This window comes from Panthera uncia, chromosome F2 (genome assembly GCF_023721935.1).
Source record: "Panthera uncia isolate 11264 chromosome F2, Puncia_PCG_1.0, whole genome shotgun sequence".
NCBI lineage: Eukaryota > Metazoa > Chordata > Mammalia > Carnivora > Felidae > Panthera > Panthera uncia.
Window position 1 is genome coordinate 53,569,747 of NC_064812.1, and position 144,179 is coordinate 53,713,925.

At 37.6% G+C, this 144,179-nt stretch overlaps 1 protein-coding gene, 1 long non-coding RNA gene and 2 pseudogenes across 4 annotated transcripts; 1 reads left to right on the forward strand and 3 right to left on the reverse strand.

The window, feature by feature from the left end:
- Nucleotides 1-16,901: 16,901 nt before the first annotated feature.
- On the reverse strand, nt 16,902-53,635 carry ZBTB10 (zinc finger and BTB domain containing 10). Of its 3 annotated transcripts, none has more exons than XM_049633608.1 (6): nt 53,540-53,635; nt 41,934-42,819; nt 26,428-26,526; nt 22,126-22,302; nt 21,726-21,898; nt 16,902-21,461 (listed from the first exon to the last, which is right to left on the reverse strand). In XM_049633608.1, exons 1-6 carry the CDS (start codon nt 53,633-53,635, stop codon nt 21,156-21,158), a joined length of 1,737 nt encoding a protein of 578 aa, XP_049489565.1. In that variant the 3' UTR covers nt 16,902-21,155. The 3 variants fall into 3 exon arrangements, with proteins under 3 accessions (XP_049489565.1, XP_049489564.1, XP_049489563.1); XM_049633607.1 differs by lacking the exon at nt 53,540-53,635 and adding an exon at nt 51,636-53,227 and having other exon boundaries at nt 22,231-22,302; XM_049633606.1 differs by lacking the exon at nt 53,540-53,635 and adding an exon at nt 51,636-53,224.
- A 134-nt stretch (nt 53,636-53,769) lies between these two features.
- On the forward strand, nt 53,770-104,962 carry LOC125924832 (uncharacterized). Its single transcript, XR_007458589.1, has 6 exons — nt 53,770-53,966; nt 55,896-56,011; nt 56,627-56,767; nt 65,176-65,434; nt 99,294-99,529; nt 104,107-104,962. It is a non-coding gene; the product is annotated as an uncharacterized LOC125924832 (long non-coding RNA).
- Nucleotides 104,963-108,889: 3,927 nt separating this feature from the next.
- Nucleotides 108,890-109,470, reverse strand: LOC125924830 (ATP synthase subunit f, mitochondrial-like; annotated as a pseudogene).
- A 7,520-nt stretch (nt 109,471-116,990) lies between these two features.
- LOC125924243 (60S ribosomal protein L3-like) lies at nt 116,991-118,270 on the reverse strand (annotated as a pseudogene).
- Between the last annotated feature and the right edge of the window lie 25,909 nt (nt 118,271-144,179).

The window sequence follows — 144,179 nt, forward strand, 5'->3', positions numbered from 1 at the left end:
AACAAGGTGAAAGCGTACTGAACTTGGATCCTCTGACATGGAATTCTTCTAAATAAATCACCAAGTAATCTTACAGTTTGGGGATTTGCTTAGTTTAAGAGAAATATTGAAAGGAACATACATGGCTATTTTAATCATTTTGAGTTGGGGAAGGGCTTTCTATATAAGACACCAAAGGCAGACACCATAAAGAGAATAAAAATGTGAAAATGTTAAAAAAATGTTAAAAAAAGTTTTTTATATTATATTATATTAAAAATCTTTATATTAAATATTTATATTTAATATTATATTTTGTATTAAAAATCTATACAGCAAAAAGGTAAGATAACAGAAAAATAAAACAATGTGTAAAAGGGTTTTTTTTTTTTTTTTTTGATGTTTATTCATTGAGACAGAGAGGGACAGAGTGCAAGCAGGGGAGAGGCAGAGAGAGGGAGACACAGAATCTGAAGCAGGCTCCAGGCTCTGAGCTGTCAGCACAGAGACTGACATGGGGCTCCAACTCAAGAACTGCAGAACTGCAAGATCATGACCTGAGCCTAAATCAGATGCTCAACAGACTGAACCACCCAGGTGCCCCTGTGGGATTTTTTTTTTTAATGTAATTAATTTGTTGGGCTTAATTCATTCTATGCCTCTGACTGTGCTGGCCAATTTGTAATCTGTTTTGGGTGGGATATGGATCTTGCAGAAACAGGCTTTTGTAATTACATCAAAATAACTTCTAACAAAGTTTTTATTGAATACCAAGAATTATACTTAATTGGGGTGGCAGGTAAATTACAAGGATGCAGGTTAGCACTGCTCAAGAGCACTCAGAGCCTTTGAAAGACTCTCAAATCTAGGTTTAAATTCCAATCCTATACTTGCTAGCTGGCAGTTTATTACCTTTATGACCCACAGTTTTTTAATATATGAAATGGACCTAAATACCTACCATACAAAGTTTAAATGATGATGATTAAATGACATAGTGTATATTAGGCTTTTGAGAGAGTACTTGGCAAGCAAAACATTTCTGAATATGTGGCCACTATTAATGCTCAATATTCCTTTGTGGCAGTCATTTAAGAAAAAAAACAGCAATACTTAAGGAGGACAGATTATAAAAAAGAAGCATGTATAATGAAGTTTGAGGAGTTTCCACAGGACAACACTAAGGTAAGGTCTTTGTCTTTAATAACAAGTCAATTTTGTCTCAGTAAAGTTATAAAAGCAATGGGAAAAATTTATAAGTAAAGAAAGAAATGGAATTTATAAAATCTACTAGTGCATTCCATGAACATGTTTGGTTTCTGAAAAAGTGAAGTCATTGTGATTCTAGACCTGAAATGAAGGTGTTCACCCTGCCTCTAAATTTTACGGTTTTAGGATTTGGATGGAAATGTGACATTCTTTAGGGATCCTCTGTACCATCAAAAGAACATTTTCCTATAAGGTTTGCATCTAACTGAAGGAAACTTACATGTGACACTGATATACTTCATGGCAGAAGATGAAATATTTGAAGGGAAGCATTCAACTAGAGAAGGAGTCAGCAAGCTCCGGCCCAAATCCGACCTGCCAGTCATTTTTGAATGACTGGCAAACTAAGAAGAGGGAGAATGGTTTTATATTTTTAAATGGTGGGAAAAAATTTTTCATGGCATGTGAAAATTACATGAAATCAAATTTCGGTGTGCCTAAGTAAAAATTTTTTTTTTTTAAACATTTATTTTTGAGACAGAGAGAGACAGAGCATGAACAGGGGAGGGGCAGAGAGAGAGAGAGAGGGAGACACAGAATTGGAAGCAGGCTCCAGGCTCTGAGCCGTCAGCCCAGAGCCCGATGCGGGGCTCGAACTCATGGACCACGAGATCCTGACCTGAGCTGAAGTCGGACGCTCAACCGACTGAGCCACCCAGGCACCCCGTGCCTAAGTAAAATTTTAAAGGAACACAGCCACATCCACTTGCTTAAGTAGTGTCTGTGTCTGTATTCCCAGTACCGTGGCAGAGTTGACCAGTTCTGATAGACACCATATGGCCCACAAAGCCAAAAATATTTACTACCTGACCCTTTTCTAGAAAAAGTTTGCTGACTGTTGGGCTTGACATAAGCTTAGCTGGATAGTAATATAGATGGCTATTTTAATAATTTTGAACTGGAGAAGGTCTTTCTAAACACACAAATATAGTGCAGTTGTTAAAATGATGAAGTAGACCCATACTGTTCGTTAACGTAAAAAGATGTTACGATGTGATTAAATGGGAAAAAAAGTGCAGATTATAGAACAGAGCATATAATATGATTACATTGTTTAAAATATAAAAATAGGGGCGCCTGGGTGGCTCAGTCGGTTAAGCGTCTGACTTCGGCTCAGGTCATGCATGATCTCGCGGTCTGTGGGTTCGAGCCCCGTGTCGGGCTCTGTGCTGACAGCTCAGAGCCTGGAGCCTGTTTCAGATTCTGTGTCTCCCTCTTTCTCTGACCCTCACCTGTTCATGCTCTCTGTCTCAAAAATAAACAAATGTTAAAAAAAAAATTAAAATATGAAAATAGATCAAACAATTGCTCGATCGACGAATTGATAGATTGTGAAAGGGTGATAATCAATGTATTTTGCCACCAGTTGGCATGGACACCAAATCACCAGAATAGCTGCTGTTTGTAAATAACTGATATGCTTATTTATCACTGTACATCCCTGAAAACCAGTCCTGGAAACAGATATATATGCATAAACATTATTTGGAAGAATATACAATAAATGCTAACAATGACTGTTTCTGGGTGGTGAGATTATGGGTAATTTTTCATGTCTTTAATTTATTCATGCTTTTCTGTATTTCATGTCTTTTTTTTTTTTTTTTTTTTTTTAAACAGCACCATTATCCTTACAGTCGGGGGAAAAAAAGCTATGTCTGTTTGGAAAATGCAATAAAGCAACCAACTTACAAATAGCATAATTTCCAAAAACTGTGAAATGGAAATGATGTTTCCTAAAATAATAAGAAATGCCTTGATTTATATTTATCATATAGTTTTCTTTGTTTCTTTTTAACGTTTATTTACTTTGAGGGTGAGGAGGGGCAGAGAGAGAGGAAGAGAATCCCAAGCAGACTCCCTGCTGTCAATGTAGAGCCCCATGCAGGGCTCGATCCCACAAACCATGAGATCATGACCTGAGCCAAAATCAAGAGTTGGACGCTTAACTTACTGAGCCATCTAGGCAACCCTCATTTAATATTCTGATTAAAATAAATGTTCATTGAAGAAAATTTGGAAAATACAGTACAGGGTAAAAAATAATAAATTATCCCAAAAGTTAACATTTTTGTGTATTTATTTAGGTTTCATTTTTTTATCTTAATTTTTATATTAATTTATATCCTGATACCATCTCGTCTTAATATTGAGAGAAGATAATACACTAAATTATCAAACGTTCTTTGAAAATATTAACGGGTACCTAATATGATAACCTACCATAGTTTATTTATCCCTACATGATTGGAAATGTTATTTTTCTTTTTATGATTTTATTTTTCAGTAATTTCTAAACCCAATGTGGGGCTCAAACTCATAATCCCAAGATCAAGAATTGCATGCTCTACTGACTGAGCCAGCCAGGCGCCCCTATTTTCTTTCTTATAAATAACACTTTGAAAAATATCCTTATATAAAAATCACCTCTCCTGTGGTACAGTTTTCTAGAAGTGCATTTGGGGGGGATACACATTTTTTAATAACTCTTGAAACCAAAATTTTTACCAAATTGCTTTCCAGAGAGCCTCTTCTAGGAGTCCCGAAAATTTCAATTAACCTCATACTTGCCAATTTAGAACATTACAGTTTTTAAAAATAATGGCATCCGTAGAAAAAACATTGAAAACTAGTTGAATTACTTTTGTATATTTGCCAGGTAAATGGTATTTTGATGGCAAGTGCTATTATGGTAGCACTATCTTGATGACAGTTGTACAATAAATCATGGACCTGAAATTTTATTGAAAGGTTTAAAAAAAAATTTTAACAATAGGTTTTTAAGGAAGAACTTTATCTGTAACTCTTATTTCTGTAGATTTTTCTTTTCCAAAAAAGTGATGGCCTTCTCTTAATCCACCACATGGGACTACTCTGATCTTACAGTATTTTAATTTCAGTTGTTAGTGATAAAGAACTTTTAGCATTTATATTAGACCTAGATCATAATCATTCTACTAAATCATCAAGGGAAAAAAAAAACCAAACAAACGATGTTCTATTTATAGCATGATATTTGCCATTGATATGTATGTTTGTAAATTAACATTCAAAAGGACTTTTTTAGTTCTGTGAAGTATTTTTCATGCACTTAGTATGTGGTATCATCAGAAACCTGCAGTGGCACGGTTGTTTACTTAAAAAGTAAATACCAAAACTTAATGTTTAGGCTTAGATGCTTTAATGAAATCACTTAGAACTATCAAGTGGAGCAAGCTTTTGAAACACACATAACTAAACCTTTCTCACCAAACCTTAAGTGCTACCAAACACCATTTAATATAATCCCGATACCATCTCATCTTAATTTATATTACATTTCTAGAATCTTATCTAGCATCACATAGTTCTTCAGTGGGCATTTCTATCTCTACTTCATGTGTGCTACCAATCCTAATTAGTATTCTTTCATATAACTGAATCACTGGCTTTGGTTGACTTTTTCGGGAGGCCCTGATCAGCTACCAACAGGACAACTTACAATTGGCTGTTCTATTTTCTCATTTGACAAAAGCAAAAACCTGGAGAAAAGAGGCATGTGGACCATACACTGCAATCATAGAACTTTGCAACACCTTCACCAGTAGAAGGTGGTTCTTTCAACTCTCTTCAAAGAAATTCACTAGATAGCACTAAGTGTCATTGGACTTAGTACGATTCGTTACCCTTAACACTGGTCAGCGATTTCTAATTTTACAAATTGGAAAGAGAATGCATAAGAAATAGCTCTTAGAAACTTTTTATTTGTATAGAGAACATTTAAGACGTATATTCAAACATTTTTATGAACAAGGATTTAATGGGTTCCATGATATTGGCCATATGAAGATCATTCCAATATACTAATGTGTTTGCTGAATGAATGTTAAATAATTTCACTAAAGGAATTTCCATCCATTTAAGAAAATCTGGATTTCAATACCTGTTTACAACAACAAAAAAGTGACTTAAGATTTCTTCATGTATTGAAAGTAATAAATCACTTGCCACTAAGTCTCCATACATACTGTATTGAAAAAATTGGTTGAAGCCGACAGGGAATTTCAGAAAGTTCCTAAATATAAGCTTGGGCCTTTTTGACCCTGTCTTGAGCACAGGAACTACTATGAGTCATTTAAAAAGTCTTGCACATAACAGGAAAAACTTTAATTGCACCCAGCTTTCCCTGGTAAGAATGGGCACAGCACAGGAACTCTGGTTACCTCCTGGCTTGAGCAAGGGAAAATCCGCTAGGGGTTGGGTGTGTATGTGTGTGCACGCTCCTTTTTTAAATGTTTGGGCATTCGCCCAGTCCTGTGGCTATGGCATTCCTGGGTAGGGCATGCTGGTAGTGGAAATAGTGAAGGTCATTCAAACCACTAAATTCTCTACAATATGGAAACTGGCAGACCTACCCCAAGCATAAGTTCTCCACCCTCTCTGTCCACCTCCACCCCACATCTAAAACATTAGGTCTCAGAATATTAATTACGTTAGGTCTTTATTCTAGTAGGCACTCAAAGGGAAGCTTAAAAATCCCAACTATTGTAATTATGAGGATTGTATAGTGTTTATAATGATCAACTTAGATTACAAATATATAAATACAGAAACAAAAATCCTCTTTTAGAAGCTGGTGAGAATGAGGAAGATATAGTGAGGGATTTATTCATAGAATAGCTTCATCATGAAAAATTACATCTGGATCAAAGATAATTTGTTTTTTGACTACCAATATTCAAACTGCAACTGGCAACACTTTTAGACTTGGGGGAGACCTCCTAATCACAAGTGTGAGGTCACAGATATCTCACCTTAAAGCGGGGAGAAGTAAATAAGTCTTATCTTGAATGCCAACACCAAAGGATCAGGAGTGACTGCCCCATAGCACCTCATGGAGGATTCTAAGGCTATGTTGGTGATCTGTGAGAAATAGTTTTTAGCCGTTGGCTCTGTCTCCCTCAAATGTGGGAGAGTGGGGTGGTGGCACACTGACCTTGTATCTACCATTCCTGACTTAAACTTTAAGGCCATTAATCAGCACACCAAGATTGAGTCCAAAGTCTGTCACCTGGTAGCCATAACCCCTTGGGCTAATTCCCTTAAGCCTCAGTTTCCTCATTTGTAAAATAAGGATAATAAAAATGCTTCATCTTACAAGTTTTTAAAGGATTAATGCATGAAAGAAAATATTTAAAGCAGGGTCTGGCATATAAGCACTCTATAAATAAAAGCTACTATTAACTATGATCGTCCATTAATACTTTAAGATTAAGTTGGCAGTTAAAAATTTTTTAAAAAACACTAGGCCATGAAAGCCTAAGGAATAAGACAAAAGTGAAGCTGTTGTAGAGGTTTGGCTGAAGGCCCAGGGCCCCACCTACTCTGCACCAGCTAACCCCATACCCAGAGAGGCATCTTCAAAGAACCCCTACAATCCTACAGCACAGTTTGAAAAATCCCTGAAGAAGGTTATTTAGAAGTGAAAACAATGCTCCTCTTTTGAGGTTTGCGCTGCATTTGTTAGCCAGTTAGGCTTAAATAAGAAAGGTCATAGTCAGGGCAAAATGGTCAAATTTATGGTACAGAGAAATACGTTATGAAGAAACTTCCTGGAAGTTAGGTACTGGAAATCAGGCAGTAAATTTAGATGGTTATCATTATAATAAAAAAAATTTTTAATTGACACTATTTTTGCAAATAAAATAGGATTAAAATTCCCTTCAGGTTAGCTTGGGCATGAAGTGGATCCTTAGCTTTGTATTTATATCTAAAACAAAGAAGGATGTAGTTGAAAGAATTAGCCAAAGATCAGATAAAAGTAAACAAGGAGGTGCTAAAGTAGGGAACTCAAAGAGATGAAGGTAAACAATGTGTGAATACCTGTCAAGCATGAATGCAGAAAGGGAAAATAAAATGTTTAAACAATGCATTCCTTTAAAATTTCACATAATTTTACTAGATTATTTAAAAATGAATATTGTTACTAGCAATTATCCTACAAAGTATATTTTCTCTTTAAGGATGGATTTATTTATTTAAAAAAATTTTTTTTAAATGTTTATTTACTTTTTAAAGAGACAGAGTGCAAGCAGGGGAGGGGCAGAGAGAGAGGGAGATGGAATCCGAAGCAGGTTCCAGGCTCTGAGCTGTCAGCACAGAGCCCTATGCGGGGCCCCAAATCACCAACCATGAGATCATGACCTGAGCTGAAGTCAGACGCTTAACCCAGGTGCCCCAAGGTTGGATTTTAAAATAGAAATGCCTTGGCGTGTTTGAGGAGTTTCTGCTAATTAGTCACTGTAGAATACAACAGCATGTATGGTAATTTTGATCACTGTTTACTAAAGAGAAAACAAAGGGTCTCTAATAGAGCTAAAGAAATATACATGATCTGAATAATAATAATGATCCCATATACCAAATGAACACATTAAAGAAAAACATTCTTTAATTACCAAATTTACCTGTTCAAACATGTAAAATTCATGACACTCCATAGTTTATTCTGAAAGCTTTCTAAATCACATCTACAAATCATGAAAACTTTTTCTCGAGGAATCCTCTTTGCAATGGAGTGTACCTCATGAGGCTTATGGAAATCCTTTCTCCAATGTCCATGAATGAGAGCCACATAAATGAGTTATAGCTTTACTTTTTACAAGCATTGGAAAACTTTCAACTCTGAAACTAAAGGGATTAAATATATACCATATTCTGATTACTAATCCCACAATGAAAATATTCTAAACATACTTAAATTATTACAATGGAATTCAATTATATAGTACATTAATCTTCAGTTTCAGTTGCTTAAGATTTTACTTTACTGTCATGCTTAAGTTTGGCTTCTGTGTACCTGTGGCTAAAAAAAAAATACTAACAGTCTGTTTTTTTAAGATATACAAAATACAGGGGTGACACAGTTAAGTGTCCAACTTTAGCTCAGGTCATGATCTCATGGTTTGGGAGTTTGAGCCTTGCATCAGACTCTGTGCTGTCAATGCAGAACCTGCTTTGGATCCTGTCTCTCTCTCTCAAAAAAAAAGATATACAAAATGCAATTGTCTCATTAATCATCTCCAACAATGACTGTTAATAAAGGTGCTAATATAAGAAAAAAGATTCTATTAAAAAGGACATTAATGACAGTATGATATATCAGGAAAATTCTCAAGTCAGATTTTTCAAGTCAATTCCTTTATAATATGCTGAAAACACTTTTACAGTGGCAAGCAAGCTAATTCAAATTTATTTTCTGCTTGCAGAAAATATTACATCTGTATCATTTATGCCTGGTTTCCCAAAAATGGCAGTTCTGAGGTCTAGAATCACAATAATATTATAGAGAAACTGCTTACGTTAAACCAAAGTTTTAACAAATTGGCATGATGTCAGTGAGTGATAAATGCTTAGAAGAGTAAAAACATCCCCTTTTTCTCTCATATCCATAAATGGCTGAAAATGGCAGTGACATTCATCACCTACACAGGCAAAATGTCCTAGGATTCTTAGGTATCTCCTATTCCTGGGTTTTTGCTGAGACAAAGATGAAGGATAGGATGGTAACTCTCAACAGCATGTGACAAAATTTACAGAATGTGTTTTTGGTAACTATTTTTATGGAATTTCCTGATTCCTATTTTTAACGTTCAAGCATTGAGAAAACATTATGCTAAGGAGCATTTGGTAATTTTCAAGACTTATGGGTACCCAATAAGGACAATATTCCCATTTTTCCATCTTAGTGACATAAATGCACTAGGACAGTAACCATAGTCTTTTTCAAAATAAGTATAAAAATAAAAGCAGCCATAATTAGAAATCTGCCCTGCTGCTTAAGGAGAGGAATAGTTTGGGCCTGCGGGACCTAAAGATTTATAAGAATTTAATAAAAATGAAATATTTCTCACTTAAGAATATGATCTAAAATGCAATCCAAGGAAATAACTCTCATCTTCCTTGTAATACATTTTAAGGGAGTTGAATCACTAAATTTATACATGTTAAAATTATACTGCATTTAAAAATCAGTTGATTGTGAAATTCTTGAGTGCCTAGGATTAAGCAACATTTAAATTTTTATATCAAGCTGCAAACTTAATCTTATCTTGGGAGAATCATGTTTAATCTTATGTTAAGTGTTCTACACAAGTGCCAGTAAATTAATATTCTACTTTCTAAGAAATATTTCTGGATGCTTTTCTTTAAAACATCTTTTTGGGCATTGGTTTTTTTATATTAAATATTTAATTCTTAGCCTTAAGAGGGAAACATTAAATGGGAAAAGGATGAACAACATGGGTTTCTGATGTTATACAGGAATGAAACCATACAGTACTGTTTTCTAGCAATGGAAAAATCTAAGTTCCTAAGCACTCTTAAAATATAGTATACTCCCCCACTTCCAATTTCCACTGTTACATAGACTGTTACATGGAAGGATGAGTTTCTGTGCGGCATTAAGAGATGGAAGAAGTGGGTTTCAATTCGGCTCAGTTCAGAGAATAGAAAAGCATCTCAAGCTAATATGAACTGCAATATGAGGTGATGAGCTGGAGAGGAGTATTTATGGAATGAAATCAATCAGAGGCTGGGTAAACAAGTGTAATTGTGTCTAAGGTTCTTTCAGTTCAAAGATTCTATTGGTCTATCTAGTTAACAGAGGTATATACATGTTGATATGATAGCCAGCTAGACACCACCTCATCAAATAGCGTTAACATGGTTGGATGCATTAAATGTCTCTGGAAAACCAAGATTATAGTTTTTCTAATGGTGACTTTGCTATGTACTATCAGCTCATGGTGAGACCCCATACAGTGAAATGTCAGCGTAAAGACTCTTTCAAGAGAAATGAAAGAACTGTGACCCAAATTAGGATCATGATTGAAAATCCTTGGTTTCCAACAACAATGCGTGGTGTCATTTAAACTAATTATTTGTAAACTCGAAAGAGAGGTCAGTGAGGAGAGTCACCCAGGCTTGTCATTGTGATCATATGGGACTGAAGAACGCCCAAGTGAAAGAAGATGGGGAGAGTGCCCGGCACAGAATTAAGGGAATACCGATACTTATGGGGTCAAGAGGAGATCTGTATGAAGGAAATTAGTCATTAACAGAATCAAATGCTGCAGAGGTGAGGATCTAGCAACTAGTCATTAGCGGCCTTTATGAAAATAGTTTCGTTCAAATATTTAACTTGCAATCCAGATTGCAGTGCACTGAATAGTGCAACCCCTGCTGAATTCTATGGCTATGTTCTTCTCAGACTTTCTACATATGTCCTTTCTGAATAGATTTCATGCTCCTGAAGGGACAGTATTTTTAATTTTTTTTAATGTTTATTTTTTAGAGAGACAGAACACGAGTGGGGGAGGGGCACAAAAAGAGGGAGACACAGAATCCTAAGCAGGTTCCAGGCTCTGAGCTATAGCAGACCCCGATATGGGGCTCAAGCCCACAAACTGAGACTGTGACCTGAGCCGAAGCCGGACACTCAATTGACTGAGCCACCCAGGTGCCCCCTGAAGGGGGAGTGTATCTTATTAGAAGAGCAACAGAACTTTTTCTAAATTCGTTAGAATCAAACCTCTGTTCTAATTTTAGCCTTAATAAGAAAAAACTCGTAGAACTATTTTAGATGTTGAAACTGCGTTTTAAATGGAAGTTCTGACTATGAAGAATTATAATCAGTACTTGGTTCATCTGACATGTATTTAGTAATAGCCTACTATTGCAAGAGACTGAGAAACACAAGACCACAAGGGCCTCAGTAGGGCTTACAATGGGGAATTCGTAGGTTTGAAACAATGGCAGATTTCTGGTTCAATTTGGTAGTCTTTAGTCTTCTGATTCAGTGTGAGTCTTTAGTCTTGGGAATATTTCCTAAGGGATTTGATGGAAAGTATTTTTCAGTTCAGATACTTTGGCTCATTTACTCACAAGCTTAGCATTTTCAACCTATATCCAAGATGACTGACAAGTCTAATTTAATCATAATCTTTTATGAATGCAGATGTTAATGAAAGACTCCCAAATAGTTTACATTCTCAAGGCTGTGGAAAATAAACGTCATAGTACTTTGTACATAGTATGTTCAAGTACATAACTTGATTAAGGCTGAAGCTGATGTAAAAACAATCTTTTAATATGGGATGAAGTGGCAATGAAAGGGCCTAGATTAAAAAGTGTATGTTTTGGGGCGCCTGGGTGGCTAAGTCAATTAAGCATCCGACTTCGGCTCAGGTCATGATCTCACAGTTTGTGGGTTTGAGCCCCATGTCGGGCTCTGTGCTGACAGCTCGGAGCCAGGAGCCCGCTTCGGATTCTGTGTGTGTGTCTCTCTCTGCCCCTCCCTACTTGTGCTCTCTCAAAAATAAATAAATGAAAAAGAATTTTTAAAAAAAATAAAAAGTATATACCTTAATCAGCCAGTAAGTCTCCTCTCTTAAAACTCTGAATGTATTTCTGAGTTGGATGTATTCTTGTTCCTATTAAGGTCTTACTGTCTAATCAGAGCTAAAATGGTAAGGTTTTTATCCTTCTCAGCTAAAATGGTGCCACCAGGACATTAAATCTTGTTGCTACTCCAGGTCTGCAATTCTGAAAAGAAAATAATTCATTGCTATTTAGAAGGCACATGATTCTTCAGTGTATGTATTGCAAGGACAAAGAAGAGAGAGAGAAGATAGATGTGGAGAATTTATAGATCAGGGGTCAGCAAACTGCGCCCTAATTTTGTTAAGTAAAGCTTTATCAGAACACAGCCACACTATTCATTTACATGTGGTCTATGGCTGCTTTCATGATACAACAGCAAAGCTGACTAGTTGGACTGAACACCTTATGGCCCACAAGGCCAAAAATACTTACTATCTGGCCATATACAGAAAAAGCTTGCGGGCTCCTACAATTTAGAATCCTGGCCAAAAAAACTGTAAAATACATAAGCGCACACGTGACAGAAGCTTGGAATTTTGAACACTGATGATATTTGATACTGAGATTAATTTTAGTGACATTTAAATATACTATGCTAAAAACAGAGCACATCAAAATTGAATAAGGATATTTCCTTAAGAATAACTTGGAGTGGAAGGAAGTATAGAAGCTTGCAGTTTCATCCTTTGAGAAAAGGTGATGTTCTTTCCCTACGCCAAAAATAAGTGGACTGAACATTAACCCTAAGTGTGTGCAAGTGTACTGAGCTGCTTTACTGGAAGGGAAAACTCCTCTAGGTCAAAGACTTCATCATCCCCTCCTTTCCCCAAATAGGAGGTAGACCGTTAAGGTCTCAGTTTCATAAATGGACCTCAGTACATAAATGGACCTTCTGAAGAAGAGCTTGTCTAATCCTATAGACTTGTCCAGTATAGTTCTTGTCCTATAGAACTAGGAGACACCTAATGAGTAACCATTCCTATCCCAGAAAAAGATAAATAGCTGACATAAACATTTTTGTTTACCACTTAAGACAAAAATGTTAAAGTTCATTCAAAAATTATACAGGAAACATCTTTTTTTCTGCAGTAACCTTAAGATATATTTTCAAGGAGAAAGTTTTCTTTCTCCTTATTATGAAAGGAGACAATACAAAGTGCCATGTATGCATTTTCTGGGGTGCCTGGGTGGCTCAGTGGGTTAAACGTCTAACTTCAGCTCAGGTCATGATCTCACGGTTCAAGAGTTTGAGCCTTGCGTCGAGCTCTGTGCTGACAGCTCAGAGCCTGGGGGCTGCTTCGGATTCTGTGTCTCCCTCTCTTTCTGCCCTCTCCCGCTCAGTCTCTCTCTCTCTCAAAAATAATAAACATTTTAAAAAAAAGTGCCATGTATGCATTTTCTTAACTTAATCTGCTCCATTTTATATATTTAGTTATCCTACCTATTCACAACTCCCAATCGTTCCTGCTTTTTAAAACCACTGATGTGAAGGGACTTTTTGTTCCCTGCTTAATTTTTAATCTTTTCCCTTTGCAAATGGCTTGTAGTAGAATAATTGAGAACAGAATATAGTGTGATCTCATCCATCACAGGTAACCATTTTCTCACAAATGGGTATTTAATATATATCTATATAACTAAAGAAGAGTCCATAAGCTAAAATGGGAGCTCACATTTTTGAGTATAGTATAAGTCACCAGTAGCAACAAAGAAAGAAGGGCCAGAAAACAGACTGGATGCCAGTAAGTCACCTACCTTCAGAAGACCCACATAAGGGCAGAAGTTTAGAATGAATGACTCCAAAAAACTGCCAGAAATCTAATGTAGGATTCTAATAAACATCTTTAGACCTATGAAGTAACAAAATCCTAAAAGAAGGTAAATTTAAGACTACCAATAAAAGAAAATCCACATCAACATATATAAAGCTGTTGTTCAAATCTCCCTTGCCACAGGTGAGGATAATTCCTTGGACTAGAGCTCTTGGACATGGATTCCGTTCCTAGAACTGCGATTCTTTGGAATGAGTTAATTATTTGATCTAATCCTTTAGGTGGCAATTACTTTAAAAATTAGCATAGTAAAACCTACTTTGGAGAATTACCCATGTGTCCATGAAAATGCCAACATCCCAGTTTAGGAATCTAGGTCTTACCATAATCCAAGTGGATGGCTCATGAACAGGGGAGAGGGTGACAAAACTACTAATCTCCATCTTCCACAAGAACACAATCTTTCATATGGCAAAATATAAATGCCTACACAACATGTCTCTTTACAAATATAAAACTCATCATCAGCAACAAAAGCATCAGATCTAAATGATCTTTATTGATGCATTGCTGCACTCTACATCAAAGTATAAACTCTAATAGGGTTTTTCACATCTTCCTCACATACACAGAATATTAGATACTTTAAGATGTTAGTGGGGGCTATACCAGTCATTTTAAAACAAATATTTTACAGCAAATGGCTAATACTTAATCTTGTCACTAACTATTCCAAGTTATATGGATGGTGTAGGTTAAAAAAAAAATCAAAAGGCTATGTGCACGGAGATTTCTATCATGATACCTGCTATAAGTTGGGTTTGGTTATTATGTCTTCAGATAGTGGTCACCTATGGGGGTATTGTGGGAAAGGGTCCAAAGGAATCCCACACATCCTGTGCTTGGCAACACAAACTACTTGTAAACAAAATTAGCTTATTAACTATATGCCATTAGATAGTAGCAAGCAAATTCCTAAAAAATTTGCTGACGGTCTTTTAATCACTTAGTAAATAATTTTGAACTCAGAATGCGTGCCAGAAATTACATTTAAGTTCACTTTGTAGTCTCTAATTTCAGTTTTCCCAAATCCTGGATCCCAAAACTGACTGCAAAGTCATTGTTGTAACCTCTCTGGGAATCAGTTATCAGTCTGTCAAAATTTCTTTCAACCTAGGGGATCCTGGTGGCTCAATTGGCTGAGTGCCCAACTTTGGCTCAGGTCATGATCTCACGGTGTGGAGTTCGAACTGCTGCTGTAAGTACAGAACCTCCTGCTTCAGACCCTCTGTCCCCCTCTCTCTTTGCCCCTCCCCTGCTTGTGTGCTCTCTCTAAAAAATAAACATTAAAAAAATTTCCTTCAACCTAAAAACTTATACAATTGGGGTACCTGGGTGGCTCAGTTGGTTAAGTGTCCGACTCTTGATTTCAGCTCAGGTCATAATCTCAGTTTGTCAGTTTGAGCCTTGCATTGAGCTTTGCACACTGATCACGCAGAGCCTGCTTGGGATTCTCTCCCTCTCCCTCTGCCCTTCACAGCTCACAGTGTTTCACTCTCAAAACAAACAAACTTTTTAAAAAATTCTACAATTATCTTGAAACATTTTGTGTCGCTGAGTGACTGTTCAGACATGTGCTAAGAAATGATTGCCTCCTGTGTATCTTTCACTAATATTCTAAAACATACCAAATTATGCCTGGAAGATTAATAATTACTTATTGCCAAACTTTGGTTGGGTTGGAAAAAAGAAATATCTGGCTGGCAATCAGAAAGTATCAATAGCATGTAAAGGCACCATGCAGTAATACAGCCTATTTTTTAATTCCTATAATTAACTGAATAGATTTCTTGTGGTTCATTTTTTATTTCCTTTAGTTCAAAATTGAGAAAAAGTTACAACACAGACGAAGACCTGAAGGACCTTTAATTTTCTCATCTAACCAAGGACCCAGTAATTTAATTTCCTATACTACCTTCCAAACATTGGTCTGTGATGATGTGCAAAGTGAAAAAGAAAAAAGCTCAAATAGCAATTTTTTCCACAAAGCTAAACCAATCGTTCTTAATTTCCACTGTATCCTTTTTGGTGTCATGAGATACTTACACATAATCTTATCGATGTTCTTGCTAAACCAGATAAAAAACTGGTTAACTACAATGGTCCAAAAATTTTTAAGCGAAAAACAAAACACCTTTGGATAGAAATGTTTGGTCAATTATTACCTTAGCCAAATGGCTTATCAGGTAATCTTCCACTTTCTCTAGAATATCTCCAGCAATAGGACATCTGGTTTCTTTCTGAAGCAATTACATTTCATCTTTGGATAATTACTAAAAGCTGCTTTTTAATCTGGAGTCAAATAGTCCCAGTCTTAACCTCTTGGAACCATACAGAATATATGTAATTATTCTGCCACATGACGGCTTTTATAAGTTTAAGACACTAGGCTTTTACACGTTACATGGCCACCCTTCTCCAAACAAAACTTTCATTTCTTTAGTAAAGTCTGTATCTGGTCACTCTATGATTTCCTTTGTTCTATTACTAACACCACAACCACAAATACCTAAAAAAATAATAATAAAACAAGTATGTTTTCTCTATATTATTAAAGTTACAGACACCCAAAACATAGATTTACTTGTAATTCATTAGTCTACTAATACGCAGTAAATATGGGATGTAGTTTACCTTTGCTTTTCAATCCACTTCCAAAATTATGCACACGTGTAAATTAGAGGGGAAATATTTTAATGTTTTCTAAAACCTGTAAAGAATCCCAAAAGTAATAAAGATTAAAAGATAGATGAAATGCTGATTACAAATCACTGCTATCTATTAATTAAAGCAGCTCTCCAAGCATTACGAGGAGGTAGTTTGAGTCATTTATGCACTTCATATAAAAACATACAAACCAAAAAACCCTATTATGTAATTCAAACGTGTAAACCTTAAGTACAAAGATATCTGAATTATACATAAGTCAAAGTTTACAAAGGTGCTCCCCTACCCCAAATAGTCCAAATTAATACACTTTCAAAGAAATCTGAATTAAATGTCAGAGTCAACAAAATTCACAAAGCCAGAAGCAAGTTTAGTGCTCACAAGTTTATATTTTTAGGTTTGATAAAGATTCTTGTGTATTTTCTAAATACACAGACAAAACAGTTTTGGAAGTTTACATACATGTCTTAGGACACTTATACTAGGTAGGTAAATTACATTTAAAAAATTGGTCTTCGTAAAAGATCTTCCCCAAGAGCTTTTACAAACAGCAGGCAGAAGAAAGCGTTCTTTTATGTTTACAGTGTTTAAAATGCTGATTCTCCCATTTCATAATGGCCTCAACCATCCCTCTCCTCAACCCAAAATTTTGTTCTCAATAGCCAGTGTACTCCAAATTAAGTACCCAATGTCATAAAATTCAGGGCCAGAAAACATCTTTTAAAGTGTGCTTATCCCTAACACATTTTAAACTATCTAAGAACTGTTCAACTTCATTTGAAAGCAGGGATACAGCAGGAAAAAACTTGCCATTTTAAATCCTAAAGTGACTAAGAAAAAACACCTGTTAGTTCTAAGCACATATATTATGTACCATAGTTAAGTTTAAGGATCTGGGTGACTGAACGGCACAAAAACTGGGGTTCGCATCTAGTTCTTCACTTTAAGACCATCCTTTTAAAAATAAAAATGCCACAGCCAATTAATAGCATGTGCTATACTGAGGTCAGGTGTCTTATTTATAGTCAGGTGACAAAACTGCTGTATTAGGAGGAAAAGACTGATAAGGATATTTGAGGGGGAGGAAAGATTAGACACTCAAATTCCTAACGTATGATGTTTTATGGGGAGAACATGTCTCCATACACAAACTGCTTTTAAAGCACTGAAATTCTACAAAAGTTTAATGAGGCAGTTAATAGAGCCCCCTAAAAAGAACATGGGCTTCAGAATCAGATCTGGTCAAAACCCAGCTCTACCACTTAGTAGCTGTGTCACATCGGGCAAGTTATGTTATGCAAATTTCTTGGAGCCTTTTCTCTTCCATAAAATGGAGACAATAGCACCCACCTTAGGGAATTAGACAAAATAATGTAAAGCGCAAGGGCACATGTAGGCACTAAAACAATGGTAGCTTTTGAATCATTATCCAGAAAAATAAACTCTTCTATGTTGACAAAATCTTTAAAATATACATAAAGCTTACCGAAGTTTTTAAATTTATTTTTTAAAACTCCTCTTCCATCACACTTTGCCCCGTATTATACTCCTCCAGTCATCTTCAGGCTTTTTACAACTGTACTGTATGAATATAAATTTCCCAACTCTGATCCTTTCATTTTCTATTTTCTCCCCCTTTCCTCTTGGTTCACATCTATTATTAAACTAAGATGTATTAGGCTCCTATTATGCACCAGACATTGTTCTAAGCGCTTTACATGAATTAACTCATTCATTTCTCTCTTCTCCAGCAGGATGGCTCTACCAAAACCAGCTAGTGTTTCCCTTCCCCCCGCAAATTTCAAAGCTATTCATTAGTGTTCAGCTTCCCCTTCCTACAGTTTTTTTAAGCTCTTAATTGCTAGGGTGCTAAAATTTAGCAAAACATCTAGTGAATATGAATAATGAGGGCCAATAACAACAATGCAGGGACCATATGGAAGTAACTGTCTCTGAGAATTCTAAGAAATAATACATGATCTTGATTTATATGAGAGGGTCTGTTACTAGAGCAAATAGGAAAGAAAGTTTATATTCTTCCTCTTCATTAAAATTACAAGCTCTAAAATATGCTTCTCATTTAAAATATAAGTTACAAGAGAAAAATTCAGCAAATGTATAACACATAATTCTGCCAGGGCTCCACAGACAAAATTATGAGTATTTCATTGTCACCTTGAGACCAATCATAAGTTCTTATTATCTATCAACTTCCTGAAATTGTACTGTAAGTCAGAAAAAGAATATACTTTAAAAAAAAAAAAAAAAAAGTCCAGTAGTATACCTTAGTACTAAAACTATTTTTAAAAAAAGACCTAGAAGGGAAAAGGCAGTCCCTCGAGATCATGAAACAAAATAAGTTAGGCAGTCAGCAAGTAGAAAAATCTGTCAGTTCTGTTTCTGGTAAAATGTTTACTTTAAAGAAGAAATTTTTATATAGGCTGAGGCTAATATATTCAAGAGTATAAACATTATTCCTTTGGATTACCTTTCTAAAAACAAACTTTTAAAGTATCATATTTCAGTTGACTAAAAATATAGCCAAATCTGTCACAACACAACATAAAAAGTAATGGACAATTATAGAATATTTTAAATTAACAGTAACAAGCCATCTACATCAAACCTTGTTTCCAACTAAAACCAAAACAAAAGCACAACAATCCCGTAGTGTACCAAGTGTGTATTTCAATTTACTGTATGCAATCTAACAAAAATTTGGTCATAATTTACCAGATATACATAAATGATTTAAGTAGTAAAAGAAAATTCAGTTTAAAGAGAGTAAGTTCATATCTTGAGGAAAAGTAAAAGTACATTAAGAATGTAAAGCCAAGTCCAGTTTCTATGCAATAAGTGAACTGTAGTCTAATAAAGCAGATTTAGGTGATTTTCAGATATATATCTTTTCTCTTTAATATATATTTATATATAGACAGATCTACCAATTGTAAACTATGGTTTATTTTAAAGGAGGGGGATAATGGGATGAAAGAAATCTTTATACTATACTTACATATTCACAAAGCAGAACATTTTACGTTTAAAATACTTTTTCATTCATAGTATCTTTGCCCAACTAACGTCTACTTTGGACCCCACCAGAATTACATTATACTCATTTGTCTAGAACACTGAGAATAAGATGTACTCTTCAGTCTTAAACAAAATCAAAACCAAACTATTCATGTCAGTTTTACAATTATGTAGAAACTACAATAAAGTTTAGATGACAAAAGATGTATCTAACCATGTAACTGTATTTTATATCTTTGATTTATCCAAGCAAAAACATCAATGTCTAACATTAAACCATTATAGTACTGAAGTCGGAGACAATGAGAAAGCTTGTCTCTTAAAAAACCTATCAGCTTTTCAACTTTGATCAGATGGAGCACCAAAAGGATTATGTCTGTCAAAGTATACTTTGCAATTTTTTCCACACAAATAGCATAATTTAGTGACCTGATATAAAATAGGAAAATATACTCAATTTCTATTTAAAAGAAAGCTGAAAATATGATATCCCTCAATCTTATATAATATACAATATGTTCCTGATAAATGTCATGCATGTTAATATTAATTATGTGAAATGCTGCTGTGAGTTTAACAATCAGCTAATTCATCTGTCATTAGGCTAAATAAATCTGACAATTTCAACTTAATACATCACCCCTTGTACCCTGAAGAATTTAGTTAACAGAATAATTGTAAAGCCTCTCAATATCTTATTTGTAAGATTTTTGCAGATTGTTGAATCATGGTGACTACCAGAAAGACTATATATGAAGATGTAGTAACTTTGAGGAATTGAAAAAATAATGATCTATCATAATTTCAAAACGTTCAATATCCCAGTAAGTATCAAACAAAAGAGAATGCACTTTTTGTGTTATTTTTAATGATAAAAAGGGCACAGGAATAAAAACCTGATATTTCACTTATATTGCATAACAAGCTAACCAAACTGGACATGGAGGTCAAATTAGGAAACAAACCATTTTCCTTATTGTTTCTATGACGACTTTTCTTTCGATTAGATTTCTGTCTTTTCATATAGGACTGAGGTATAGTACACTGGCAAAAATAAAAAGAGGCAAACCAGAATAGTGCCAAAGTAACAGATACCCAAAACCGAATACCATGTCAGAAAACGTCATGTCATATAGTAACCATTTATCGATTACAGCAGCAGGAGAAAGTTACTTCTAGATCATAATCATTTTAGTGGTATTTGTCAACTTCGCCATGTTAACTTTGCAACATCATTTCTTCATTTGTAAAGTAGTAAAATTCATGTCAAAAAGGAAAGGGGGAATGGAGGAAGTCAGTTAGTTCATTCCAATAAATTACCTCTCCAGTTCTTATAAACATGCCCATCAGCACAAAATTGAGAAATAATACCTAAGACTAGAAGAGACTTGGTTTAAGTTATGAAGCAAATTAAAATGGAAAAATACAGAAAGGTAGAACCCATGGGGTTGAAAAGGCCCCTCACTGAAAATCTGTATTAAAAAAAATAAAATTAATAAAAATAAAAATAGAAACAAAACTCTACTAGTACAAACTAGCCTGAGTGGTTTGATGGACAGAGTAATTGGGTCAGCTGTCACTGTAGTCTTATAAATGGGTTTTCTTCATTCATGTTAAAGTGGCACATGAATGTAAGCTCTTTAAGGACACATACTATATATTCATAGGACCCAAATAGTTACTGTATATCCTATAAATAAAAAATATTTTTGATAACTGACTGAAGATGGGACTCCATGTAATCCAACCACAAGGTTGTTTGCTGTACAGTCCTGTGCAAATATAAAAAAAAATTTTTTTTTTGCTATAAGGCTTTTTGACCCTACAGTTTTCACAGCAACATAACTACCATCCAGCATGTACCATATTTTGCAAGCCTTCAAGTTCAACAATTCAAATTGTCGATTCATATTATGTCCAAATGCAGCATCCTTGAGGAGTATAGGTCAGTTAATCATCTAGAGACATACAAACATCTCCTGATTCATCCCATCGAGATGGATCATTCTGATCTTCTCCATCATCAACCAGCTCTTCGTCAGCTTCTCCTACTTCATTTTCCTCATATTCTTCATCCCGAGGGAAATCTGTATCCTGTCCCTGATCTACACCTTCTTGCCCTCCTGGTTGTGATTTATCTGCACAGTCTACACAAACACCATAGCGTCGAGATCCATGTCTTATTCCAACACTGGCTGCTAACATGAAGATCTTCTTACACACCATACATTTGTATTTTTTATCCTTTTTATGCACCTAATTGAAGGGGGGAAAAATCCAATATAAGGATAGTACAGACAATAATGCATTTGAACCACTCAAACCACCCATTCAACAATGAGTGAATATATACCTTGTTTTTCTGTATGAAGTTCAGTTCATAAATCACATTCTCTGTTTAAGGCAATTTATTTAATATCAACCTTCCCTAAATTTCAGGTAATAGTGTTAAAATATCTTAAACTTCCCTGACATAAATATAGTTTATCTCAAAGATCATTTATATTTAAAGTTACTTACCAGGGAATGTCTTTTCACATGTTCTCTGCGAGTAAACAGTTTTCCACAAATGTCACAGCTAAATGATCTGACTCCCGTATGAATGAGCAGATGCCTTTTTAGTGTTCGTCTGTATTTGGCTACATAGCTACAATGAGGGCATTTTAACTTGTTCATGATTAGAGATGATTCACCTTTGAGAATAAAAACAAAACAAAACGAAACAAAAACACACACACACAAAAAGCAATTATATATTAAACAGAAAATTTGCTATCAAAACCTTGTCTCTATCCCTGAGAACAGGGATTATTATAGGGCTACCATACTATTCAATTTTTTTAAAACCCAGAATATGGAAGCTTTTAATTGTTAAAAATAATTTAAAAAATCTGTAGATGTTTAGATGACTAATACTTGCCATTTTCCCAAGTTTCTTGTTTTGGCCAAGATTCAGGCAATAATCCATACTTGAAATCGTTTGAAGCACCTGGTATCAATCCATACTTGAAATCATTTGAAGTACCTGGTAGCAATCCATACTTGAAATCACTTGAAGGGCCAGGCATCAGGCCATACTTGAAATCATGTGAAGTACCTAATACAATTGAAAAGTCATTCTGATATAATGGTGGTAATAAACACCTCTTATTAGAATTAAAAGAAAAAAATATTTATTTATATTTTATGAGCACTATGATAGAGAAGCTTAATATAAATAGCTAAATAAAAATGTCTACATTTTAGTCTAAAACTGATATGTCTGCATACTTTATTGCACTTTTTTCCATTATTTATTATCCTAATCATAAAACCTTGATTGGCAGGCATCTGAAATAGGAAAACTAAAATTTAAAACACAATTCAACCACAGGTAGAGAAAAATTTAGGGAAATAAATCTAAATACTATTTAATACTGCATGGAGGCCACAAGAAAAGTGCTCTTTTATACTGTATTTCAAACATTCAAAACAGCACTCTTAATTGTTACTCCTAATTATTATATCATTTGAGACTATCGCCCTGAAGCCCAGCTGTGGAATGGAATAGTGTCCTTATTGTCCCCAAAATAATCACAATCTTGTTTTTAAGACTAATCAGTATAGAAAAACAGATGAAGAATAAATACAAGGAAATTACAAATTCAAGGTTCTCGCATTATTACACCCGTTTGTTGTTTCAGACACACTGGACAAGGTAACTGAATGCCCTCTTGGGAAGTTCATCAAAACCTCTCTAACTCCATCCTTAAATCCAGAAAGTAGAATTAGAATAGTCAATATCCCTTAAGGAATCTGTGCCAGAGGACCTTTAGACTAGCTAAGAGAAAAATTACCTCCTTTGGATATGATTCCTTTTTACTTCTTAAGATTTTATTTTTTTAAGTAATCTCTAAACCCAATGTGGTTGCTTGAATGAACTTACAACCCTGAGATCAAGAGTTGCATGCTCCACCGACTGAGCCAGCCAATCACCCCTGGACAAGATTCCTTCTTGAATTTGTATGTATTTCCCTAAATCCAGGAATCCTGTGGCAATGTAAACATATCCAGAATTCTCCATAGCTATTGCCACACTGATCCAATCAATCATCAACTCTTGCCTCTGGATTATTTTCAGTAGCCATCAGAGTTTGTATCCAGGCTCACAATGTTGCCCTCTTACAGTCTGCTCTCAACTCAGCAATTAGAGATTCTTTCAGAACTTTAATTCAGAGCCTGGCACTGCTCTGCTCAAAAGCCTGCAAGGACTACCCATATCTCATTCATAGTAAAAACCAAAGACTTCCAAAATCTTACATAGCCTTACCTACTCTAGCCCTTGCTTCTAACGACTCCCCCTGGTCAATCTGTTTCAGCCATACTGGCCTTTGTACTGTTCCTCCATGGGAAAATGGGTCCCTCTGCAAGACTTTGCACTTAAACTCTTCTTTCCTCTGCCTGAACACTCCTTTCCAGGCTATATACTCACTCACTTGTGCAGTAATTAATTTTCCTCCCACAAAAACCATGGACTTTATATAAAACAATGCTTGTTAAAAAGGACTTCGTAAAAATTTATTTTCCTGTATCTACCTGCCAGATATACTACTTCTCTTAAAAATTAAAATAACTTGGGGTGCCCGGGTGGCTCAGTCGGTTAGGCATCCGACCTCAGCTCAGGTCATGATCTCGTGGTTCAGGAGTTTGAGGCCTGCATCAGGCCCTGTGCTGACAGCTCAGAGCCTGGAACCTGCTTTGGATTCTGTGGTCTCCCTCTCTCTCTCTCTCTGCCTGTCCCCCATTCATGCTCTCCTTCTCTCTCTCTCTCTCTCTCAAAAATAAACATTTAAAAAAATTAAAATAACTTAATATTTCTTCTTCATTGAAAGTATCACTAACCAACAATGCAAAAGGTCTCTAAGGTGTTTAAAATTTCACTATAATCGGGGCACAGGGGAGGCTGAGTTGGTCGAGCCATCCAACTCTTGATTTCAGCTCAGGTCACGATCTCTCCTTTCTTGGGTTTGAGCCCCATTATCAGGCTCTACAATGACAGCACAAGCCTGCTTGGGACTCTCTGCCCCTCTGCCCCTCTCTCTCAAAATAAATAAACTTAAAAAAAAATTCATTTCTATTAATGTAAATTGTTTTATACTTGGAATACCTTTATACCTTTTTAATGTCAGTAAAGACTTCTGAATTGACAATTAGATAATTAAACTATAATGTACTTCTGTTCAAGGGTAAGTTTTCAGAATCCTAAAGTGAGACATCATGCGTGTACATGTGTGTGTGTGGGGGATGGAGACTGGGATGGGGGTGGTAGCCTGTGAACACAAATCTATCAATTTTCAGTTTTACACTTCTACATAAAGCCTGAGCTTTGACTTGTAGTTCTTGATGAAATCAGTACAAAAAAGCTGAGAGCAAGAACTTGCCTGTTTTACTCACCTTTGTATTGCTAATGTCCAAAGCATATACCCTTCAACTATTTATTGAATAAATGTATCTAGTGAATGCTAACACACACGTACTATTTTTTACTTCCTCAAAATACTTAACTTAAAAAAATTAAAACTTTTTAATACTCGAAATTCTGTATTTCTCTAGGTAATCTAAAGATCTAATAAACATCCAGGATAACAGACAAGAGACACCATATCTAGAATACAAAATTCAAATTAAGAAAACCTCAACCCAAACTTCTTTCACCTGTCCCAATTCTTTTAACAGTAGAAATTACTATTTATAGGAAGTATATGAGCAGTTTGACAAAGGTATTGCCTTTATAATTCAATACACTGGAAGATCATTAAGGTAATTAAAGATCTACTTCAAAACTGTGCTCACTGTTTAATAATATCCTTCAGGGTACATTTTTCCATAATGGCAAACTAAGAAGAAAGCAGTGTTTTTCTGAACTCAAATCCTAAGACAAAGGCTGATCTCAGTCATAAAAAGCACATGGATCAAAATGACCCCTAAGAGAAACGGCTTTAAATCAAGGGTTTACTTTTTTTGAAAAGATTATATGGACCATCCCCCATTGAAAATGTTTATGTGTAGAAATTCACTTCACCCCTCAATATAGCATGTATTTTCTAGAGCTTTTTCAAACATAACCACAGTACCTTTATCGCATCCAAGAAATTTAAAATTGCCCAACTACCATTTAACCCATACTACATATTCAAATTTCCAACTGTTCCCCAAATGCCCCTTTACTCATTTTAGAACCCTGATGTTATCAAGACTGATAATGCCTTTTGGTTGGTCTCCTGAAGTCTAGTGGTTCTTCTGCTGGTCTTTCATGGCATTAACATTTAAAAAACCCAGAGTAGCTAGATTTCTGTAGGCTTGTCTGATATCTCCCTCATGATCAGATTTGAGTTAAACATTTTGGCATAGGTGATGCTGTGCACCTGCTACTGCATTATGGCAAGAGGCAGGTTATTTCTGTTTTTTTTATTGTAAAGAAATCTTTTCTTTTTTGTAACTGAAATAATCTATGGGATAACATGAAGACCATGTGAATATGCTATTACAACAGTCTTTTGCCCAGTCATTATGGGATAAGCCCATCAACAGTGGCTTAACATCCATGGATGATCTTGAATTGTTTCCTGTGGGGTATTTTTCAATTCTATCATTCTGTATTTATTAGCTTGGCATTCTGTTAAGAAAGCTTTTCCCTCTCCTAATTTACTCAGACTCACATTATTCTCTGGAATATTCATGGATTCTTTGCCTTTACTTCTCCCAAAGTTCAAATGATAGAAATATTACTATTCAGAATTAACATTTTGTATTGCCATCACTAATCATACTATTATTTTATATCAAAGCTAATTAAAATACATTAACTAGCCATTTGGATAATTATTCTCATTCCATGTATATACTAGCAGGAAACCACCATCTCTATTAACTTAATTATTCTGATATTTAAGAATTCTAAAATCTCTAAATAAATGCCTCCCACAAAGAATAAGAAACACCCATCTATTTGTGTTCACCAGGCTTCCAAAGCATTATCACAAACATAGCTACTCTCCTTTAAGGGAAGAAACTGAGGGGTGCCTGGCTGGGTGTGGAGCCTACTTAAAAATAAATAGATAAACTGATTAGACAGACAGATAGGAAAGAAACTGCAGTAGGTCCTTAAACATATACACAAACAATGCCAAATCTTTAAATCCTCTTAAACATACTCTTACTAATAAAATCCTACTGCACCTACCAGCATCACCTCCATCCTGATTGGAGCCGGCTTCAGCCAATAAATTTGTATTCACATTCCTATCACAATCTGGCCCTGAGAGTAGAGCACCATCCAGGTCTGAAAAGGAGATATTTTAATCAGTTATTTACAACCATACCATAGCCATCATCAAAACACCACTCTCTTCTTGGTATTGTTTCTTATGCAACACTAAATAGAAAAATATATGTAAGTATTAAATACCTGCTATATGCTTAATGCCATTAAGGTACAAAATCGTTAAGACATGGTTTTCAACCACAAGAACAAGTGCACACTCAACAGTGAGTACACTGTACTGAACATGAATAAGCTTTAGAGACAGGGTGAATTAGGCTACTGGCTATGTGAGCAAGTACCTCAGTTTCCTCATATGCTTCCAACTAGATCACAGATTTGATATATATAGGTAATGCAAGTCAAGTGTTAGAGTTTTGGTGTCTGGCATCCAATGACAGCTGCTACTGCTGCTAGTACCAAGTACTAGGTGTGTAAAACATGGTTTCTGTATTGATTCAGAAATGAAAAAGACCAATTAAAGCTAGAATAGTAAAGCAAGGCTTCAGAGAAGAGGTAATTCCTTAGAATTAACCTTGATACATGGAAAGGATGTGGAAAGGCAGCGTAAATGACATACTAATGATACCAATACTTTTGGTTCCAATCTGTTAATTTCTTTTAAATCTGTTCCATCCCTTCTGTTTCTCTACCACTGCCTTAATTCAGGCATCATCATTCTCTTGGATTAGTGAATTACTGAAACAGTTTCTTGGGTCTCCTTGCTTAAAAATATAATGCTCATAGTTCTATTCATTATCTTTTTTTAATGTTATTTTGAGGGAGACAGCATCCTAAGCAGGCTACACGTCCTCAGCACAGAGCCTGACCCAGGGCTGGAACTAACGAACTATGAGATCATGACCTGAGTTGAAATCAAGGCATCCTCTTGGTACTTTTATTGGGCGCCTGGTTGGTTCAGTTGGTTAAGTGTCCGACTTCAGCTCAGGTCATACACAGTGCAGAGCTTGCTTCAGATCCTGTCTCCCTCTCTCTCTCTGCCCCTCCCCCGCTCGTGTGCACACGCACGCTCTCTCTCAAAAATAAACTTCAAAAAAACTTTTTAATGTTTATTATTTTTGAGAGAGGGACAGAATGCAAGCAGGGGAGGGGCAGAGAGAAAGGGAGACAATATCCAAAGCAGGCTCCAGGCTTTGAGCTGTCAGTGCAGAGCCAGATGTGGGGCTCAAACTCACAAATTGCAAAATCATGACCTGAGCCAAAGTCAGATGCTCAGCTGAATGAGCCACCCAGGAGCCCCAAAAATAAACACTAAAAATGCCACTTTGGGCACTCCTGGATGGCTCAGTCAGCTGAGCATCTGACTATCGGTTTCAGCTCAGGTCATGATCTCAGTTTTGTGGATTTGAGCCCCATGTAAAGTAGAACCTGCTTGGGATTCTCTCTCTTTTCATCTCTGCCCCTCTCCTGCTCATGCTGCCTCTATCTCTCTCAATAAACTTAAAAAAAATTGGGGACATCTGCGTGGCTTTTGTTGGTTAAGCTTTCAACTTTGACTCAGGTCATTCAGGTCATGATCTTGCGGTCCGTGAGTTCGAGCCCAGCATCAGGCTCCTTGCTGACAGCTCAGCGTCTGGAGCCTGCTTCAGATTCTGTGTCTCCTTCTCTCTCTGCCCCTCCCCCACTCATGCGGTCTCTCTCAAGAATAAACATTGAAAAAAATTTTTTTTATTTTTTAAATGCCACTTTTTATGGACAATCTGTCCTCTACTTCCAAGATTCATTTTTTTTTTAACGGTTATTTATTTTTGAGACAGGGAGAGACAGAGCATGAACGGGGGAGGGGAAGAGAGAGAGGGAAACACAGAATCTGAAGCAGGCTCCAGGCTCTGAGCCATCAGCCCAGAGCCCGACACGGGGCTCGAACTCACGGACAACGAGATCGTGACCTGAGTTGAAGTCGGACGCTTAACTGACTGAGCCACCCAGGCATCCCCCAAGATTCATTTTTGATAATACCACTCCATACTTACTGATCTAGCTTCCCAACACTCAAGATAAAAAAAAATTTTTAAATAACAAAGAGAGAAATCCTTCCTCTTTACATAAGCAGATACTTGATTCAAAAAAAAAAAAACCAAAAAACTCCATGGTGGGCAAATGAAACTGTGGTACACTTACACAATGGAATTCCACCCAGTAATGGTTCTAGTGCATAGTTATAAAACCTCAAATCACTGAATGGATCTGGCATTTATGGTCTGGTCTAAGAAGCCAGTAGGATTACGTATTTGCATAATGAAAGAGAGAAGAGTATATATTGATCCTCTCAAGCAGGTGCAGATAGGTCATATAGAGCCCTGCAGGTCATGGTCAGGATTCTGGCCTATAGTCTAAAAGCAAAAGAAGGATTTTAAACAAGGTGTTAATTTCATTTACCTTAAAAAAAAAATCCTGGTATTATATGAATTAATTAAAAGAGGGCAAAAAGGTGACTAGTTAGTAAACTATTTTAGAAATTCAGGTAAGAACTGATGGTGGCCTTGACTGACGAGAGCAACAAATGGGGGAAAGTAGATAAGTAAGGAAACTTTGTGGAGGAAGAACCAATAGTGCTTGGTGACAGACTGAATATGGAAAAGGCAGGGTTTGAAGGTAATGAGGGAAATTTCCAGCCTATACTAAAGGCAGTTAGGAAACTCTGGTGGGTAGAGGACCAGTTTTGGAGGCTTACGTAGTTATGAAGATACTGAGTTTGACATACCTAAGAAAGAGGTAATTTAATAATAGGTTTGGAGTAGGAATAGGGGTTAAATGGGTAAACTCTAGATACTGCCTGGGACCAAATCTCATCTGTGCCACTTCCCAGCTGTGTGACAGTTGTGAAGCAGCTTATTTTGCTTTTCTAACATAGTGGTTCTCAAAGTATGGCTCCTAAATCAGCAGCATCAGCATTATCCGGGAACTTGCTAGAAATGTAATTTTCAGGACCTATCCCAAACCTACTGAATCAGGATACTGTGGTGGTGGGGGCCCAGAAATCTGCATTTTAAAAAGCCCTCTAGGTGATTCTGATGCTTACTAGAGACTGAGAACTGTTCTATTATAAAAATGGGGAAATTATCAGGCAAAGAACTAAGCACTTTTCATTTATTATCTCAAAGGACCAAATTAGATAAATGAAAAGTACTTAGCTCTTTGGTAAATAGCAAACACTCAAACTTTTAATTTTTTTTAATTTAAGCTCCCAAGTGAAGAAATTTAGTACCAAAGGCTATACAGATTTGATGCTTCAACTGGTGATAAAAATGAGTTGTCAGAACGTATGTGGTAAATAAGACCACGGAAGTAAACAGAGGAGACCATTAGGAAAAAAATATGACCAATATGCTGAGGAATCCTAGCATTCAATAAACTTGAAAAGGATATAAAAGGACTTTAAGAAAGATTATTTTAAAAAAATCTTTTTAATGTTTATTTGTGTGTGTGTGTGTGTGTGTGTGTGAGAGAGAGAGAGAGAGAGAGAGAGAGAGAGGGAGGGAGGGAGAGGGGCAGAGAGAGAGGGAGACACAGAATCTGAAGCAGGCTCCATTCTGAGCTGTTAGCACAGAGCCTGACACGGGGCACCTGAGCCCAAGTCGGACGCTTAACTGACTAAGCCACCCAGGCGCCCGTGGAAAAAGAGTATTTCAAGAAATACTCCACCATGACAATGCTGAAATGCTGCCAAAACTTCAAGATTAAGGACTGAAATGTGCATTACTTTCATTCAATAAATACTGAGCACCTAGGACATCACTAGTGATCTTAGAGTAACACTGGTGTTATCAGTGGGGCAAGGAGAAAGAGCAAGAGTGGCCTGTGCTGTGGATGGAAAATGAAGAATTATGATATATAATACAATCTGAGAGATTTGGTTGCAAAAGGGAATAGTGAGAAATAGAGAAAGAGTTTATTTTTTTAAAGATGAAAGTAATAAACATCTTTGAATGCTGAAATGAAGAGGTCACTAATTAAGAGAAAAGTTAAAAATATTGAGGAAATACTGCAAAGAGGAGTCTGGAATCCAGAAGCAAATGTCTGGGTACTTAAGAGAGAGAGAAAGGATAATCAACATATAGAGATAAATTTGAAGACAAGTACTTAAGGGCATTCATCTATTGGCTTTTATATTCTCCATAAGGTGAAATAGTAAAATAGGAAGTTATTGCCTACAGTAAATGTTGGCTGTCAGGAGAATGAACAAGTACTTCATATGCAGAGCAGGAAAAGGAAATAGACACAGACTCCTTTACCTGTTCCTTGAGAGAAGGGATATTGGTTAGGTTTTATTTTCCCAGCATTGTCATAATGAGTGACAAAATGCTTTTCAACAAGTGTTGTTAAATGTTGGTTTGAATATTCTGCCTTCTGCAACCTCTATTACTAGTTTAATTAATGGCATTTAAATGACAATTTCTCAGTTTTCTGGTGTACAGTAACATTAAAACATAACCAGTAACTGAAAATAATTAACTGAAATCTAGTGCCTTTGTTTTCCTATGAAAACCTGAATGTATTTCAATAGTAAATTTAAATTGTTATTCAAACAACTGTACTAGGTTTCCCCAATATCTTTTTTTTTTTTTAAGTCACTATTCTGAAGAATATAGCCTGTTCAGAGGGCACTACAAAGTGGGTTTGTAAATACAGGCAGGGCGTTTCTATTTATGTAACATTCTATAGTGATTTGTTGAAGGCTTCCTCAGCTAGTTCTTAAAATAGACATTTCCTGTCTCCTACTCTACCTCTTAAGTATTAGAATTTAATTTGTGATCTTTACCCTAAGCTCAGAACACCTCAACCTGAAAGCTTAACAGATGGCAAATATATTCTGTGGACAATATTTCTTCTCAAAAACAAAATCATAACCATGCTACAAATATCAAATCTCTTTCAAAAGGTACTACTTAGTTCTTGATATCAAAAACAAATTCTCATGGGTGCCTGGATGGCTCAGGAGATTGTCTCTCTCCCTCTCTGCCCCTCCCCTATCACACTGTTTCTCTTTCAAAAATAAACATTAAAAACAAAACAAACAAGCAAACAAACACACACAAATTCTTAGAATAGGTAAGCTCTTCCAGGTTGACAATAAGCATGTTTAACTCAGGAATCAATACATCATGCTGGTACCTTATTCAAAAGCAGCCAAACTGCCTAGCAAATCATTTTTAATCAGTTGATGTGAATGGGATAGGAGGCACCTAACCATTCACTTCAAACAGAAATGAATTTTGTTTCACTAGCAAGCAAAAGCAGTAACTCTGGGTCATCATTTTTCTCCAAAACTATAGGATTAAAGAATAAACTCTACTATATTTGGTTTTAGGACATTCGCCACCTTCCTACTGAAATCTTTTTCATTTAAACTTGGCAAAAAGGGCTAAGATATCTCTGCAAACAAAAGACCTTTTTTTTAAAAGAACTATTAAAACAGTTTCACAAGATAGCCATCTTTCTGAATTACAGCAGGTATAGGTACACTATGTATTATCATTCAAATGACTGAATGAATTTAAATGATTGAATTCAAATGGCTATAAGCTGCTTTTTCTCCAGTGAACAGGTAACTACAGACCTCTTCCCCCCCCACCCCCCACACAAACCAAACACCAGATTTTACGCATTCAAGTCTGTAAGTCCCTTTATGTATCTCATTTAAATTTTACTACAAATTTATGGAAGAATAGTAAAAATATTATCAGCTTTATGAGGAACCTAAGATAAGCTAGTGGCAGAGTGCTACATTTATTGCCTATATTACATTGCCTCCCGAGAATATGTAAGTTCCAAACCTATGGACTTGCTGCACACGAGGCAAAAAAAAAAAAAAACAAAAACAAAAACAAAAAAAAAACAATCTGCAATGCTAGAAACGAGTGAAAAAGTACACCCATCTTTAACTTAGTTTCCTAGTGATACTTTATACTTTTTGCTAAATGAACAAAAGTAAACTTTACACTCCATGCTAAATCAACATTTGCTTTACTAACTTTATTTAATAAAACCATTTCCAAAATCTTAAATGTACCTAGATATCAGCTATTGTGGTTCTTTGTAAGTATTACATTTTTGTCTTTGAAGGCAATTTTCTCTTCAGGTTTATTTTTAAATAACTGACTAACCATGTTTTTGCATGTTTAAAAAGATGACATTTTATTCATGGATTTTTAAAAAATCAGATTAACAGAAAATCAGATTAACAAGCAAAGAAAAGAGAATGAGATTAAAAAAAAGAATGGTGTGGTGCCTGGGTGGTTCAGTTCCGTTTAAGTATCCAACTCAATTTCAGCTCAGGTCATGATCTTGCAGTTGTGAGATTAAGACTGAGCCCTGTGCGTGGGGCTCTGCACGGGCAGTGAGGAGCCTGCTTGGAATTCACGCTCTCCCTCTCTCTGCCCCTCTCCCCCCACACTCCTGCAAGTATTCTATCAAAATAAATAGTTAAAAAAATAAAAGTAAAATAAAGTAAAATCTTGGTCTCTACTCCCTCTTTAATTTATAACAATCACAACTTCATTTTTCTCACATAAAAAAGAGTGGCAATGTTTGCCCACTTCACAAAGTTCTGTGAAAAGTGACACCAGGGGGCGCCTGGGTGGCTCAGTTGTTTATAAGCATCCAACTTTGCCTCAGGTCGTGACCTCACAGTTCGAGTTTGAGCCCCACATCGGGCTCTGTGCTGACAGCTCAGAGCCTAGAGTCTGCTTCAGATTCTGTCTCCCTCTTTCTCTGCCCTTCCCCCACTCGCACTCTGTCTCTCTCAAAATAAACATTAAAAAAATTTTTTAATGAATAAAGTGACACCAGTAAATGAAAATACTGAGTAAACTGTGAAGTGTAATATCAATCTGGTGTCATTAAGTGTGATTAATCTTGGGGCCTATCGTTATAGGTTTCTCTTGGACCACGGCAGGCAATGCTTCCAAACCATCTGGTAAAGGGAGTGGTACGGCACTTGCCTGTAAATGCTAAATAAACAAAATCAAGTTGGAAGGTTTCCCCAACAATTTTCTTCTGGGTCTCAAAATTCCAAACATGAAGCAGGTACAAACTTACTCAGACTTGTCTTAAGAGACAGATATTCTTGAAATCAATGAAATGATAGAGAACATCAGAAATCAAGATTTATTATTTTTTTTAATATTTATTTTTGAGAGAGAGACAGAAAGTATGAGGTGGACACAGGCAGAGAGAAGGAGACAGATTCTGAAGCAGGCTCCAGGCTCCAAGCTGTGAGCACAGAGCCCAATGCAGGGCTTGAATTCATGAACCGTGAGATCATGACCTGAGCCGAAGTCAGAAGCCTAACCGACTGAGTCACCCAGGTGCTCCAGAAATCAAGGTTTTGGAAGTCACTAACTCAACTGTACAAAAAACTCTTAAGAGACCCAGTAAGATATATTCCACTTTCATATAAATATATCAACATCAAGTTTCTCTTCTCTGAAGACAGTTTCAGAACTGTTTTTTTCATAAACAGGTACAATTTTTTTCTCTTGATTGTGATCAGGTTTTTTTCTGCTTTTCAGTGGAGAGTAGTCAGTTATAAATGTATCATATAAAATGCCCTTGACAATTCCTGTAGTAGGATAGAGACTCAACATATAGTAGTTTCCTTTCCCCCACTGACTCAAGTGACTGCCCCATCTTTACTTAGATTAAGTTCTACTGTTTTTTCTTTGCACTATTCAACTAGGGCTGTTATTTCTGCCCTCACTAGTCCTTAAAAGGTCTACCCAGATCACTCCCCACTCCAATCCATGAACAACACACGCCAAATGTTTTTTTTCCTAAAGGCTAATATAAACACACCTAATCTCTAGTTAAAAACCTCTCACTACCTCAGTCTATTTTTGAAACCGAATCGACAAACTTACCATGTAAAACAAAGAGAATTACAATCTGCTCTAACCTACCTACCCAACCTCATCTTCCCACTACACTCCTTCTATTCTTTTACCTATTTACCCTGATTTCTTGCCGTGTTGTAGTCACTGAACAACCTCCCCCTCCTCTGGCAAAGGCTTACACAAGACCCTGTTCTTACTATTGCCTTCTCCATGAAGCCTTCTCCAACTCTTCTGAGCAGTTAGGAACCTCCCATTGCATCTGCTCATCCTACTTATTTTAAACATTTGTTCCAATGCACTGGGTACGTTTCTACCCTACAGCGACCCTACTATGAACAAGTTCCAGGTAAGGTAATCCTCAATCTTGACATCAACGTCATCTGACAAGATACTTACTTTTTTGGGGACTTAAATAGAAATTTTATTATCAGGGGCACCTGAGTGGCTCAGTTAGTTAAGCAGCCCTCTTGATTTCAAGTCAGGTCATGATCTCACAAGATGGAGTACCACATCAGGCTCTATACTAACAGCCTGGAGCCTGCTTGGGATTCTCCCTCTGCCCCTCCCCTGCTTGCTCACTCTCTCAAAATAAACATTTTTTAAAAATTTACTAGTAAATTTCCTGTTATGATGTGGAAAGCTATTCTGGTATCCCAGAAAAATAATATTTGGTTATAAGATAACTTTTCTGGAGAGTAGATCTTTGAATGAAGATTTAAGACCTTCTGGTCACCCCAGAATAAATATTAAGACTATGTCAGAAACCAAAGTTTCAGTTTTATAGAACTCTCAGGGATTGACACTTAGACAATCTGATACTCTCAGGCAGAACTCACAAAAATGCCTTTGTAACTGATCTACAAGGCTTCTTCAGTACCTAGTCTGGCCACACAGATTCTATTTATTTAGGGTTTCTAACTTATTGGTAATAATCCTAACTACAGTCATCTCTTGGGACAAATACGGCAGACAGGGAAGGAAAGGAACACTAGGCAGATGAAAAGAAGGGGGAAAAAAGATGGCAGAATATTCCTACCACCATACAGCTATCTACTATCGTCCTTTTAAGATTAAACATTGGGAAGATTCTTATGGATTAGTGTATTTTATAATCCATTCACTACTGGTGGACATTTACTTTTTAAAATGATCATCAGGCCTTCAAACTATCATTTAACACCCCAGTTTCTGAAGAAAAGTGACTGGATATTATCACTTATAGATCATCCTTCATAACACATTCAACCAAAAGGATGCCTCAAAGTTAAAGAACATCTGGGACCCCCTAACAAAGAAAACTAATCTAGATCCATCAATCTATCTACTTACAGTAAGATGTAGAAGGCAGCAATTTTCAGATTTTATAAAAGTAATAACTACAATACTCCCAGTGGTGTCTAGGGGTAGCATCCTATAATCAGAACAGTATTTCTGCAAAGAAACATGAATATTCACATTTAAAGAAATGAGTAAAAGATATAAATAGCTGGTTTTGCTGCCAGCTAAGAATCAAGTTTTGTTGCCAAAATGATTAAGAAAAAGCTTTGGGTAGTTTTTACAGATTTCAAGATTTCAGAATTACAAAATTTTCCTTTCTTTCTTCCCATTAGAGACATTATGTGGGATACAATCAGAACCAGTTACAGTTAAGTGGCAAAAGTTAGTCCAAAGCCCACATCTCCTTAAATAAAGCCAAGTTTCATGGTTTTTAAACATATTTAATAGTTTATAAATTTATATAGCATGGTCAAAACAGGACTCTCAAATGTGATGGCCAATTTTCAAAATTGTAAAAAGTTTATCATTTAGAAAGCAGTTTAACATTCTGCAACATTTTGGCACTTGCGTGGCTCAGTTGTTTGTCAGACTTCATCTCAGGTCATGATCTCATGGCTGGTGAATCTGAACCCCATATCAGGCTCTTCACTGTCAATGCAGAGCCTCCTTCACATCCTCTGTCCCTCTCTCTGCCTTTCCCTTGCATGCACGAGCTTGCATGTACACGCACGCACCCACAGGTGCACGTACACTCTCAACCTGTCTCAAAAATAAACATTAAAAAAGATTCTGAGGGCACCTGGGTGGCTCAGCTGGTTAAGCATCCAACTTCAGCTCAGGTCATGATCTCACCATTCGTAAGTTCAAGTCCCATGTTGGCCTCTGTGCTGACAGCTCAGAGCCTGAAGCCTGTTTCAGATTCAGTGTCTCCCTCTCTGTCCCTGCCCTGCCCCCTCTTGTGCTCTCTCTCTCAAAAATAAACATTAGAAAAAATTTTTTTAAAGTTTCTGCAACATCTGACTGAAGGTAATGCATATACCTATTATCGTCCAAAACATAGAAAAGCAGAAGTGCGGGTTAGTAGCAAACTCTGAAGAATTCAATATAAATAGAATAATTCATTAGTCCAAACATGACCCATTGGAGTATCTTAAAGATATTTAGCTTGAACATTCTGTTCTCCAAGTTGTCTTCTAAATACTCAAAAATTATTTGCTTTTTAACCAAAAGGCAAATATGCAAATTGAAATTTTAAAGCTAAAACTCTATTTGTAAAGGATTAATAGAAATTTACAAATGTTGTAAAGCTGTTTTCCCTGAGAAGTTCAGATGAGAGAAAGGAACGTTTAGATTATTTAAAAGAACTGTTAAATTCTTTGCTGAGGTAAAATCACCTTGCATCCTGTATACATTAAGAAAAAATCCAGGGCCACCTGGGTGTCTCAGTAGGTTTAGCGTCAGACTTTGGCTCAGGTGGCTTGCTACTGTCAGCGCAGAGCTCACAGATCCTGTCCCTCTCTCTCTCTCCCCACCCCTTCCCTGCTGGCACTCTCTCAAAAATAAATAAAACATTTAAAAAAATCAATCATCTATACAGAATTGTAATCAGCTTTTATTAAAGATAAAAACCAGGTTATATAATCTACGGCTTCATTTACAGAGGAAATGGTTATTATGCTACATGGTATCAACTATATAAAACCCCAATGGAGAAATTCCTTTCAGAATTCAGTACCAGAAAAGTTTGTCATCCTCCAGAACTGGCATGTTTCCTCCTTTTGAGAGAGGCTTAGTATCTTAGAGCCAATTAAAAGCTTAATTAGGGCAACCATATTAACACCCTTGACTAGCACACTTAATTTCTTTACTGCTAAATTGTTTTGCTGATTTGTCAGTCATTTCAAAAAATGTTTGTACAAAATGTGGTATATATGCATGCATAAATTAAATGTGTATACAAGCAAAGCAGTATTTACAATGGGTGCAACCTGCTAGTGTGAATGAAATAACAGAAGAATCTAGATTCAGAAAACCATGTTCCTTATAGTCCCAGAGCATCAAAAGATCAAAAATAGGATTAACACTTGACTTGCTCTGTGAACACATTGTTAAATAATTTAGTTATTATTTTCACTCCTACAATTTAATTTCTAATCTTAGATTTTTATCTACTTCATTTGGCTGAAATTGGTTTTCTGGCTGTGTATCAGCAAGACAAGTATTTGAAATTTTTATATTAGCAGAGGAACTAACTCATTAATGACATCTTTTTTCCCTATTACCTAGAATTTAGTCTTTCCCAATAGTTTTAATTATCCCATAAACCTTAATAAAATAAAAATGACAGAAGTTTCTAACCTTTCCTGAGTTCTACTTTGTTATTTTAATTTTCTTCAAATGTTTATTTTTGAGAGAGAGAACACAAGTGGGGAAGGGGCAGAGAGACAGAGGGAGACACACAATCTGAAGCAGGCTCCAGGCTTTGAGCTGTCAGCACAGAGCTGATAGAGGACTCATGAACTGTGAGATAGATCATGACCTGAGCCCCAGTCAGATACTTAACTGACTAAGCCACACAGACACCCCTCCTGAGTTCTATTTTCAAATATCCTCCTATATTAAAAATAATTTGAAGCAAACTGCATTAGTGAGTCAAATAACAAACATGCTAGTTTAAGATAAAAAAAAAAACCCACCTAAATAAAATCCCTGATATTTGTGGGTACATCTTATCTCAATATCTTACAACCTTTCTGTATGAGGCATCTGAACACCAGCTTCAACATTATGTGGCAAGAAGATATTTAGAGCTGTGGTTTACAAACTGTAGACTTAAGAATCTGGGGGAAGTCATAGTTCTTATAAAGGATCCACAAATCCAAATATGTCAAGCATTGCTTGTAGACTATATAATTTACTAGGACTTTTCAATATTTATGTATAGAGCTTTAAATTCATTTAAAACTATTTCACTGAACATTTTCACCATTTCTAAATAAATGGAAGTCAAAGTGTAACCAATGATGGTACAGTTCATAAAAATGTTTGAGATTTTAAAAGGGACCAATTTTTTAAAAGACTGAGTCTACTAGTTCATTAATTGCAAAGTTTTATTGTGAGATAGTCCTTAACATGAAACCTGCCTCTATTTTTACTAGCTGATTGACCTTGAGATGGGCCTTAACCTTGATAAAACACAGATGCACCGTGTTCTATATTGGTCAGAATTTGCCTGAAGAATTGTAGTTAATTCTGTACACCACAATTTCTGGGTAAAAAAAAAGGGGGGGGGGTTAATTGTAAGAAAGATGGTAAAAAGGTTTGGAATTCAGAAGGTGGGTGGTATAGCACTTAGCCTAGAAGAAAAAGGGACTTCAGGGGAATACTTAAATTATTTATAATATCTCAAGAGTCATCAGGTAGATTTGGAGAGATTAGGTTAAGCTCAGATTATACTACTCAAAATGGAAGAATCAGGAAATTTATAAGAAGCAAATTGTGGCTCAATATAAAATAACTTCCTAATAACTACAGTCATCATACACTGGAATGGGCTGCTTAAAAGAGTATTCTTTCTAAATATTCAAACAAAAGGTCAAGCTGAGGCCAATAAGACCATCCTTCGTAGAATTTAGTAGAAAGTACACTGCACTGGAAAACTGACTTCAAATAATCTCAATAGTCTCAACTTTAAGGGGACCTAGGATGACTAGGATAGGTGTGCTTTGTCATTTAATTTTAATAATCCTAGAAATAAGTACCATAGTTTAAAGATAAAGAAACCAAAGGCAAGAGTTTAATTTGATCATGGTTACACTGTAGTTAAATGTTAAATACACAGCTCATTTTCAAATCATAACTCCATTTGGGCTCTTTCCTCTTTGTCAGTGGATTTCAACCTTTGCTCACTGTGCAATCACCTACAGAGCTTATAAAAATTCTAACAACCAGGACACATCACAGAACCAATTAACTCAATCCCTACTGTAAAGACCCAAGCATCATGGTCTGTAAAGTTCCCAAGTGATGTTAATATGCAGCCAAAATTAAGATCCACTACTCTATACCAAGGGTTGGCAATAAGGCTTTATAGTGAAGCATATCCATGTTCACTTGTGTTTATTGTCTATGGCTGCTTTCATGATGTAAATCAGACACTGACCTTATAACTGGCAAAACCAAAAATACTTACTCTTTGGTCCTTTACAGCAAAAATTTGCCAACCCCTGGCTCGTTTTATTATGTCCGAACCATAATAATCTCATAAGACCCTATTTCCTGCCATTCAGTGAGTTTGGATCTAGAGGCCTTGAAAAGTTGCAAAAAGTTTAACAACTGAAATATAGCACATCACTGATTAAACCAATTTGTCAGTTAAACAAGGTCCAAAACCAAAGTGATACTCATAACGTAATAATCTTTTCTAAGATGTAAGAGATAAACTGAAAACATATTATTAGACTACTAAAAATTAATTTATGATACGCCTACTCCATTGATGCAAACTCAGCTGGGGGGGGGGGACTGGCCAAGATAATAGCCAGTAATGTTATTTTTTAATGAATGCATTGTGGTTCAGTATGAGTGCTTTTCTTTGAATCATTCCAATTATATGTCGGACTATGAATGGGTTTGGCTCTGATTAGTTTTGCCAATTACTACCCCAAAAACCTGCTTATTCCTTAAATTGTGTATATATGTATTTTATTTAAAAAACACTACAGGGTTCCCAACATACTATTAAACAATTAATCCCTGCAACGGAAAGACAATGTAGTTCTAATTTTTGAGAACTGCTTTCAAGGGCTTGTACATTAAAAATTAAGCCAAGGGGCACCTGGGTGGATCAGTTGATTAAATGCCCAATTTTGGCTCAGGTAATGATCTCACAGTTCATGAGTTTGAGCCCAGCATTGGATTTTGTGCTGAAAGCTCAGAGCCTGCAGCCTGCTTTGGATTCTGTTATCTCCCTTTCTCTCTGCCCCTCCTCCCCTCGAGCTCTGTCTCTCTCTCAAAAATAAATAAATACTGTAAAAAAAAAAAATTTTTTTAATTAAGCCAAAATAAAGTGATGCTAAGAAATTCTATCTTCCCTTAATACTTTAAAGAAACTGCCTCTGGGCTTTTCTTACTGAACAGTTGACAAGTAGGAGGGAAAAGATCAGTAAATAGTTATTACACAGGCATGCTGATTTTTACAAAAGTAAATGTAAAAACCAATGAAAACTAAATCCAAACCTAAAAAGCCAGAGAAAACCATTTCATTTCATAAGATTACTATGGCATTTTGCCCTTTGAGACCTAAAAACAATGATTCTCTTTAACAGAAAGTACTCCATCCCCAGATAATCACCATGATGTAAATCAGACACTGAAAGAGCTTTGAAAGCAACAAAACAAATATCAAATCATATGTGACAGTGGTAGATATATACCTCAAGTCTAGGGTCTGCAAAGGAAAACCTCAAATCCACTGAACTCTTCTTCAAATATATTTAAGTTAGTTAGGCACAGGCAATTAAAGATAAAGAAAATTTTCAAATCTTTCTATTTACACACACAGTAACAATGGTCTCCCACTCCACTAAAAAAAAAAAAAATCCATAGTACAAATGTGATATGCTAAGATTGTGTTGTATGTGTATACATTTACGTTAAATAATGAGGAGAAAGGTCTGAGTCCTTTTAGTAACAGGCAAATGAGAATGAAAATGAGGGGACAATGGGACAAATTTAAAACGTGTAGCTTCTGTAAGATTTATGGTGAGAACAGAACAGTAGCCCTAAACAAATTAGAATAATCCCACTGTCATTTGCAAAATCCTATAAAACAAATGTTTACTCCCCCCACAAACTGGGAATAAAAAATGTTAACTAGGTCTCAAAAATGTTCTGAAATGACAAACTGATTATATATTACAACTAAGATTTTAACTAAGATTACAAAGACTTTATCCTTTCCAGTACTGGATGCAAAAAAAGTGATCAGAGCATAAAGATCAGAAACACCTAACAACTATAAATGAAGCTGAGTCCACATTACACATAATAATATAAACAAACACCTGATTAACACAAACTTTGAGAAACTCACACACACACGTTCCGAGAAAAAAGACATAGCAGAATTATATGCTTGAGTAATTTTCTCCCTTCTACTATAAACACTCAAATTTAGTATTGTGGATTACTTCTATGATTTAAAAAAATACTTTAAAAATATACTTCAAGATTATATCCAATCAGAATTAATTAGAATGAAAACCCAGATACCTTTGTATATAAAATATTTACCTGGTTCTTCCTTGATGAATGATAAATCTTCCTCTGGATAGGCAACAGGTGGCTGCATCACTGAGCAATCTTCTAAATTTGTTTCATTAGGTGGTATATTATAAATAAATCTCTTTGTAGTTTGGTTTTTCCTCCTTGTTTTGCCAGTCTCTTGAATTCCCTGGGAGCCCATATTATTCCAAATAAACACTTTTGTTTGACCTTGAGATTCATTTTCAGCCAATTCAGGTGAACCATCCTGGACCCAACTACTGTCATTCATCTGGTAGTTTTCTATTTGGCCCTCGTCGACGTTACAACCATCATTTTCAATTTTTACATTACTTGCCAAATTGGTAAGATTCCGTGTCGCCCAGAAACTGGCAATTTTTTGATCCCGTGATGAAGATAGACCATCTCTATTAACTGGTTTTCTATTATTATAGTCCACGACAACAGACTCTGGAGCTTCTGATTTAATGCTTATATTTAAGGCATCTTTAATGAAATTTCGGCAGGTTTGAACAACTTCACTCATTTGAAGATAGCTGGCCACTGTCATCACTTCAATGGCATTTTGGCTTGTGAGCACCAGGTTACCAGAATACAAGAAGTCCAAGATGACTGAAAAACCTTGAACTGCAGCAATATCTAAATGGGTAGTATTGTTTTGGTTAGGGCTTTCTTTGTTTGAAAAGCAATATAAAGTCTTAAAGAAACGGCTGCCTGCAACCAGGATGTTCTTATGGGCTTTAAAGATTTTTCCGCTCACCACGATGCTGACATCGCAAAGAATACCTTTCTTTCTTTGTTCATTTAGTTGTCGAAGAAGTTGATAGCAATAAGAGTTCTCATTTGGCCTACTATTAAAGTCACAGTACCCCTCCTCTGATGGTATTTCTGACTCCTGTAATTGGATGGAAAACATCAATATTAAATTTTATCTACTTTCTAAAAACCCCAAAGGAAAACATGTATCATCAATGTAACTTTTAAAAAGTGCTAACCAAACACATTAACATTAGTAATCCTGTGTATTTTGAGACCATAGTGTTCACAGGGATCCCAAATACTGAGAGTAAAGTTGTGAAGAGCTTGGTGCAAGCCACTGCTATTCTAAGTCAAACACATCTGAATGAGGATCAGCAGGAGTTCATTTGAGGAATAGCATGAATCATGTTACTTTTTTCATATATAAGCCAAGGATATAGATTAAGAATTACTTAAAATCATAATAATACTTTCTTATGAAAAGAAACTTTCCTATATGAATCAAATTAGTTTGCTTTATCTCTGATAGGAATGCAGCAGCCTTCCTAATTGAACTAACAATGTTCAAGTTACAGTATGTTGGGCATCTCATCCTATTTAACACTACTAAAAAGGTAAATTTTAAGTCTTGGCAAACATCCAAATAGTTTAGGTCAATGAAGTTAATTAAATCTAATTCAAGAAGATAAAGTTAAGACCCTAATAGGAAAATGGGTTTCAACTACAGGAATATCCAGCTATATAATTTCCCAATCAACTTTCAAAATACCTTATCAAAAATTCCTGAACTCAAAATTCTCAAAAGTTTATAATTTTCTTTCTTTCAATCTGACAAGTACTCATTAGAGTTCTGTTTAGCATCACTAAAGTTATGGTAATTTCCTCTAGAGCCACAGCACACTGTTTAATAACTTCCGCTAGATAACTGAAATAATCACTTTTTCCAATCAAAAAAGTGCTTAGACATTTCTAGTAGAAAAGATAACTGAAAATTGTGACCTGAAGTGTTAGTCCACTTCTGTGAAATAATGACACACAGACAAATCTAAGATTATATGAGCATGGGAAAAACATGGAAAGATACATACTAGATTGTAAACATGCTGGGAGGACTGATATGCTTGGAGAGAAGAGAGGAAGGGGGAATTAGGGAAAAATATTGAAGGGTGTTGGAGACACAGTTAAGACTGCAAAAGAATTCTCATGGAAATAATATTCTAACTGGTGGTAAGATTCCTAAACAATCCCACAACTTCCTTAATTAACCCCACCCCACATGGGTAAGGCTAAAGCACAAAAATACTAGGTTAAAGTTTGAGTACTGAACACAGCCATACATACAATTCCAATTCTCTTGAAACTAAACCAGGTCACATGGTCCATTTAAGAATTTGTGTGTTTTCAAGTATGAGAAGTCAACTGAAAAGAACCAAAATTAGAATTCCAGGTCCCTTCAGTATTTGCAAGATAACCTTGCAAATCTGAGATACAGGATCACTATATATAGAAGGAAGAATGGCAAGTAGAGATTTTCCTCTATTTCCAACTGACCCTTGGCAGTCTATCACCGTCCCAGTGTCTCACATACAGAATGCCTTATACTGTATGCCTAGTCCCTCACATTCTCGATCTACCATACCAAAAAGTCTCATGCTCTAAATTAGCTATTTTTCCCTACCAAACACCCAATCTTCAGCAAAAACTGGTAATAGCCAAGGTTTGTGTGAGGTAATCAAAACAAATAATTCTCAAGTCCAAATTTTTTTTTGCTTTTGAAGGTGTGCAGGGAAGGAGGTGAGATAAAAGACATTGTTTCAACCTTTAGAGCTTGTACATAAACCAGCATGTTTAGCATCACTAAAGTTATGGTAGAGGGGAATGAACACGTATAAATATATAAAGAACTAAACCAATACTAGAAACACCTACAATCAATGCTGTGGTATAATTTTCTATAAAAGCATCATACTGCTTACTTGATCTCCCTCTTATGAGACTATTTGAATAAGACTTTTTACTAATATCCTTACGCTTTCTACTCACTACAGAAATTTCCAAACTCGAAAAATCTTCCTTTGATGCAGGCCTGAAACTGAGCTTTGCTATGCATGCCATACCTGCCCAGCAAAGCTCATTTGGTTCAAAGTTCTGATGTTGTAGTAACAGTATAAATACTTGGAAGAAGCAAAAATTTAAGCACTGATCAAAATTTGGCAGCACATCATGAAGTATTTGTGGAAGCAGTGAACTAGCATTTACAAATCAAGAACCCACCTAGAGTTTATACATCTGGCAGTTCAAACTCGCAGTTCAAACTCTTTAAGAAGGAGGTAGCTATATCTAACTGTGGCAGTCATTTTAGGCTATGGTCACTGTGTTCTGCATTTTCTGATTTTCTGGGCCAGTCCCAATTTCTGAAGTCCTCTGCCATTATCAGACCAAATGTCCTAACTTTTAACAGTAACTCAGACAAAACCCTATCCACCAAAATATTTACCCATACTATTTTAACACAAACTATACAAATCAAACACAACTGTTCACGTATTTTTTCTCTCATTACTGTTATACAAGAATAATAATGTTCTTTGATTTTATGAGCGACATCAGCAATTTCATTTCCGCTACTGAGTAGAGCACTAGGTCTTGTTTCTGTAGCACCTATTAAACATGCTCTTCACAATGAAGGCTTTGCAAGTCAAGAATATGTGTAGTTTCGGCAGTTGGGTAACACAGAGCTTCAATAAGCACATAGCATTAAAGTAAATTGCTGGTATTATATGCTGAACTAAATAAATTAAGAAAAATCTTAGTACTAAATATAAAAATCTTTAAAAGTAGTTTCCTAAGAACTCTTGGCATCTGTCTCTGGTTCTTTAACATTCTAAATGTCCACTCCTAGTATATGGTAACATAAGTTCAGTGATATGTAAAAATATACTGATGAAAAGATTTAAGTATTTCCAGAAGTGGTCTTTTCAAATGTTGGGAACCTTTTCTGTTCCCTTTCCCAAAAATGGAAAGCACAACTTAGCCTAGACATCAGTCTAAACTGGCTGAATGATATTTTAAGGAAACGGACATTCAGACTTCAAAAGTTAGACAATTTGTTACACTGAAGATTCTATAAATGTGAAAAGCTTTCAAGTTTTTTACTTGTGAAAATGCCCAAAGTAAACTTACAATTTTACATCTGTAAGAGACCTTAGAATTAACTCTTCTATAATCAAGAAAATATAAAAAGGTGTTGATTTAGTTAAAATCCTCATAACATGTATCTTCAAATCTACTTCCAAAGAAGCTTATATAAGTACTTTACTCACAGAGGAAAAAGCTGCTAAAAGCTTGAAAAATTCTGACTTCACTCAATTATTAAATAAGCATTAAACAAATGCCTACTTTACACAAGTTCTACACTGGGGACCAAAAATGAGGAAGTATAGTTCCCAATTTGAAGACTATCACTAGTGGGCAAGACTCTTAAGGTACTGAAGATTGTAACAAAGTTGTTATGAGGGCAGAGAGGAGGTGTATACAGTCCAGTGTTTTTTGTTTTGTTTTGTTTTGTTTTGTTTTGTTTTGGTGGTGGGGGGGGATGCTTATGCTTTTTGGAAGAAAGATCTTGAGCAGAGCCTTACAGGACAAAAGAGTGGGAGGGGAGGATGAACATTCTAAGCAAATAAAACATTAAAAGAAACAAGACAGTCTACAAGAATCTTCACAATACCAGATTTATGAAAGAACTTGAAGGTGATCCCAAAAAAGCCCAAGAAATACAAGTATACACTTATGAACATTTTTTGAGACATATGTCAATAGCTTCCAGCAGTTACCAAGAGATCGGAATCTGTCCCCTGCCCACCCCCAGATTAAGAACCACTGTAACAGGTACCTACAGAGCCTTAGAAGCAGTGATCTGATTGGATTAGAAGATATAAGAGATGGTTATGATAGCAAAGTAGGGGATTAATATCAGGGAACTAGAACTAGAGATACTGTGACCAGGGGAAGCTACTGTTTAATAGTGCAACATACTTGCAAGAAACCAGGACCCTAACTAACCTAAAATGGATAACGTTAATGGGGGGAGGGGTGATGAGTCACAGCCTGGAAAAATACCTGGAAGATAAAAATCAGCAGAACCTGAATAATCAACTAGATTTGGTTGAGGGGGTAGGGATCATAGGGTTGGTCTTCAGCACTCTAACTTGGGGAGCTAGATAATGCCACCGACTTGCAAAGAATCCAAGACCACCACCCATCTCCACACCCTTATGAGAAGAGTTGGGGATACCTTCATTTACAGTGAGTTCATCTGTAGTTAATCCACCAATCATAAGAAAATATTAGTTAAAAATCAACAAGTAATTAGTATTTACTTTCCCTACCCAGAACTAGTCCTTTAAATAAATGGATTAGCAGAAAAAAGGCATTTCCAATGCAAAACAAAGTATAAAATTAAAGTATTAAAAACAAAAATCTTTACTGCTTTTGTTGCAGCAACCCACTACAATACTATACTGAAAGAATGAAAATGTCAATTTCACTTCCAAATCCAAATTTTAGAACAAAATGGAAATTCTAATTCTATAGGTTAGCAGTGGAAATCTTCAATTTTAGATACTAAAGATATGCTTTATTACCAGCTCTCTTCTAAAAACACAACTACCCAGGTGTCTCTGAACAGCAACATATTTCTTCATGATCCTCCCCTGTTTAAAACTGCTAAATTTAACTGCTAAATGGTTGCCCATTTGTTAGAATAGAATACAATCATTTTAGCATGACAAAATACCCTCCATAGTCTATTACCTATTCAAACTTGATTTTTCATTCTGGTCAGCAACCAAATTATCCACTTCTTAGACACATCAATTTCATTTTGTTAATGCTGCTTCCAATTGCAGTGCCTGCAATGCCCTCCCCTCCCTGTTCAACAGCTATTCATTTAACTCAATGAAGTTCAAGAGCCAATTATACAAGCTTCTCCCAACCTTCACAAGTAGAATTTATGACCCCCTTCCTTTACTGTTTCCATTGTAATCTGAACATACTTCTAACATGGTATCTATCATTTTATTGTCGTGTCTGTCTCTTCTTACTAGACTACAAGTTCCTTGATGGCAGAGAAAATGATTTACAGGTTTACCTCCAGTGCCTTGAATGTACCTAATATAAGTAAATTTGAGAAGGAGAAAGAAGCCAATCCTAGATACACTATAAGGTAGTCAAAGACACTACTAAAAAGTCAAACCCAAGGCAAATGAACCAGCTCAATAAACCAAACACAATGAATGTTAGAACCTACATAATATTATACAAAATGCTTCTTTAATGGGCCATAAGTTCATCTTTAAGATTTCTTAGTGAAAACTTTCAGACTTTCTTCCTAAATTGTTAACAACAAACCTTTAAGCCTTATTTTTGCCAAATGCAAAGAAGGCTGGGTAGACTGTCACTTTGTCACTTTTGCTTTAGTTGCTAACCTCAACATATTCTTATTAGTAATTTCAATCAGATCACTGATCTAAATTAAGTATTTACTTTCTAGAAAGGTTAACTAAATTTATAATATATTTAAGTGTATGTTTCAGACTTAGCAAACTTAGAGTTGACAGAATGTGTGATTTAGGCTATGAAAATTTCACAATTGGATAGAAAGTGATCTGAACCAAGATACAGTGGTAATCACTGTTATTAAAGCAATTTTAAAGTCCTCTGGGCCAAATGGTCAAATTCTGTATGAGCTAATCATTGAACTTGCCTCAAAGAAGATAATTACTACTCAAAAAAACCTGTATGCTGCCCCTTACACCCTTATAAATACAGGTATCTCTCCGAAATAGAAGGCTCAGAACAGATTCTGAGAGCATATTTTGACTCTCCCATGAGCAGTCTTAACAACCAACAGCCAATTAACAGTATAGCAAACTTTTTAGGAATGTACTGTAATTCTTTGGTCACTACAGAATTAATGAATCGTACTTTCAGAAAGCATAAGAAAAGTAACACTTAGTGATAGTCTAAAATTTGGCCAACCTCCTCTCAAAAAAACATCCCTCTTTAAAATAAAAAATTAAAAAATTTTAAAAAAAAGGAGGGGTGGAGTTGAAAGGAATAAAGGGAGTGAACTACCCTTAGCCTCAAATTCAATTCTTGCCTGAAGAACTCTAGAACTCTCATTTCATTATTTTTAAGACAGGAGAAAGCCAAAGCAAAGTATTCTTATGAAGCTGTGAAAAAATCTGCCTATGTGAGAAAATCTCAGAATGTTCAAAGAACTGGATAACCAAGTCTCTGAAGGTATGAAATGGAGAAATGGTTTATTCTCTAGAATCAAGATTGATTCCACAAGATAAAGTGCTTTCCAAACTGTCAAAATTGGTAACACTGAAGACACATGAGGTACCAGGCCACACACACACCCACCCACCCACACACACACACACACACACACACACACCCTTACAATTATCTATGATAAATATACACAATGATGATAATGACTAGCATTTACTAAGTGATTATGTGCTGGCATATATACTTTTCATACACAAGGAAATTAGAAATTAACTCCCTTGCCTGCCAAGAAAATAGAGGATTAGGATTCAGGTCCCCTTAACCTTAAGCCCAAGAATGCTCTCACAGATTGTGTTATACTGCCTCCTACAGGTAATCAAAGGCTACAGGATAAGAAAAAAAAACAAACAAACAACAAAAACCCCGAATTCTGTCCATAGGAATAACTCATTTCTTGAACAGGTCACTCATATTAACAAGACAGAGATATGTAGGTGGTATCTGGGGTAAACAGCAAGGTTAACACCCACAAACTAACGTTAGAATGAAAACAAAAAAAATCAGGATCAATTCAGAGGGGAAACATCTGAAACTCAATCAAGGGAACCAATATATATATATATACACACCCTTAGACACAGGACGTGCTTACTAAACTGTATTATCCTCAGCCTAATGAAAGTATGTCCTAAGAGAAAAATGGTATCTTATATCTATAAAAATTTTTGAGGGGGCAAAGGAAAAAGGAAGGGTAAATCAGAGATCAAATTCAGAAAAGATTTTACCTAGGGAATGAATCCCCTGATCCAGATAATGCCTAGGGGAGAAGGTTACACCATACTAAGTCTATCATAAGGTTATCCAACTAATTCTAATTCCCCTTCCTCTGATTTCAGGTTCACTAAGCAGCTAATTATATTTTGCATTCCCATTCAGATTTGCCTAGAGGGACAGACTATGCTGACAAGAAAAGTAAGTGGGTCCACATGTATATTAAGAATATATATATTCCTTCTCATTGTCTTTTTGTAGTTTTCTGAATAACCAACCTATGATTATTTAGAAAAATATGCTTTCATTTTCACAAGTCCCCCTCCTCCATCATCTTACAAAATAACTTAATATATTACTTAACTCTTTAAAGCCTCTACTTCCACTTCTATAAAATAATATTACTTTGCAGAGTAAGGTGATGTGTGTTCGGCATACATTACAAAAGGAAATGCTAGTTATATTTCACTCCATTGCCCAAGCTCATAAAGCTAGTAATTGTAGAAAGCTGAGATCCGAACCCAGATTTACTCTAAAATCCATTCTTTTTCCATTACAACATTCTTTATAGGCCCTAGTCCCAGTTGTCATCGAGGACTCTTAAGACTTAGGACAATTTACTTAACCTTTTGGGGCCATATATCTTTAAGTGACCTTCCTTCTAGGGTTTAGGCAACTAAAATTTGTACGAAGACTATTGCCATTCTCCACTGGGCAAAATAACCCTATGCTTTAAAGTTAACTTCTGAGAAACTGCTGTGCTATGGGGGGTTATTGGATAGCGCCTAATTAACTCCAGTGTTGTGAACAGTAAGATCACTCCAATACACACACAGAGACTAGTATCTAAAAGCTGATTTTCTAAAATCAATGAATGGCTACCAATACAAAAAAATGAATTCCATCCACCACATTGGTTGTCCAAAAACTCTTAAACGAGAAGTGCTCAACATCTATTTGGCTTGAAAAGGGATTACCAAAATGTTAAGACTACTATCTTTAGACTGGAAATATTAAAACAAGAAATAACTAAGGTACAGCTTATGTTTTGTAACTAAGGACTTATGTTTTCAAGCAGTTTAGTAAATAAAGTCTCTACCAACCTACTACCTGATAGAAATAACCTCACGTGAAACATCTCTAACATGCTAAGTGTAAAATGAACTGCATTTACAAGAAGGTTTTTAAAAGGGAGGATTAGAGAAAATCTCAGCACAAAAATCTGGGTAGGAGGAAACAAGGAAAAACTACAGTAATTTACCAAAAGCATGCCTTTGGTAAGAAAGTTCAACAGAGATGAATTTAGTAAAATTATTCATGGGGAGTGTTACCCAAATAGCTTGCTCTACATTTACATACTGCTCTCATAATTCACATTATCCTGACCTGATATAAAGAACTTTCTCAGCTGAACGTTTTCCTGAAAGGGTTAGCATCAAAGGTTAAGGAAATTGTTTAATTCATTCTTCAAAGAGTTGCCAGATTTGACTTCCACCAGCATGCTGAAAGACTGAAACATAAGGCAGCTTTTCTAAAATCACAGCTAATAAAATTTTTGACCGCAAAACCAACTTTTTGGGGTTAAAACTTTCAAACTCACTTTATTAAACTTTTAAAAAATTCAATCCCATGGACAAAGAAAGGAGTCATCAAAAAAATGCAGCGCTACGATTAGAAAATTGTCATTCCTTCCCCCCAACCCCCAACACAGATAACTTTTGAAAACTTGTTCCCAGGCTTTCTAAACCCCCACGCACGAGCTCCCTTCAATGCCACAACTGGAATGATGCCTTCACCCAGGAAAGTGTTTTGTTTTGTTTTGTTTTTTAGCTGATAAATCTTTCCTTTAAAGACCTTAAAAAGTAGGAGGATATACTGTACCTGGGCGTTGGCTTCGTGGAGTTTGTGCTCGGTAGAGACGTGATGTCTCAGAAGAAGGGTTTTCTTGTAGTTTCGGGTCCCTCGCGAAAGCTCATCGTGCCCCACTTGAGGAAGGTCCCCGCTTCCCCCGTCCTCAGGGGTCTTTTGGCACCAGCCGCAAGACATAAGGCCAGTATCCTTGGAATACCGCAGCCAGGGAAAATCTTTGAGCCAAGAGGTCTGGAAGGAGCACTGTAGCTTCTGCATTAGGGACTTGGGCCGCGCGAGCGGGAAGTGCTGGACAGTCTCTCCTTCGCCAGCTCCCACACCGCTGCCCTCCACTTCGTCCCCGCCATCTCCGCCCGACCGCCTGCTGCTGCTGCAGCTGCCGCCTTCCGCCCCGCTGCCGTCGCCCAGGCTCGCCCCCTCCTCCTCGTCCTCAGTGCTGTCGCTCAGGGACGCGCCGTCCTGCATCAACTCCTTCCCCTCCAGCGCGTCCAGCTCCAGATCCACAGCCGCTGGCCCTCGCCCATTGAAATGCCTCAGGGGCCACGCCGAGGTCTCGGGGCGGCCGCGGCTACTGCCATTGTTGCCGAGACCCCCGCCGCCGCCTCCTCCTCGGAAGGCCAGAGTCCGACGGTTCCTTTCCGCTAGCAGGGGGCCCCCCGCGCCACCGCCGCCCAGCGAGGTGGGGCCGCCCGCGTCTTGGGGGAGCAGCAACTCCTTGGTTTCCTCGGCGGCGGCGGCCGCCCCAGCGGAGGCCTCCAGGTCTTGGGGCTCCAGGCCCTCCAATTCCACTTCCTCGTCGGCCCCCCGCCCATTGAGCTGCTGAGGCGCTAGCGGCTGGGGTTGTCTTGGCTGGGGCTGCTGAGGCCAAGCCGAGGCCTCCCCGCCAGCGTTATTGTTCGTGGAACTGCCGCCGCCGCCGCTGGCGGTGACCAACCCGCCTCCTCGGAACGCCAGCGTCCTGCGGTTCATTTCACTGAACGACATGGCGCGCGCCGCCGCCGCCGCCGCCCGGTGCCCCGGCTCGCGCCCGGCCTCGGGCCGCGTCCCGCGCGTTCCCCGCCGCTCCCCCTCGGCTTCGCCCCCGCCCCCACCCCCGGCGTTCCGGTCTCGCGGGGCTCGGCCTCGCCCTCCCGCCCGGCCGCCCGGCTCGCGCTCGCTCCCGGGGCTGCCTCACGCGTCCACCACCGCCCGCCGGGCCGTCGCCTCCGGCCGCCTCCTCGTCCTCCACCCCCGCCCCGCTGTGCTCCGGGCAGCGTCCCGCGCGGAGAAGGGGGCGGGCGGCGGAGAGGTGAGCAGCGAGCCGGGGGCGCGTGGGGCCTTCGAAGTTGAGAGGCGGAGTGCGGGGAGACCCTCCGCTGCCCCCTCTTTAAAGCCGCGCGCACACACCGACCCTCCAAACAGATATCCTTCCTCCGGTGCGCCGAGGAGTCCCGACGCCGCCGCCGGCTTTCCAGGCGCTGAAGGCGAGAGGCACGTTAAGCTGCTAGGCTCCGCCACATAACGAACCGACAATAAAGCCGGCGGAGCGTTTCCGTCCGACCAGGCCCTGGCGGAGGTCGAATGGCAAATGAACAACGGACCGTGCGCCCACAATGCACCGGGGTAGCAGTAACCGCTGGAGGGGGAAAGGGTGGGGGCCGGGCTGGGGGAGGGGGGCTGGGCTTGGGGCTGGGCTGGGGTGGGGTGGGGGCGCCAGGGGACCGGGAAAGGGGCTGGGCCGCGCCTCCGGCCTGGGGGCGGGGGTGCGGCCGGGGGGGAAGGAAGTCGGCCGAGGGGCGGGGGACAAAAGGCCGAGCGGCTGGCTGGGGGTCTCGGGGAGGGGGCGGGCGTGTGCGGCCGGGGCCGGGCTACGCGGAGGACAAACAGCTGGCGAGTGTCAGGGTCTGGCCGCCTCCCCGCTGCCCACACGCACCTACCCGCGGCCGGGACGCACATTTTCCTTCTCTCGCCACGAGTTCACCTGGGACTTTAGAAATAACTGTGCGGTGGGAGCTGCGCTCCAGCCTTGTCATTTGCCTAGGGGTGGGTGGCGGTACCCAAGGAAGTGAACTTATTTTGTTCCTTCACAAAGACTGGACCAGGCGGTGCCTTTCACGCGAGGAGGTTACAACCACCGACACCTCCTCGTCTGCAGCATTGTGTGTGCGAGGCACCACCTCAGGCCCAAGGCAATAATCATTTCACAGAAAATGCACCGCCCCGAGTGTCTTATTGCTGTGATGAAATGGAAATTTAAATAAAAGGTCGAACACGTGCGTTCACTGGGAAGTATTGACATGGGTGTTACATCACCACCAGCCAATCAGATAACTCCAGTCGTGTTTATACTTCTACAACCACCTTGTGAGTATTACAGTATGTCATAACGTTATAAATATTAGGCAGGGTTTTCCCCAGGAGCGGGGAGGAGTCTGCTTCTACGGACGTTGTGTGCGACTCCAAGGACTGTGTGTCTTAAGACAAGAATTAATTTTTCAGACTTATTTTTTAATTGTTTACATTGCGTATGGAATTTAGAATGATTAAAAGAACAGATTGGGCTAGAAACGAAACTCATAATCTTGGTCGAGTTTTTCAGAAGAAGGTTTTCCAATTTAGAGCCCTTCTCCTTTTTTTGAAATTTTAGTATGCTAAATTTAGCTAATACTAAAGTGTTTAGACTCGTTTTATTGTTTTAAAATGTGAAATTTTAAATTATTTTTTTTTCAAACCTATTTCAGGTTAAAAAAAGATGTTCTCAAACTATGGCGAGGCTTTTTAACTTTTTTAAGAAATATATTGAAAGTTTAATCACAAACTAATATGAAATATGTTCAAGATAATTACTCTTGAAAAAGGGAAAAAGGACATTTATATGACAGGGTACACTTTTTACATTAATATATGTTAGAATGTGCATTGAAAAAAAATTGGAAATACAAACTCTACAGTTACAAATTATGGTTAGAGGCCTTAATAATCTGCATTAAATATTAATGGGAAATTTTATGTTTAATAAAGAGCATGTGTTACAATTTTTAGGTCCTCAAGTTTGATGATTCTGTTCTTTTGAAATTTCTATTTTTCAAATAAGAAAATTATTTAAAAATTTGAATATATATGTGGAGTAAGGAATATGGTATGTTTCTCCAGATTAGCTTTAAAAAGCAGTTTCCCAGACATATTATAAAATACCATTAATATTAATATTTTTCAATGGCTATACCTATGCATGCACATCCAGACTCATATATGCTATTGATTGTATAGATTTATTCAAAGCAACTTCCACTTAAATTCTCTATAATTTTAGTACCAGTATAAATGAACGGTGTTGTATATGAAACAAAAAAATATTAGTTCTATCTTTTAGATGAAATGTAATTTTAATGTAAAGAATGATACATTAACCTGCCACAAAAAGATTTTGGCTTTGAATTATTTTTCCAGTAATGATCATATTATCACCTATCCATATGGTCACCTGCCCACCAGTGATCAACAGCTTCAAATTCTGATACAAATCCTCAGATTGGCATTGTTGGTGTTTTTTTTTTTTTTTCTTCATTTTGTCCTGCTTTGTTTTAGTTATTGGAAAGTCTGAGACAGTAGACTCATGACATTGACCTAATCTGTACCTTGGAGAAGATAGGATTCTGCCTGTTGGGGTACATATAATATGTGCTTCCATGTAATATATGGAAGAATGCTATAACAATACAGTACTTTGTCCTTAATGCATTTTTTCAATTCCAGGCACTTTGCAAATAAATACATTATTTACTGTATTTTAACCACCAGTGCCTCTCCCATAAAAAGAGTTACTAAAGTTAATTGCTCATTAGGATTAAGGTAATGGTAAGTGAAAGTGGGTTTAAGAATTTTTATTTCAACTTTACAAATTATTTTCATTCCAAACTGTTAAATGAACATCTTTGCTTCTTTTCATCTTATATGTTTAGTACATAATAGGAATTTTGCTAGTATTATTTTTGCTTTCTGGTAGCCCTAGAACCACCAAAAATGTTTGAATCCCTACTGGTATGAATTGTGTCAGGACTGTATTTTTCTCAGACATATCTTACCTTATATTTTGTAAAATCCACTTTGTCTTCTGTCTGGAATTATATTTAAACATGGATTAATTGGGAATGAACTTTAGATTCAAATGGTACAAGTAAATGACTTAAATTATAGGACTCTTGAACTCCTAACAGCCAAATAGTGTGAGTGTGTGGTGTATGTATGTGTATGTATTTATATTTTTATTGTTTTTTCTATATAAATATACAGGTCTTCCTGATATATATAAAGAAATATTAAGGTCTTCCTCTAAACCTTAAGGGAGATGGAATCAAAATCAAAGTTCAAGAGGATAGTAATCACAAACGTCTCAAAAACAGCTGTATGTATGAGGGAACTTTGAGTAACATAAGGGGATCTCCTGTTCTGTAAATGGAGTTTTTAAGAATTCCCCCACCCCTTCCAGTCTCCTGCTAGCAAGTAGGGATCTGTTCTCCCCTTAGCCCCTACATTTACTGTTGGGGGTTCTACCATATTTAAGGGGATTCCCCCTTATGCTTACCAGGGGAACCCCTCAAGAATGGGGCATTCCCCAACCAATTTATCCCCTAATTTCACTTTAGGCTATGTAAAATTCTGTAGGTTACCTTGATACTGTCTCACTATAACTGCTGTGAGGCTGACATCCTATACCTGGTTCATCTGATCTTTGATAGTCAAACTTGACAGTTACTGCTTTGGTGGGGGCACTTTGCCTCTTTAGTTCTAGGGACAATAGCCTATGATTCTGTCTGTGGGATTGACATGTGTCATCTACCAGATTGAAGTACCTGAGAATGGAGACTATGTGTTACTCACTTTTATAATTCCCTATCCCAATCCATGCTTGGCACATAGTAGGGGATTAGTATATGTTTGTTGAATAATTTATTTTCCCTTGCAGTTTAATTTGGTAGACAACTTTTTCTTCTGTTTCTTCTTTTTTTCTTTCCTTAGCTGAGTAAAGATATTGAACTAATGTTTCCATCGAATTTACATTAAAAACAATAATCATATACATACAATGGAATATTATTCTGTCCTAAAAAAGGAGGGAAATCTTGCCATTTGTAACAATATGGTTGAAACTGGAGGACATTATGGTAAGTGAAATAAGCTAGACACAGAAGGAAAAATATTGCATGATACCACCTCTATGAGGTATTTAGTTAAACTCATAGAAGCAGAAAGTAGAGTAATTGTTGCCAGAGATTGGGGAGAGAGGGAAATGAGAGGTATTAGTCAAAGGGTGCAACATTTCAGTTATATAAGGTGAATAGTCTTAAAGATCTCCTGTATAGCATAGTGCCTGTATTTAACAATACTGTACTGTATACCTAAAATTTTGCTAAGAAGGTGGGTCTTAAATGTCTGTATCACAAAAAAAGTAATAATAAAGTGGGCAGTAGAAAACTTTGGAAGGTGATGGATATGTTTATGGAATAGATTGTGGTGATGGTTTCACAGGTGTGTATTTATCTCCAATTTGTATACATTCAATAGTACTGTGGGTGGCCTGGCTGGCTCAGTCAAAAAAGCATAGGACTCTTGATCTCAGGGTCATGAGTTCAAGCCCCATGTTGGGTGTAGAGATTACTAAAAAAAAAAAAAGTAAACTTAAAAAAGAAATAAAAGCTTTAAGAAATATATGTACAGCTTTTTGTATGTCAGTCACACCTCAAGAAAGGGGTTTAAGCCAAAAAAGCAATGATGTTTATGTAGTTGAATGTAAATCATATTTTCTATATAGCTTACAGTGAATTATGAACAGTTTACACACCTTCCTTTTGTTTTTTTTTGTTTTTGTTTTTTTAATTTATTTTTGAGACAGAGAGACAGAGCATGAACAGGGGGAGGGTCAGAGAGAGAGGGAGACACAGAATCTGAAACAGGCTCCAGGCTCTGAGCTGTCAGCACACAGCCTGACGGGGGGAGGGGGAGGGGGCTCAAACTCACAGACCGCCCCTACACACCTTCCTTTTGAATGAAATCAAGATGGGTATTATTATCCTTATTTAAAAGATGAGGAAACTCAAGTACAAAAGGGTTAACCAACTTGCTCAAGGTTATTGGATGAAGCAAAAGTTATATTTGTAAGGTTGAAGACAATCTCTAGTCTAAGGCACCCGTAGCTACTAAAACACCACTATACACTGTGTAATCACAGGGTACACTAAATTTTAAACTTTTTTCATACTTTATACATGCTCATGGCAGAAAAAAATAAGAGAAAAGATCACTCATTATTTCCGGTACCAAAACTAACCACTGTCGTGTAAATACAATCTTACTCTTCTGTGCCTAGCTAAAATTGTTTTTTGGTGTTTATGTATTACATCTTAGCATATTTGTGCTTATGTTTATTAATATGTTTTAATATGATTAAATATTTTTAGTGTCATTTTAATGGCTATGGATATACCATAATTGATGTAATCAGTCTTCTGGTGTTGAACTTATCATTGCTTACAGTTTTTTGGTCATTATAAATAATTCTTTAGTGAATATCCTTGAAACTAAAACTTTGTGTCTATTATTTCTTTAAGATAAATCCTAAAAGAGGAATTTCTCATAAAAGGAAAAATTTTGATAAAGTCAGTATCATTTGTCTTCCAGAAATGCTCATGAAAATGTAAAAAGTACCAAAAGAAAATACAATTAGGGATGTATTTTTATAATATTGGACAGTGAAAGACCTAGTTCTAAGTAGAACACAAAAGCAAGAGCCTTAAAGAAAAAGGCTGACTGGGCACCTGGGTGGCTCAGCCCGTTAAGCATCAGACTTTGGCTCAGGTCATGATCTTGGGTGCAAGCCCCATGTTGGGTGTTGTGCTGACAGCTCAGAGCCTGGAGCCTGCTTCAGATTCTGGGTCCTGCCTCTCTCTCAATGCCCCTCCCCTGTTCATGCTCTGTCTCACTCTGTCTCTCAAAAATAAATAAATGTTAAAAAAAAAATTTTAAAGATAAAGGCTGACAGAACTAACTATATAAATTTTAAAACTTTTTTTTTAATAATAAAGATTTTTTTTAAGTGAACTAGGAAAAAGAAATCTGGGGTATATATGGCAGACAAAGGCTTAATACCACTAATAAGCAAAGGTCTCTTATAAATCAATAAAATAAACACATATCTAGTAAAAGAAAAAAATGTGCAAAGGACATAGAAATCTATATAAGAAGAAGGGTGCCTGTGTGGCTCAGTTGGTTAAGTGTCTGACTTTGGCTCAGGTCATGATCTTGGTTCATGGCTTTGAGCCCTATGTCAGGATCTGGGGAGCCTGGAGCCTGCTTCCGATTCTTCGTGTCTCTCTCTGTCTCTTTCTCTCGCTCTCTACCCTTCCCCCACTCACACTCTGCTTGTCTCTCTCAAAAAATAAACATTAAAAAAATTTTTTTAAAACTATGTAAGAAATACAAGTAAGTAATAAATGTATGGGAAGATGTGCAGACTTGGCCAGTAATCAGAGGAGTGTGCATAAAAAACACCAATGAATAAGTAATTTTTTAATCCATTAGAAGTATAGCAAATTAATATAATTAGAAATGTAAATAGGAATAGCTTAACATTAGGTTGGCTATATGTATCAAAACAAAAAAATATATGTATCTTTTTACCCAGCAATTTCCTTTCTAGAAATTTATCCTAGACAGGTTTATTAAGATGTCTGTGCAAGGATATTCACTGTAGCACTGTTTATAAGCCTAAAAAACTTGAGCTTCCATCCTGTGGGGTTGTTTACATACATTATGGCACACACTTATCATGAATTATTCACTAGCCATTAAAAAGGTTCATATGGCATTTTATAAGTCCAAGGCTTGTTGTTGAGTGAAGAAAGCAATATATTAACACATATAATGGGAATAATTAATTCCTCCTATTAATATTTATTGATAGCCATGGTCCCTAGAATGTATATGTAAGTTCATATGTGAATACTAGCATGGAGAGTAGTTTTAAAAGATTCACCAGAATGGGGACAATACTTATCTCAGTCAGTAGTTGAACTTCAGTTTCTAAAAAACTTTCTTAACACATTTTCTGTACTGCTTTATAGTGAAAATATAACTTATATTGGGTGTATAATCAAAAAAATCAATGAAGCTATTTTCATTTGGGGAGAAAAAGTTAACATCAATAATCAATGACAAACTTTTTCCCAGGACTTCTGGGAAGGTGTACTGTTCATTTTTCTTTTTCTATACTCACTGTGAACCCATTTTGCTTTGCTCCTAAAAAATAAACACAAAATATTTAAAAGCTAAAAAAACAGTGTTTCTTTTCTTAGAAAATCCCAATCCCTTTAAAACCTGATTTTTCAAAGTCTGAAGTTTATATGCAAATGTTCAGAGAAGAGTCTATCTCAGTAAACCATACATTCTTGCCCTGCCCTCTAATCCATTTCAACTGTGAAGCCAGTAATCTTTTCAGAATGCAAATCTTATCCTATCACCCCACCCACAATCACGCTTAAAACCCTACAAAGGTTTCAATTATTTTCTGTTTGTCTACATGTAAAAACACTTTCTAAATGCCTGTAGAGTCCAGCAAGATCTGGCTGCCTTTCATACTCTAGCCTCATCTCATGCCTGGCTCCCCCTGCCTCTAACACTCTCCTCTAGAAGGTAGCCTTTTTCTGTTCTTCATGTTTGCTTTGATACCTGTCTGGCCTTTGTAGAAGCTGTTGTTCTAGGTCAGTAATGCTTTTCCCTCCTTTCTCCTAATTAACCCACATTCATCCTTATATCACTTCCTCAGGGCAACTTTCCCTAACCAGCCCCCCCCACACACCCAACATTCATATATGCTATTGAAGATTCTTCTAGTATTTTTTTTTAACTCTCCTTCACAGCACTTGTCATAATTGTAGTTTTTAAACGTGTGATTATTTGATTCTTGCATGTTCCCCCAATAAACCGAAAACTCCATGAGGTCAAGGACCCTTTCTGGCTTGACTCAATAGTGTGTAGAAACAGTGACTATGACATCGCAGATAATTAGTAAGGATTTGTTGAATGAATCATATATGAATGTGCAAATTTTCAAATACTAAGTATGCACAACCTTGAACTTTCAACAAAAGACTAAAACATAGATCAGGGGCGCCTGGGTGGCGCAGTCGGTTAAGCGTCCGGCTTCAGCCAGGTCACGATCTCGCGGTCCGCGAGTTCGAGCCCCGCGTCAGGCTCTGGGCTGATGGCTCGGAGCCTGGAGCCTGTTTCCGATTCTGTGTCTCCCTCTCTCTCTGCCCCTACCCCGTTCATGCTCTGTCTCTCTCTGTCCCAGGAATGAATAAAAAACGTTGAAAAAAAAAAATTAAAAAAAAAAAAAACATAGATCAAAATGAACTACTAGAACAGAAATACAATAGGTGTTAAGTGTTGATAATACGTACATGCTATACAGTGTAAGACATTTTTATAAAGTGTACAGTTGTAGGAAGATTGTTTTGAAGTTTTTAAGAACTAAACTACTAGGTCTTTAAAAATATAAATAAATGAAATGTTTTATCTGTGAAGTTTTGCTTTTAATTAAAACTATTTGAAAATTCAGGGGTGCCTGGCTGGCTCAGTCGGTAGAACAGATGACTCTTGATCTCAGGGTTGTGAGTTCAAGCCCCATGTTGGGCATGGAGTGTACTTAAAAACTCATTATTTATTTATTTATTTATTTATTTAAAAAATTAGGTGGTATCATTTATTTTTTTAAATTTTTAAAAAATATTTATTTTGAGAGAGAGTGTGAGCAGGGAAGGGACAGAGAGAGAGAGAGAGAGAGAGAGAGAGAGAGAGAATTCCAAGCAGGCTTTGTGCTGCCAGCATAGAGCCTGACACAGGGCTTGAACCCATGAACCATGAGATCATGACCCAAGCTGAACCAAGGCTCAGCTGACTGAGTCACCCAGGTGCCCCTAGGTGAGTACTATGTAAAAAAATATTTGAAATTCAGAATTTAATGATAGCTAACCATTTTGTCATTGCAGTTTCTTTGTCTTTTAATTGATCACAAATAAGAGTTCACTGTACTCAGATGAAGTAAAAAGTAAAAGGCCTTCTTTGTATGTATGACTTGTACAAAAATAGATCATGTTTACAATATGAATTTTTATATCGACTGTAAAGAATGAGAACAATAAAGTAGGAGCAGAGGCTTAATATTTATTTTTATTGAACCCTGAATTATTAAAACCACATAAACATTATCAATTTTTGTAGGAGGTCTATCTCAAATATTTAGTGTACAGATAACTGGTTCACAAATTCATTTCCCTGATAGGTTGATTAATTAGGCTCTGATCAGTAGCCACAGATTTCACACTAATCCACCTCTTTCATAAGTTTACAAATACAAACCGGTTCCCTTCAGAAGGACCAGGTGAGAAAACATGGAAGAGAGAAAGATGCCAAGGTCCTAAAAGTACAGTGCTGGGGCTCCTGGGTGGCTCAGTTGGTTGTGTCCAACTCTTGATTTCAGCTCAGGTCAGGATCTCATGGTTCATGAAATTGAGAGCCATGTCAGGCTCTGTGCTGACAGCTCAGAGCCTGCTTGGGATTCTCTCTCTCCCTCTCCCCTGCCCCTGCTCTGGTGAGCTCTCTCTCTTTCTCTCAAAATAAATAAATAAACATTAAAAAAAAAAAAAAAAAAGGTACAGAATCCGAAGAAGGCTGCAGGCCCTGAGCTGTCAGTACAGAGCCTGACTTCAGGACTCGAACTCCCCAACCGTGAGATCACAACCTGAGCAAAAGTCAGACACTTAACTGACTGAGCCACCCAGGCGCCCCTAAAGCAGGACTGTCTACACAACTTCACATAATGATTTCACAGAGGGCTTAAAAATTGCAAATAAGTTCCTTCCCCCAGAATTTGGAGGTAGTGTCAAGGTCAGAAAATACCACACTTTGAAACTAAAGCTAATAGAATTAATATACTTTCAGGTATATTCCTGTGCTCTTCAAACTGGAGTATGCTCAGCTCGAGGTTTCCAAGGAATTTCTAAGAACTATGTAACCAGCATGTAGTTTTGTTTTGTTTTTTTTTTTTAAGAGAATTAGTTGTCACCCTTTAAATTTCCATATGCACTATTTTTCTAAAACTGAGCCGCTAGAGAGCCCGCCCCCCATTGGTTTTCTGGTCCTACCTCCACCTTGCACAAACCTTTCTCCCCCTTCACCAAACAAAACAAAACAAAACAAAACAAAAACAAACCCCCCAAAAACAGAAAACAAAAAAAAAGCAAACACATTTTACCCATCCCTAATATTAACTGTGTTATATTGCCCCAGGATGGAAAAGGGACACCAGACACAGAAAGTAAAATGTCCCTAATTACTTGGTAGCTATCCTTGTACAAATGTTTTTCAGCTTTTCCTTTAAACAAAAATGAAGACGGACCTAACTAAAGTGTCAGCTAATCATTAAAAATAGTTTTCAACAATAGATCACTAAGGGTTTTTTGCAAGTAACTTCAAGGAGTTTAAAGAATTTGTGACGTAGTTAAAACCCCTTCTATTTCCCTCATCTATAATTTTTTGTGAACAAATATTCTCAGCACGTCTTAAAAAGAAGAAAAAAGGGAATAAAATGTATGACAAACTATTTCTCATCCTAGCAAACAAATTCTTACCACATTAATTAGTTGAAGAAACTCAGCTAATTAAGAAATGTATTTTAGTAAATGTTTATGTCATGTTTAATATCAATATATTTATGTTGCTTTGACCAAATGTGCACTAGTAATTATAAAGGTAACTCATTTCAGGATATTTTATACATTTAGGGTTATAGAAATTTTGAAATTAAGTTTTAATTGATAATGGACTTCTGAGTATAAGTGTCATATTATAAAACTGTGAATAATGATGGGTATCAGTTGCAGTATACAGATTCCATTGAATGGATTTCCTCCCTTCCTTCCTTCCTTTTTTTTAAGTAGGCTTCACATCCAGCTCAGAGCCCAATGAGCAGCTTGATCTCACGACCTGAGCTGAGATGAAGAGTCAGATGCTTAACCAACTGAGCCACCCAGTTACCCTTGAATGGATTTTTCTAAGAAGATATTTTATTTTGTAGTGTCAATATCTATCACATGCCAGAAATGACATTCATTACAATAATTTGAATTTACAATGAAAATATCTCAAGTGATATCTTAGAAATGTATGAAAGGGTACCTAGTATTTTAAAATTATTTTGGGGGGGGACACTGATCTAGTTCAGTGTGTCCCAAATGCTAATTTTCACCAGTTGGGAAAGAAAAAAAAAATAATAACCTAGAAGATTTTTCATAATGTTAAATTTGTTCAATTTAAAAGGCTATTATTTTAAATTATATCCTTTCTCATGATTTAGAGTTAAGGTATATTTTAAAATTGTGATGTTAACAAATGGTGGCTTTATTTTTAATGTTTTTTGCTTCATTGCTTCCTAAAATGTTTTTAAAAAGTTATTTTTATTAACTCACAAGATTCAAAATCCTGAGAGAAACACCAGTCTAGTAGAATGTAAATAGGAATGTTTATTTTATAAAACAGAATATTCTGGACTTATTGAGGAATGGAGATATTCATTTTACTACCTAGTTTAGTGAACGTAACCAACAAGCATTTTAAAGACATGTTTTGAATTTCTACTGTGTACCAAACACCAGGATTTAATAGGTAAATAAGATTGTCCCAACCCCCAAGCAACTCCCATTTCAATGAAGGAGAGGAACATGTAAAATTAATAATTATAATGGTTAAGTGTTGATAGAGATATGTACAAATTGCTGTGGAAACATGGAGGACAGAATGATTATTGCTGGTTTTAAAAATTGAATTGCTAGGGAATATAGATGAAAGCATGAATTTTACCAAAATATAAGGAAAATTATCCTAGAAGTAAGAACATTTTAAGTAGTTCAAGTGTGTTTGGACTATAGAAATGCTTGAGGTGAGATTTGAAAAGAAAGAAGGGGGAGAGACCAATACAAAATTTGTTTTTTCTCCTGAAGCAATGGCAAGACTGAAAGATTTTTTAAGCAAGGAAATGACTAAATCAGATACTTCTTAATACCATCTAATTCCTAATTACAGGCTCATCCAACAATCTGATCTTTAATTTGGCCTCCTATGTAGATTCATTCACTAGGAAGAAATTCTCTTAGTAAACAAGCTAAGTTCTCCTTCCAGATAAATGTTCTATTGAAAAATAATTGGCAATCTATTCTGAGTTGGTTTGAGATAGTATCCAAACTCTAATGTATTTAAAATATAGTGAACAAGCCCAGTTTGGGAATGCCCAAACCTGAGTAGCAGATCTGAGAAAATACTACTGAGATCAACAAATTATTTCTACTTCTTCAAGTCCTGCTTGAAAAGCTAGTGGGAATTCTGAAGACTTTCTCTGTAGTAACCTGAAGATTAAGTATCTATCAGCCTCCTACATGTAGTAAGAATTCAGTAGTCATGATGACAATAACTTCATAAAAGATGGTAACGATAATTTAAAAATCCTTAACACAACTTCCAGAAATGAAGGTGAAGCTCTTCCGAACATTCGTGATCAACCAACATAAAATTCATCTTGAACTTTGATATATTACTCTTGCAACAAGACCCATAAAGAATGGCTATGCCACTATACCTCTGTTCTCAAAAGGAGTTGACCAGTGTAGGTGGAGAAGGAAAAACTCAGAAGCACTTTTGGATAAACTGCTCAAAGTAGTTGCACTACTTACAATGGCTCAGCAGAGTCTTCTGCATGAACAAAGACAGTGAACGTGAGTGAGGTAAGTTGTTTTCTTTTCGGTGAAGTGAGAATCAATTAATTAATTTTGGCTTGATAAATTTTTTTGACTGCTCTGAGATACATTCCCCTAGGCCAGTCACAGTCAGTGTTGTACTGTGCAAAGTTATTATGCCTCACTGGTCAGTGGAACAATTAGGCTCACTGAACAAGTACAATTCAGGTCCAGCCTACTTTTTTCTTCTGTTTAAGTAACCTGACCTAACAACCGTGGGATTCTGTTGTTGACTCTTAAATATTTCAGGATTTTCAGGTTTGCTCAAGAGACACAAATGATCAATTCATGATTCAGAGACTTCTTCCTGCTCATGTGCTCAGTGTTACATTAATGAATACATTAATGTCTCCAAAGGTATCCACAAAATGTTGGGCATATAGTTTTACTGTAGAGGATTTAACTTTTCAACTTGTGAGTCTTGGGAAAATTACCCAATATCTTTAGAGCCTGTTTTTCCCATTTCTAAATGGAGTTAATAATAGAAAGGTAGTAACCTGGTAAATCTGTTGTGAAAATTTAATGAAAGTATATATGTAAAGCACTTAGATCAGTGCTTACCAAATATAAATCAACAAATTAATTTATTCAATTTTTCCAACACTGCATGCCAGGTAGTAGAGATAAGTACTAGAGATAAAATGGTGAACAAGAATAAACAGTTCCTGCTCTCGTGAAGCTTACAATCTAATGGAGGAGGTTGATAATCAAATCATCACAAAAACAAATACAAAGAAGAGAAGAAGGAAACAAATGGGCTTTTAGAAATAGAAAGATTAGACTTGGTTTTTGAGGGTAATCAGAGAAGATTTCTCCAGAAAGTGGTATCTGAAGGATGATTAAAAGTTAACTTGGTGAAATGGAGAAGAGAGACGGCTTTCCAGTCTGTGCTGAGGCCTGCAGAACAATGTGTCATCACGGGTTTGAAGGACAGAAAGCAATCCTGAGTGCCTGGAGCAATTGAGGAAGGGGAGCAGGATGTGAGAATAGGTGAATTTGAGATGCATGGATGTGATCCATTGAATAGCAGTTTTAAGTTTGTCTTTTTGATAAGAACAATGGGAAACTGCTAAAGAGCTTTTAAATGAGGTGGGAGGAAGGGACAGCGTGAAGTACCATGATTAGATTTGGATTTTGAGATCCTCTTGGCTGTAGAAAATGGATAAGAAGAAGACCAAAGGATATAGGGGCTGTTATAAGACATGATGAAAACTTGGACTCAGCTAATAATGGTAAAGTTGGAGAGAACTGGACAAATTTAAGAAATATCTAGGAAGAAAATCTTATATATATAAATTGGGGATGGATTGGATATGGGGATTAAAAGAGAGCAAAGTATGGAGGATGACTCTGAAGTGTCCACTATTCACTAAGCAGGTAACATCAGAAGAGCAAGATTTGGGAGTAAAGTTATGAATTCATGTTTTGGAAATTTCATTTTGAGATTCTTTTGAGGTATTTAAGAGGACATGTTAGGTAGGCCAGAGCCCATAGAATATACATGACATGTATATTTTTCTTCTGTTTAAGTAACATGCACATACATATATGTTGTTTGTGGATAGGTGATGACTTTCTCACCTGTAAAGTGAGCACACTACCTGCCTCATAGGAGTATTGTAAGAAATGAGTTCAAGAGGCTGTACATAAAGTGTCTAAATATGTATCAATAATTGTGCCAGGCTAAGAGATTGAGGAAAAGGCACTAGTACGGTAATGGGAGAGTGATATGGAAATGCCAGAGGAAATGCTGCAAGAAGTGTCAGACGAACAGCAGCCTGAGGCTAGTGTGATAAACACAATAGTCTGATATATACCACTTTTGAAGGTTGATCATTAGATTCTGTTAGCAAGCTACTTAAATGTTTTCTAAATGAGCAATTACTGAACCTGAAGTCTGGAAACGCTCTTATTAATACTGACTACAACATTAAATTATTCAAGGCAAGTTTTCATGGAAATTCATGAGCATTTATTCATGGCCACTAGTCCAATGTGGTAAGGTCAATGAAAAATTCCTAGAACTGAAGCTGAACCAGAGAAAGAAGGAGATAAGTGTGTTCTAGGAAGAGTGAATAATACAGAGACTTAAAAAAGCACAGACTTGTAAAGACAGAGTGGGATGAAAGGGGTGAAATTATCTTGGAATTAATAACATTTGGTGAGTGACAAGGATGATATTGGATAGGTTAAGGGATAAAATGATGGAAAGCAAGTAAATGATGGGGTCTGTCAGAAAATTGTAAGCAGGGAAATGACTGGACTTGCTTTTTAATATTTATTTATTTATTTATTTATTTATTTATTTATTTATTTAAATCTTTTGTTTAAGTTTACTTATTTATTTTGGAGGAGAGAGAACATGTGCGCCCATGAGTGGAGAAAGGGCAGAGACAGAATCCCAAGTGGGCCCTGTGCGGACAGAGCCCGATGTAGGGGTCGATCTCACAAACCTGTGAGATCATGACCTCAGCTGAAACCAAGGTTCAGAACATCATATAGACCAGAGAATGGAATTGAAGACTGGAGAGACAGGGTTATCAGTTATGACAGTTGAACAAGTAAAAGACAGAAGCCTGATGTCCAGGAGGCCATTTACAAAGTGGTCTGGATTAGAGATATAGAGAAAAAGATATATAGATGTATGTTGGGGATTATCAGCTTATACTAGGTAATTTAAATCGGAGTAGATGAAATAAATTAAGGACAACATATAAAGTGAAAAGAGATAAAGAATTTGAAAAGGACCCTGTGAAACAGCATCATTTAAGGAATAGGTACAATAAGAGGATCCTGGGGGTGCCTGGGTGGCTCAGTTAGTTAAGCATCCAGCTCTTGATTTCCACTCAGGTTATGATCTCACACTTTGTGAGATCGAGCCCCCTGTATGGCTCTACACTGACAGCATTGGGCCTGCTTGGGATTCTCTTTCTGCCCCTCTCCTGCTCACACATGTGCGTTCTCTCTCTCTCTCTCAAAATGAATAAGTAAACATTAAAAAAATAATAAGAGGATCCTGAGGTCTCTTATCCAATGATCCTCATTCTTAAAAGTTCTTCTTTATGTCTAACTTAGGTATATCATGCTGTATTCAAAGTCTGTTTCCTCTGTCCACTCTCCAGTTGAGATAGAAAGCAGCTGTTCATCATCTTGTATATAACAACCCTTCCTCTGCTTGAATACTGTTATTAAGAAACCTGGTAGTCTTCTCTAACTTAGGCTAAATAATTTCTAGCTCCCATCTTCCCAACCCTTTAATCATCTCTGTGACTCTCAAATCCCTTCCACTTTCTCCACATCCTTCTTTAGCTGTGGAGTCCGTTGCTACATGTGCTTTTGAGATTCACTTTGAGGATCATGGAAGAATTTTCTTAAATTTTTATATGGTAACTGTATGTATCCCAGTGCTATGCTTGGACTTCATGTCAAATACAGGATTTCTAGTAAACCAATTATTTTGGCTATTTATGTGTAACCGGCTAAATTTTTGTATTTATTGTTAACATTAAATCCATGTTGATTGTGACATTTCAAAGAGATTATTCTCAATACCTTTAGGTGATTGAATGAAATAAGTTTATCTGACTTGGTTTCAGTTTGGGTAGGAGGTAAAAGCTCTGTACTCCATGTACTTGCATAGGGTGACATAGATGAAGCATCTGTTCTTTTTCATCTTCCCTTTCTTGGTTAAACTGTAGAGTCAGATTAAACCGTTAGTGTGAAGGATCCTCAGTTATTTCACATGTCTATCTCCCCTACTCCACTGTGAGCTCCTTGAAGAAGGAACACAGTTCTGGTTATCTTTATATTCTCAGTTCACTTTTTTATCTCAAGGAAAATCACACTTGATGCCTGCCTTAAGTCAAATGTGGAAAAGGAAGGTCTTGACCAGCAGTAGCACTCAAGTTCCTTCTTGCTTGTCAACTCCAGTTGACTGGTGGTAACTTAATTACTGCTTAGCAATGTGATTAGAAAGATTCTGAAGCAGGGTCCTAGATCATGAAAAAATGTTTTGGCAAATTAGAATTTTCGAAAATTAGAACCGTGAATTGCTATATCAAATTGTTTACCTTGGACATGGGACATAGGAAAGGAGGCACAGGTAGCCCGTATTTGCCATTAAAAGCAACAGGAGCTATGGCTTCATTCCGATACAGTGCCTTAGTGCCAGACAAGTAATGGACTGCTTCTGTGAGAAAGAAAATAGCACTTTGTTCAGTTTATAGATCATAGTGAAAACAACAGAAAATCTCAGAGGTCATGGCTCCACTTAAAACACACACACACACACACACACACACACACACACACCATGGAAAGAGCCCAAATGTCCATCAATGGATGACTGGATAAAGAAAATGTGGTATATATATACAATGGAGTATTGCTCGGCAATCAAAAAGAATGAAATCTTGCCATTTGCAACTATGTGGTTGGATCTAGAGGGTATGCTAAGCGAAATTAGTCAGTCAGAGAAAGACAAATATCATATGACTTTACTCATATGAGGACTTTAAGAGACAAAACAGATGAACATAAGGGAAGGGAAACAAAAACAATGTAAAAACAGGGAGGGGGACAAAACATAAGAGACTGTTAAATATGGAGAACAAACAAAGGGTTACTGGAGGGGTTGTGGGAGGGGGGTTGGGCTAAATGGGTAAGGGGCATTAAGGAATCTACTCCTGAAATCATTGTTGCACTATATGCTAACTAACTTGGATGTAAATTAAAAAAAAAATAAAATGAAACACACACACACACACACACACACACACACACACACACACAAAACTATTCACCCACTCATTTTGCCCAGTTGCATAAAGGCTGTCTTTAGTAGCTCTTGGAAAGTGTGTCAGTGCTAATCTGCATGGTTTCCACACATGATCCTGAAATGTCATTGTAAGAGTTTTATTCATGTTTTCCTTGAAGCCTGCACAGAAAATAGTTTTGATTTAACTTAAAAGTCAACAAAAATAATAGAGTTGCTTTTAACTAATCAAAGAATTCAGCTGCTACTTTAAAAGTTCCACAAGAAATCAATATGTTGGGGGTTATTGTTGAGCCACTGGAATGTAAGAAATAATCCTGAAGAATTGCCAATACATTTAATTTTAGATACTTTGCTTGTCTTTGTTTTGTTTTGTGCTTCTTCACTTAACGTAAGCCTCCATGTCTAGACTCTGAAGACAACCTCAAAGATACATAAATTAATGATGAATCAAGTAGATTGATCCACTCATGATAGGTACTGGATCTAAAGTTCACAGTTAAAAGTGGAGATAAGCACTCTAAAAGTATAATTTCACAGTGAGTTGAGAGGGAAAAATTCTCACTACATTCTGAGTTGCTTGACCCATTGATATGGTTTTAACTGCCACTTGGTAATGACATCAAGTCTAGAGCTATATGTCAAAACATTCTGCAGAGCGCTGATTGGCTGCTATGTGTATGCTACAGTTACACCTCACACTGAAATCTAAAATTATTGAAGTCATCACTTCCTGTGAAACCTATTCATTCTCCTGTATTCTCTGTTGTACTTGGTGTGGTGCTATGCTTCACAATTGTCTTTAACTCTTGCATTTTCTGTATGTCCCATATTCAATCAATTACCAACTCTTATGCAGTTTACCTCCTAATTAGTTCTTGAATCCTTTTCCTACCCCCAACTCTGCTATCACTCTCCTAGTTCAGGCTCTCATCAGCTCTCATCCTGAGTACTATGACATCCTCTTAACTACACTTCTAGTCTCTGGTCTGGCCCTGTCTATAGCTTACTATCTCGTTTCCCTATTTATTTATTTATTTATTTATTTATTTATTTATTTAAACTATTTTATTTATTTTTTGAAGGAGAGAGAGAGAGAGAGAGAGAGAGAGAGACAGAGCATGAGTGGGGGAGGAGCAGAGAGAGAGGGAGACACAGAATTTAAAGCAGGCTCCAGGCTCTATGCTGTCAGCACAGAGCCCGACGCAGGGCTCAAACCCACGAACCGTGAGATCATGACCTGAGCCGAAGTCAGACGCTCAACTGACTGAGCCACCCATGCGCCCCTCATTTCCCTATGTAAACATTTCAGTGAATCATCATTGTTTGTGAGATTGAGTTCAAGCTCCTTAACATGGAATTCAATAATTCTATGATCAGGCCTCCATCTGACTTTCTATTTTAATCTCTTATCATCTCCCTCTACTTCTTATCTTTCACTTTGCTCTCTAGCAGTGGCGCTATTTCTGTCTGGAGCACCCTCCTTCTTTCTCATCATTTAATTAATTACTAATTATTCTTTCATAAAACCTACCTCAGTTATCATCTCTTCCTAGAAAGTCTTTTACTTACCTACTGACCTACCCTCCCCCCCACACACACCTTTGTGCCTTTGTAATACCCAAGACCCCTGCCTATCTTTGCCCTTATCACATTATGTTAATATGGCTAGGTATGGATTTGTCTGCACCACCACTATGAACTCTCTAAAGGAACATTATGTCATATCTACTTTTGTGTCTCTAACACACTAACATAATCTATTACACTGGCAATCTTTCTGTAGATGTTGATTGAAAAAATGACAGTGTATTATTATTAGTGTATACCATAGAATACAATTAGAAGCAATAGTATCATCAACTTGAATTTGCAACAGATTATATTGGTACTGATAACATAAAATATAGTGACCAAACAAGGACAATAACTCTCATTTATACTTTCAAGTACCCTAAAAATCACTGAAGTCTATAATTCAAATGAATATAGCAAATATGAATAAGTATGATTATTTATCTTTAGTGCTAAATTATCATAAATGACTAAGTAATATATTTAAATGTTGCTAACCAAATCAGAATTGCTAAGTAGCACACTTGTAAATGAAAGTTTAAATATTAGACTGAAAAAACATTTCCCAGAGAAGTACAGGTACCTCTTAGAAGGAAAATCTGCAGGAATGTATTCTGTTATTCAAAGCACAGGACAATTAGAGTCATCAGTATTACAAAAATAAAAAGAATGACTAGTTATACCATATTCTTTCCTTTATTGACAGTTTTCAATAAAACACATCATTTGAGTTCTAAAAGTACACATTTTTTCTCTCAATGTTATTTCTATTTTGAATGAAAAAATTTAAATATAATCCATAATATTTTTATTTTCCTTAAATTATCTCCTAGACCTCCCTGTAGCCGCCACCCACAAAAAAGAAGCAAGATTCTAAAATAAAATGAACAGGATAACAATTTCCTATTTGGAGGGATCTTGGAATCTAGGCTTTCTTTTGCTTGGTAACTTTCCCCATTTATTCCCTCAGGTTAATTATTTTCCCTGCTAGCATGTTTTATGGTTGTGTTAAATTGTCTACAAATGTACAAGTTTATTAAAAAACCATAAATATTATAAGACAACTACAATTTTTCTTTTTTTCAAGATAACTACAATTTTAAGGTCAGTTAAGTTTCAGTTTTGAAACGTTTGCTGATATTTTTGTTTTTAAAAAGAAAATCCTGAAAGTACTTCTTTGCTTGTTTTGGAGTACCTGGTGAATTTTAACAATTCATTCTTTGAATGTTTTGGTTATTGTGCATTCTATTTTTACTAGAAAATAGGTTCTTCATATTTTGCTCGCTGAAGATTATGCAAGCATATGACCATGACTAAAATACTCATCTGCCCAATCTCCAGTTGATTAGCAGGGATGTTGGATGAATGTTACTGCTCTCAGAGATTTCATTGAGGGGATACTAAGAAGTTGGAGGGGCCACACTTGCTCTGTTAGAACTCTTTGTTGTCCCATTTAATTTTTGCCATAGAAAATTTTAAATGAGGTCATTTAACGTAAAATTTAGTTTTCATATCTCAGGGACGATCTGAGTAAAAAGTGCCTCTTTCTTGAACTCACATGAAACAAAAAGATGCTCTCTGTCTCCTTACATATGTGCAATTATGCCTTCTGTGCTACTTTCTAAAGGGCCTATGAGTACTTTCTAAAGGATATCAGTGTTTTTAACACTCATTCTCTTTCAGTTTGATAGAGTCAAACATCTTTAGGGATTCAAGAATTTCACATAGGGAAAATTAAAAAAAAAATAAATGCATAACAGCAACAGATAAAAAAAAATCATAAAAATAACCAAAATAAGAATTTCACACAGGTTTATGTTTTTTTATTATTTAAAAAAAAATTTTTTTTTAACGTTTATTTATTTTTGAGACAGAGAGAGACAGAGCATGAACGGGGGAGGGGCAGAGAGAGAGGGAGACACAGAATTGGAAACAGGCTCCAGGCTCTGAGCCATCTGCCCAGAGCCTGACGCGGGGCTCGAACTCACGGACCGCGAGATCGTGACCTGAGCCGAAGTCAGACGCTTAACCGACTGAGCCACCCAGGCGCCCCGGTTTATGTTTTTTTAAACTAACTTTTACAGTCAGAATAATAGTTCCATGAATATCACAGATTCTTAATAGATATGTGTTGAAAGAATAAACAAAGCAACCAATTAATGACATGAAAAGGATGATGTGCTTTAAAATTTTCTCGGTAATCTTTTAAATATGTGATGGTGGACATCTATTGTTTTGTCTACCAAGTGATTGTTCTTCTAGGATAGCCTCACCTTTGATTCCTAACAGAGTTGCCAAGTTCCCATGTGACATTGCTGGACATAGTGGCGGGCCCTTGAAACAAGCTAAGTCAATGAATCCCAAGCTTTTTGTACTTTTGATCTAGAAAATAAGGTCAATTACTTTCTAATGGTTGAAATTAAAAGACATAAAGTCTGGTTGGTGTTAGTGGTAGCTTAGCAGTCTAAAATGTGGGCTCTGAACTTAAAGAAGCCTCCAATGGCCAAAGATGGGACAATATGAACATTAATAAAAATAGTAAATGCAATGGATTGAAACGATCAAATATGTTGGAATCTATGAACTCATAATGCTACCAAAAAATACTAATTGGTTACTTTTGCTGTGGAATCAACTCATTATTGTGAATACTAGTTAATAAAGGAAAATAATTGAGGCTGTATGTTGCCTTCCTTGAATTTACTATACTTTAGGATAACTAAAAAGTTAACGAGGAAAATTTTTCTCTGTAGGACTATTCTAGCTAATTAGCAGAGAACGAATGATAGAATAGATTACACTCAACTCAACCACAAGCCCCATAATGGGCTATGTGATACAATATCTGCTAGCCATACATAGTCATTGAGCACTTGAAATGGGGATGGTCCGGAATGAGATGTGATTTAACCGGTGGTATACTGTTAAGTGTTTAATAACTGGCTCTCTGAGGTGGAAAAAACCCTGCTTTGTGATGTTTGCTGTGGCGTAAATACTATCACCATAGCCATTTTGAGCTACCAGTGGAATGTCCTAAATGTAGATGGGATGAGATGCTCACAGTCAGCTCTCATGGGCCAGGGCAAGCAGACTGTAACACCTACCAGCTATAAGTGGAAAAAATACACCAGACTTTGAAAAATTAGTATGAAAATAAGAATATAAAATATATCATTAATGATTTTTAGTTAAGTATCAAAATGACAGTATTTTCGAAATACTGAGTTAAATAAAATATATTATTAAAATTGTTTTCACTTTTTTACAAATAAGGGTACTATAACATTTAAAATTACATATGTGGCTCATATTATGTTTATCTGCTGCTGTGGACAGTGATCATTACTTACTGCCAACATATCAGCCTGCTTAAAATTCTCTTTCTCTCTTTCTCTCCCTCTACTCCCCTCCCCTACTCATGCTCTCTCTCTCTCTTTTTCAAAGACAACAAGGTATAAGAATTCTTTGTCTTTTACAAGGGATGTTAATAGGCATCATGTACTCTTCCACTGTATTTTTGTTTTTGTTTTATGAGAGAGAGAGCATGAGTGGGGCAGGGGAGACAGGCAGAGGCAAAGAGAGAGAGAGAGAGAGAGAGAGAGAGAGAGAGAATCTTAAGCAGACTCCACACTCAATGTGGAGCCCAACACAGGGCTCAATCCCCAACCCTAGAATTATGACCTGAGCCAAAATTGAGAGTTGGATGCTCAACCGACTGAGCCACCCAGGTGCCCTGTAATTTTTTTTTTTTTTTAAATCGAGAATATTATTCTTGGTAACTGTCACCAAAAGTTATTTCTGAATTCCCATTTTACTTTAGTTCTCTATGTCTTATGCCATCTGTCAATTTCTACTTCAAATATAACTATTTAGGTCTTATCTAAATAAGTATAGGCCCTTAAAAAAGAGAGAAAGAGAGACTTAAGAGATATGGCAATCAAATGTAATGTTTGGATACCATTTGGATCCCAATAGAAATTAATCACCTGTAGGAAAAAAAAAAGTTATGAAACAACTAGAAATTTTAACATGGACTGGATATTTGATGATGTCAAGAAAGTGTTAATTGTTAGGACTATATGGATGTTGCCATTATGTTAAAATTTCTCCTTCAGAGGTACGCACTGAAATAGTTATGGATGAAATGAAATTAAGGGATTTCCTTCAAAATAATCAGTACCAATTGGGAGTAATTGGTAGGGGTATATATGAAACAAAGTGAGCATAAGTTTATGATTGTTATAGCCTTGTGTGTGTGTGTGTGTGTGTATCCTAGATTGTCACAGCTAGATTAGTCCATGCATAGGATTAATTGTACTAGTTTTTCCACTTTTGTGTATCTTTAAAATATTCCATAATAGAAAGTTAATGGACCCTGGCAATAGATGGGTTTGAATCCTGGCTGTGCCACTTTTTTAAGTTTATGACCTTGAACAACCTACTCAGGGTCATCGTCCTCATCCATAAAATGGGAATGTTAGTTATATCTACTTCATAGGTTATGAAAATTAAAGTAATTAATATAAAAGGAAGAAAGAAGATGTATAAAAGAACAGAGCCTTGAAAATGTAGGGACTGATGTGATTCAAGTTCCTGGGTTTGATTCGCCATGTTACTCTCTTTAGGTCCCATAAAACACTCCAGAACCCTCCTAATTAATCCCCCTTTTTTCTTTTTTTTTTTTTTAATTTTTTTTTTTTTTTTTTTTTTTTTTATTTTTTAGACAGAAAGAGACAGAGCATGAATGGGGGAGGGGCAGAGAGAGAGGGAGACACAGAATCGGAAACAGGCTCCAGGCTCCGAGCCATCAGCCCAGAGCCTGACGCGGGGCTCGAACCCACGGACCGTGAGATCGTGACCTGGCTGAAGTCGGACGCTTAACCGACTGCGCCACCCAGGCGCCCCTTCCCCCTTTTTTCTTAAACAGGTTAAAATTTGTATCTCTGTCTCTTGCAGCTAAAACAGTGCCAGCTAATAAACATGTACTTCCACTTTAGTAGCCTGTGAATTTGAAGTTTGTTACGTGTCTGCTGGGAGCAACCTGTCTTTGATTGGTTACTTTTCTAGAGTTGCTATTTGGGCTCCAGGGTGGTAGCCTCTCAGTTTGGGTAAGGTATTTGATGGTTTTTTGTTTGTTTATCTCTCTCTTTGTTTTAGAGAGAGAGAATGAGGAGGAGAGAGGGGCAGAGGGAAAGAAAGAGAATCTTAAGCAGGTTCCACAGTCAGTGCAGAGCCTGATATGGGGCTCCATCCCATGAGCCTGGGGTCATGACCTGAGCTGAAATCAAGAGTCAGAGGCTCAACTGATGGAGCAATCCAGGCACCCCAGTATTTGATAGGCTTTCCTTTGTTATCTAGTTTGTTTGATTGGTTGTTAATCTTTTTTTTAGTTTGTTTGTTTGTTTATTTATTTATTTATTTATTTATTTAGAGTGTGTGAGCAGGGGAGGGGCAGAAAGAGGAGGGAGGGAGAGAGAATCCCTAGCAGGCTCCACACTGTCAGTGCAAGAGCCCGAAGTGGGGCTTGAACTCACAAATGGTGAGATCATGACCTGAGCCAAAATCAAGAGTTGGAAACTTAACTGACTGGGCCACCCAGGCACCCCTACAATTTTATTTAAATTAAAATATTTAGGGTGGCTTTGGTTCTTCCAGGAGTTGTATATCTGAAATGATAATACCTTGTTTTTCAAAACACTCAAGTGAGTTAACGTCCACAGTATCATGATTTATTGGGGTATATGAAGAAATTGATATCATTTTATTTCTACTTATTTTATCTATAAAATAAATCAATGTAGAGATTACCAATATTTGGTGAATTATAATTTATGGGACTACTTACTAACAATTTATTTTTACTAATAGGCATTAAAAAAAAAAAAAAAAGCTTAGACCAGGGACCTGTAACTAGGAGCAATCTGGCCCCTACCCCACTCTCCCCAGGAGGGCAGGGTCCCATAGCCCCAGGGTCCCCTCTCTGAAAAAGAAATTAGAGATTACTGTTCTTGGCCAATGAGTTCCAAACTTTCCTTTATCACAGTGGGCATAATATACAGCCCATCCCAAACATTCTTCAGCTGCTTACTTCTTTATGGTATTCACTCCCCACACTCTTCTTCCATCTGGGGTCCCAGTGCCACTAATTAACACCACCTTCTTACTTACTTTGAAAATATGGCCAATTATTCCAGAAGCCTTCCTATCTCTCATATGCTAATACGATCTGTCACCAAGTCCTATCTATTCTGTCTCCTAAATACTTCTTGAATCCATCCCAGTTCTCTCTGACCCAGTGAGATATATTACCAAGTCTCACCTGTGCTATTGTAATGACACCACCCACCCATCCTGTCCCTAGTAGTCTTTCTGCATTCAAATTGATTTCCCTCCTATTTTCCAGCAAGCAGACATAGTGATCTCTTAAAATACAAATCTGGTGTTTCCTTCTCTGGTTTAAAACCCTTTAATGTCTACTTATTACTCTTAGGATAAAGCTCAAAATCTTTAAGTCCCTGCACAATCTCCTTTACTCTACATCCCCCTCTCTTTTTTCATGTTCCACCCAAAGTGGTTCCCTTCCAGTTTTCAAATACTGTGATGCTTTCTGCCTTAAGATGTAATGGTACAATATAGAATGTAATGTTCACTCTGTCTTCAATGCTCAATACCTGCTTACTTGCCTGATAAACTCCAATTTACCTTTCAGATTCTAACCTAAATGTCAATTGCTAAGGACCCTCTAGAATAGTTCAGGTCTCCAACTCTCAATGTAGCCTGTGCTTTTGTTTCAAAGCACATATATATTAATATCTACTGGCCCACTAGCTCATCAGGTTCAAGAGAACAGGAACAATGTCCCTAGTGCTGAATACAGCATCTGACTATTTGTTGCATTGATGAATAGATAAGTATCTTTAACTTTGGTTAATTCCATCCCCTGCCCATTTCCCTAAATGACTACTTTGGGTATAAATTTTTCTGCCTGTTCTCATCTGGTTATTCATTTATTATGTAAATAAAATAATTATTCTAGGTACCACTCTTTCAGCTGATTTGTAGTTCTTGTGTTTGTTTCTCAGGATATCACTTATAACCAAACAATTTGTAAAGTTAGGGTTTCTACCCAAACTTGAGTTCTACTCACTGAACTATGTACCACTTGCTAATTGTGGAGATTTGAAGCAAGTTAACTAATTATATCTATTTTAGAGGGTTATCTTGAGGTTTAAGTAATAGAAGGATAATAAAACAGTACAGTTCATAGCATCTAGCTGGAGCTCCATGAATGTTCTTTTCTGTCTGGCCTCAGTAGTTAAAGAAAAAGGAGTCAATCTTTGCTCCCTTCAGGGTATAATTCTGAATCCCTTCTCCCTAAATACTAATCAGATAGGTTTCTGAGCCTAAATTCAAAGAGATCTCTCCAATTTTAATGCCTTATTAGCTTAATGAGTAATTAAGTTTTTTTGTTTGGAGAGTAAAAATTGGATCTGAGTTCTGTAATTTAGGCTGTTATCTGTGTGCTTAACAAAGGAGAAAATTACAATTTTCCATGGATCTTATCCTGTCTTTCCCACAACAATCAAATAGAAGATCAATTTAGTGGTAAGATATAGAGTTAATTCTGGAGCCAGGAAGCCTATCCATTAAGCTATTACGCTGATGCAGGCATGAAGTGAGGAGGGCCTGTTGGCAGGACTAGAAAGAAAGGGGAGAGACAGGAGAAATATGCTATAGGGAGGCGTTTCCTGATGATCAGCCTAAAGTAGTTACCCTCTACTTATGATTTTGTTCTAATTTTCCACGAGGCACTTACCATTATCTGATATTTTTCTCCTTGGCTTCATTATTAACTGCCTCCTTCCATTAGAAAGTAAGCTCCAAAAGATAAGGAATCATGTCTGTCCTGTTTGCTATTATAGACCCAGCACCCAGAACAAGGCATGGCCTAAAGCAGCACTCCGCATATATTTGTGGAAAGAATAAATTGTTACTGGAAATAAGTAACCAAATATAGTCAAAATAATTTCAAGGTTTAAAGCTTGACCACGATAATAAAGTACCAATAACAAGGAGAAATATTCTTACAGAAGGAGTAGGGATTTTTTGTTTGTTTTCTTGTAGGAGGAGCTAGGAGTTTTAATACTTTTAGGTATGTAGAGCTGAAATGATGGTAAGTCCTGAAAGGTGAAAATTTCTGACAGATGGCTATTTATACTACAGGATACATTGAAATTGAGATTTAAACCAAACCCAACCCAGTTTAGTTCCAGGCCCTGTCCTAGGCCCTGAGGACACAAGGATGAACAATAGTCTCTGCCCTCTGGGAGCCCATAATTAACAGAGGGAAATAGATAGCTAATTATGATATAAAGGTTATAGTAATAGAATGATAAACACAGTGAAATGGGAATACAGAGGAGGGAATACATAATTCTGCTGACATTGTAAAAGTCCAGGATGTCTTCCCAGGGTAAAAAGATGAGTAATAAATACTAGGAAAATAAAATTGGGGGGAATGCCCTGAGTTTGATGGTAGTATTCATGTACAACACACAGTGTATGCTCAACAGGTCACTTCAGATGACTGATGGGCATGAAGTGAGATACTGGTTCTTTTTTTTTTTTTTTTTTTTTTAATTTATTTTAAGAGAGAGAGCGTGCGCGCACCAGCCGAGAGGGGCAGAGAGAGAGGGAGAGAGAGAATCCCAAGCAGGCTGCATGCTGTTGGCACAGAGGTGGATGTAGGGCTTGATCCTACCAACCGTGAGGTCATGACCTCAGCCAACACCAAGAGTCAGACACTGAACCAACTGAGCCACCCAGGTGCCCCAGGTACTGGTTCATTTCAAAAGAGAGTACCCAGGGGCACCTGGTGGCTCAGTCAGTTAAGCATCGGACTTTGGCTCGGGTTATGATCTCATAGTTTGTGAGTTCGTGCCCCACATCAGGCTCTGTGCTGATAGCTCAGAGCCTAGAGCCTGCTTCAGATTCTGTCTCTCCCTTTCTCTCTGCCCCTCCCCTGCTCATGCTCTGTGTCTCTTTCTCAGTCTCTCTCTCAAAAATAAGTAAACATTAAAAAAAAAAAAAAGTATATCACTATTTTACTGATATTAGAAACCATGCTTCTGAAGAATTTTTAGTAATATGACAAAATGATTGTACTAAGATGGTTTTTAAAAAGGATGGTACAGGGGCACACATAATTTTATATTGTATTTTTTATTTATTTTTAATTTAATTAATTAATTAATTTTAAGAGAGAGAACGGGAGGAGCAGAGATTTATGTGTGATTTGTTTCCTTCTTCATACTCTTCTGAAACGTCAAAGTTTCTATAAGGAACTATAAATATTGAAATGTGACAAATGTCGTTATAGGTTCCATTTATTTATTCATTAATTCTCTTAATAGGTAAGTATGTGTTTAGTGCTCACTATGCACTTTCCTCAATGCTAGAATCGGAAGCTTAGAGGTTATTTAACACAAGCCATTCATCTGAGTGGTTAGAAAGACTCAGGATATATGACAACCTTCGGTAGGTAGTTAGTGATGGGACTCGAACAGGGATACCTCTTCTCTGGTTCTGGACTCTCCTCATTTCATCATCTTGACACTGTACAGGAAGGACGTGATTTGACCAAGCACATAATCAAATAGCAGTATGTCCCTTAGAGGGTATCCTTCCATATATCCCTATGATACACTAACCTCACACATTTTGCATATTCGAAAGTTCTGTTTGGTAAATATTCTTTCTCTATTCTGAACCCTTCACAGGCTGCTCATTACTTCCCAAATAAAATTTAGACTTTCTACCCTGAAGTTCAAGGCCTTTTCCAGTCTAATTTTTGCATACTTTGCAGATACTATATTTGGTCTACTCATTGCTCATGTATAGAAAATAACAAATTTATCATGTGTATTCTTCATGCTCCATGACTATTCTCAGTTTTTTTCTTATTAGTAATTTTCTCAACAAAGGTGTGTGGCAAGAGGAAGAAACAGTCAGTGGCCATTCAGTGAATGAACCCCAAACTATCATTCAGCCATTCACTGAACCCCAAACTATCAATCATAAAGGCTTAACTTTTGTTTGGGTCACTACTTCACTGGTGGGTGATTATTAGTAAGTGATTTTTGCCTCTTTGAAAAGCCTGTCCACATTATAGGGATATTGTTAATTTCTTCATTTATGAATTCTCATAAATTCACCAGGCTCTATATGTTAGGTACTTGGGCATTCATCAGAACAAGATGGGCATAGTCTGTGGTCCTGGGTCTAGAGGGAAAAGACAGAAACACCAGTAAGTTAGAAGGAAACAAAGTCATTATAAATTGTGACAAATATATATTTTTTTAATGTTTATTTATTTTTGAGAGGGAGAAACAGAGTACAAGTGGGGGAGGGGCAGAGAGACAAGGAGACACAGAATCTGAAGCAGGCTCCAGGCTCCGACCTGTCAGCACAGAACCCGACACAGGGCTTGAAGTCACAAGCTGTGAGATCGTGACCTGAGCCAAAGCTGATGCCCAACTGACAGAGCCACTCAGGTGCTCCAAGAAGTAGACATACTTAAGACATATTTTGGAGATAGAAATTGTGGAGATGTTATAAAATAATGAACTGGACAAATTTAGTAAACCTGTACAGTAAACCTGTACAGTAAATACTGTAAAGACTTTTGAGTTTTAATACACCCCTCTGGGCCTTATTGCACTAAGAGGACTATATTGACTTACTCTGCTGCCAGTGGGATGCTCTTTGTATCTGTACTGTATCACCTACCGTAGCTAACTAAATCTGCCCTTCTAAAAAATTTACCTTGGTCTTAAACTCATTTATTCAAAAATTATTGAGCTCTTAGCTTAAATCTAAAGGTAAAGGATTTGAATGTAAATTGATCCAAAACATAATTTATATATTATTTTTATTCAAAGATATCCTTTAAATACAAAAGAAGCTCCTTTATCAAACTATGAGAATTATATGCTGGCAAAAGCAAAGTATGTTGATAGAGAATATCAGAACAAAATCATTTTTTGCACTAGAATTAAGGTTACAGAGACAGCATTTTTACGTCTAAGTAGTGACAGATTAACTGAGTAAAGATTTTTACAAATAACCATTGCATACACATAGGTCTTCAATTTTATTTTTTATTTTATTAAAAAAAATTTACTTTTTAAATTTTAGAGAGTGCAAGAGGGGAGAGGGGCAGAAGGAGAGAGAGAATCTTAAGGAGGCTTCATGCTGACATGGGGCTAGATCCCACGAACCTGGGATCATGACCTGAGCCGAAATCAAGAGTCTGACGCTCAAATGACTGAACCACCCAGGTACCCCAGATCTTTGATTTTAGAATCTTTATTTTACTAATAACATGTAATACAGTAAATTAATCTTAGTGTATTTTCCTATACCTCAGTAAGACCCAGTATGCTTCTAGACAAACAAGTTTCCCTAGCTCCCAAAACAAAATGAAAAATGCTTCTTTTGCTCCAGTTTAACCTCAGCATTCTTTGAGGAGGTTCTGAATTACAAGTATATCCAATCACTCCCAAATAATGATAAAGTCTAACCTATCTGCCTACTTCAAGTTCTAGCCTTGTTTAAAGTAAATGGATTAACATTTTCACTGATGAGATTTTCTCCTATCTAGGTTTGATAGATTATCAGCAATTAAAAAAAAAAAAAAAAAAAAAAAAAAACTACCACAGCCCTCCATAGCTCATTCTCCTCATTTCACACCCCCATTCCCAAAACTTTCTTTCCCACGAGATCATCTGACTCTTTTTTTTTTTTTTAATGCTGGCAATAGTCTAATAACTTCCTTTAATCACAGTTCCTTTAATCACAGATGTCTCCCTTCTTCTGTCTATTTTGACCAGATCTCAGGTTTGCAAAAGTTTTTCCTTGTTGAAAAGCTTTGATAAATGTTTGTCTAATATTATTTTTAAATTCAGTTATCTCTTTAATTTTTTTAATATGGAGAGAGTTAATTATTTCTGTTCTTTCCCTATTGCTTTTTCAGAGCACTTGTAGTACTAGACAGACCAAAACAAGATTTTCAAGGGTTCATGCTTCTAACCACCCCAAGGGGTGTCCCAGTGGTCTCCTTGGTGCTTCATGCCAAAAGCTGTGGCTAGGACTTCTGAGCATGTCTGTTTTCCTATGTAATCTTTTTCACTGCTGATTAGTTACATTGACCCCAAAGGAGAAAGTAAACTAAATCCTCTTTACAAATCCATACAAGTTATTAGGGAATAGGGAAAGAGTTTCCAATGCATGATCAGACCTTGTCAATACGGCTTTCTTTCTTCCAAAGATACAGACTCTTTCTAAATTTGATTTTGACAGGCTTCATTTTAATTCTGATAACAACAATTAATATTATGGCCTCTTGGATTGTACCTCCTTTTCTTTTTTTCATTTCTTCACGATTTGGTCAAGTGTATGTTCTCGATCTCTGAATGTTTCCTCAATACTGACATTAATAGCTTACATTATTTGTCTCATCAGTAATGGAAAATTGAAAACAATTATAGTATCTATTGATCTATGTTCTCTGATATGCATATATATATGAATATAAATATATCCTCTGAATGGGCAAAGTTTCCATTTATTGATGTCTCCCTCCATCTATTCTTTTTTTTTTTAATTTTTTTTAACATTTATTTATTTTTGAGACAGAGAGAGACAGAGCATGAACAGAGGAGGGTCAGAGAGAGAGGGAGACACAGAATCTGAAACAGTCTCCAGGCTCTGAGCTGTCAGTGCAGGACCCCATATAGGGCTTGAATTCACAAACGGTGAGACCAGGACCTGAGCTGAAGTCGGACGCTCACCCACCTGAGCCACCCAGGCTCCCCGTCCTCCGTCTATTCTGACCAGATCTCAGGTTTATGTCAGCTATTAGCAACATGACTAGTTCTTACAAGAAGAAACACATCTACAGTCTGACAAAAAATGGTTTTCAAGGAATGACAGTCCTACACTAAATCCCTGACTTTCTAAGCTTTTCCCCTCACGAGTAGTGCTAGAACCTTCAATGTCAGCATGGAAATATTGGGAACTTTGGAAACTGGAGAGGCAGTTGAATGCAGCAGAACTGGCCCAAAAGCAGAATCTCAGAACCTGGGTCCTTTCCAGCCTGAGCTGGAGATTCCAAGCAAGATACTTACTTAGCTTCTCTGAGCCTCGGCTTCCCTTCCTGTTAAATAAGAACAATACCTTAACAGGTTTCAAAATTATACCAATGTACTTTATAAAATGATATGTTCATCATTGCTATCATTCACTTAAAAAAGTAAAGGCAACAACAAATGTTAAAAAGTTAAGGGCAAACATTGTAAAAAAAAAAAATAAAAGTAGGAATTTAAAGAATCAAATTTTGGGCTGCCTGGGTAGCTCAGTCAGTTAAGCGGCCAACTCTTGATTTCAGTTCAAGTCATGATCTCACAGTTCATGGGCTGACCCCCCACATTGGGCTCTGTACTCACAGCATGGAGCCTGCTTCAGATCCTCTGTCTCCCTCTCTCTGCCCCTCCCCCCCCAATAAATAAATGTTAAGAAATGTTTTTGGAAAACATTTTTAAAAATTAAGAAAAAAAAAAAAAGAATCAAACTTTGGAGGCCTGTTGTTAAATTGCATTATGCTCTTCCTCCCAAAACATAAATGTTTGAAATAATATACATTCCCTCCATATTTTAAAAGAGCTCTTCAAATATCCAGAGTTAATTAGTTATTCACAACTAGAATGTTTCAATGGGAAGTTAAGACAACTACACTGAAAGCATGGGAGTTGTATTAAGGAAGAAGAAAGCAATCATTAGGAAATTGGACATTTTCAAGGAATTGGAACAGGCCCAAATGGAGGGAAGTAGTGAGGACTTGGGACATCACTGGGACCTTGAAGAATCACCAGGAGGAGAATGAAACAGGGAGAAAAAGGTGGAGAGAACAAGATAGAGTTCAAATTTTCTAGAACTTTCCTCTTTATATAGAAAGTGGGGGGGGGGGGGCGCGCCTGGGTGGCGCAGTCGGTTAAGCGTCCGACTTCAGCCATGTCACGATCTCGCGGTCCGTGAGTTCGAGCCCCGCGTCGGCTCTGGGCTGATGGCTCGGAGCCTGGAGCCTGTTTCCAATTCTGTGTCTCCCTCTCTCTCTGCCCCTCCCCCGTTCATGCTCTGTCTCTCTCTGTCCCAAAAATAAATAAAAAAACGTTGAAAGAAAAAAAAAAAAAAAAGAAAGTGGGGGGAAAGCTCTCTTTATTCTGCTGTCCTCAGTAATGCTTCTAGGACCCAGAATTCAAGCAAGTAGTATATATATAAGATTAACCAGGTTTTTGTGCACTTGCCTAGGAACTCAACCATCATAGTGTTTCTGAAAGAAAAATTTATTCCAACTTCCAAAGAGCCAACCCTCAAATGCATTTTTGGAATACAATCTGTTTGAAAGTGAAATAACCAGGCAGCCTGTATAAGTTATCTTTTGAAGGAGTTTGCAGTTAGAAACATATCAGCTTCTGTGCAAAAATGTTTTCTAGTGGTGTATGAGTCTTTTGTGGCTATCTTACATATTTTTTGGAAAGAGATGGGCTATAAATATATAAATGAGGTATATAGATAAAAACATTTAGATAGATAATTTTTAAGACAGAGCCATAGAATAGTTTCACCAAATTCAGATATCCTGAAGATTTTTTTTTTCCCGTAGCCCTGAAATCAGCTATTTACTTTAGGATATAATGGGGCTTCCTTAACTATATCCTGAGAATAATCTTATCTATAATAAATCGTATCTTTGTGAAAAAAAGCTCTGCAAAACATGTGTAGTACTGTAGCCATGTCTATGGTTTATTAACCCTCTCTGGAATATTTAGAAAAACTTATACTTCCAATTTAAAAATTAAAATGGGCAGGTTCAACAAGTACTTGAACTTTTTTCAATCAAGATAGTTATAACTTAGAATGTCTCCTACAGTAATTTTACTCAGATAAGTGATATGAATAATGAATTATTCATTACTATATTATTCTAGCCAACTCATTCCTTTTACACACTAGCTTATGACTGCAACCCTAGTAAAATTTGTATTCAAGAAAAGAGCTAACTTATTTTTCTTTCTAAGGGAAGTCACCCATTAGTAAGGTCCAAACCAGGACACTCTTCTCCAGAAAAATGCTTCAGCAGATGAGATGTCAGGACAATAGGCATAAAACAGGACTAACTTGGCAAATCACAACTATGGTTCCCAATATGTAGCTGCATTTTGGCTGCCCCAATTTCCCTCTCAAGACAACATGCATGATCTGTGATAGAAGGGAGATAGTATGACTTAGTGCCAAGAACAGTAGCCCAACTGACTCTGGTTCCCTGCTAGAGAACTGATACATCATCCACCAGCTCTTTAAACCAGGAAACTAGAGAAAGATAGGCTTCCTTTTCCTTCACCTCCTTCTTCTAACCAATTATCAAATCTCACTATTTCCACTTCAATGCATTCTTCACACTGACGCCTAACTGCTCTTTTTCAATTGATCATTCTCCTTCTTAAAATCCTTATTGGATCCCCATTGCCCCCATATCAATTTTTACCTTGTTCTATAAGGCTCTCTGTAATTGGGTGTATATCTCTAGCCTCGCTTTTAATCACTCCCTACCCACTCCACCTGCACACTGTGCTTCAGCATATTGAATTACACTCAGTTCCTGGAATGTACCTCGAATTTAACAATATTTTGCATAAACACTTCCTCCTCCATGGTCCCCATTCTCACCCACCCATCCCACTCCTGTGCCTGAAATGCCATCTTTATTACTTAAATCTCAGCTTAGAAAGGACTTCCTCTAGGAGGCTTACCTTCCCACAGGCCCCAAATCCTTCCTATGCGCTATACCATCACAGTAATCTCTACTTCTCTCTTCATTTATTTATTTTTATTTTTAAGTGAGCTGTACACCCAATGTGCAGCTCAAATTCCCAACCTGAGATCAAGAGTTGCATGCTCTACCAAGTGAGCCTGCCAGGCACCCCTCTTCTTCTCTCTTCAGAGCCCTTAATCAAACCCTGGGTTACCTCTTTGTCTGAAATCCCAATGGATTGTGATCTCTGTAAGGGCCTGTACTTCAAGCTTTCCTGGCCTTGACTTTCCAGCAACCTGTTTTGCACAACAAATCAAGAAAATCTGCCGACTTATATGAATGCCAGCCTCACTTTGTGCACATTCCTAATCCCTAGCCTTCAGTCCTAATTTTTTTAAATTAATTTATTATTATTATTTTTTTAAATTTACATCTAAGCATACAGTGCAACAATGATTTCAGGGGTAGATTCCTTGATGCCCCTTACCCATTTAGTCTATCCCCCCCCCCCCCCCCCCCCCCGGAACCCCTTTTTTGTTCCCCATTTTTACGGGTTTTTTTTTTTTTCCCCCCCCCCCCCGTTTTCATATTATTTTTGCTTCCCTTTCCTTGTGTTCATCTGTTCTGTGTCTTAAAGTCCTCATATGAGTGAAGTCATGTGATATTTGTCTTTCTCTGACTAATTTTGCTTAGCATAATACCCTCTAGTTCCATCCATGTAGTTGCAAATGGCAAGATTTCATTTTTTTTTTTAATCTGTATTTATTTTTGAGAGAGAGAGAGAGACAGAGACAGAGCATGAACAGGGGAGGGGCAGAGAGAGGGAGACAGAGAATCTGAAGCAGGCACAGAGCTCTGACAGCACAGAGCCTGACATAGGGCTCGAACTCACAGACAGCGAGATCATGACCTGAGCCGAAGCCCGACGCTCAGCCAAATGTGCCACCCAGGTGCCCCATTTTTTTTTTTTTGATTGCCGAGTAATACTCCATTGTATATATGTACCACATCTTCTTTATCCATTTATCCATTGATGGACACTTGGGATTTTTCTACATTTTGGCTATTGTTGATAGTGCTGCTATAAACATCGGGTACATGTGTCCTTTCGAAACAGCATACCTGTATCCCTTGGATAAATACCTAGTAGTGCAATTGCTGGGTTGTAGGGTAGTTCTATTTTTAGTTTTTTGAGGAACCTCCATACTGTTTTCCTGAGTGGCATTCCCATCAACAATGCAAAAGAGATCCTCTTTCTCCACATCGTCACCAACATCTGTTGTTGCCTGAGTTGTTAATGTTAGCCATTCTGACAGGTGTAAGGTGGTATCTCATTGTGGTTTTGATTTGTATTTCCCTGATGCTGAGTGATATTGAGCATTTTTTCATGTGTCAGTTGGCCATCTGGATGTCTTCCTTGGAGAAGTGTCTATTCATGTCTTTGCCCATTTCTTCACTGGATTATTTGTTTTTTGGGTGTTGAGGTGGTAAGTTCTTTATAGATTTTGGATACGAACCCTTTATCTGACATGTCATTTGCAAATATCTTCTCCCATTCTGTCGGTTGCCCTTTAGTTTTGCTGATTGTTTCCTTCACTGTGCAGAAGCTTTTTATCTTGATGAGGTCCCAATAGTTAATTTTTGCTTTTTTTCCCCTTTCCTCTGGAGACATGTTGAGTAAGAAGCTGCTGCGGCCAAGATCAAAGAGGTTTTTTCCTGCTTTCTCCTCAAGGATTTTGATGGCTTCCTGTCTTACATTGAGGTCTTTCATCCATTTTGAGTTTATTTTTGTGTATGGTGTAAGAAAGTGGTCCAGGTTCATTCTTCTGCATGTCGCTGTCCAGTTTTCTCAGCACCACTTGCTGAAGAGACTGTCTTTATTCCATTGGATATTCTTTCCTGCTTTGTCAAAGATTAGTTGGCCATACATTTGTGGGTCCATTTCTGGGTTCTCTATTCTGTTCCATTGATCTGAGCGTCTGTTCTTGTGCCAGTACCATACTATCTTGATGATTACAGCTTTGTAGTATAGCTTGAAGTCTGGGATTGTGATGCCTCCTGCTTTGGTTTTCTTTTCCAAGATTGCTTTGGCTATTCGGGGTCTTTTCTTGTTCCATACACATTTTAGGATTATTTGTTCTAGCTCTGTGAAGAATGCTGGTGTTACTTTGATAGGGGTTGCATTGGATATGTAGATTGCTTTGGGTAGTATCGACATTTTAACAATATTTGTTCTTCCTATCCAGGAGCATGGAATCTTTTTCCATTTTTTTTGTGTCTTCTTCATTTTCTTTCATAAGGTTTATATAGTTCTCAGTGTATAGATTTTTGATCTCTTTGGTTATATTTATTCCTAGGCATTTTATGGTTTTTGGTGCAATTATGGTTCGGTCCTAATTTTTATATATTTTTTTGCAGATCATAGTAAACAGCTACTCATACCATCTTGTCTCATTCATGTTCTCCCCCATGCTCTAAGGCTTCTCCTTCAGTGGAAATGAATCCCATGTACCTTATGAGTGCCCTAGGGCAAACAACATATGGAAAAGAAAATTGGCTTATTGCCATAAAAAACACAAACTCAGCAGATTTTTCTTTCCTCCTAAATTTAACTCAATGAAGAAAAGTGCTTACATCACCAAAACTTTGGAGACCCCAGGGAAGTCACTGACAGCTGATTTCTCAATCTCTTCTCACAGTACTATAGAGGACAAATGCCTCCAGTTATAGGATCCATGCATTCACAAATTGGTGAAGGTACTTAAAAATCATAAAATACTGGGGCGCCTGGGTAGCTCATTTGATTAACTGACTTCAGCTCTGGTCATGATCTCACGGTTCATGAGTTTCAGCCCTGCATCAGGCTCTGTGCTGACAGCTCGGAGCCTGGAGCCTCCTTCAGATTTTATGTCTCCCTCTCTTTGCTCCTCCCCTGCTCATGCTCTGTCTCTGTCTCTCTCTCTCTCTCTCTCTCAAAAATAAAATAAAATAAAATAAAATAAAATAAAATAAAATAAAATAAACAAACATTAAAAAAATCATAAAATACTGTATAGAGAGTCATTAATATATGTTTATGATCACCATATTCTTATTTCAAATTTAAGACTGTCGTTCAAACACAAAAGGACATAGAAGCATAGCCTCCCCCTCATATGCGAGAATACCTTGGAAGCACAAAAACTCAGCTATGTGAAAATAAACAATGAGAATAAGCGTAGACTAGCAAACAGAATAGTGATCTTCTGGAATCAAGTATGAAGGCGGCAACATCCATCCCTGGCTAAATTCATCTGTTTCCTCTATGAGTTCTATTTCAGGTCATAACCGTTTTGAGTTGGTTGGACTATCGTGAACTTGATAGAATGTTGCCATTTGGTGTGCCCAGAGGTAAAGAAAAAAAAAATTTGCCCCTTGGATCCTAATTTCAATAATTCCTTTTTTTCTGTGGATATTTGTTTAAGGTTGGTTGAGGAGGGTGCTGTGGTGGTCCACGTTTCTATCAATGCATAATTGACTAGATCTGTTAGAAGAAATTGTCCATATTTTAGGAAACTGTTCAGTATGCCAGTGTTCCTTCTACATTTTGAAAGAAATATTTTTAGAAATATTACTTGAGTATCTGGAAACACAAATGCTTATTTACATGCAGCATAAGATAGTACTTACTGTATCTAGTAATGTAGATAGACAGTGAGTAGCCTATCCCGTCTAGTTTTTCCTACTGTGATTAGAAGGAAATCTTATAATGACCCACACTGAATGATCTGTTCCTGCCCACTTCTCCAACTCCATCTCACTTATTGCCCAGTATGCTGCACCCACACTGACCTCATTTCATGTCCTCAAACACTTAAGATTCTTACTTGGCTGGGCCTTTGCTCACGCTGATCTGAATGGAATGCTATTCTTTCACCTCTTTCCTGGCTGGCTGCTTCATAGACCTTAGATCTTAGTCTAAAAGTCACTTTCCTGGAAAAGCCTTCTTGGAATATGTTTCCTTCTCTCCTGTTTTTCTCTGACATAACTCCTAGTTTTTCCTTTCATAAGTCTCACCCAATTTGTTATTGTTTGTTGTCTCTTTCCAACTAGACTGTAAACACCTTGAGGGCAGGAGCCACATCTAACTTGTTCATTATTGAATCCCCAGTACCTGGACTGGCAGGTACTAGTTCTCAGTATGTATTTATTCAATGAAGTATGAATACGTGGATTGGAAAAATATATTTGATGTTGGTTCTGTGAATTATTTATTGCTTAAATGGGTTTATATTTTATTGATATCAACATACATTTAGAAATACTCATACAGGGGCGCCTGTGTGGCTCAGTCAGTTAAGTGTCCAACTTGGGCTCAGGTCATGATTTCACAGTTCTTGAGTTGCAACCCTGTGTCGGGCTCTGTGCTGATACCTCAGAGCCTGGAGCCTGCTTCGAATTCTGTGTCTCCCTCTCTCTCTGCCCCTCTCCTGCTCACACTCTGTCTCTGTCTCTCAAAAATAAGTAACATTAAAAAAAATAAAGACAAATAAATATTCATACAGCATCACTATTGAATTATACATACATAGATATTCAAACTACAATAGTGGATTAAAGATTATTTTAACTCGTTTTGAGGAATCTCAATTCTCCAAGGATTGGTGGCCACTGGAATAGGTGTTGAAGGTTTAAAAGATTGTGCTAAATCTTGCTTTATGCTATGACATATCCTGAAAATTGTCTTTTCTTTCTTTCATTCATTTTTAAGAGATCCTAGGTAAAAACATCTTCCTGAGACTTTTAAAAATATAAACAGTCTAAAAGTCCAGTAAATTCAAGTAGTTAGTTTGTTGTAATTAATTAAGGTTTCTCACTGAAGTCTAACCTTTATTTTTCTGTACTTTAATTTTCTTATGTGAAAGCCTTATTTAACTTTACTTTACCTTGTACTAGATGCTTAGAGACAAAGATGAGCTCCTGTTAGTGCATGGCCCAACAGGAAGCCTGCATAAACAGTTATAATTCAGTGTAGTCCAGTGAGGGAGTTATGCTTTCAAGAACTACCACAACCAACTTGAGGGCATCAGAGACAGCTTCCTACAGAACTGGCACACGAACTAGAATTTAAAGGGTGGATAGAACTAAGGTGGGAGAAGTGGAAATAAAGAGCCCAGTGTGCGCAAAGACAAGCACTGAAACAAGAAGCACATCACTGTGTTCCAGGTAATATAGGCAGTTCAGTGTTCCTGGAGCATAAATTTGGAGGAGTGGAAGAGGTAGTCAGGGCCAGGTGCAAAAGAGGAGGCTTGTATCTTATTAGGGCACTTGGACTTTATACTCTGGGCCATGGAGATCCACCAGAGGGTTTCATGGACATTGCTAATAGTAAATCTCTCTGGGAATATATCCAAAGGAAGTGAAAACACTAACTCAAAAAGATACTGTAACTCCATGTTCATAGCAGCATTATTTTTAAAGAAAATTTGTAATGTTTATTTTAATTTTGAGAGAGAGACAGACAGACAGAACGTGAGCAGGAGAGGGGCAGAGAGAGAGGGAGCCAGAATCCAAAGCAGGCTTCAGGCTCCAAGCTGTCAACACAGAGCCCGACACGGGGCTCGAACTCACAAACCGTGAGATCATGACCTGAGCCGAAGTCGGATGCTTAACCGACTGAGCCACCCAGGTGCCCCACAGCAGAATTATTTACAGTAGCGAAGGCATGGAAAGAACCTAAGTGTCTATCAATTGATGAATGGATACAGACATTGTCATGTGTATATATCTACATATGGATATGTACACACACACACAATGGAATATTAGCCATTAAACAAAACAAAAGGAGAAAATCCTACCACTTATGACAAGAAGGATGGACCTTGAAGGCACTATTCTTTTTTTTTTTTTTTTTTAGTTTTTTTTTGAAGGCACTATTCTAAGTGAAATAAGACAGAGAAAGACAAATACTGTATGCTCACTTATACAGAGAATCTAAAAAGAAAACAAATCTCATAGAAAGAGATCAGACTTGTGGTTACCAGAGGTGAAGAATAGGAGGAGGGAGAGGGAATTGGAGGAAGGTGGTCAAAGGTACAAGCTTGCAATAATGAGATAAATAGGTACTAGGGATGTAATATACAACATAATGACTACAGCTAACACTGCTGTGTCATAGATAGGGAAGTTGTTAAGAGAGTAGATCCTAAGAGTTTTCTTTTTTTCTTTCTCTTTACTTTATCTATATGAGAGGATGGTGTTATCTGAACCTGTTGTGGTAATCATTTCACAATATATGTAAATCAAACCATCACACTGTATGCCTTAAATTTATACAGTGATGTATATCAATTATTTCTCAATAAGACTGGGGGGAAAATAGTTAATCTCCAAGAACATGTGAATTGAAAATTTTTATGTAAATTACTTTCCATTTTTACACTACTAGCAGTTGGAAGAGACATATCATGAACAAAAACCTCAAAAGATTTACAATTGGGCACTCTTAATTGTGTTTATTCCAAACGCTTTCCACATCAAAACGGATGTTTAAAATGAATAAATTTGATATTGTGAAGTAGTCCATCTTTAGTCCTGATGTTTATTAAATAGAAAGATTCGAAAATCATCCAATTATTCTTGGAAAATGTGCATGAATGTGTGGTATTTGGAACTCTATTTTAGAACCCAAATGTCATAGACATCTGGACACAAAAATTATGCAAGAGAGACCTTTAGAAATGTGTTACTAATTATTGACTCTTCCCTGCAACAACACAACTGAGCCTTTGTTATATGTACTGTGTGCAGTACTGCTGGAGACTGGCTTTTTTCACATTATGGTTTATTTTCATAAGATATTTCTCATAACTAGCATCACAAAGCACTTCATGGAGTTAGTAAGCCTCAGAAATAAATGAATTATGTTAGCAGTAATGAATAGACAAAACAAAATCTTAGAAAAAAATTGTACAAGGAAGGAAGAGGAAGAAATAATGATCAAGCTAGCTGAAGAATTAGGCAACTAGGGAAATTCAGGACAACTAGCTATAATGGAGAGACCATGTGCAGTTGTGGAGTTAGGAGAACTGGATTCTACTACTGGTCTTACAACTTTCCAAATATGTGTTTTAACTCCCTGTGCTCTGCTTTATTATCCATAACACGAAAAGATGCTGCTTTGTAGTATTTAAGGTCTCCTTCTATTGTAAAATATAGGTTATAAGAATTTAAAATACCCTGAGTTCAACTACTATTAAGTAACTAGGAACAGATCTCAGTGATAGTGTCTAAGAACCAGGCAAGATCCCCGTTCTCAGAGAGCTTAAATTGTAGTGGGGAGGGAAGACAAACAGAGCTATAAATAAAATAATCATAGCCAGTAGCAGAAACTATGAAGAAAATAAGACAAGCTCATATTCTAAAGAGGCACTGGGTGGTCTGGGGCAACATTACAGAGACAAGCAGGGAATAGCTAAGACCTAAAGAAAGAAAAGAATCCAGGTTTGTGAAATCCAAGAGCCAGGACATTCCTGATGGAAGTTACAGTGCCAGAAACCTGGGTAGGAAACAGACTAGACTTCCTTGAGAAACACAGAGAAGCCAGTAGGGTTGGAAGGTAGAAATAAATGGAGGAAGGACAAGAAAAAAGGTAAACTAAGTCATGGATACCCTGATAGGCTATGATTGGAAGTTTGAATTAATATTTTAAGTGCAGTGGAGAGCACCTGGAGGAATTTAAGCTGAAAAGTGATGTGATCTAATTTATTTAAAAATACCATTTTGGCCACAGTGTTGGGCCTTGATTGCAGATGGCCAAGTGAAAGCAAAGAAATCCAATTTCAGAGGCTATTATAAAATGCCAGATGAGAGATAATGGTAACTTGGACTAAGATGAAGAGGGAGAGGCCTGAAACGTGTTGAGTGGTGATGTATTGGTCTAAATCCTTGTGTTTAAATGTCTTCAGTGTTAATGTGATACTTTAGAAGCTGGCTCAGATTAATTCATAAATTTTGTAACCGTGATTTAAATTCAATGAAAAATGAAGGACGTCATCTAGGATAAGAATAATGCCAAATAAATGTCATTTGCTCTGAAAACTTCTGTACTGAATTTGGTGCTATTCATATTTGGGGCTTTGCAGTCAGGTTTGCAAATAAAGAAAAATAGTATATTTAGAAAAAGAAATGAGGGGTACCTGGATGTCTTAGTTGGTTAAGTTTCCAACTTTGGCTCAGGTCATAATCTCACAGTTCATGAGTTCAAGCCCCACATTGGGTTCCACGTTGGGAGCACAGAGCCTGTTTGGGATTCTTGCTCTCTCCTCTTTATCTGCCTCTCCCCCATTGATGCTTTTTCTCTCTCTCAAAATAAATAGATAAACTTTAAAAAAAATCTTAAAAAAAAAAGAAAAAGAGATCCAATATCTTTACTATAGTTTGATGATTAGCAAGGATTCAAGTAAATACTGCTAATTATATTTTTTTAAATATATGAATTTATTCAGTAGTTTATTTTTGTGAAGCATTATAGTAGGTATTTCCAGAGGATGGTCTCCTTACTTTGGACGATTCCCCTAAACCAATTTGGCGGTAATTAAATAACTGGAACTATCCTTAAAAATATATAAAACATATCAGTTTCTACTGCTGTTTCATTACATTTGTAAAGTAATACAGAAAAATACACTGACCAATAACAGTAGAAAATCAAGAGATGTACTCAATTTGTAGAGAGCTAAAGATAAAGGATGTTATAATTGCCTTTTTCTTATTTAAAGATACTAGCATGCTAAATCAATATGTATAATATAAACATAGATATTTCCTAGGTTTAAAAAATGTCATTTGTAGGCTGTTTACTTAAAACTTGGGACTAATTTTCCCATAGAAATAATATAGCCTCCCAGGCCAGCCCAAAACATCTGTTTAACCATTGTAGAGTCAAATATTAGTGAGTGGGACCATAAGTTAAGGTTACAGGAAGCATAAGGGCCTCCTTATGCAAGAGGAATATGAAGAATAAAAATATTTCTGTGCTTTCTCTTGTTATAGGCATAAATCTGGAAAATTTCGCCATATAGTAATATTGAGACTCTGCCATCTCCTTCTGTGCAACTCTCTGCCCTTTAAAAACACTGTACTCTTATACTTGGACACCCAATATTGTGTACTACCAAATTGCTCTTTATCCTCAAATTATCTGCCTCTTCTTGCCAGAATTATTCTGATTTTTCTTCAGTGTCATTTAAAAGTTAGGAAAGCAACTCTCCCTCTCTCTCTCTCTCAAAATAAAATAAAAAAACATTTAAAGAAAAAGTGGGGCACACTCAGTTGGTTAAATGTCCAACTCTTGATTTCAGCTCAGGTCATGATCTCACAGTTTGTGGGATTGAGCCCTGTGTTGGGCTCTGTGCTGACAGTGTGGAGCCTCCTTGGGATTCTTTCTCTCCTTCTCTCTCTCTGCCCCTCCCCCACTCATGCTTGCACTCGCTCGCTCTCTCTCAAAATAAAATAAACATTAAAAAAATAAAATTAAAAATAAATAAAAATTAGGAAAACAATCTGATTAAACAACATATTAATTTATAAATGGCTGGTCAATAAATAAACTTTAGAACTATGTATACCTTATAAATGGATGCCTATTAACCTCAGTGACTCCCTAACCTAAATTCAGGCAAATCTAACAAAGTAAAAAGATTTTACACAATCTGAGATAGCATATATTAAAGGGAAAAAGAACGGAGCTGCATAATTTTTTCTACTTTCTTTATGTCCAGAGTCTCAACTTCTGTAACAGCTCCACATACAAATTCCTTCATGCATTTTAACCAAGTTAATCTTTATTACAGTTCTATGGGTGGGTATGTCCTACTTGCAGAAGAAATTGATGTATCTTTATTCTTCTCTGGCATATATCAAGGGTCCATCCCCTTAGAATACACCCCTGGTGAGATTTTCCCCAAGCAGGGCTAAGCACCAATCTTACACCTCATCTAAAAAGTTACCTTGTACCCACCGCTCAAATAGTCCTGGAAATCTTTAATGTTTTCTATAAAGTTTTCCTAGTCTGGTCAGAGAACAGTAATTGCATACATGGTGTCACTCTGTCTGGAGTCGAGAACACCTATGGCTATGCTTCCTATTTGGTGAGACGGAGTAGAAAGAGTTCTAGTTCAGTTTTTGTGCTGATGCTGTCAATAGCTTAAGCAGATCATTTCCATTTTATGCATCTCTCTTTCCTCATCTAACTGGAAGATGGATGTGTGTGTGTAGGGGGTTATAAAGGGTATATAATACCTGTTGATCTTCTCTACCAAACTGATGTCCAGATCAGAAAAGATGATGCATTTGAAAACTCTTTGAATAAGTAGAAAGCACAGTGATACTAAAACACAACTATTTTTTTTAATATAATTTATTGTCAAGTTGGCTAACATATAGTGTATACAGTGTGTTCTTGGTTCTGGGGGTAGATGCCCGTGATTCATTGCTTACATACAACACCCCCAGTGCTCATCCCAACAAGTGCCCTCCTCAATGCCCATCACCCATTTTCCCCTCTACTAGACCTGCTCCCCCATCAACCCTCAGTTTGTTCTCTGTATTTAAGAGTCTCTTATGGTTTGCCTCCCTTTCTGTTTGAAACTATTTTTTCCCCTTCCCTTCCCCCATGGTCTTCTGTTAAGTTTCTTAACTTCCATATATGAGTAAAACACAACTATTTGTTGAACTCTCGCTATGTCCAGGCACTGTGCTCAGTACTTTCCTATACTTTATATCATTCAGTCAACAAACAAGAAGGTATTAGAAACCCCATTTTACGGAGGAGTGATTGGAGGCCTAGATCAGTTAAATGCCAAAGGTCCAAAAGATATTGTCACATCAGTAGTCACATGGCAAGTAATTTGGAAAGCTGGACTGTGAGCCCAGGCCTATCGCTCCGATGCCTTTGTCTTCACCACTGGATTATATTGCCACACATTCTACACATGTAAGTCAGTATTATCTGCCTCATCTACTTTTATGAACCTTAAATACACTTATCCCTAAAACATACATTCTGAATCCAATTGACTAATTTTATAGTGACTCACTCTCCTTATTTTGCTGTTCGTGTATTGCATGTCAGTGTACTCTAAAATTTTCTTTAAGGCCCATTTTCTTTTGTGCTCTTTTTATAGTTCCTAATGCAAATGCATAAGCAATCTTTCTGAGTATTTTATGATGAGGAGGAAGAATCAAGAATCTAGATCAGGGGAAGGTGAATGAACCTATTGAAAAGGGTCCATAAAACAAGTGATCCTCACAGAAACAGCTGAAAGTTTTAATAAGTGGCCAGCGATAGTATAGTTAAGCGCCAAAATATGCTAATATTGTGTAAAGATAATTTTAAAAGTTGTGTGTGGGTAGTGAGTTGTGAGTCACATACTGAAAGAGGCTTAGCTTTTTTCTTTTCTATTATATAAATAATTGGAATCACATTTCAGAAAAGTGCCCAAAATAGAGCAACTAGGATTAAAACCTTTAAAAAATACATTGAATAATTTCTTTTTTCTTAGAAGCTGACACTGGTTTAAATCTATATAGTAGATCAAAACCTACTTTTATACTCAAAAGTATCTTTTATCTCTGTTATATAGGTATGAAACATAATGCAGATAATGCACAAGTTATGCCCTTCAAGGCCATGAATGATTGTGGCCAACCTTGGAAAAGAAGTCAGGCATCCCATGAGCAGAATTAAAAAAAAAAAATGAAGTCAACTCCTGAGCCACACAGAGAATACCTGTATACACACTCTTCTGAGCTTCTGCAACCACGGAAAACCACGGGGGAGATCATGTGAACAGAGAGCCTCTCTTCCTAGCCTCTGGCAGTGAGTAATTTTTCTACCCAATATAACTTTATGAAGGTCACCTCCCATCTTCTGCTTTTGAGTAGAGGCAGAAAGAGAAGTGTTTTGAAGGGTCAGTATGAGAAAGATTCAGCTCTTCATATTTAATTTTACCTCTTCCTTTTCAAAACATTATTTTGGGACTATAGCTGTTAAAACCATCATGTGTCAAGTATAGTCAGTATCTAGGGGACTACCGTTAGGTGCTTCCAGAATGCCATTGTCTGAGAACAAAAATCAGAAAGTATAAAAGTATGGCAGATGAGACCTGTCACCGATAGATGAGATAAATCATAACTGTATGCCTGAGAAAACTGTGACTACGTCTTATCCAGGGTGATTGCCTTATTCCCTGGTCTACCTGTAATGTGATTAAGAGGAAGTGAAAATCATAACTAGGATAACAAGGCCAAGCCAGGACAAAAGGCCAAGGAGCGAACATCAAGAGTGAGAGGGGTGAGTTCTGAGGTCGCCTTATTATGCCCTGTCAAAACAAAATAAAAACAAGTGAAAATTGTAAGCAGAAACAAGAATCTAGGCAGCAGGAAAGACCAAACCTATCCCCCCCAAACAGAGAGTTGGTAGTATTTCTCCTGCATTGGTCAGGAGAAAGTCATTTACCCTACCAGACGCAGTGCGTCCAGGTCCCGGAGAAGAAGTGTGCTCTGTTAACAGCGAAGTCAGGGATGGTTCATTTGGCTTTTTTCTAGTCTGGAAGAAACATCTCATAAGACTGGCAGTTTCCCTTTCCTATGACTCCACACTTAACATATGGCCCTCTGATTTCTAATTTTGCCTCCTGTTTAATAGGAGTGGATAGGAATAGTAAGGTCTCTAAACACATCTATATCTTTTATTGTTAATTAATACATTTGCATTTTGTTTTATATCTCAAGCTTTTATAATATGACTTCTGAGGTTAATAGCTACACCAAATAATTTAGTCAATTCAAGTTCATTTTCAAAGTCAAATTTCTTGGACACACTAGACATATCTGGACTAAAACCCAAAATATGTGATTTAAGCAGAATAAGGCAAATAAGTTGGTCAGCTAGCTTTTCTCTATGATTCCTTTGTGCCATACTGTTATAAAACTCCAGCAATAGGAAGAAGATTTTTGTGGTTGATAAAACCATTTTTTGTACTTACTTCATAACTGAAGATAAAGAATGAGCAAATGCTATTGGTGACAGAGGCAATGAAGCTATTTCAACTCCAAGCATCTGGCTTTTGAAATCATTTGCATGAGAGTTAAAAGATTTTCAAGTTGTGTGCATACCCAATATCATTTAACATAGCTAAAGACTATTATCCAGTATTGAGGAATACGGTCATTCCTTAAATTATGTGTCCTATTTCATGTTAGGCATTGTGTGCAATGTCTGGAAATCCGAACTGAGCAAGGCATACAAATAAATAACTAAAATTATCAGCGATGAATTGTGAGATAATGTTCAAGGTGCAGTGATGGCAAGGGACAGAGAAATTCCTGCTCCTGGGGTGAAGAAAGCTCCCTTTGAGCTAGGTTTTGAAAGAAATGCATGTATTGCTCTCTTGGCCCAGGAGGAGAAAGGGAATCCAGGTAGGAGAAAAGGCTGGGAAGCAAAGGTTTGAAAGTATGAAACAGGTTGGTTTGTACAGCACATTGTTAAGCAAGGAGAAGAGACAGAAGGTTGTCTGCTAATGACTTAATCAACTGGGTGTGGGAGGGGTCGTTGGTGACATTGAAAACAGGGAAACAGCATGACCTTAAGAAAAGTATAATTGTGATGACAATGAGGCAAAGGGGAGCAGGAGAGGAAGACCTAGGAAGAGTCCAGGTCTTGAATTAAGGCAGTTGTAATATGACTGAAAAAGAAAAGGCAGGTTTGAGAATGGTTTGGCAGCTAGAATCCGTAGGGCTTTGTGACAGATTGTGTTTGGGGGCGAGAGAAGGAGGAACTAGCATAATGCCCAAATTACTGGCTTTGGAACATAGGGATCTTTTATTATATCTTTCTCTAAACCATTATACATTATTCATTGTGACATTGAAGATGTGCCTGCGTAGTGAAACATCATTCGTTTCAACTAAGGGAATCCCTAGATTAGAAATCAACCCCACCTACTCCCACCCATGCTTTTCCTGTCCATTTTAGGCTTTTCTCAGGAAGCTATGAGATCTGGCTCCAGACAAAAAACAAAAAACAAAAACAAAAACAAAAAACAAACAAACAAAAATATGTATAATTAAAACAGACCTATTGTCCTAAAGAAAGAAATATGAAAGCCAGAAGATACAGTTAAACCCATTTGGAATGCTTAGAACTATGTGTCCATGGCTTTATCACAGACTGTAGCTGTACTCTTCGTGTTCAGCTCTGCTTGGTTTTCATTAAGCAAAGAAACTGGCTTTCAATAGCAAAAATGTAAAAACTCATCAGGTTTCAGGATAACCAGAGACTTGTGCTTGAAAATTTAGATGTATATTAACAAAATTACATCTTGACTTTTTCTACCGGATAAAAAAATGAAGCAAATATATATTATTCTAAATACGTATCACATTTTCATATTAAGGATATTTGAGAGTTAAAAAATTTACATGAATATTGTTCCTCAAATTTTGCTCAAAGTGTCCTAGTGCTTCATGTCTCACCTCTTGTGTGGCCATTAGGGAGGGATTCTAGCGTAGTTGTGCTCAGTAAGCTAAGCTCTGGAGTTAGATTGCCCAAGTTCAAATGCTGGCTCTGTCATTTAGGTCTTTGGGCAGTCCATCAGCTGCCCCTTTTATCGTGTCACACACACATGAAACTGATAATATCAACATGATTTTGAGTAGAGCCCAATTCTAACATAGAAATACTAGATAGGATTTGACTTCAAGAAACGTATGATCTAATTCAGTATTTCTCAAGCTTCACTGGGTACTAGAATCAACTGGGGGAGCTTATTAGGACACAGATTGCTGGGCCCACCCCTAGATTTTCTAATATAGTAGATCTGGGGTGGGGATCAAAAATTTGCATTTCTAGCAAATTCCAGGTGGTGGTCTGGGGCCCATACTTTGAGAAATACTGATCTAATTGAGAAGGGAATTCATTGAGAAAGAAACAGATGAGATATAATAGCACTTAGAAAACATGAACACACAGTTTGTCATAATTTTGTTTAGGAAGCTCAACTATATACACAGGGAAACCCAGGGGCCGATGAACCATTCATTTAAGTGAGAATCACTAACTTTGTTTTATTACTAGGATGACCTTGAGTTTCTATCATTGTAGGAATGTAGCCTCATATTTGTAGAGTGTGCGTTAGCCCCACTCAGAGAAACCATACTTCAACTTGCTAACTTGCCTTTTCCAGTATTTCGGGGTTTTATGCTTGAACCTGAACCATACCAAACCATGAACCATTAACTGGAATATAGCAGGCTAATTTGTTGAACTCCAGAACTAAATTAAATCCCAAATACCCTTTCCTTCAAGTGTGAACCAAATAAAAGAGATTGTTAAAAAAAAAAAAAAAAAAAAAGTGAAGTAGTTCAGATTAGAAACAAATCTTTTAGTTTTTTAAAACAACTGAAATTCAAGATCATATTTCCTAACATACCAATTCATTAAAAACAAAATGAAATAAAACAAAGCTCTGTTTAACATACTCTCATACTAAGTAATGTAGTTGACTAAAATGCTGAAATAGTAAATCCCCGTAAGAGTCTGGGTCCCAGCAAGAAAGAGCCTTCCACTTAAAGGGTTCAAATCAAGACATGTTAATGAAACAACTCCTTAGAGTGATGTGGGAAGGGAGTTAAGGAAACAAAAGAGGGATGTTGGGGTACCAGAAGACTGGCAAACGTAGAAAGTTGTTACCAAGGGGGCTAAGAGGCTGAAGAAGAAAATGGTGTTTACTGAACCTAGGGAGAAGGGGAACCATGGAGAAGAGGCTGTCAGGCAGGAGATTTAGTCTTGGGGAACAGCCCCCCATCCCCCGCCCCTGCCATACACCACAACATACACAAATTAGAATAGGGTTGCTAAATCAAGAAGGAAGCGGAGACGAGATACCCCAGCATCTCTCTCCTCCCAGCTTCTGGGGACTTCCTGATGCCACCCCCTGTCTGAACTGAAAGTCTGGTGGCTGGAGCCCCAGTGTCTGATCTGCGGGAGTCAGCTTCCTGGCAGGGCAGGGCAAGGCAGGTGTTGGAGGACAATGGAGACTGACCAGCACAATCCCCCTTTTTTGCTAAGTAAATGCTAGATGTTAGATGAAATATTAGTAACTGAGTTAATGTGTGTAAAGTTCTTAGAAAAGCCCTGGCAATGAAGAAACATAATACTCTGAAAGTTAGCTATTATTGCTGCTATAGGCTGGCATTGTTTTGTGGATAAGGAAATTAAGGCTCACAGACTTCAAGCAACTTTTCCTTGGTTAGCACTAGGTACAGAGCCCACACTGAAATCCAGGTTTTCAGATTCCAGTTTTGTACAGATTCTGCTATGAGAATTGACTATTGCAACATATAAGTTATAAGATAATGTGTTGCATGCATAATTAATTTTATAATTTCTTACAGAAAAAAGCATCTTTACTCTCTTGACCTGACTGATGAAATCTGAAACCAAACTAACACCTTATGAACATACATAAAAATAAAATAAAATGAGCTATTATTTCAAAGACAATTCTGCACATTCAATAATAACAATTGTAGTAATAGTAATAGTTTGTTAAACTTGTTGAATGTTTATTTTGTCTAGTACTATGCTATTTTCTATATCTCATACTAACATAACCACTAATCTCTGTCACTTATTTTTTTAAATATAGTTGACACACAATATTACATTAGTTTCAGGTGTACAACATAGTGATTCAACATGCTTTGCTCTCTGTAAGTGTAGCTACCATCTGTCACCATACAACACTATTACAATACCATTGACTATATGCCCTAGGCTGTGCCTTTTATCCTGGTGACTTCCTCATTCCATAACTGGAAGCTTGTATCTCTCATTCCCTTTTACCCATTTTGCCCATTCCCCCACCCCACCCTCAGTGTCATCCATTTTTATTTCCTGTCCTGTTTTTCTTTTTTTTTTTTTAACTTGGAAATAATACATTTGGAGGATTTTGTAATTAATGAGTTAATTACACTCACTCTGCTGACCCTTGTCTGACCATTTAAGGTTTTATACAATTTAAAATGTGATGTATATAGTATCTCCTAAAAAAAAAAAAACAACCTTCCCAAATAACAATATTCTCCCCCCTGTAACTGTTGGAGACTGTATTCATCCCATTATCCTGCCACGATACAAAATTAGCCCTACACTCACAGGCATGAATTGGCCATGCATTCAATATTTGATTACATGAAATAAGATATCTTGAAAATAAACATAGTTAGCTTCTTATTTGTGTCAGGTCAGCTTTTTTGGCAACAGATTTTAGACAAGGAGATACATTTACCCTTAGGTCTTTGCATTTTTGGGTTTTTAAAATTATTTTTTAATATTTATTCATTTTTGAGAGAGAGAGCATGAGTGGGGGAGGGACAGAGGGAGTGGGACAGAGGATCCAAAGCTGGCTCTGCGCTGACAGCAGCGAGCCCAATGTAGGGCTCCAACTCAAGGAATCATAAGATCATGACCTGAGCCCAAGTCAGACACTCAACTGACTGAGCCACCCAGGTGCCCCTATTATTATTTTTTTAGTATTTATTTATTTTTGAGAGAGAGAGCATGAACAGAGGAGGGGCAGAGAGAGAGAGAGAGAGAGAGAGAGAGAGAGAGAAAGGGAAACAGAGGATCCAAAGCTGGCTCTGTACTGATTGATAGCAGAGAACCTGATATGGGGCCCAGACCCATGAACCATGAGATCATGACCTGAGGTGGAGTGGGATACTTAACCGACTGAGCCACCCAGGCTCCCCTGCCTTCTAAGTTTTTAGATTTTTAGTTCAAAGAAGCTGAAAAATCACATGTACCTTTTCAGTCAAAGAAACAAACAAAAAATGTTTTTTCTGTGGGGTTGACGTCCACCCTATCACACTATCTGTCAACTTTTCTCTGATGATTGGAGCAGTGATCAGACAAGGGCATTCTGACCCGTGGTTCATCATGAAATTTAGGTTCTCTCTTGGCAGTCAGGTTTCAGAGTTGACACTAAGAGTCTGTGTAGCAATAGCATTAGAGAGATGACTGTACTTTGAAAATCAACCGCAGGAAAGAAAATAATCTTAGATGTTCACTCTGGGCTTCACTTTTGATTTTGTTGTCTACTTACAGCATGAGTTGGCCCAAGAGAAATTACCTAATTACAGTATAAGCTGAACCATATGAAATTCTATTTGGCCAATAGTTGGTTGCTAAATGCCAGTTTGACATTGGGCAGCAATGTCATATATGGTTTGTCCTAATAGCTCTGGTGCTGATTGAAGCAGTCTATGCCCATGAAACAGTGACATTTCATTTACACCCTCTTTTAAAATTCACACAGTTGTCATGGGGTGCCTGGGTGGCTTAGTCAGTTGAGCATCTGAGTCTTGATTTCAGCGCAGGTCATGACCCCAGGATTGTGGGATCAAGCCCCACTTCGGGCTTTGAGCTGAGCATGGAGACTGCTTGAGATTCTTTCACTCCCTTCTTCTGCCCCTCTTCCCTGCTCACTCGCTTTCTCTCTAAAATTAAAAAAATAATAATGAAAATAAAATTCATACTGTTGGTAAACATATTGCCTTTGCATATTCTCCAAATGAGGGTCACCTTTCACTTTTTTTTCCCTTTTGTTGAAGATTTCAGGAAAATATGAACATCCAAGAACTCTGTGCAATTGAGATCTTAAGGTGCTTATAAAGAGTTCATATGTGTAAAATGTCTAGCCAAATTCCTGGCACATGGTTGGTGTTCAGAATAATTGAGTCATTAGGTCACTAGTCTGAGTATATCTAATCGCAATATAGTAGCATATTGTGATATGGTCTTTACTGGTTACACGTGCTGTTATACACATTATTTTACTTAGAGTGAACTTTCCTTAAAAACCCATTCCCAACACATTCAAGTGGCATGCCAAATCATATTCCAAGTTTAAAAGATAGCATTGCACTATTGTATAAATACTCTTCAGACAGCAGAAGTGAAAAAGAAAAGGAAAGGATTTTTTTGTGCATTTGCAAAAACTGGATATTAGAAAATGTCATAGTTATGTTTGCTTTTTCTGGTGAGTTTGGGAGGTGATTTCTTACACACAGATATCTGTCTTAGGGTGAACTTGAAGAATTGACTTATGTGATTAACAAGGAAAAATCAGTATTTATAAATATGGAGAGTTTTGAAGAGTATAAGATACTGATTTTATAATTATGGCATTATACTCAAATTCTCACTTATTGTCTATACCCAAATTCTTACAATTTGACAAGTTCATTACAATCCCTGTAAGTTATTTTCTCTTTGATGTTACTATCACTGCCCTTAATTACAGAGGAAAATGTGTGATGCAACAGGCAGATGGGTAGATGAGTCAGCTGGCCGTGACAGCTGTACACATGGTCCGCAGGTGTTTGTTTGGCTTTGGTATACTGCATAGGCAGAAGTTTTTAAAGGGTCCCACACAACTTTACCAATCTATTTTTTTCTGCGGTTCCTTTGTACCAATCACATCTATAGAACAGGTCCTAAATCCTGGAAGTTTTAACCCCCAGAATAGAGGAAGTTTGGTGATGTCCTGAGCAGTTTGGACCCAAGACAGATCCCAGGGCTTTACATGTGCAGATTTACAATACCGATTAGATTCAGCAGGACTGTGGCTTAAGCACTGCATATTTAATAAGTTCATAGGGGGTCCCAATGATGCTGTCCAACAGACCACACTGAGTAGCAAAGAATGACACATTTTCACTTTGTTGACCTACTAGTATCTCAGAAGTAATGAAGCTGAGCTCAAACTTACCATCTTCCTCCCCAAATCAGGCGGTCTTCCTCTTGAGTTGTCATTAATTTTTACCTTATTAATTGTCCACCAAGCCTCGGAGTAATGTGAGGCTCCTTCTTAGGCCTCCCGCCATTACATCCAAATCAGGTTTGAAGTTCTGATTCTTCTCCTGTGTCTATTAAGCCCATCCCTTACTTTTCATTCTGCTGCTACTACCTGGACCAGACTTTCTTAACTGCTCTGCCAGCACGTCTCCATTCAACCAGCTCAGCTCCATGCACAACTGCCATTCTAAATTTTTTTTTTAATGTTTATTATTTGAGAGAGAGAGAGAGTGGGGGAGAGAGAGCGCAAGCAGGGGAGGAGCAGAGAGAGAGGGAAACACAGAATCAGAAGCAGGCTCTGAGCTGCCAGCACAGAGCCCGACATGGGGCCCAAACCCACAGACCGCAAGATCATGACCTGAGCCGAAGTCAGCCGCCCAACCAACTGAGCCACCAGGCACCCCAACACAACTGCCATTCTAAAGCAGGGCTTATTTATAGTAATATTCTGCTGAAAACCCATCTGGAACAGAGGCGAGAGTCCCTTACCTGGAACTCCAAGCCCCACACTCTTGCCCTTCTTTTTCCATTCTTATCTCCTTATGTATGTTCTTATATGTGAACCTTATGGATTACCTGAATACTTTTGGTGCTTTCAGTTCTCCTGACTGTCCCAAGTTCCTGTGTTACTTTAAGTGTCATATGAATGGACATTCACCACTTAAAAAAAGAAATCCAAGCTTAAATTTTTAATGAATAGGCTGATAACAACAACCCAAGAACATTCCTTGGGCTTCTGTTCCCATTGTACAGTCCACAACCAAGCAGGTGTCCCATTGCAATTATTTTTCTTGTTTCTGTTTTACACCAAGCTTCTCCCTAGGAAGGATGTGCCTTGTTCGTCTTTGTATCTCCAGCATTGAATGTAGTGTGTAGTACAAGGCAGGCATTCAGTCAGCAGGATCCAGGGTCTAGAACCTGAAGTTTATACAATATAGGGTAAGAAATAGAATTGAGGGGTGCCTGGGTAACTCAGTCGGTTAAGCATCCGACTTTGGCTCAAGTCATGATCTCGCTGTTTGTGAGTTTGAGCCCCACATCAGGCTCCGGTGCTAACAGCTCAGAGCCTGGAGCCTGCTTTGGATTCTGCATCTCCATCTCTCTGTCCCTCCCTCACTTGCACCCTGTGGCTCTCTCTCTCAAAAATAAACAAACATTAAAAAGTTAAAAAAATAAATAAAACATTAAAAAAAAGAAATTGAATTAAAAATTTTCTCTAAATTTTCAAAAACATATCATCTTGAGAAATACATTGCTAGATCCCTTATAGGATCTTGGAAGGGGGTCTTGCAAATTGGGGGACAGCGGCAGGGCGGGTAGGAGATCCCAAAGCTTAAACTCCTGTAGCCCTATGTAGCCCATAATTCTTTTCTTTTGTTGGGTTAGTATTATTTTAATGAAAGAAAGATTGAGTGGATTTTTTTCCATGTACAAGTCATCTTTTAGTAGGTATTAACTCTAAATTAGAATATGTAAGGATTCAAGAGTGCCAGGCAAAGATCATGGTCAGGAATACAGAATGTGCCTCCACGCTGGGCCCTCTTCAGTGGTACTTGCCTAGCCACTCCTGTTTGAGTTCCTTGTAGCAACGACAGTAGTTGAAAAGCACATAAGCTGCCAGCACCATAGAAATCCCAGCGATACCCCTTTCTTCAGATTGACATACTTGATGTAATACCAGTAGTAACCTCTTTGAAATGCTCCAGCAGCACCTTTGGGGTGAAATACCACATCATTATCCAGCTTGGCAGCCCTCCTAGTTTGACATCCATGGGCTTCTTCTCCTTCCTGGGTACAGATGATGCCATCTTGGAGTCTGGGGTGCCTGCTATCAAGACTGAGTGGATCTTGTTGATTCATTTGTAATTTTCACATCTGTGACCTTTCATGTTTTTCTCTCTGAGCGTGGGACACCTGGGATACATCTGAGGGTGTTTTGCTTTTAGGAAACCAACTCCTTTTAGGTTGCATGCTCCAAGGGCACTTGCATTTCCTGGAGTTTGTAGGAATTTCAGATACCTCTGGGATTATTCTTTAACAGCACAACTTTCACTAACAAATATTCTAGTGAAGGGGCACCTGGGTGGCTCAGTCCGCTCAGCCTTTGAGTCTTGATTTCTGCTCAGGTCATGATCTCACAGTTGTGAGATCAAGCCCTGCCATTGGGCTCCTTGCTAACAGCCTGGACCGTGCTTGGGATTCTCTCTGCCCCTCCCCTCCCCTGCTCCCACTCTCTCTCTCAAAATAAATAAACATTAAAAAAAATTGTTCTAGTGAAGCCAGCAGATTTCAAACTCTGTTTGTACTTTGAAATGGAAACGTTGCCTTATAATGCCACTATTCTCTAAGTCTTTCAAAATGTGTTCCAAATATTTCCTTCTAATTGGAAACTTCCCTATGAAATCATAGACTTTGAATTCAGTTTATATTCTTTTTGATGGTTTTCAAGGGTACATTCCTTATAGCTAGTTTTACAGTAAGGAACACTTCTTATAAAAATATGCAACACCTTTGTAGTTTCATGTAATTAAATATGTGTATATTTAATATATATACACATATATATGAGGTACATTTCATATGTATATTTCACTTTTTATGTATTTCTGAAAAAGTCACTAAGATTCATTCATGTTTGCTATTTGTGTGAATAGGGAGTGTTAAAAGGTACATTGACCAATATCTCCCTATCCAAAGTTGGTTCCCCTACCCCAGTTACCTATTGTCACCCTGTTTGTTGCATTTATAGCGTTTACACTGCACTGTTACTGTTTTGCTGATATCTTTGTTTACTGTGTATTTAGGCACATCCTAGATGATGGGTAAATATTCTTCAACGTAGACTCTTTTTTAATGACACTACTGGTTGCAAGGACTGTTCTTTTTCCCACCAGGTCTTTAGATGCCAGGTCTGCAAATGCTATATGAGAAGAGGACCACTCCCCCTGCTTGATTCTTGCATGCTTATCACATCAACTCCAAAGGGCTAAATTTTTGAGAACCTCTCAGCCCCCTTCTCTTCTCAGCTGGCAGCTAACCCCCTCCCTTACCCTTCTGCTGCCTCCTATCTTCCACTTTAGATCTGCCCTCTGACTAAATCAGCCTGGTGGTCCTTGGCTGCCTTTGTTCACCTCATTTCCCCTGGATTGCTTTTCAAACTCTTCTCAAACTCTTGACTTGCCCATGTGGAGTAATGATTTGAATGATAATTCTCCTTTTCCATTGGCCATGTGATCTTGGTCAGACCTCTCTGAACCTCAGTCTCTTCATCTGTAAAATGTAGATATTAAGAATACCACCACAGGTAGTATCTCCTAGTTGGACTTCATAAATGACAGCCATCATTGTTGTTTTTGTTATTAATTTCTTTCAGGCTTCACCTCTTTGGCTTATCTCCAATAATTATTAACAATTACTGATAATTTGAAAATAACCAGAATCATGTTGCATTTGTATGTTTTACTCTTGAGTTAGATTTAAGCTCTTTGGAAAGAAGTCTTCTGTTACTGCTTTAGGTTTACTGCTGTGGGCACCGTGTACCTAAAGCAGTGGTTGCCTGTGACAGAATTAATCCACAACACTTGATGTTTCATCCAGAGAAAGTGCAAAGTGTATCTTCTGCCTATCTGTGGATATTCTGCTTTTGCTATCTGTGTAGTATAATGTAGGTGCCTCTTCTATATTTGAGGCCTTCCAGAAGCTTTCCCCAGTAAAGCTTTTTTACTTTACTGTAGTAAAGTAGGGAGAAACCGTTTACATGTCTACTTTCTATAGGATTTTTTCCCAATTTTTAAATTATTTAACTATTTTTAATTTCAAATTGTGTTTACAGTTTCAAAGCCTAATGCATGGGGACAATAGATGACCCTGTAACCTGGAAACAAGATGGCCTTCAGAGAACTAAACTGGGATCAGCAAATCTGTAGAGTAGATGATAGAATTAATCCAGCCTAGATGATGATCGGTGAATATAAAGTTGAAAGCATTAGGGAACAGTCAGATTTGGATCAAGGGGCAATCAGGGAAGAGGAGTTGAAAGCTGTTACCTAATCAATTATTTTACCCACTAACAAAAAAAGAATGTGTTAATTAAGAACTGGCAAGAGGTGGTGTATATGGAATCCTAAAGAAAGAAAAAGTAAGATTTTGAGGCACAGTTAATAAAGTATTCTTTTGGAAGGAGATAGTCAAGAGATACAAAACTGATCACGCAGGAATTATAGACACACTCCATATGTGGGTCAGAATAGCTTTGAAATTTACATGGTCAACATAAACTACCCCCAAGATCACCCATCTCTCTTGCTCTCAAAGCAACCTAGGAACCTTCTGAGGATTAATTCAGCCTCCATTAACTCATATGCTCTCTAGAAAATTACCTTCCTTCATTGGAAATTTACACTGAGACTTAACTGTAAGTTCTTTACAGGGACAGATCCAGAATTTGTGAGGGACAGATCCAGAATTGTAAACATTTTTAGAATTAGGGAGGCTCTTTTTGAGAAAAAAAAATATAAAATGGCAAATATGAAATTGCTTCCAGGGCATTAAAAGACCAGTGCAATACATATCTGAAACTTTACCTTAGCATCAAAATAAAGGCATTGAAGTTGGATTAGTGCAGGTTCTGAGCTTCAAAGCTGAGGGCCAGACCCAGAGAGCCCCTCAGCAGCACCCCTCTTACTCTCTCTCACAGAACTCATAGTCTTAATAATAAAAATTACAACAAAGGAGTCAAACTCCATACTGCTTCTTAAAAGGATTTTGGCACTTTAACTTATGACCCTTTCTACCTATATTATCATCCTGTTGAAAGATATAGAAACTCTCTCCCATTTCTTACCTCTTCCCAGATTTTGGCTAGTTTTCTATATTCCAAATACATAGCAATGTTACATAAAGTATAAAAAGAGAAATCTGTAAGGATATATTACTGTGCTCAAGACAAGATTTAAATGTCTGTGGGCCACAATTGAGAAGAAAACTTAGAGCAGTGAGCATTGTAAAGCTGTGGCCTGACACATTCTAGGTCTGCTACTAAGCAGGTCAGGCCAGGACTGTGATTCTTATATGGTAACAGAGAATAAGGATGGCCCCCCATATGAGGTAGTGGGAAAGTATTAGATTTTCAGCTTTTAAAGCCTTAGGCTGGAATAGGGCTCCAATGTTCTTGAGAGGAGGCTAACAAAATCTGTAGTCTAGAGCCATAGTTTATACTAAGATGTATACCTAGAAAGCAAGAGGTCACAGACACAGTCCAGAGACTAGGAATTGAGCCATGTTCAATTTGGTCCAAAACCTATTAGGTGGGATTGAGCAAGGTGGTGAATGATGTGGGTGCACTAGTAGATTCCTGGTGGCCCAGGTTGGGTGTCAGAGCCTAAGCAAGTGAAGAGTGTGTCCATGTGAAGGAGCTGTCTGGCATGCGGGTGGTGAAGAGGGCAGCCACAGGGATGGAGGTAGTTGTGTCAGCTATAGAGGAATCATTACATTGATTGACAATTAAGAAAATATTAAGGATAATGGTGTTGGGCTGGAATTGAAGATTGGGGTGTGAACTCATGGTTTTCAATAGACAGACAAAAGAGAAAGAGAAGGAGCGAGATATTCAAATTCAAATAAGTATATTCCTAGCTTTGTCCACTGAGAGGGTCTGGGAGCAGTGGCACTCCCAATAGCATTGCATGCATCTAGCATTCACATCTTGGTTTCTAAGTGTCCCTCTTCAGAGGTCCTTGGAGAATTGGTTGACTTCAGTACTGCTGTAGAGAAAGTACGAGATGAGTCTGGAACTTCTTATACAGCCTGGAATAAAGAAGTGCTCAAAGAATGATGGGGACACAGAGACCACCTTATAAGGACTTTTACTGGAAAAATCTGGGGCAATTTGAGAAAGAAAATGAATAATAATAGTAGCAGACTAAAATGGGAGCACCTGGGTGGCTCAGTTGGTTAAATGTCCGACTTTGGCTCAGGTCATGATCTCATGGTACATGATCTCGAGCCCTGCATCGGGCCCTGTGCTGACAGCTCAGAGCCTGGAGCCTGCTTGGGATTCTGCGTCTCCCTATCTCTTTGCCCCTCTCCCCACCTCCTCAAAAATAAATTAAACATTAAAAAAAATTTGTAATGCATTGAATAAAGTACAAAACCATGAGTTCAAACATATATTTAAAAAGTAGTGATTAAGGGTGCGTGGGTGGCTCAGTTGGTTAAGCCTCCAACTTCGACTCAGGTCATGCATGGTCTTTCGGTTTGTGAATTCAAGCTCTGCATTGGGCTGCACACTGACAGTGCAGGGCGGGCTTGGGGTTCTCTCCTCTGTCTCTGCTCCTCCCCTACTTGCACTCTCTCTCTCTCAAAGTAAATAAATTAGCTTTAAAAAAAAGTAATGACTAAGTTAATAGTTTGATGAGGAGTGATACATAATATCAAAACCCCCTTACAAACTATTTATTAATTACAAAGGGGAAAAAAATAATTTCACAGTGCAGAAGCCAAGCAGATAGGAACTTAAGTGATCGAAGTTAATGTCACCGTAATGGTACAAATACAAATCACATGTCACTTGAATAGGATAAAATGAGAACACATCACCATCACTTCTGTGATATTCCTACCTACTCATGAAGATGAACCAGACAAACCCAAACTGAAGAACATTATGCAAAAGAAATGGCCTGTAAACATTGAAAAGGTCATGCTTATGATAGGATAGTCAAGGAAAGACCAAGAACTGTTCCAGATAGAACAAAACTAAGGAGACATGATAACTAAATGTGGTGTCTGTTTTGCAAGATCTGAATTTAAGACTGCCTCTTTTTCTTACAAAGTGCATGCTTGCAATAATTGATGGAACTTGAATAGACCCTGAGAATTGTATTATAGTAAAGTATCAATATTAATTTCCTGATTTTAATGGTTATATTGTGGTTATATAGGAGAATGTCTTACTTGATAGGAAATACACACTGAAGTGTTGTAGATTAATGGGGCATAATGCCAGCCATTTACTTACTCTCAAATGGGAAAGGAAAGAAGGTTTCTTATGCTGTACTTGTACATTTTCTCTGAGATTGAGATTATTTATATGTATATTTATTTATGTATTTCATTGCTTTTGTGTGTTTTGAATATCCATGTGCAGCCAAGTTCCCCCAAAGCAGATTTTAGTGGGACCTATCACTAGGGAGAGGTGATTACTTTTGACCTGCTGCAATGAGAAGAGCTTGTTTTTCTTCTTAATGACAATGCATAAAGTGCTCAAGAAGGTTGATGGGATGGATATCTTTGGCAGGTCACCATGCCCCAATCATAGAGGCTTAGCACTGCCACCCTAGTCAAACGCCATTCTACAGTATTTTCTAGAAGCAGGCATGCAAATGATGACATAATGAGGGACACCAGTGATGCCTTCTTCCTCTGGAACTTTGTCATAGGCCTTGCAAATCATGTGATCAGAAGAGCTAATGATTTTAATTATTTAGTGTCAGTCCTACCAGGCATTCTTGTTTGGTTTCTCTTTTATTTAACAGACTTTTATTGAGCCCTACTATGTTACAGGTCCTGTACTAATCTTACAAATACAAAGACAGAAAAAAGGCCCCCACAGTTTCCACTGTGAACAAAAGAGGGGGTCAGACGAGGAAGCAGATATTTACTCTCTAACGAAGGAGTGGGACACAGAGACTGACTGTCTCTTAGGAAGGCTTCACAAAGGAAGAGTGTATGAGCTTGGAATTAAAGGATAAGGTTACTCAAACTCACAACCTCAAGGTCAAGAGTTGCATGCTCTACCAACTGAGCTCACCAGGCACCCCCAGATTTGTTGTCTTGATTGATTGCATTGGCAGCATAGCACGGTGGAGGACAGACAGGAGGACTGTGAGCATGGAGGCGGTTACAGAGAAAGGCATGAACTCAGGCAGTGGCAGAGGAGAGGAAGAGGAGGTGGTTTTGACTGATATAGAGTAACTTGTTTCAATAGTGCTTGATGACCAAATGGTAGAGGGACAAAGGCAGGATGAGCAGGGGGACTGAAGGGAAGGGAAGACATCTGGTTTGACTCCTTCAACCAATGCTATGGTAGTGCTGCTCACCAAAACCATTCAGGAAGAGGAGGCATTTTGTGTGGAAAGATGTTAGGTGTGAGGTGTCTCATGGGGCAACCAATGGGGAATTCCAGTAAATAAGTGTATACATGTCTAAGTGTGGAACTCAGATTGCATATCATTTAAGCAATAATTTTCTATATGCAAATAATTTTTTGGAAGTGAGTATTTTACCCCAGAAAATTGAAAATGTTGAGACACCCAAGGTATTTTTGCTGTGGGCTTGTGTTGGAAATTATGATCATCATGGATCACTTTGCATTGTTGGTTCAAAGCTATGAACAAACAATAAAGCTGGACAATATTGATACTATAACCCCACAGGATTGGAGAGACCCTAACACGAGACTAGTTTTTCAGTGGAAACAGAACTGAGATGAATTACAGAATTCTCTGCTCCTTAGGCAACTGGGGTAATCTCAGTCCAACCCCCCCCCCCCATTTTATTGTGTCCAGAAAAGTTCCTAAATTTGTCCAAGATAACCCAATTAACTAGAATTTTGACTTGTAAGTATTTTGTCCTCTCAAAAGGGAGAAAGTGAGCATGTGTTTTGGAAGTCTAAGTTTAATGCTAGGGGTAGGGAATGGGGGTTTGCATAAACCTCATAAATATCTTCTCTAGCAACTCCATCACCTCCCATGAGCCTGATGGGTGGGACATGGTAACTGATACAGTAAACTGGAGGGTGAGAGTTGATTGGCATTGACATGACCCACAGTTTTACTGAGCAAACAATATGTGAAAAGTGGCCCCACCAGAAAACACACATGGGTTGCATAAGGAAGAGGAACCACCGGAGGATTCATGGAAGCCTAGAACACCATGCAAAGCCTGAAGCTAACTGGGAACTTGCAGCTGCTCCCAGGCCAGCCGGGCAAGGAGCTGTGAGGAATGAAGCTATTCTTTTTGGCAAAGAATACACTGTATCCTGTAAAGTCTCAGAAGCAGGGATGCAAACAACAACTGGAGTTTCCAGGAGTTCCATTCAGCTGGAAAGTACAGTGAGTACACAGAATCCAAAATGATTTCCATAGGTTGTGCTTAACATATTAAAATTAAGTAATTTTTGAAAACCACACTAAGAGTAACAACAGCAAAACAAACTGTTCAAGTGCAGATGAGAAAGATGTGGTCAGCTAGGAGCATGTATATAAAAGACTCAGGAGTTTTGATGATCTCAGTATGAGTGAGCCATGTACAATGAGGGATCTGAATCTGGATTTGGGCTACATTCAGAGTATTCTGGTATTCAGGATGCAGGAGGTGACAGTTCTTTCCCACAGTATGTTGATAAAAAAAGAGGACTCTATCCCCCGCCTCCCCACCGCTGGAAAATAATTTTTATTGAGATTCCACCAGCTGCACAATCAGCTGCTGACGTTAAGCTCTTTCTTCCTTTGTCTTTCTTAAGTGGTCCTATGAAAGCTGTATTTTCCTCCGCTGTCTGGAATCAGCCATGACCAAGCTTGGAGGTGGTGTCAATGAATTTACGGTCAGTCTTCTCCAAGGTCCGCCATTTAGTCTGCACCAACAAGGACTCGTGGAGAATAAGCACTGGCTTCTTGGTTCCTACTGCACAGCCTTTCAGCGTGATGACATCATTGGTCACTTCACTGTAGTGGACAGAGCCACCCAGAGGGTTGATGCTCTTGTCAGACAGATCATAGTCGGTGGAAGCATTTTTCTTGATGAGCTTGCCATCCTACGTGAGGTAGCCCTGGCCAATCTTGTAGATCTTCTTATTGATCTCAGTGCAGTGATGGTAACCTTTCTGCCCAGCCCAAGCCCCAGAGAAGGCCATTTGAGTAGGATGCCATGCCCCAATACGGGCAACCTTACACAGCCTCCCGTGGGTTTTGCAAGGTAGCTCATTGGTATGCCAGTGGCTGGTGACCTCTTTGTAGCCTTTGCCCTTTGTGATACCAATGACATCGATCATCTTATCCTGCCCAAACACTTGGTTCACAGGCATCTGCTGCTCTAGCGTCTCACGGGCCCAGGCCACCTTCTTGGCCACAGTGCCTCCATTCACCTGGGCCTCCGTAAGGCGGGCCTTCTGGTGTAGAGGAAGCAGGTGCATCTGAGTGTGGGTGATGACACAGATCACCTTGGCAGTACTTCTTCCTGCTGTTGAAGTCCTTCTCTAGCTGCTTCTTGCCATCATCTTCCTGCCACTTCTTTCAGTACTTGGTGAAGGCCTTTTTCTTAGACTTAGGCCAATTCTTATAGAAGCACCTTTTGCATTCATCACTGATGTGCTCATGGCAATGATGGTCTTAAAGGCGCAGAGGCCTCCAGGAGTCTCCACACAGTCCATGTTGCCCACAACCACCGTGGGTGGTGTCTCCACAATGGCCACAGCCTCCACAACATCCTTCTTTGTTCACCTTGGATCTTGGCCTGTGGACCTCTCATACTGTGTGAGCCATGACAGCCTTGTATCCCAGGAAGGCAGGGAGGTGGCCAGGCTTGGAAGAGTCACCCTTGGGGAAGCTCTTCACCTTCCCAGTGGTTCTGGCTGCTACATTTCCAAGGCAGGAAGCCCAAGGACCCATGCCTGGGAGCAGAGAAGTTCCTGTGAGACATTCCACCACCAGATGCTGACAATAGAGCAGGATTCGATGTTTAAATTACATACATGGCTAATATTTACTAAATGCTTACTATATATCAGCTTCTGGGCTAAATGCTTCACACGATTCCCTCCACACAACAAGCCTTGGGTCCTGTGCTGTTAGTGCCTCCCTCCCACCCAGTGTGTGTAGATAAGGGCAGTATCATTCCGTGGGGTTGGACCTATGTGTAGTCTGGCTAGAGGAAGATCTGGCTCTGTGTGACCAAACTCTGAGCTGGGAACAGATTCCTGACAGTCCATTACTGAAAAAGAGCAGTCCTGAAGGATACAGGTTTCTGGGTTGAGAGGATTGAGGAAATCTAACACATGAGAAACTGCTGGAAGAACACTGTTCTACAAGAAAAAGAGTGGAGTGGTTGAAGTACCCGAGTCAGAGAAGAGGAATGAGATCATGCAGCACAGCCTGAGAAATCAGTTAGAATCAGCTAGTCAGAAGAATGGCTCAATTGGTTGAGCATCCAACTCTCGATTTCGGCTCAGGTTGTGATCTCATGGTTCGTGGGTTTGAGCCCCACTGACAGTGCAGAGCCTGCTTGGGATTCTCTCTCTCTCCCTTGCTCTCTTCCCTTCTGTCCCCTTCAAAATAATAATAATAATAATAATAATAATGGGGGTTGTAGATCGGTCTATTTAAAAATAAATGTTCTATATAAAATTATTATGGGTGTCCCAAAATGGAACTGGCTGCCATGTGAGGCACCAACTTCCCACCTCTTTAGGTATTCCAGCAGGAAGCAAATGCTCATCTAATGGGAAGAGGTCCAGAGACCCTCAACACAAAAGCAGATGAGGGTCTGGAATTACTCTTTTTTGCTGCTCTCACAGAGTACATTTTTTAAACCAGTGAAAATATATCTACATGACAGTATTCTGTAATCTGGCACTTTACCTAGTGAAGAGAAAAGCTCAGGTCAGGTCTGAAAGAGCAGGAAATACTAATAGTAGTTGAATATAGGAAAATTCAATTATGGCAGAGAAAATGGAGTGCAAAAAATTTTAATGATTCTTTTCAGAAGAAAACAGGAAGTTAACACCTGATTTATAGCATGTAAATGATGATCTTGTACCTCCATTGGTGCTTTGGCAAAAATGCCTTGATAAAAATATTTTAAAAAATGATTTTATGATATTGTAAAATAGTTTCTTAAGAATGAAGTTAAATAAGGGACTTCTAGGGGCCCCTGCGTGGCTCAGTAGGTTCAGCATCCGACTTCGATTCAGGTCGTGATCTCACGGTTCATGGGTTTGAGCTCCACGTCCAGCTCTGTACTGAAAGCTCAGAGCCTGGAGCCTGCTCTGCATTCTGTGTCGTCTTCTCTCTCTGTCCCTCCCCCACTAGTACTCTGTCTCTCTCTCAAAAATAAACATTAAGAAAATTTAAAAAAAAAAAATAAGAGACTTGTACCAACTTCTTTTTAAAAGATTTAGCAGAGCCTTCATTTAATGATATATTAGGATAACATATAACATCACACAGATTCTAGAGCTGGCCTTTGGCTCTCTTTGCCTTACTAATCCTTGAGCAAACAAAAACCTCATGACTAGTGGTAGTATTTCCACTTCTCAGCAAACTTTCTTGAAAGAGCAGATATTGATAAGAACAGCACTTAACCATTTTACTGCCCATTGTAAATTAACAAAAGTAAATTAGCAATTAAAACTCAGCATTTGCAAGGTTGGCAAGCATTCTTTTTTTTTTTTTTTTAATCTTTTTTGTCTTCTAGAAGTCTGGTGGCAGAAAGGTAGTATTATTCTGATTATCAATGTAAACTAATAATGAAATTAATCAATCTTGAGTATTCTTTCATGTATACTTGTTTAGAAGTAAGAACAATTCTGTAAGTCATAAAGTTTTTTGTAATTCCAAGTTTGGTCTCAAAGCAAAGATAACCCTGTGGTCAAATTTGAGAAGAGTTAAGAATTTGGTTCATAACTAGTCATCTCAAAAATTGAGAGTGAAATTTCAGTGTTCAACTCACTCAGAGATTGCTTGTGTAAACTCAAAACCAACGAAAGCATAAGAATATTTTGTCAAGTGCGGTGGTTTTAAAGACACGTCCACAGATTCTTTAAAACTCCTCCCTTCAAGGGGTGTAGCTTATTTTTCTTGCCTTGAGTGTGGGCTAATGTTGGATACCCACTTTCTTTTTGGGTGAATAGCATTCACAGAACCAGATTGGGAGCACAGTAGTGAAGAGAGACCAGTCACTGGCCCCATGAAACTAGCTCACTGTTGAATAGGGGACACTTTCTGGCTGTGGGATGGTGTCAGTAAAGGAGGAAATCATCCTCACAGTAGAGGGGGAAGTTCAGAGTGCAATACTGGACACAGGGAGGTTCCAACCCAGACTGGAAGTCAGGAGAAGACTGCTGAAGGTGTTTACATGTGCTATCTCTGTGAATACACATCCCCACTCTTAATTTCTGACCCAGACCTGTCTTTTGATTCCACGCCCCAAACCAATTGCCTCCTTGACTCTTCCACTTCAGTGTTTCATAAACACCTCAAACTTAACATGTTCAAAAAAAAGTTTTTGGAGTCTAAGCCTGCTCTTCACCCAAGCTTCCCTTTTCATAAAATGGTCCACTTAGGACTTTTGGCCAAGAACCTGGAGATAGCCTTTATTCCTTCCTTTCCAGAACATCCAAATCGCTGGCAGGTCATGCCAGTCCCCACTGTGAAATGTACCAGATCTATCCAACAATCTTTCTTCCCTTTCTCTAGTAGAGACATTGCCTTTGCTGCCACGGGGACGCAGAATGAGGAGCACCCTTGAGGGTGGGCACAAAGTCTGCTTGGGATAGACTGAGTGTGAGGAGAGAGATGAGAGTAGAGGTAGCCCAGTGAGAGTCATAATCCCCCCAAATGTATCTGGTTTAGAGATATAGATGCTTATTCTGTACATACCTTAAAAAATATACAAGCTAATATATTTCATTAATTGTAATATCGACAAATGGTAGCCAGAAAATTATTATACCGAGAATATTAATACTTACCTAAATTAATTGAGGATGTAAGAAAGCATAGTGGTTAAGAGGTGTGCTCTGTTGTCAACATCAGTAACAGTCCCATCTCTGCACTTACATAGCTGTGCACCCTGTGAAAGTTGCTCTGCCTTTTGGAGTATCAGTTTCTTTATCTGTCAAATCGTATTCTTCTACCTACTCATAGTGTTGTACAGAGTAAATGCAATGGTCTATGCAAGATGCTTATTAGCACATGCAAAGAGCTCCATGTTGTTAATTATCATCAATATCAGCATTGTCCTTCACTTCAAAAACATCTTCCTGTAAGAGAGCATAAAACTACTAGCTTCTTGGAGAAGAAACTACTCCATTATCTAAGAATTATGAGTTGCCTTTAAAGGTGATTCCAGCTCAGATATATAACATTCTGTCATGCAGGGCTAATTTAACTCAATTAAATTTTTTTTCTGATAACATATTTTTGATAAAACTTTTTTGGGGATGAGAACTGTAGGCATTCTGACTAAATTTACACAGATGTCCACAAAAGACTACAATTACCTCATAAGCCAAAATCACTCCCCACCCCCAAGTAGGATATTTGGATGAGCTGATGTTCCTAGCTTTAAGTATGCAGACCTCAGTAACAGCTGAGGCACAACCAAGAGCAAAAAAATGTAGTAGTAGAAAGATTAGACACCTGTTTGTGACAGTGGTCAAAGGCTTCTTTTTCATACATTTTGGGGACTGCATAAGTGGGGGAGCTGACCTGCGGTAAATGACGTGACCATGCGACTGGAATATTCTGTACCAAAGCAAATAAACTGTACAAACATCAGTGGTGGAGGCAACAGACGATACTCATTCTGAGAAGAGCTTCCCATTTTGTAGCTTTGTGCTCTCGGAACACTCTAGGAGTTATAATTAACTGCTAATGTTCTTCTTTGCTCCTTATTCTGTAGGGTATTCTACCCTTCGTCTCTTTCCTAGATCTTCTCCTTTAGATACAAACTCTCCTTTTCTTCTCCTGGGCAAAAAACAAACTAGATACCAGGAGGGAGTATGTATTTTATCAAGAAGACATATAACAGATTTGAAAATTAATTTTCTTATCAATTTTGTCCCAGACATTTTTCTGACCCTTGTAGAAATTTGAACGTTCATAAATATGACTGTCAGGAAATAGTTATAAATTCCTCTCCATTTATTTAGGCAAGAAGAGTGGTTATCCAGTAAGTGGCAGCAAACAGCTTATAGATTCATCTTTTCTGATTTCCTAACTCTAAGATTCTTATGAATGAAGCAGAATCACTGATTGAGCAAATGGAAATAAACTTGAAAGTAGAGGACGCATATTATGACTCTCCTAAGAAGCAAATATGAATCTGCCTCTGCGTCTTCTCCAAGAAGTTTTTCAGAGCCATAGAGTGTACTGATGCATGAGCACTCAAAGACACCATAAGGCATTTTCTGCATGACTTAATTCTTTTTCACACATAAAGAACAGATTCTGATGATTTACTACTATCATTTTAAATTCAGAGCACTGCATTGCTAACATTGAGGAATTGCAGACTACTTGTTTAAAGGATAATGAAAAGTGAAAAATGCTATATGATTGTCATGGTCACTCTTAAGTCCCAAGATTTTTCAGAACAGTCCCAATTTCAAAAATTCTACCTTGTTATCCTTTAATTACACTCCTTTTGGGGCGCCTGGGTAGCTCAGTTGGTTGAGTGTATGACTTCGGCTCAGGTCATGATCTCATGGTTCTTGCTTCAAGCCCCACGTCAGGCTCTGTACTGACAGCTCAGAGTCGGGAGCCTGCTTCTGATTCTGTGTCTTCCTGTCTCTCTGCCCCTCCCCCACTCATGCTCTGTCTCTCTCTCCCTCTCCTTCTCAAAAATAAATAAACATTAAAAAAAGATATCTGTAATTACACTCCTTTTTGTCAGTCAGACTGTGCATCAGATTTGGAAAATATGTTTTTAAAAGTTCATTGTTATTCTTAGTGCATTTAGTAGTTTCCAGAATCAAAGAAATTGTTTTTAAAATATTACATAAATTTTGGGGCACCTGAGTCGCTCACTTGGTTGAGTGTCCAGCTCTTGATTTACACTCAGGTCATGAACTTGCGGTTTGTGGGATTGAGCCCCGTGTCAGGCTCTGCGCTGACAGCCCAGAGCCTGCTTGGGATTCTCTCTCTCCCTCTCTCTCTGCCTCTTCCTCATTTGCATGCATGTGCATGCACATGTGCTCTCTCACTCTCAAAATAAATAAACTTTTAAAAATATATATAAATTAAAAAAATTATCTTAAGAAAAATAAAATTCCATTCTTACACATTATGGGAAAGCAGCCTGAACAGCTTAGCTCTTGGGCATAGACTGATGATTACTTGAGCAATTTTCATATTATTGCAGTGGGACTTTATGATTGCCAATTCCATCAGCATAACATGCAGAGTCACAGAAGTATTTTTGAAGGGCATGTGAGAAGTAGCATTTTAGTGTAACGCAGTTGCTGTTTCTTAGAATCTGAAAGAAACTCTTAAGGAAGTTCTGGAATGTACATGATACAAAGTTGCTAATCAGGAACAGTATGATACTTAGATTACTCTTGATTCTAATGGCCATGAGGTCACATGGGGAAAAAATGCCTTTAGATGAAAAAGGGTCAAAATTTTAATTTGAAATTCATACCTTGCTGAAAAACTGATTTGGATTAAAAGTGAAGCTTCAGATAGTCTCTGTAGAGGTAGAAGTCATGAAACAATTTGAAAAATTTTATCAATTTCAAAATACTTTTAAACTAATTTTGTCAATTCCAAATGCTTTTGAAAAGAGGTGGTTTAGCATACAGAAATGCTACTTCCTTATTTATATTAAACTTACTAAAGAGTTCAAAGCTTATTAGGTGTATTCTGCAAGGATGGTCAATATTTTATTATATATTTTGCAAGTTATGGTGATATCATTTTGAGGATCATCCTTGTGTTTTTCAGTTATTGTTCAGAACTAATATTTACCTGTCATGAAGTACTTTGCATCATCACATATCTGTTATCTGGCGACTTAAACTCACTTTCCTATTTATTCTATATAAAGTGACTTGCACAAAACTTCTCCACTCCATTCATCCTTTTTCTGCCCTAAAGGCTGAGGGCTTATTACTATGACATGGTTTGTATACACTGAAGAGGTCAAAGGTACCAGCTGATGAGCTGGAATGTTTTTCCCTTATCAGAACTTTTCCTTCCCTTCCAAGGCAATGGCAAGATTCAGAGACAATTCTGGGTGGGTTACCTGAAGTTTCACCCTTATTTATTTTAACAAAAATGCAATGCTCACCGTGGTAAAGTGGGAAGACCAGTGGTTATATTCATACAAATCAGGGTTTGAATTCTTGTTCTGTTGCTTACTGCTTATGAACTATATTCAAAATAAGTCTAAGACTCAGTTTCGATATCAATGGTATGGGGACAGTACAAAGCTCATACGATTTTTCAAAGATAATATATATCTAAAGCAATGAGCTTTAGTATCTGGCTCATAGTAGGCTCTGAGTAAATGTTAGCTAATTTGGTTGAATAATAAATAATTATAAGTGGAAGAAGTACAACACAAAAGAGAATATTGAAGTAAGAAGGCATCTTTTGTGCCTACATTGTATGCTATAGTAGCAAAAGTATGAGATTTAATGGCTAACTGTCTTCATCAGATTTCCCAACCAACTGAACATTATTTTTCTGATCTGTGAAAATGAGCGTGATTATACTGCCTCATGGAGTTATAGTAGTACAGTTAGGCTCATAGTGCGAATATCAGATCTTAGTTCCGCTTGTCTTCCTTCTCCTTTGATACTCTTTTTATGGCATATTCTCCGCCCACTCCTTTTTGGACAAAGACTAACCTATAATTTAATGTCACTCTCATAACGTTTGAAGACTAAGAGAGAGAAACCAAACTTGAACCAACTTAGGTTTCCAGTGGGAGAAATCCATTTTTATTGACAATAACATACCTATATGACCCATGGGTCTACACTCCTAGGCAGGGGAACTGAGGGCTTTAAAGTGAATGAGTCAGAGATGCCTACATGAGCTCAGTAAAAAGATACAGCTCTTCTGATTTGCTGACTGCAGCTTATTCATTCAACTGATATTTTATTAACTGCCTACTATGTACAGGCATCATACTAAGTGCTAGTCATACAACTATGAATAGAACAGCTCTCACCAAGAGAGGCATGTGAGACAAATTATTATAGCAATGTGATAAGTAGTATAACCCATTTATTTATTGGAGAGGCATTGCTGAGTTCCTGTGGAATACCAGGCACCCTTCTAGTGCTGTAGATAGTGTTTTGTTTTGTTTTTTTTCTTTTTTTTCAACTGGTTGAGGGGCTGATCCAAAGAGGGCATGGATCGAGGAGGCAACAGAAATGTAGAATGACTTACGCAAAGGGGAGATGGTTAGGGGGTTACCTAAAGATCCGTTGTAAAAGATTGAAATGAGACCCGTGGGGCGTCTAGATGGCTCAGTTAAGCGTTGGACTTCAGCTCAGGTCACAGTCTCATGAGTTCAAGCCCCATGTCCGGCTCTGTGCTGGCAACTCAGAGTCTGGAGCCTGCTTGAGATTCTGTGTCTCCCTCTCTCCGCCCCTCCTCCGCTCACACGCTGGCTCTCTCTCTCAAAAATAAACTGAAAAAAAATTTTTTTTGAAGATTGAAATGAGATCTGTACTCTTTTTTATATTTAATGGTGCTATAAGCAGATAGTGTTCTTAAGCAGACAGTGGGACAAAGTAGTTGAAATTTGGGCTGTACGTGATTTTTCTGGGCAACAATACGAATTGGGATGCATAGCATTATTTACAAAAGTACCGTGCAACGTATTCCACAAGTTAATAGCTGTTGTGCTACCAGAGAGGATGCAGTGCTCACTGAGCTCTAAGTAGAAAATAATTATATAAATTTTGCATCTGTCAGGATGCCCTGGGAGCTCTAAAAGATGCACAGGTTTGCAAATGTAATAAGGTTAGACCCCTCTAGAGGGCCATGATATCAAAACTTGGAAGGACATGTGTATTTTCGAAAGTAATTTTTAGGTCAGAGAAAGAGATAATAGACGTGGCCTAAAGTGTTGATATGGCAAGAGCTCACTGTGTCTGTTTTGAGGACATCATCTAACCCATCTAACCCTGCTTCTTCAATAATTAATCATATTTCTGGGAGAGACTGAAAATCCCAGCGAATGTGTATGGCTACTTCCAGCCTAGAGAGGTCGGTTTACTTAGTGACAGGATTTATTGGATTTTAAAATGTTTTCCTTCTTGTAATTTTTCTGACCCAGAAATATGCTTTTTATTTCAGCAGCTCTCAAAACAGCTGAATAAATGACAGTTTCCAAACAATCACCGTTAACTGTAAATCAAAATGTTATGTTTCCTCAGTTAATGCTAAGATTCTTCAGTTTGTTTTCCTTCTCTCACCAATGAAGTATAATCCACCACCAGAATGATGATTAAAGGCATTCTACCAAAAATATTTACTCCATTCTGTGGCAAACACTTGTCATTTCCAACTTCAGTACAACAGCCCTTGCTTAAGTGTCGTGGTGCTGCTACATGAAATAGAGGCATCTGGAATTTATTCTCTTATTCTCCTTCTAATTATAGCTTAATTTATCAACCACACATTTTTAAAATGGTTATTCTTAGTAGCATTCTCCATTACAAAACACACCAGAAGTATTCATTTCAAAATGATATTGTTTTTACTATTCTGAGGGGTAGATATCACACTTGTTTCTGTATAATTTTTATGTGTATACTCTACTGTATAATTTCTCAAGTTCTGTTTTCCAAAATTATCTCCCTACCCCCAAGTCTCCAACCTCAATAAAAAATCTCACCCTCTCAGTGCCAGTCTCTCTGCTACATGGCAGACCTGGTCATGACCTTTAGAACTAGAGGTGACCTTGGAGATCATTAGTTCAGTGGTTGTCAAACTTTGCAGCATATAAGACTCTCTTTGGGGTGCTCTACTCTGGGAGTAGAGTCTAGGAATGTACTTTTTTTTTTTTTTTAAAGCACCCCAGGGGTGCCTGGGTGGCTCAGTCGGTTAAGCATCCCAACTTCTGCTTGGGTCATGATCTCACCGCTCTTGAGTTCAAGCCCCACATTGGGATCTCTGCTGTCAGCGCAGAGCCTGCTTCAGTTCCTGTCTCCCTCTCTCAATGCCCCTCCCCAGCTCGTGCTTTCTCTCTGTCTCAAAAATAAATAAAACATCAAAAAAAAAATTAAAAAAAAAAGCACCCCAAGTAGTTGTGAGCCACACATCAAAAAATATCCTTAATTACTCTCAACTCTTCTATAGGTAAGGATGCGGAGGGTAGAAAGTATGGCTTGCCCAGGATCTTTGGTGATCTAATTAATGTAATTGTCATCGAAGTGTTTCCACAGCTGTTCTTGACATCCCTCTAACTTACATTCTAAAAGAACAGGGATCAAAACATGGTTGCCTTCTCATGAAAAGCTTCTATTCTTGCCTTAAGGGGTCAGGGTGGGGTTGGAAAGTTGTGAAAAAGCACATGCTATTGCTCTACAAAGTAATCAAATGTGGGCACCATCCAAAAGCAACAACCACAGGGGCTGACTCTTGATTTTGGTTCAGGTCATGATCTCACATTTATGAGCTCGAGCCCTGTGTATGGCTGTGCACTCACTGCACAGAGTCTGCTTTGGATCCTCTGTATCCCTCTTTCTGGCCCTCCCCACCCTTGTACACACTCTGTCTCTCTCTCAAAAATAAATAAACTTAAAAAAATTTTTTTAAAGCAACGACCATAAAAGTGTGTATAATATTTCCATGTGGCCCCTTTAACAGTATTTGGGGACAGAGAATAGACACTGAATGAATGAATGAGTACATGGTGAATACATGAATGAGTGGCCAGTGAGTCAGGATGGAAGACATTCAGGTAGAGTGGTGACGTGTCTCAGAGTGCCTGAAAAGTCCCCATTGTGGTCACTAATAGTCCAAACCTCTGTCAGGTAGCAGGAAGAGGAAGTCCTCTTTAGAATAGGATAAGCTTGTACAATTCTATTATTTTAGTAGTTTATTTTTTATCCCTTGTAGATAGTTGAAAAGTATTGCAGATTTAAGTAGCTTAGGTATAGTATTGGGTTATAATTTAGAAGGTTTTATTTAGGTTATGTTTAGAAAAAAGTTTCTCTTTATTTTCTTACCTTCTTTGGGAGGTGGAGAGGTATTGGTGTGGGACTCTTTCACTCTTTTTAACTAGTTAACTTTTGCTGATGAAGAGGTTACTTCAGTGTGTTTGGCTTTTTAATCTATTCTGTTATTCATCTGTAGTTTTGCTTCTAGTCAAAATGGAAAGCAATTGTAGTTTGTCATCCTTTAATGCTGGGAGATGACAGGAAGCTGGGTTTTATTTGTTTTTCTCTTTGAAGTGATACAGCTGAGTGAGCAGACCTGTTTCATTTTAACCAGAAGTTTTGCTTTACCTCATAGAAATAGCTACTTCATTGAGAACTGGTGGCCTGCTGGGCTTGACTTCTGCAAACTTATCAGAGGAGAAGATGGATAGGTAATGGACGTTTCCAGAAAATTATGGAAGAGCCACAGCAGTGACTCCAGAAATCCAGTTTGATTACATATTTATAAAACAAAGCAGACCTAACCAAACCATGCTCTGTGAGCCATATGGGCCCAAGGCCTCCCTCACTTCTTTAATCCTAATTTACATTCTCTACAACTATAAATGAAAGAGACAACACTAACAAAAATAAAATAACCCCACAGAGGCTTTGTGAAGGCTGCTCCGGGCAGCACCATATCCTTTGAAACCACAGCCTCTATGCCATTGACAACCAAGAGAGGGACAAGGTCTGAGTAGAGCAGGGTGGAGGGAGCTGCTACAGAGTGGAGAGTACGCGCACAGAACTTACCACAGATTTGCATCTTTATGTAAAATCGTCTCATTTTTTATGTTGACTCTTTTTTTTTTTCCCCATAAGGCTCCTGGACTGTAACTAAAACTACATTTCTGAATCCAAAGCCTTTGCTTTCTGGAGTGTAGCGTCTACTCCATTCTGTAAATAAATGAAATTCTGGGTCTCTTGCCAGATTTCCACATCAGCTTATAGAATACACTTATGAAAATAATTCTGATATAGGAATTGTAATGTTTAATTATCTGGAAAACAAAATTACAGGATATACACAGGATCTCCTGGGAATAGAGTGGTGGAGGGAGAGTAAGCATGAGGATTTGTGTGCTATCCTACGCTTAACAACAAAGACTTCAAACATTTCCATCAGTGACATAAGAAAATGAATATTAGGAAGGGGCGACTGGGTGGCTCAGTCCGTTGAGCGTCCACCTTGGCTCAGGTAATCATGATCTCACAGTCATGAGATCAAGCCCGGAGTCAGGCTCTGTGCTGAGTGTGGAGCCTGCTTGCAATTCTCTGTCTCCCTCTCTCTCTGCCCCTTCCCCACTTGTGTGCACTCGTTCGTGTTTTCTCTGTTTTTCTCTCAATTAAAAAAAGAATATTAGGAAAAATACCTTCTTGCTGCATGTGAAGCACCTTAGTAACCTTTCTAAAATGCAGTCCTTAAGGCACCATCCTACTTGTTGCCTGTCAGTAGTTGCCCGTCTGTAGCTCCCCGTTGCTTACAGAGCTAAATTTGACTTCGTTAGCGTGGTGCTCAAGGCCCTTTATGTTTAACTATCTTTCCAGTGTCTTCTTTGCTATTCTTACTTATTTGCACTTACCTAACTGAGCTAATACTTAATATGTAATGAAATGCACAAAACTTAAGTGTACAATGAGTTCTGAAAAATGTGTCTATGTAATCAACCTTCCTGTCAAGATATAGAACATTCCATCACCCCACAAGTTGATACCCATTCCACGTGCTCTAATTTCCATCTCCACAGTTTAGTTTTGCCTGTTCTTACACTTACTATAAATGGAATCATACACTGTGTACTCAATCATGCCTGACTTCTATTTTATTCTGTGTATCAATACTTCACTTTTTTTAAGTTGCTGCAGAATAAATATCATGTTGTATAAATATACCACAATTTGTTTATCCATTCTTCTTTTGATGGGTGTTTGAGTTGTTTCCATGTTTTGGCTAATAAGGATAAAGCTACTAGGAACATTCTGATACAGGTCTTTCAGTGCACATTTGTTTCTACTTCCCTTGGCTAAACAAACACATAGGAGTAGAATTTCTAGGTTTCTTTTATAAGGAATTGTCAAATAGTTTTTCAAAATGTTTCTACCATTGTAATGCCCATCAGCAATGCATGACAGTTCCAGGTATTGTACATCCTCACCAGTACTTAGTATTGTCAGTTTTTAAAATTTTAGTTACTCTATAGGATACAATGGAATCCATTTGTGGTTTTATTTGGCCTTTCTCTGATGACTAATAATGTTGATCATCTTTTCATGACGATTTGTCATCTTCTGCGAAGTGCCTGTTTCAGTCTTGAGTGTTTATTGGGTTGTCTCTTTATTATTGATTTGTAATTCTTTATATGTTCTGGTAACAAGACTTTTGTTAGTCTTTGGTTAGTTGCCTTTTCATTTACTCATGAAGAGCAGACCTTTAAATTTTAAATTTTGTATAAAGTTAATTTTCTTTTATGTATAGTGCTTTCTTGGTACTTTTTCTAAAAAAAAAAAAAATCTGCCTGCTGAAGTTTGCAGAAATATTCTCCTATGTTTTCTTCTGGAAACTCTATAAGTTTCAGCTTTAACATTTAGGACTAAGATTCATCTCGAATTAGTTTCAATATGTAGTATGACATAGGGATCATACTCCAATTGTTTTTACATATTTATTCAGTTATTCCAGAATCATTTGTTGAGAAGATATTATTTTCCCATTGAAAAAGTACATTTATGAAAATCTATTGACCGTATAAGTGTGGGTCTATTTCTGGACTCTATTCTGTTTCACTGATCTGTAGAACTATCTTTGTCTATGCCAGTAACACCACCCTATCTTGATTACTGCCTTATATTGTAACTTTATATTAAGTCTTGAAATATAATTGTATGAATCCTCCAACATTCTTCTTTACCTTCAAGATTATTTTGGCTATTTTTTAAATTTAATTTCATTTTTTTACTTTTTTTTTTTTTGAGAGAGAGCATGTACAAATTGGAGGGACAGAAGGAGAGGGAGAGAGAGAATCTTAAGCAGGCTCTCACAACTGTGAGATAATGACTTGAGCCTAAATCAAGCAAGAGTGGAATGTTTAACTGACTGAGCCACCCAGGCACCCCAGTTTTGGATATTTTACATCTTTTACATATCTGTTTAAACTGTAGAAAAAACTTATTGGGGCACTTGGGTGGCTAAGTCAGTTACACATCAGCTCTTGGTTTTGGCTCAGGTCATGATCTCATGGTCCATGAGTTCGAGCCTTGAGTAGGGCTCTGTGCTGACAGTGCATGCTCTCTGCCCCTCACCCACTCAAAATAAATAAACTTTAAAAAAAAGTGTTTTTAAAGAAGAAACTTATCAATTTTACAGTAAATCCTTTTGGGATTGTGACTGGGAATGCATAGATTCTATATATCAGTGCTGGGGGTGACTTTTTTTTTTAAGTTTATGTTTTTGTTTTTGTTTTTGAGAGAGAGAGCAAGGGAGGGGCAGAAAGAGAGGGAGAGATTGAGATTCCAAGCAGGCTCCTTCCTCACTGTCAGCAGAGAGCCCGACTCAGGGCTTGAACTCGGGAACTGTAAGATCGTGATCTGAGCCAAAACCAAGAGCCAGATGCTTAACTGACTGAGCCACCCAGGAGACCTGGGAGTTGGCATTTTTAACCATACTGAGTCATTCAATACAGTAATAAAAATTTATCTTTCCATTCATTTAGTTCTTCAACTTCTCTCAGCAGTGTTTTATAGTTTTCATTGTACAAGACTTGTCCATAGTTTGTTAAATTTATCCTTAAGTAATTAATATTCTTTGATGCTATTATATAAGTTAGTGCTACTACAAATACAATTTTAAGTACTTTCGATTTACAATTGTCCACATAGTGCATAGCAACACACATATTTGTGTATTGACTATCCTGCGAACTTGCTAAACTTATTTATGAGTTCTAACAGCTTTTAGTAAACTCTTTAGGATTTTCTATGTGCATGATTATGTTAATGTATGAATAAAGACAGGGTTTTTTTTCTTTCATTTCTATCTATAGTCATTTATTTCTTTGTTTGTATTATTTCACTAACTAGCATGTCTCACGTAATGTTGAATAAAAGTGGTAAGACTGAACATCCTTCTTTGCCTTGTTCTTGATCTTAAAAGGAGAGAATTCAGTTTTTCAGTAGAAGGTATAATAGCTAACAACGATCTTTATCAGATTCAGGAAATTCCTTTCTATTAGTTTGCTAAGAATTTTTATCATGAATGGATGTTAGATTTTGTAAAACACTTTTTCTGCATCTATTGAGATATACATATAGTTTTTCTCCTTTATTCTGCTAACATAGTAGATTGCATTGATTTTTCAAAAGCAGATTCCTATAGCAAACCCCAACTTGGTCATGATGTCTTATCTTTTCAGTATATTTCTAGATGTGATTTGCTTATGTTTTCTTAAGAATTTTTGCATCTGGATTCATGGGGAATGTTTGCTCGTCATTTTCTTTCCTTGTAAAGCATTTGGCGTTGTAGGTTAATTCTGGCCTCAGAAAATGAGTTGGGACGTGTTCCCTCATCCTCTATGTGTGGATTGGAATTGTTTTTCCCCCCATTTTTTTTTCCTAAATGTTTCATAAAATTAACCAGAAATCATTGGGACCTGGAGTCAGATTGGGAAGGAGGTTATTTTTTTTTTCTTTATAGGAATTTTACTGAGGTGAAACTCATGTGGGGAGATTTTTAATAGTATATTAAATATCTTTGATAGGTATAGAATTATACAAAATTTTCTCCTTGTATCAGTCTTTATAAATTGCCTTTTTTTGTACATTTGTCCCTTTCACCTAAATTGTTAATTTATTGGAATTACAGTGATATTCCCTGTTTTACGTCTGATATTGGCAATTTGTATCTTCTTTCTTTTTTTCGTGTTCAAACTTTCTAGGTATTTATGAGTTTTATTAATTTTGTCAAAGAATCAATTTTGGCTTTGGTAATGGTCTCTACTTATGTTTACTATTTTTAGTTTCTGCTTTAATATTATTTCCTTTTTTTCTATCTTAAATTTAATTTCTTTTTGTTTTCCATGTTTCTTAATATAGATACTTAGATCACTGATCTTTTATTATCTCCTTAAATTTTTTTTAATGTTTATTTACTTTTGAGAGAGAGAGAGAGAGAGAGAGAGTGAGTGGAGGAAGGGCAGAGAGAGAAGGAAACACAGAACGCAAAGCAGGTTCCAGGCTCTGAGCTGTCAGCTTAGAGCCCGACACGAGGCTCGAACTCACTGACCGTGAGATGATGACCTGAGCCGAAGTCAGACGCCCCTAAAACTTTAATATCTTCTAACATAAGCATTTCAAGCTACAAATTTTGTTCTAAACACTGCTATAACTATAAAACACAGATTTTGTTAGCTTGTGTTTTCATCATTCAGTTCAGAATAGTTTATAACAATTCCTTTTCTAAGATATTATTTGAAGTGTGCTGTTTAATTTCCACATATTTGAGACTCTCTTGGATTTCTTATCATGACTGATTTCTAATTCGCTTTTAAAACTATGTAAGATTTCAGTCTTTTGATATTAACTGAGACGGTGTTTATGGCCTAGCATATGGCTTATTGTGGTGCATGCTCTGTGAATGTGTATTTTCCATACAGAACATGTATTCTGTGGTTGTTGGAGGTAGTCGTCTATACATGTCTACTAGGTTAAGGTGGTTGAAAATGTTGTTAAGATTTTCCATATCCATACTAATATTTTTATTTATTGTTCTATCATTTACTAAGAGGTTGGTGGCAAAATCTCCAACTGCCATTGTTTGTCTGTTTCTTTTAGTTTATATATACTGAAGGTTTATCTTTCGGTAATCCATACTTACTATTGTAATGTCCTCTTAATAAATTGATCCTTTTATCATTTTGAAATATCCTTCCTAGTTTCTAGTGTTACTCCTCATCTTATAGTCTACTGTATTTGGTATTAATATAACCATACCAATTTTTAGACTTAATGTGCATCTTCCATAAACAGTAGATGGTTGGGTCTTGCTTTTTAACCCAGCGTATAAATATCTTCCTGTTAATTGGAGTGTTTAGTCCACTCACAAAAATGTAATTATTGCTAAGGTTGAGTTTAGGTTTTTAATTTTGCTACTTGTCTTCTTTTTTTTCTTCTAAGTTTATTTATTTTTGAGAGAGACAGAGAGCGCGAGTGGGGGAGGGACAGAGAGAGAAAATCCCAAGGAGGCTCTGCAGGGTCAGTGCAGAGCCTGATGTGGGGCTCAAACTCATGAAACTGTGAGATCATGACCTGAGTAGAAATCAAGAGTCGGACGCTCAACCGACTGAGCCACTCAGGCGCCCCTTACTGCTTGTCTTCTATCTGTTCCATCTGTTCTCCATTTCCCTGTTCCTCTTCTCCTGTCTTCTTTTGTATTCATCGGGTCATTTTTGATAAAAATCATTTCTCTGTTGGCTTACTATATCGGTGCCTTTGTTGTTGGATTACAAGACACATCCTTACCTTATTAGAATCTACTTTGAGTTAATATAGTACCACTTCACGTAAAACGTAAGCTCCTTGAAACAGTCTTCTTTGCACTAATTTGAATCTATACACACTATAAGTCCCACAGAATGGCATTATAATTTCTGCTTTAACCACTCATGTCTTTTAACGACATTAAAAGGAGAAAAAATATATGATATTTTTATTTGCCCACATAATGAAAATTTTTAGTGCTCTTGATTTTTTTATCTGAGATCCAGATTTTCTTCTCATAACATTTTATTCAAGCTTAAGAACTTCCTTTGGCATTTCTCGTAACAAAGTCTGAATTTGAGTGGCATTTATACAGGGATTGGGGGACTCTTTTCCTCTGTGACTCCCTCATCTCTGAGATAACCTCTACAATTTCCAAAGTACTCTAGCAGCTTTGAATTCTGCCAGCTGACATCTCGAGCCAAGTAGGCTTGCACTGCAGTCATGTAGACTGGGAAATACCTCACAGAAATGCCACATAAACTTGAGTCTTACACAGAAGGTCCCATCTTTCAGTGGTTTAATCCCTTCCCGGGTATGCCCACTTTTAATTGCTCTCCAGTGTCTCCAAATAGTTGGTTTTTGTATTTTGTACACGTTATTTGTGGGAAGGCTAGTTTAGTACAAGCTACTCTGCCAGTAGAGGAACTTACCCTTCACCTATAACTCTATAGTAGGGGTCAGAAAACTTTTTTTTTTTTTAAAGGGCAGGTTAATATTTTAGGCTCTGTAGCCCAAAAGACAAAATCGATGATATTATGTACATATTTGTGGAAAGAGAGATAAAACAAATTTCCTCAAAATTTTATTAATGATATCTAAAAAACAGTAATAATAATTGAGTACAATTTCGTCTACTAATGAGAAGAATGGAATGGGGGGGTAATAACATTTTGCTTGATTGGGCATTCCCTATTATTAAAATTGATTGCAATTTTTCATCTGTTGATGCTACTCTATAATGAGATTTTATGGATTGTATCTTTGAAATGTCTTTTGCAGATAGATATTGCCAAATACTGTTATTAATCCATTAGCATACACTTTTAATCGAACATATTTATTGCTTAGAAGACATTTAAAGAATTCTGTTAGATTCTTTTCTTGATATTTGCCTTTCAACAATGTTATTACATTGCAAATTAATCACTTCTTTTTTTTAAATTTTTTAAAACATTTATTTTATTTTATTTTATTTTTTTCAATATATGAAGTTTATTGTCAAATTGGTTTCCATACAACACCCAGTGCGCATCCCAAAAGGTGCCCTCCTCAATACCCATCACCCACCCTCCCCTCCCTCCCACCCCCCATCAACCCTCAGTTTGTTCTCAGTTTTTAAGAGTCACTTATGCTTTGGCTCTCTCCCACTCTAACCTCTTTTTTTTTTTTTTTCTTCCCCTCCCCCATGGTCTTCTGTTAAGTTTCTCAGGATCCACATAAGAGTGAAAACATATGGTATCTGTCTTTCTCTGTATGGCTTATTTCACTTAGCATCACACTCTCCAGTTCCATCCATGTTGCTACAAAGGACCATATTTCATTCTTTCTCATTGCCACGTAGTACTCCATTGTGTATGTAAACCACAATTTCTTTATCCATTCGTCAGTTGATGGGCATTTAGGCTCTTTCCATAATTTGGCTATTGTTGAGAGTGCTGCTCTGAACATTGGGGTACAAGTGCCCCTATGCATCAGTACTTCTGTATCCCTTGGGTAAATTCCTAGCAGTGCTATTGCTGGGTCATAGGGGAGGTCTATTTTTAATTTTTTGAGGAACCTCCACACTGTTTTCCAGAGTGGCTTCGCCAGCAAATTAATCACTTCTAATTGAAGTATAGAAGCTCCTCAATTGCACAGGTAAATTGATATTGAAATATGGAAATTTCCTTTGGATCTTACACTGAGATGCAAAAAAATGCTACTGGTTTTAGAACATGGAAGATATAATCTGTGTAGACTTATGTAGAAATAGAGATCTCTCTTTTTGTTTCACTTTTTATAACATGGGAGGTATATAAAGCAACTTGACATTATTTACTATTTAAACAATATTGTCTTCAAAAAGACTCTTCTGCAATATAAGTTTCACATAAGAAAACTCTTTTAACTTGTAATTTTAGGTTCATTTTATTAAGAAACATCATCAGATTTGAAGCAAAATCTATTACAAAGCCATTTGGTGTTCAATAATAGTAGTTGGGCAGGAGGCACCTGGGTGGCTCAGTCAGTTAAGCATCCAACTTTGGCTCAGGTCATGATCTCACAGTTCATGGGTTTGAGCACCACGTCGGGCTCTGAGCTGACAGCTCAGACAGAATCTTGCTAAGGATTCTGGGTCTCCATCTCTCTCTCTCTGCCCGTACCCTGCTTGCATTCTCTCTCTCTCTCAAAAATAAATAAACATTAAAAAACAACAACAACAACTGGTAGTTGAGGATGGTTCTCATTCAGGAAAAAAAAATAAGTTTATCTCTAAATTTTAAAAAATAACAATAAAATTTCACTGTTAAGCCTTTGAACTGATGTGTAATTAGGCAAGTCAAGATGCTCAGATTCTATTTCTGACAAAAGTTCATGGAACCAACAATTGTTAAATTCTTAAAAGCAATTGAAATTCACTGTTGACATTACTGTTTCAGTAGCCCACAATAGATTCACAGACTTTCTGCAAAACAGTTGCTGATGGAACAATACAATGAACAACCTTACCATTTTACAAAACTGTGTAAATTTTTCCAACTGAGCATTTTTCTGCTGCACACGTATTTTTACCACCATCAGCTGTAACACATCATGGTAGATTCCACTTCAGCTTATACTGAATTAGCATTTTCTCAATTACCTTGCCTATCCTTTTTCTAGGCCTACTTTTCATAGAGGCTAATCCTTCAGTCATTTCAAACGTGGCCTGGCTCCTTGAATAACCAATCATTAAGGAGTATGAGTAACATCTGCCAACTCATCAAGAGCCAAGGGAAATAATTTAAAATCATTTGCCTTGTTTTTAAATTGGTTGTTGACCTTGTTCCTCATGCTCTCAACTCTGCAAGCAACTGCTCTCACAGAAAGGCTAATAGTCTTAAACATGTTTTTGTTTTTTTTTTTTTTTTGTAAGTGCACGTTTTGTTAAATGCTGGAATCAAGCACAATTTAATTAATTCATATTGGTAGATGGCTTTCTGCTTGAATAACAAATCACTTGGAAAGTTACTTAATTGCAGCCTCATTTTCATTTTTTATTTTGTGCAGAAATTTTGCTGTGATGAGACACTCTGTTTTAAATTAAAATTCTCTATTTTTTTCTCTTACTTTCCTATGAGTTGGAATGCTGAGACAAGGGTTTAGCCTAGTAACATCAATGTGTAATATATTCTTTCAGTGCAGCCATTGTGTGGTCACATAATAAATGCAGTGCTTTGACACATAGTAACAAAATAATCCACCCTCCATTTTGCCTTGAAACATACCATTTGAGGGGTGCCTTGGGTGGCTCAGTCGGTTAAGTGTCCAACTTCAGCTCAGGTCATGATCTCACGGTTCGTGGGTTCAAGCCCCACCTCAGGCTCTGTGCTGACAGCTCAGAACCCGGAGCTTGCTTCAGATTCTGTGTGTCCCTCTCTTTCTGTCCCTCCTCTGGTTGTGCTGTCTCACTCTGTCTCTCAAAAATAAATAAATGTAAAAAAAAAAAAAAAAAAAAGCCATAACACTTGAAACCTACTTTTCTCTTCTTTTCTTGTTTTGACGTGGTAGGTACGCACCAGTAATAAACCTAAATGTTTTGGTATAGTGATGTGTGTGGCACTCAGAAAGCTATGGAGTTAAAATAGCATCCATGTGATTTATTGTGCACTGAGCAGCAGTGAGAATGCCACATATATTCTGTTTCAAGTACTCAGCTCTGCAGCCGTGGCACAAAAGCAACCATATACAATGTGCAAACACATGAGTGTGTCTGTGTTCCAGTAAGACTTTACTTGCAAATATTGGAATTTGAACCTCATATAGTTTGTTATGTGTCACAAAGTATTCTTCTTTTGATTGTTTTTCAAACACTTCCTCATGTTGTAAAAATCATTTTTAGTTCACAGGCCGTTGGCTATTTTTGGCCTGTGGGTCATGGTTTGCCAACCCCTGCTCTGTAGTAATCCTGAATCATTTGCAGTCTTCCTTATCCTTTTCCCATTATTCCATACCTCCAGGCCTTTGCACATACTCAGTCTTTCCCACTGGAATGCTCCTCCTGTCTGTATGTTGATGTCATTTTCTAAAACACTGAGAAATTGTCACCTGCTGGATTTTTTTTTATATGGTTCAATAGCTGTATGTTGTATAATTTTGCTATTGCATAGCTAAGTCCAGAAAGAACCTATAAGAGAGTGAAAGTCTAGGGGCGCCTGGGTGGCTCAGTCGGTTAAGCGGCCGACATTGGCTCAGGTCATGATCTCGTGGTCCGTGAGTTTGAGCCCCGCGTCGGGCTCTGTGCTGACAGCTCAGAGCCTGGAGCCTGTTTCAGATTCTGTGTCTCCCTCTCTCTGACCCTCCCCTGTTCATGCTCTGTCTCTCCCTGTCTCAAAAATAAATAAAACGTTAAAAAAAAAAAAGAGAGTGAAAGTCTATTAACTTCACTCTTTCCTGAATCACATAAAAACAACCTGTTGCTCTGTTTTGCTTTTGGGTAATTAACTAGAAACTGTCCTGAGAGGGAGTGTGAGGTTTTCAGGATCAGACACAAAGTGCATAAAAATATCATTTACACCAAAAGATGATGATGAAGATTAAATAAGATAGGGAATGAACATCCTCAGCATAGAGAAGGCTGGTAGTCTGAAAATGTTGGATTTTAAGAGCAAACTGGTAACAGCATATGTGCACCACCACCCACAAAATCCAGCTTCTGGGCACTAAATCTACATAGATTTTTTTATGCCAGTATCAGCTTTATCTACCAGTTAGATCTCTTTGTGATTCCATTTCTATTTCTGTGAATAATAGGCAATTTTCAAAATTATTTAGCTTTATTGGAATGTTTTAAAAACTTGGAAAGAGGAACATTTCCTTTAAGAACCTATGTTGTCAACTAATTTTGTTGCAGATTTATAGCAGGTTATAGAATGTAGAGATTTGCAAAGAACTTTGTTAAAGTTTTTGTCGTGTTGGAAGACGCTGGTCCGTGGACTGCCACCAGCTCTTACACCTCTCATAGTGTAGAATGAAGAACCAGGAAATTAGAAGAACTGAGAGGACTGTCACACCAAGAAGCACAAAAAGGATCTCCTAGTATCCATGAGAGGAAGCATGATTTTTTTGGCCGAATACAAAAAAAACAAAAACAAAAAACACCTCACAGCCTCAAAAAGGGAACAAGATTGAGTTGTAGCTAAAGTAATAAAGTTAAATTAGGTGAAGTGGTTGACACTTCCTCCTCAAGCCTTCCCTGATCTCACCTCACCCACCTCCCTGCCAGAGCATTACTGCCTCTGTGCCTCCACCTTTACCATATATGTGGCTCAGGCAAACTACTTTGAAAACATGACTACCCTCCTTTGCGTTTCCTTTTTTACATTCCTGCCTCCCAGGACTGCAGCAAGCCACAGCTGGGTTTGAATCACAGCTCCACCACTTAACTCTTGAATAACTGCAGCCACGTCTTCTAACTCTGTGTGCCTGGCAGCTAACACAGATCTAATAAATACTTATGGAAGAGAGAAATAAAAGACTGGACGGAAGGCATGAAAAAATAAGGGAAGACAGCTAAATGGAAATCTTTTATGCTGATGGGCAGGCCTTGTGTCTTCCACAGCATGTCTTACTCTCACTGCTGCTGCTACACACATGCAGGTTCCAAACAGTGCGTATTACTAAGTTCTGGCTCAAGAAAGGAAAAGTCAAGGTTCAGTTATGACCAGTGGCAATTAATGATAGATAGTGTATTGTGAGAGAAGGCAGTAGTCTAGATAGAGGGGTGTGTGTGTGTGTGTGTGTGTGTGTGTGTGTGTATGTGTTTTCATGACATGTTGTCTTCTGGTTTTATAAACAAAGGAAGAAAGATCGAGAACAATAGGGAGGGATAACCCGGAATCATGGTAAAAGAAAGGTGATTACAAGTATTGTTAAACATTATATTAAACAAATCAAATCTCCATAGATATGGTCACCCAAATGGATGGCTGGGTGGTCATAGAGGTTGTTTTCTCCCTTCTTACTTAGCTTGGAATTTCTTCTTTCTCCCCTTCCTTTTATCTGCGGCTACCTGAACATGGTCAAAATTATTTGCCTTGTCCTACTGCCTAGATAGGCAGAACAATCTCTGATGGCAAGATGAAAGTACCAAAGGAAAAGGGAAGTTAGAAAAATAGCTTCTGTGACATCCTCTTTTCCCTTCTACTACCTCTCTGAACTCTACTTTGATGTCCTGGTCAGTCTCTAGCCTTTATATCTGTGCTTCTCAAAGTGTGATCCTCTTCGTACTACCTATAGCAAATCACCAGGGGAAGCTTATTAAAAAAGGTAGGTCTCTGAGCTATGCCTATGAAATCAGAATCTCCCAAAGTTGAGGCCCTGCGGACTGTGAAAATTTTTTTAGGGTGTCAGGTTGTTTGTATGGTTTCTTAATTATTTTATTTTATTTTTTGAAGAAATAATATATTCATGTGATTCAAAACTCAAAAAACATGCAAAGGTATATGGTGAAAAATCTTCCACTCTTGTTTCCTCCCTTCCCAGTTTTCCAATTTTTCCATTTTAGACAACTACAGTCACTAGTTTCTTATGTATCTTTTCAGAGTTGGTCTATTTGTCTATCATCTATCTATCATCTGTCAGTCTGTCTGTCTATCTATCTGTCTATCTATCCTTATCCTCCCCACTCATTTTACACAAAGAAAGCATAGAAGCATACTATGCACGCTGCTCTCCATGATGCTTTATTGATTTATTTCATTGATTAACATCTCTTGGAAATCTTTTCATATTAGTACAAGGGAGTCATTTTGGTAGGGGAGGAGAGTGCAAGTGGGAGAGGGGCAGAGAAAGAGGGACAAAGGATCCAAAGTGGGCTCTGCACTGACAGGCTGACAGCAGAGAGTCTGATGTGGGGCTCAAACTCATGAACCACGAGCTCATGACCTGAGCCGAAGTCAGACGCTCAACCAGCTGAGCCACCCAGGTGCCACGGTACAAAGGAGTCTTTACATTCTTTTTTATGACTGCCTATTTTTCCACTGAATGGACATACCGTAACATATATGGTTTTTACTATATTGTACCACAGTTTATCCTTTATATCTTTTTGTTTGTGTTGTTTTTATGCCCCGCATACTTCAAAATTCTTTTTATGAAGTCAAAATAATCCATCTTTTCTTTGGTGTTTTCTAGAGTTTGAGTTATATTTAACAAGATGCCAGGCATTTTTATTGGCACTTTCACACATTATATTATTTTAAAAATGTTTTGCTGTGTAATTCCAGCTAGAAAACTCAACAGGATAAAATAACTACCCGCCCCCCCCCCCCCCCCCCCCCCGCCATCAAGTGTTTTAAATGTTCATAGCATGGCTAAGTCAATTTAAGGCTATATGGGAATAGAAGTTCACCTATGTTAGTAGTTTTATGGTTCTCGTTTTTAACACTTTTTAACACTTAAAGATTTTTTTTAACACTTAAAGCTTTTGTTCTGTGTTTAATAAATCCTCCAGATGATTCTTCTATATGTCAAAGTTTGAAAACCACTTTTTCACCAGATCTCTTATCTATCTTCTCATCTCACCTCAGAAAGTTTCAGTAAGCCTCAAAGATCCACTTTTATCACCATTGTGGTCTCTGTATTTTCCTGTGAGAAGACTTGGTATGGCATTAGGGAAAACCCATTTCTTATGGTCTCACTGGCAGTGTCACTTAGACAGGGACATTGCCGGTCTCAGGAACTGAACTGAGATGATATAACTGAACGTGTTCAAAACATCTTCACTACTTATGGTCTTGTCAGATATTTTGACCTCTAAGAACTTCATTTCCTCATCTGTAAGATGGAAGACAACATTGCCTGCCTATCTCAAGGTTATAGTAAAAGTTAAACAATATTATGATCTAAAGTGCAGAGTAGAGTGCTTGATACACAGTGAGGAGTCAATAAATGGCAATTGGTATGAACAAGGTAGGCCAGAAGTTGTGAGACTGTTTTCTGTCCCACACTGTACCAAGGCAGGAGATAAACACAGTTGGAAATAACAGGTGGTAACAGTGGAAAGGAAACAGGCTGGCCAATCCCTAGGGCTCAGAGAAGAAAGGAAAGAAGGCTTTTGGGAGCTGGCTAAAGACCCGGAATGTCCTTAGAGTTTTATGTTGGCAAGAAGCCTCAGCCTTCCACAGCTGCTCACCTACCAACTCTTTGGAATTTTAGATTTCAGGCATGGGATGATTTATATGGTTGCTTGAGAGCAGCGAATAAATGAAGGAAAAGTGTCCCTAAAAAGACCAATTTCGTAAAACTTCTGGTTTTTCTTTCTTTGCTGGTGGTACCCTGCCAAGACCTCCATCCAAAGTTGGCTCACAGTTCCTGTGCTCTGTGATCCACAGCTCACTGGGGAGGTCACAACTGGTTATTATATCATAGCCATACTGCTTATCAAGCTTTGCCCTTGTCTTCTCCAGTGTGAATGCTTGGGCTCTTCACTATGCAGTGAAAATAAACAACTATGTAAATGGTCTCCTGGCTACTCGATCCAAACCAATCAAGAAAGCCTGCTTTACAAGCTTCCACTGAAACTTCTAGTAGAATAAGCAACTGACAATTCTACACCAAATGTCTGGCTTTTAGCCAGGACTAACAACTGTTCCCTTTCTGCAAGCCACATTCTGGTGACCATGGAGAGTCAAAATAGACATTTTGATTCTAGAACGTTTTTTAAAGGAAGGTGAAATCACAGTGCCATTATACAAGCTAACTATAGGTTTAGGATAAAGAAAAAGTTAGTTTAAAAACTTTAAATTAGTTGACTAACAATCATTCACCAAAATATTACCGTGTTTCAAATTGTTGGTACTCATTGCTATTAGAGTAGGGTTGCTAGATTTAGCAAATAAAAATAAAGGGTATTCAGTTAAATTTGGATTTCAGATAAACAAGAAATAATTTTTA

Excerpts from the sequence above, each read along its gene's own strand:
- ZBTB10 (XM_049633606.1), bottom strand. The coding sequence starts at position 52,607 with ATGTCGTTCAGTGAAATGAACCGCAGGACGCTGGCGTTCCGAGGAGGC. Across the intron at positions 22,303-26,427 it reads TCAGGATGGAGGTGATGCTG|GTACTTCACATGATTTCAAG; the intron begins GTAGGTGCAGTA and ends CAATTGTATTAG. Across the intron at positions 21,899-22,125 it reads ACAAGAAACTTGGGAAAATG|GTGAATCATCTCTAATCATG; the intron begins GCAAGTATTAGT and ends TTATTCTCAAAG.